General features: G+C 41.2%; 6 protein-coding genes, 1 long non-coding RNA gene and 1 other non-coding gene across 14 annotated transcripts; 2 read left to right on the top strand and 6 right to left on the bottom strand.

Moving 5' to 3' along the window:
- The first annotated feature begins 43,212 nt into the window (after positions 1-43,212).
- hook2 (hook microtubule-tethering protein 2) lies at positions 43,213-59,181 on the top strand. Its single transcript, XM_051940906.1, has 22 exons — positions 43,213-43,434; positions 44,664-44,746; positions 45,746-45,818; positions 45,941-45,991; positions 46,075-46,207; positions 46,535-46,602; positions 46,903-46,968; positions 47,075-47,155; positions 48,881-49,047; positions 49,250-49,390; positions 50,089-50,290; positions 50,434-50,544; positions 51,881-51,968; positions 52,293-52,356; positions 52,688-52,825; positions 54,203-54,290; positions 54,844-54,878; positions 54,970-55,052; positions 55,152-55,255; positions 57,283-57,390; positions 57,472-57,543; positions 57,671-59,181. Exons 1-22 carry the CDS (start codon positions 43,390-43,392, stop codon positions 57,797-57,799), a joined length of 2,130 nt encoding a protein of 709 aa, XP_051796866.1. The 5' UTR covers positions 43,213-43,389; the 3' UTR covers positions 57,800-59,181.
- LOC110962773 (uncharacterized) lies at positions 59,172-61,134 on the bottom strand. The gene is made up of 2 exons (XR_002596459.2): positions 59,620-61,134; positions 59,172-59,515 (listed from the first exon to the last, which is right to left on the bottom strand). It is a non-coding gene; the product is annotated as an uncharacterized LOC110962773 (long non-coding RNA).
- Positions 61,135-62,063: 929 nt separating this feature from the next.
- trir (telomerase RNA component interacting RNase) lies at positions 62,064-64,777 on the top strand. The gene is made up of 3 exons (XM_022210792.2): positions 62,064-62,894; positions 63,234-63,305; positions 64,352-64,777. The coding sequence occupies exons 1-3, from the start codon at positions 62,607-62,609 to the stop codon at positions 64,457-64,459; spliced, it is 468 nt and encodes a 155-aa protein (XP_022066484.1). The 5' UTR covers positions 62,064-62,606; the 3' UTR covers positions 64,460-64,777.
- A 78-nt stretch (positions 64,778-64,855) lies between these two features.
- ubn2b (ubinuclein 2b) lies at positions 64,856-81,169 on the bottom strand. Its single transcript, XM_051940911.1, is given in 23 exon segments — positions 64,856-65,450; positions 65,680-65,748; positions 66,219-66,426; positions 67,326-68,398; positions 68,401-68,596; positions 70,690-70,732; positions 70,822-70,872; positions 71,001-71,144; positions 71,836-71,946; positions 72,039-72,145; positions 73,013-73,142; positions 73,232-73,302; positions 74,954-75,449; positions 75,626-75,650; positions 75,653-75,731; positions 75,883-76,014; positions 77,156-77,181; positions 77,184-77,256; positions 78,594-78,725; positions 79,878-79,893; positions 80,454-80,490; positions 80,493-80,655; positions 80,657-81,169. Coding segments are annotated over 23 exon segments (3,543 nt in total). The 5' UTR covers positions 80,771-81,169; the 3' UTR covers positions 64,856-65,403.
- A 3,401-nt stretch (positions 81,170-84,570) lies between these two features.
- rpsa (ribosomal protein SA) lies at positions 84,571-88,243 on the bottom strand. 4 transcript variants are annotated; one of them, XM_022210780.2, is made up of 8 exons: positions 88,092-88,243; positions 86,572-86,743; positions 86,345-86,463; positions 85,821-86,066; positions 85,407-85,535; positions 84,964-85,123; positions 84,818-84,853; positions 84,571-84,710 (listed from the first exon to the last, which is right to left on the bottom strand). In XM_022210780.2, the coding sequence occupies exons 2-8, from the start codon at positions 86,702-86,704 to the stop codon at positions 84,613-84,615; spliced, it is 921 nt and encodes a 306-aa protein (XP_022066472.1). In that variant the 5' UTR covers positions 86,705-86,743; positions 88,092-88,243; the 3' UTR covers positions 84,571-84,612. The 4 variants fall into 4 exon arrangements, with proteins under 4 accessions (XP_022066472.1, XP_022066473.1, XP_022066474.1 ...); XM_022210781.2 differs by having other exon boundaries at positions 84,571-84,707; XM_022210782.2 differs by having other exon boundaries at positions 84,833-84,853.
- Positions 86,138-86,277, bottom strand: LOC127531744 (small nucleolar RNA SNORA62/SNORA6 family). Its single transcript, XR_007938837.1, has one exon. It is a non-coding gene; the product is annotated as a small nucleolar RNA SNORA62/SNORA6 family (small nucleolar RNA).
- A 4,956-nt stretch (positions 88,244-93,199) lies between the features above and the next one.
- On the bottom strand, positions 93,200-102,059 carry LOC110962786 (mitochondrial glycine transporter A-like). Of its 3 annotated transcripts, XM_051940908.1 has the most exons (9): positions 102,023-102,059; positions 100,186-100,274; positions 97,722-97,831; positions 96,740-96,864; positions 96,489-96,573; positions 96,199-96,378; positions 94,896-95,064; positions 94,116-94,279; positions 93,200-93,996 (listed from the first exon to the last, which is right to left on the bottom strand). In XM_051940908.1, the coding sequence occupies exons 3-9, from the start codon at positions 97,734-97,736 to the stop codon at positions 93,874-93,876; spliced, it is 861 nt and encodes a 286-aa protein (XP_051796868.1). In that variant the 5' UTR covers positions 97,737-97,831; positions 100,186-100,274; positions 102,023-102,059; the 3' UTR covers positions 93,200-93,873. The 3 variants fall into 3 exon arrangements, with proteins under 3 accessions (XP_051796868.1, XP_022066487.2, XP_051796869.1); XM_022210795.2 differs by lacking the exon at positions 102,023-102,059 and having other exon boundaries at positions 100,186-101,576; XM_051940909.1 differs by lacking the exon at positions 102,023-102,059 and having other exon boundaries at positions 100,272-101,576.
- A 176-nt stretch (positions 102,060-102,235) lies between these two features.
- On the bottom strand, positions 102,236-138,190 carry LOC110962785 (myosin-9-like). 2 transcript variants are annotated; one of them, XM_022210793.2, is made up of 41 exons: positions 137,939-138,190; positions 124,251-124,582; positions 122,349-122,505; positions 121,140-121,167; positions 120,921-121,014; positions 120,263-120,283; positions 118,215-118,307; positions 118,038-118,101; positions 117,641-117,739; positions 117,369-117,512; positions 117,164-117,259; positions 116,763-117,034; positions 116,472-116,645; positions 116,160-116,333; positions 115,906-116,020; positions 114,005-114,192; positions 113,167-113,288; positions 113,013-113,082; positions 112,765-112,925; positions 112,391-112,499; positions 112,144-112,275; positions 111,822-112,028; positions 111,573-111,710; positions 111,336-111,459; positions 111,037-111,208; positions 110,667-110,879; positions 110,404-110,548; positions 110,117-110,323; positions 109,794-109,898; positions 109,040-109,192; positions 108,606-108,854; positions 108,305-108,517; positions 108,008-108,220; positions 107,549-107,710; positions 107,336-107,464; positions 107,160-107,248; positions 106,920-107,043; positions 105,781-105,989; positions 104,970-105,078; positions 104,526-104,698; positions 102,236-103,783 (listed from the first exon to the last, which is right to left on the bottom strand). In XM_022210793.2, exons 2-41 carry the CDS (start codon positions 124,575-124,577, stop codon positions 103,675-103,677), a joined length of 5,883 nt encoding a protein of 1,960 aa, XP_022066485.1. In that variant the 5' UTR covers positions 124,578-124,582; positions 137,939-138,190; the 3' UTR covers positions 102,236-103,674. The 2 variants fall into 2 exon arrangements, with proteins under 2 accessions (XP_022066485.1, XP_022066486.1); XM_022210794.2 differs by lacking the exon at positions 120,263-120,283.
- Between the last annotated feature and the right edge of the window lie 5,197 nt (positions 138,191-143,387).

The raw sequence follows: 143,387 nt of genomic DNA, 5'->3' as shown, positions 1-143,387 counted from the left end.
TGCAGATTTCATGCATAGGCGCATGAGAAAAGAAATGTTTTAACCTGGATTTAAAAGTGTCTACATCTGGTGAAAGTTTCATCTCCACTGGCAGTTTGTTCCACTTGTTTGCAGCAAAACAGCTAAATGCTGCTTCTCTATGTTTAGACCAGACTCTGGCCTGGACTAGCTAACCCGAGTCCTTGGATCTAAGAGCCCTGCTAGGTTCATATTCTCTGAACATATCTTAGATGTATTCTGGGCCTAAACCGTTCTGGGATTTGTAAACGATCAGTAGGATTTTATAATCTGTTCTGTGACCGATTGGAAGCCAGTGTAGAGATTTTAGAAGTGGTGTGATGTGTTCAGATCTCTTAGTCCTGGTTGAAACTGTAGCAGCAGCATTCTGGATTAGCCGAAGTTCTGTTAAAATACCATTACAGTAATCCAGTCTACTAGAGATGAACCCATGGATGAGTATCTCTTGGTCTTTCAGGGAGACAAAATTTTTAATTCTGTTGATGTTTTTGAGTTGGTAAAAAGCTGCTTTGCTGACAGCTTTGATATTGCTGTTGAAAGTCAAATCTGAGTCTATTAGCACTCCAAGGTTACCAACTTGGTCGGTTTTTTTAAGAGCCCCAGTCTGAAGATGTTTATGAATGCCGGCCCTCGTCTTTTTGCTGCCAAACAGAATAACCTCAGTTTTATCTTCATTTAGTTGTAGAAAATTCCCTCTCATCCAGGTGTTTATTTTCTCCAGGCACAGTAAGTCTGTTGGGCTGACACATAAAGTTGTGTATCGTCTGCATAACTGTGATAATTAATGTTAAATTTCTGTATTATTTGACCCAAAAGAACATATACAAATTAACGGCATGTCATAACCTCTTGCTGCTTTTTATGATAAAAGAAGGGAGGTGAAATGCCTGTTGGGTAGCAGCACAGCCTCACACACAGCGACCATGCTAACTGAAAGGACTCTGAGATGTCCTTGGCTCGTGTCCATCCTGCTCAGTGAACCTGAAACAGCCTGTAAGAGCTGTGAGTCAGGTAGCCGACCAGAGCTGCAGGGGGCAGCGTCGCTGGCAGGCAGTGGGCTGCGGAGCAAGAGAGACGAGGAGTGATAGAAAAAAACTGTTATTCAGTCAAAAGTGTGGGTCAGTGATGTTTCGCGCCAGAGGTCAACACGTTTGGCTGTGTCCCATGGCTCTGTCCAAATCTGTTTTGCTCAGTTTACACCATCCTGTCCTCCTCCTTCCTCCCTCTGTTCATTAGTGTGTGGAGCAGAAAACGTGCAATCACCGTAATGAGCGTAGAAAGCGCCCTTAATGATCTTGCCCTATTCAGAGTTACGAGTTAAAAGCCACAGAGCCTGTAGCGCAAGAGGACATTTAGAGCAACGGAGAGCGGTGTGGGGGTCGGGGTGCCGTGGCACGAGAGAACAATTGGCTCCAGATCTCTCCTCGGTGTGAGAGTATCTGTGGGTCTCTGGGGAGGAAGGCAGGGATCCGAGATAGCTGACGTTTTTATCCCCACAGTCTTGAAGTGGCAAATAAGATATACTGCACGAATCCCTCTTCTCCACTGAAGTCTGCGCACATTTGATCCCAGTGTGTTTGCCGTCTGCCAAACAACTCGGAGATTTTCTTTGAGTGGGTCCTCTCAGTGATGGTTTGGCTCAGTCAGACAGCCACAGCCGCTCCGCTGGGTTCTTTATCTGCCACATGGTCAAAACATGGCTTTGGCTTTTATTAAAACAAGACTCCTCCACAGTATTGCCATGTCAGCTTCTGTGGAACTCATAATCAGGGCTTTTTAAAACAGTTATTTCCGTATTTGGTGATTTTTTTTTTGCCCACATAGGCAAATTGAAAAGCAGCTGCTCCATCGGTTTCCGCTCTGACTTTGATAACCAATAAAACCGTCTTTATCTGAAATCTCTGAGTGTGAAGGAACCACATATGCTTTGCAAAGCTCCCCCTTTTCCACTTATCCTGTCAGCAGTTGTGTCTTGCCTGTGTTGAGTCTCTTCTTCAGTGTCTGATCCACTTCCTGCTTTCCCTCCTCGAGTCCAAATAAACACGGCGGAAACTTTGCCGTGCTAGACGACAGGACGTCATGATGTGGGCAAAGCCAGACCAGGGAATCCCTTCAGGGGGGATATGAGTGATAGGAAGGTCGTGACCCTGATGGGGGTGACGTCACTGATCGGTGAGGACGCAGAGGTGCAGAGTTCAAAGCAATGACAGACGAGTGAGTAAGCCTTAAGTCACACACATTGCCTCGGTTCTAATTAAAAAGCAATACGATCACTCTTACTTCCACATGTGTTATTAGTTTGTCGTTGTGCAAGTGCTTGTGTGACAGAAATCCGCTGGGATCTTCTCAGGTTAGGGGTAGTTCGGAGGAAAGGTGCAGTGGCAGCAGTTTCTGGGGGCAAACACTCACATGCAGGTTTTACTGTCAACATAAAAGACCACAGATTTTCTGACTTTGTCTGCGTCGGCAACTCCTGTTAAGCCTCAGGGAGCCTTTGCGTGATTCTGTAACTGAGCGCCTTTCCCGACGCCCGGGACCCGGCACGTCTTAAACAAGCCTGGACACGGATGCCCTGGAGTGAATCAGGGCCTGTAAAAATCATCCAACTCCCCCACAAACACCCACATATTTTATCCACACACACACACACACACTCTCTCTGCTCTCCACTCTCACTCAGTCACACTCTTACTCACATATGTAAATGCACTCTTGCTGGTGCACCACCTTGTACACAGCTTGAGCCCCATGCCTCGGCTCAGCCTGCTATCAGACATGTTTTCGCATCTCACCTCAGCTGACAATTACTGTTTGCGCTCGGACGAGGATTTCGTGCTGAATAGACGTGGAGGTTGGTGTTAAGAGCTGTCTGCAGGTCGTCATGGGTGGAGGCGAGCAGAGGCAGCCACAGGCAGCACAATTAGCAGTTTGTGGTCTTTTAGTGGCACACTAATTACTTCACATTTAATGTAGTTTACCTTAAGTACTGTGTTAGGAAGCTCTGCACCAAATATAGACTCTCTCTGGGCAATTTTAGAGTCTGCTCGGTCACAAATTACTGTTTAATTGTTTGCACGGCAGAGTTGTTTACTTCAAACAGAGAAGATATCCGGCGAGATGTGAGGCTGATAAGTTTGGAGGTTGCCACAGTATTTTGGCATTTTAGGAAATATTCTTATTTGCTTTTTTGTTGAGAGTTAGATGTAGTTATGAAGCTACAATTGTGCTACAGCTGGTTTGGTTGGCCTGGAAACAGAGGGTTCAACTATCTTGGCACATAACCTCACGTAAAGCCACAATGTGACGCTTCAGTTTTTTTGTACACATTAAAGGAGCAAGATCTGACACATTAATTAGTGAGATTTTTATTTTGTTCCTGACAGCTGGGTATATTTTCACAGCTGCGTCCTCCATGTTTCCAGCTCACCAGCTGCTGGCTGTAGCTTCATATCGAGAAAATGGACACGAGAGTGGCATCAATCTTGTCATCCGACTCTCAGCAAATGCAAAACTAGTCCTTTAATCTCGCAATTTTGCGGATTGCATTTGTTTTACCTTTCAACTCACCCAAAACCAGACCCTTTCAAGTCGCAGAGAGTGCGGTCGAGTTTTAAGGGAACCAGCTGCACGCAGCCACCAAAACACAGGAAAATACTTACAGAAGCCTTCAAGTAGTTTTCCCTGAAGTCGAGAACAAACAACATCTTCCCCCCTTCATATCTCACTCTGAAAGTTTGGACTTAGTCATCTTCACAGTGCCTGTCAAACAGTTCGCTGCTTTGTCATTCCTCATCACCGTGTCAGTCTGGGCAAAGTCAGAGATGTCCTCATTTATTATCACATCCACCTCAGTAACACAGAAAAGTTTGTCATGCTGCATGTTTTTTCTTTCATTTGACAAAATTACATGCTTTTTATCCCCTGATCTTGTTAGTGGAACGGCGCTGAAGAACTTCAGACGTCGCCCTCAGAAGCCACATTTCAGGATTATATTCTCCACATGAGAGAAAGGAGATGTTCAGAGCCTGATGTTTCCTGTCACGGCTGCTCGTGTTTTGAAGCACCGGTTTTAATGGGGCTTTTGCTCGGTGTTTCACTGTAAAGCGCAAGGACAGAAATAGCTAAACAATGCCTGGCGGCTAGAGGCTCGCATCCATAATGACCCCAGCCTTGTGATTGAAGAGGCCCCTCTAAAAGGCAGAGCAGGTGGAAGTGTAGGTGGTCTCCCCCCCAGCGCTCTCCTCACACTGCATATGCACACACAGCTGCCCCACAACCTGCACAACACAAACACACACACACTGCTGGTGTATGTGCTGCTGTTTTCACATCACTCTTAAACACTCATACTTACACACACTTCTAGACCCCCTACACACACTAAGTGTCTAAAATGACTGTTTCCCATGAAGAAGTCTATTGTTAGTCTTACTTCACTCTATTTCTCAGTCTCTCTGTGGCTTCCTAGTGTAATCCCAGCATGAGAGATTTACACAAATCACCAGCTACAACTTAATTTTATTTTACAAGAAAGAATTCTTGCATTCTGAAAACAAAGCATCTGTAGGGAGCCGTCGACTTTCTCTGCTCCTGTGAGTAATAACGAAAGTTGTGCTCCCATCTCATTGATGTTCTGAGACGGCGATGCGGTGCAAGTGACTGTTTGCGAGTATCTCCATTCATCTATTTGAAATGCTGCAACGCCCCATGACACTAAAGAGGAAAACGGCTTTCGGTGTCAGACGTAAAAGAAACTTTAAGTGCAAACTTGGCCGGCATCTCTGCAGTCATTTGGCTTTGTCGTTATCCCACCACAAGATAACTGACTTGTCCGCTCACACAGAGATCTGTTCCAACTGCGTATATATATATTCAACGGCTTGTGTTTGTGTCCAACTTTCATTTTATGTTATCTGGCGCTCATTTCTGCCAAGACCACGAGCATTTGCATTCTGTGACTCATTAAACAGTCTTGACATCCGATCCTGAATATGTGGACATGTGTGTGGTTTAGTGCTGAAGAGGAGAAGTCATTTTGGTGTTTAAGTGTGGTACGGGATAAGAAGACGGGCTTCTTTGTGGCACCGACAAATAATTGCGGATGCTGTATATAGATGATTGCATGCAGGTGGATCCACACACAGATGTTTCTCTCTGCTGAGCGTGTTTGAACATACACTCAATGGCTGTTTCTTCCATCTGCGCTCACTCTTTCATGCATGTACTAGTATTAAATATTCAGCATCTTTCGATGAAACAGCAACTGAGGTGTCTGGGAGGATGTCAGTATTATCATCTAAGCAATAATGAATTGACTTTTAACCAGTTTGTGACATTAGGCTGTACGTCTACATGCCCAGCTGTCATCTGAAGGTGTTTCTGTCGGAAAAAAGTCTCTCAGTTCTCAAGAAGTGATGCCTACTAATGAATTTCCACAACTGTCACTTAGATGAACACATCAAGGAAATGTAAGGACAGAGATGTCATAATGTGACAAGCTGAGAAAAAGAACACTAATAACCCATAAAGATTTTATCAGGGGCATGCACAGATTGCTGTGTACATTGGAGAAAGTACCAATCTTTAAGGCATTGGCATCTATCGCTTAAAATCAAATGATTTAGAATTGTATCTCCTTGCAGTAATTGCATTACTCCTAACTTAAACAGCTGTTCTTGTGTAAAATTAAAAAAATAATTGTTTAGATTTGCTAAAATAAAAATGCAACCCTCACAGTCAGAACTCATATTAGACCATATCATCATACCGCCACCTCCATGCTTCACTGTCAGGACTTTACATTCACTGTGGTAGTCCGGACAAGATTCACACAATTTATCTTTTGGGTCTGAACTGATCAAACAATATGCTCCCATTATTCATCAGGCTTCTTTTAATGTTCTTTGGCAGAGATTAATTTTGCAGTTTTATACTGAACAGCAAGCAAGGATTTCTTTTCTTTCAGTGCTAGCCATAGAGGTTGGAATTACATCCATCGCACTGTCTGAGCTCTCGTAGAAACACAGATTCCCACTGATAACCCCCGTGAGAAGTCTGAGTGTTAAATAGTGAAAGTAGTGCAGTGTGTGTAGCGCCAACGCTCATTAGTAGTACCATGACTCGTTTTATACACCTCCAGATTACAACTGCGTTTTCACAGTTTCTTTTTGGAAACCAATCATCCTAATCAACACATTTCAGTCATCCAAATCTCATAAAGGTCTGATGTTCACAGGTTTATTTCATTCAATGTTCTTGCAGTTGTACTTTCAGTGATGGCAGGTGTGTTCACTTCTATTGCACTCAGTTTCTAATTTGGCGCTGCATTTTCAATACGATCTTTCTACAGTATTTGTCTCATAAGAGTTAAAATTCTACTTGTCAACTTAGAAATAATGCAATTACAGATACAGTTTTGATTCATTTTATAATTAAGTCATTTAAACTCATTTCTGTTGCACATTGTATCTATGCTCTCATGCCTGTTGTTTGCTGCTCTTGTTTTTCCCTTCCCTGCCTCCCTCTCTATCCCCATTTCACCCTTAACTATCCCCCTTTACAACATGCACCTGTGCTTCAACTCTTTCAAAATAAACAACCAGCATTACTATCTCTGGGCCGCCCCCCGGGATAACACAAACCACCTTGCCAATAGCCTTGATCAGAGGCACCATGTGCTTGCAACTGCATTCGCTCACAGCAGGGGCAGCGCTTCAGACTGATGCATGCGTGAGTGCAGCCACTTAAACTGGGCCATTCAAAGCCATGTGTACCCAGCAGGTGCCTCTTCCCCCCGTTTCCTCTGAACGTACCAAACCCCCTTGCTTTCCTCTGCTTCTTCATCTCCCCTTGCTAGCTAGCCTTAGCCATCCACCCACATCCGCGTATCAATTAAGAAGGATCAGAGAGCAGAACAATGCCCTGAGGCGAATCATCTGCAGCATCAAACTTAATCACATTAGTACAGATTCTTTCACGCAGGTTCGTACGCTCGCTCAGCTGGCTCGGTGTCTCATGTGGTAATGAATGGATGCTCTCTAATGCCTGTCAGACACTTTTCAACTCGCGGCTTGCTTAGGCTACGAGAAGGAAGTCGCATTGAACCTAAACTCTATTAGTATTGATTGCAATATTTGCATCAATTTTTCATTCAGCTCTTCTCGCTGTGGTGTCCCCATCACGTCCTAACCAACCTCCGTGCCCTTCCTCACAGACGTGACTTCCTGCACTGCTGCGGTAGTGAGGCTTTCACACAGGATGTTGAGGGGGAAGAGAGGATGTTCAAACTTTGATCGCATCCTGTGGTTGTGCGTGTCTGTGTGTATGTCTTTTACTCAATTCACTGGAAGACACAAATGGTACATGACAAACGTAAACACTGAGATGTGAAGCGATTGGGCCTCTGATAGGCACACAGTGTTCCACTGCTGCCACACAGCTGTACAGCTTATTAACGTGTCATTTCCCACAGGTCAGTCTTTCCAACTCCTACCATTTTATCACAACCGAGGTGTTCTGTGGGTGTATTGTAGATACGTGTCTGACATTTTTCATTTGTTAACATCGTCTGCAGCTGGGGCTTACGTCTTTGTCCACACAGAAGCAGAGGAGATCCAGAAGTATTGTTTGCAGCTGTGTGACTTTAACCCTTTATTTTTTAACTTAGGAAAAGATTAACATTAGAGAAGGAACTGTAGAAATAAATATTGAAAATTTTCATTGTAATTTAGCAAATTATAAAGTCCGAATTCATCAATTAAACATTAAAAAACTATTTTTGCATATTGGGTTACATATCCATGAAAATATCTCTAATCTCTTATGCCATGAAATGCTTTAGACGTAACTCCACATTGTTGCTTCATCGAGAATGTGCAAATCTATAAAGCCCAGATGTCTCTCCACTCACCCCTCCCTACTCACAGCAGCTCGAACACACCAGCTTACTGATGACGCTACTCAAACACCGTAAAAGTACTCTATGATACACAAAGGTCATAATTCAGCCATACATGTTCAAACCAGAAACTGATTCTAAAGCAGAATAGTGATACAGATAGTTCCACCCTGTAACTTGACAGGATTGGTTCTTAAAGTTTGCTACGTATAAAACCCCAGCCATCTCAATCCGTATTTTGGAGACTGGCATTTGTGCACGGCATTTTCAAGGTGGAAATGCTCAGCCATAATGTTAGTGGCTTGTTTTGCTCATATGTCCTTTAGCATATAGAAAAAAAAACATATGGAGATGTTAAAAAGGTAAAAATATAGTTTCATCTCATTTGATCTCCTTCAGTGTTGACTCCATGGCTACAGTCTTGAATCAAATAACTGCAACCTCATGTGATTTCCATCAGCTTTAGCTACGATGCTAATTAGCAAGTGGTAGCATGCTAGCACACTGAACATGATAAATATGTTCACCTGCTAGATATCAATATGTCGGCAGCTTCATTATGACCATGGGAACATGTGTTTGTTTGCATGTAGCTCAAAGTGCTGGTCCTTCCAAGTACAGCTTATAAGCTGTGTTTCCATAATGTTTTTGTACAGCATTAGAAAAAGCTAATTTGAAAAAAACCTGTAATCCCAAAACTATTCAACAAAAGTTTTTACACTCACCAAAAACCATTTCCCAATAAATTCTGATGAAGCCAATATTTAACTCACATGACTGACCAACTGTTTCTGCATCTGGACGAACATGGTCGCTACCAGCACACAACTGGTTCCCGACAAGTCTAATTTGCATTTTATTTTATTTACTTTCGCAGCATTATCAATGTGACATTTTACATGGGCCAGATTATATGGATTTGCTGAAAACCTTCACACCGTATTTAAGCCTATTTGCGTTCACCAAATAGGCTCACAGCTGTATAATCAATTTGACTGGATAAAATAGTTAGAGAGACATAAATAAATTCATTCACAAAGATGAGGAAGAAACAAACAAAAGCAAGACGCACAAACGGACAGAAGTGGAGACAGTCGAGTTGACTGGCAGAGACAGCACCATTGAGGCCGAGGCCCAATGAGAAAAGGCGACAGGAAAAGGATGCGGGCCCACAATGGCTGCTCTGCCACGATGCCAGAATTACAGAGAAATAGGAAGAACGCCATGAAAAGAAAAGAAAAGACGGGATCACGGGGTCAGACAGTGGACCAACCTCAGACTGGAAGAGTTTCCACAGATCCCAATTTTTAAGTAGCCTGTATTTTTCCTCTTGTGCCATTGTTCCTGAGCGAGGCCCGAAACGCCAGGTCTGAAAGTCCTTCGACAGCTTCAGTTAAAAAAGGAGAGAGATCGTGTTTTTTGTTCTGACAGAAGGCCATTGAGTCAGAGGTGATTGTGTTGTGTTGCCTGCAGATGATACCAGAGGGTTTCACAGGAATGTCAAGAATGTCTGTTTTAATGTATCGCCATTTGTTTGTGCGTTTGTGTGCGAGCGCGTACAAGTGTGTGTTGCTTGTGCATCATAGGGGAAAACATGTGTGGGTGTATTCTAAGCCCTAGGAATAGCATTTGCGTCGTAAATGCTCTGTTTAAAACAATCAATATCCACTCTGGTTTATACACAATAAAAGAGCATGAAGTGTGTGGTTTGATGTGTGTGTGTGTGTGTGTGCTACATGATGGGAGCCCTGATGCGGCAGGGTGAGGATGCGTGAGCGTGTGTGTGGGCTGCGGGGCCACCCTCTGATCGTCTCCTTGGCAGCCGCTGAGCTGAAGTGCTCTCTGGGTGCTGGAGAGGCCTCCCAGTACGAGAAGAAACGCACACACACTCCAAACTCTTTATCAGAACTGACAGCCTCTTTTTCTTCTCTACACTTGCGTTGGACCGGCATAGCCTAGATGCATCTCTGCAACATTGTGCCATGTTGTGATGCACACACACACATGCATGCACACATGAACCCAACACAGCTCCCTCCCCGCCTCCCCCATTCGCCTCCCCTCGCGTTTGATGTGGTCTTTGGAGAACCATGTTTAAAGAAATTCTTCTCCAGCTTTGAAGTCGCTCTGTGTTTCCCACTCTCTTTCTGCGCTGTTTCCTCTTTTATCTTCTGACGGTGCGCGAGTTGGGAGGGAAACAGGCCAGGATGGAACAAGATACTTGCCCCACATACTCTATTTACCATGTGTTGTACCTGTGAACTTGAGAAGCTGCTCAAATAGAAGCTATTGTTTCTCGCAAGATACGGGTATACCCCCACAACGCTTGCCAAAAACAGCGCAGCGGCTTTCGACAAATGCTTCGGGAGCGAGGTTTTGATCTCCTCCTGGGCATTTATCGAACTCCTTCTATGAGGAAAGCGACACTCAACTATGTCTGGTATGCTTAGACAAACACACCGAGTGTCATTATGTCTTCTTGGTGTACAAAGACACAATTACTTCAAAGCATTCATCTGCAGCTAAAGACTCACAGTTCAACCAACACGTACATTTAAAAATCATTTACAAGCAGGATTGACAACACAAACTCTTTAACTTGTAGGAACAAATGCTCCACTAATGCGGACGTGTCGTCTTTTAGAGATCAAAATTATGACACATGCTTTTCCCGGATAGGTTAACGAGAAAATAAATCCACCATGTGATCCAGATGTTGCAACATTATGATGACTCTTTCCCTTGAATTAGGTTGTTGTGCAAAATCCCAGCTGGCTAAAAACAACACAGCTGCACTTACTGAGTAAACTCCCTACTTCAGGTTGCTGCAAAGATTTATTCACTCTCAGCAGAGCGTAAAATTTACATAAAAGCAAATTCCTATGGAGGCGATTCAAACCCATGATTGAAAACTAATGTGCAGAGTTCAGATGCGATGGTTCATTATGCAAAACATTCTCGTTTGATCCTCTACTCTGGTCTGAAACACAGTGGACCAGTAATTACAGAAGTGGCCTGTACTTTCGCAACAACTCTGAGGTCTAATTTGCTCTGGCTGACTTGTGCTGACCTCCCTCACTGCAATGAGCTGGTTCATCTCACAGGTCAGCGGTGCCCACACTTATGTTTACAGAGCACATATGCCATAAATTATTAATTACGGTGTGCTGGTTGATCTGTGTGGGCTACATGAAACAGGACAATGTTTGGGTGGCAAATTAAAGGAAAAACCTACTTAAAGTGTCCTGGTGAGGCGTTGGACCACCAAAGTACAGCTGCAATGCACCTTGGCATTGATCCTCCAAGTCTCTGAACTCTACAGGAGGGATGAACACCATTCTTCCTTCATTTGGTGTTTTTTGATGATGGTACTGTCAGTAAAAAATCTCCCAGAGGTGTCCAGTAAGGTTGAGATCTGGTGACCCTGAAGGCCAAAGCTTATTATTCATCAAGAGATCACTCCCATTAGGATGGGAATGTTTTGTGAACGGATAAAAGTGATCACTCAAAACAACTTTGGATTGATTTGCAGGACTAGTGGACCCAAACCATAGCAACCAAATGCTCTCACAGAGTCACCACATCCCGTCATAGTAGAAGTCAAGAGTTCAGGTCATGTCATTATTTAGCCTCCGCCTGAACACAACTAAATATGACACTGCTTGTTTGACAGGATCTAAATCTGGCTGGTTTGCCAAAACTTTTCTGCACATTTTTTTTTCTTTTGATGCTCAGAGGAGTAATCTCAAATTACAATCCTGTGATTAGTCATCAGTTACAGAACAGGAGTTTTAACTTCGGGGTGAGGTGGAGTCAAAAATGCTGAGAAGTGCAGATGCTGGTGACCTTTTTTTTTTTTAAAACAAGTTTGATCCCTTTTATGACAAGAAAAGCACTCAGAGTGTGCAGCACTCCGCCAAGGCTCCCCAGTCGTATCATTTCGGATGAAATCTTTAATAAAAAATGTCCTTACACTGAGCACAGGTATGTGTTATGCATGTGTACGTTACATACGGATACCAAATCGTGTGACCTAAATATGTAGGGGAATTGATGGGACTCAGGAACACCCACACAATTTAATTAATTATTCCTTGTATGACGTCCAACGGATAATTCCTGATGGATTTGCGGTAGGATCGCAATTATGTTATCATCAGCAGGAAGCAGACATGGCGTTCACTTGTTGTCACAGTTACAGTGACCCAGTGGGAAACCCTTAACAAATTGGTGGATCCAGACTATAAACCTCATCACTGCCAAAATCTAATAAGGTGGTCCTTCTGTCATTTCTGGCCTGAAAATTTCATCCAAGTCCGTTTTTGAGTAATGTTGCTAATAGACGGAGCTTTTAACATTAGCATGCCCGGATATCTAACTTCATACTGACACAACTAACAGCAAGGCTCATATTGCATTATGCGAGGTTGCAAGTTATATTAGAAATGCAGGAATGGAACATCTAATGCTTGAGACACTGTTCTGTCGTTTTAATAACTCCCTAACGCTGCCCCATTTTTTTCTAAATCTTCTACATGAATCAGTCTCTGATGAGGATGCAGGCTTTTTCATGGGTCATGCAGCTTTAGCTTTAGTCTGGAAGCTTTCCATCTGGAACGGAGCCATCAAGAGTATATTAGAAGTGCCTTTTACATTTTTCTTGTCCTAAAATGAATCAGCGGGAAGCATTAAAGTCAAAGTGCAAATTTGAATGCAGAACTTGGACTTGTAATAGAGTATTTGCACAGTGTGGTACTGTTACTTTTACAAAAGTACAAGATGTGAGTATGTCCTCCACTGATGTACAACCATGAACGATACATGTGACCATGTGTATCACTGTAGTCAGTGCAAAAGCAGAAAAGCTTCACAGGCACAGCAACAGTAGCTAAGTTTGGCGGGGCGTAGGGAGCTTTCAGTCCAGTTTGGGAGTACTTTCAGACTTAAAAAGCTTAAGAAGCACTGATGTAAAGCAAAAATAGAACTGCAGGATCACACAATTCACGGGGCGGAGGTTACCTTGACGAACAAAAGGAAACAGAATGAAGCTCAGCACATTACTGCTCCCTCCTGAACGCATTAATTACTCCTCAGAACGGACGATAATAACATTCACAGAGGTCTCGGCGCTGCTCCTGTTGCTATTCTGAGCGCTGTTTATCTACTGAGCCCGATGTCCACTTCAGGGCCACTTTATTGTCATTAGCGAGCCGCCTGCCGCCACCAACATCACCCCTATCCCTCCCTCCATGGCAACCCAGACAGACAAACAGGAAGCAGCTGTTGCCAGGGAAACAGCCAGAAGGTCTGCGGAGCTACAGTGTGGCAGAGAGTGTGAGCGAGGTAAGAAGAGGAGAGAGAAAAATGTGCAGGGAAAAAAGCATTGCTGTGGTGGTGGAATCTAATTAGACCGTGAGAAGAGGGATAAAACAGGATGCTTCCAGCTTCCAGCTTGCGAGTGAGAAAGTGTGTGTTTTGCGAGTGTGCACGTGTGTGTGTGCGTGTATATATATCCTCTCATTTGCGCAAATACTGTGGACTACCTGCGTCTGAGCCTGGGAATAGGCTGACTGACGCACAGAATGACAGACAAGCTCCGAGTCCTGGCAACCCGGCTATTTCTCTCTCTCCCATCACCCTTCTCTCCCTCTATATCGTCCCCCTCTCTCCTCACCCACCCCCACACCTCCTTCTCATCATCTCTCATCCCTCTGTCTCCTCTCTGCCATCGCTCCTCCACGTCTGTCTTCTCCCTTGGCATAAAGTGATTGCATATGGATCGTCACATAATCCGATTCTGTCACTGAGAATAGCTTTGCCTCCACGGGCCCCTCGTTTCCTCCAGAATGTGAATTTGGATCACTTATCCATATAAATTAACAGGATGAGCCCACAATCATTACATTAGCATTCAGCGTGCTGCTGCAAAGGCTCAGTGTGGGAATTAGTTTCATGGAAGCTGACACGGCTTTCACCTGTGAAATGGTGTTACGGAGTGGAAAGTCTGGTTTTTGGATCGACATTAAAGAGCCTCGCTTGCTCTCCTCCGGGTCTTTACTCAGTGGTGACATACAATGCGAACCCCTCAGAGCTAATTTTAAGGCTACCTGACTTTGATCGTGTGCCCAGAAAACAAACAGGAATCTATCAAAAGCTACCCACTTGAAAGCCTCGCACGGCTGAACGCACGCACAAACACACACAAGAACAAAACCTGGATGTATGGAATCAGATAACACACGAGGAATGTCAAACAATACATCATTTTTCATGTGATCTCCATATCATCATGTTCTGTATTAGTGTCAGTCTTGACTTTACATAGTATTTCTGTTTCATAAAGGACTAATCGTTATTCGTTTTCTTGCCCTCAGGAGCTGAATGCTGTTTCCAATAAAACGGCCGCAAACCTCCAGGATTTTTCCCTTGTTTTGGCACATTGTCTCTTCCCGGCTTTGTCTTTTTCCACCTTTCTCTCAAACAGCAGTGGACCACACTCTCTCGTTTGTGCTCTCCTTGCCTGGTCAGACGCCCTGAAGCTTTCACAATGGATTTACGAGAAAGACCCTGAAAGCAGCAGCAGCTCCTGTGGCAGGATGCCGAGTCCGATACGCTCTCGCTGCGCCTTCGGCAAAAGGCAGCAGCGGTGCACCACAAGGCACAGGAATTCTGGTGATAATGGAGTTAAACTGTTTACAGGGGTTGCATAAAATATATCAGACCCCAGAGAATAACGCATTATCACCACAAGTCATGGCAATAAGACATAAAACAACAATTTAGTTCATCAAAAGTGCTCATTAAATAGTGAAACAGCTTATACACTCCATTCTTTAGGCCTTTTCAGTGTTGAATTCAACAATCTGACTGAAAATGTGCATCTTTTAACCCATTTTTAAGTTATATTATGTCTCCCTTCTCTTTAAGATGGCTGTCTTTTAGCTCTCTGTGTATTAATTTGCTCACAGTGCTAACATGAATGTATAAAAACCAACATATAAGTGCCTCCAACCTGCATTCTTTCTAACGGCCAGCGGGGGGCGACTACTCTGGCTGCAAAAAGAAATCTGATTGTATTGAAGTCTATGAGAAAATAACTCAACTTTTCCTTGATTTTTTATTCTACAGTAAACATTTTCCTGATGAGTTAATGGTCTTAACCAGTAGTTTAAAGACTTTTCAATACAGCATGGTGTTTGTTTTTAAAAATAATGGTCCCGTTTAGAGTAAAATAGGCAATAAAGCGGGGTGTCTGGTAGGGTTTGAACCTCCAACCTTTTGATTAATGGAACCAGTTCTATCATTTGTTTAGTTGTAGGTTGAAAAAGCGCCAATATTGACTTGTGTGAAGGTATCTTTTCAAAGTTTTATTGCACTAGTAGCTAAAATGTGGTCTACACAATGACGTAATTTCAACAAATTAAATATATCATATAAAATGTCATAAATATGGAAGCGTGTCAGCTGTTGATGCTTCCAGTACATGGCAATGAGATAATAAATTATGCTTTTAACACATGTACTCAAGTATTCAAGGGTTCCAACTTGAACAATGCTGAAAATAAAATGTACATTTTGCCATTCTAGTATAAGAATATTGAATGAAAGCTTGTATGATCGCAAATCCTGTTGAAATATGATCTAAATATGACTATTTATTCGACATCTTCAAATAGTGAGTGAGTGAAAAAATTCTAATTTTGGAATGTCTTTGCATCTTTTCAGTGGAAAAATGCTCCCTGAAATGACACATCCTAATTGCATGTACCAAACTTCATGGAAATTCACAACACTGATGACGTGAAATCACAAAAGTTCATACCAAAAACGAAGAGTCAGAGGATTATTAAAGTCATCCAGACCCATGCATATCTATATAAAACTACACAGTAACATATCCAATTGTAGCTTTCTGCTCAGAGTGTTTACCAACTTAAACAACCCACTGAAACCAACTGTCTGATACAATCTGAAGACGAAGCTTACATCCTTTGCTTCTCAGTATTGAATGCAGATCATTTTACTATATTGTCTCTTCCTCCTGTATGTTTCCATTATAGTTTATCTTTTTGCGGTGTTCAGCTAATTATCTGGAATGCTTTTTCCTTTGCAATTCTCTGCCTGACTTGACACATGCTTCAGGAGTTTTCAGAAGTCGAGTCATCAAGATCAAGCCATGTACGTCAATGAACAATGTTGCGCAATCATTTCACAACCACAACCCATGGAAGCTGTGACCTCAGCACCATTCAGGTTTGTGCACATTAGCAGAGAAAAAGAGCAATAAAATACACAGTGTAATGTTTTATTTTTCCAACAATAAATAAGTGCAAAGAAGAAGTAGGCGCAAATTTAGTCATGAGGCAGCAATAAGGAGTTTTTTTTTTACATCTGAAGAAAGTGGCATTGAGCACGTATTCATAGCCTGCAGTTGATGATAAGTTCTACCCAATGTCTTGATAAGACTTTCACAGTACGTACAAAGCAATCTTGATTTTAAAAAATAACACAGCGATGACATAAAATGATGAACCACTGTTCCCTCCAACTGCGTGTCACCTCCTTAGCACGCAAAGGTCATGGGCGGATCTGACCACAACAACGTTATTTTTGGTCAATTCTATGACCGAGTCTGCTAATAATAAACCCAAAAGGAAGTGGGATCTTTCAGTTTTGGGCTCCAGTATCAAGAACGACTGACAATGTTGCACGTTGCCTTTCCGTCAGTCATATGGAGCAAGGGCCACCTCCTACCTTTAACCTGGACTCTTCTGATGAAACATCGTCTTAACCCTGTAAGACCCAAATCTAGGAAAAAAAGATCAATGAAAATAAAATAAAACAAGAAAATATAAATAGCAATAATAATAAGAAGAATATACATATAAACCTGACTCTAGAAATAAATAGCAATAAAAATAAAATTATATATACATATATATATATATATATACACACACACACACACACACATAAAATTTTATAATACATAAATAAAAGAAAAAAATTCAACCGATGTTGTATTTTTGCAACAGCGCATTTTACAGCGCTGAGAAAAATTTTGTGGACTTCAGAAATTCCCCTCTAACCATCAGTGTGGTTATGACATTCACTTTCTTCACCTTAAGCTTTAAATAATCCTACCTATTTTCTCAGTAAGGATAAATACAAATAAGAATGCATCCATTGGATCTGAACAGATCCAAATTAAGTTTGTAAAAGTTGTGCCTGCTGCTGGTAAAATAAAGTTTTTTACTTTGCTACCATGTCCATGTGGTGTTTTTATATCCTAAAAGGCATACAATGAACAAAATAAGCACGTCCACATTAAAACTGCAGTCTATTGAGTGTACCAGTCGCACATTCAGACAGTTTATATACAACAAAACTAAGAAACCAACGCTTTTAACTTATATGGCGGGGTTTTCTTTCTTTCTTTCTTTCTTTCTTTCTTTCTGTATCACTATTCTTTAGAACTGCTTTCTGTTTCAAGCATATATGGCAGAATTACACCAGTATCACAGCTTGCCACTGTGTAGTGCTGAGTAATTTTACATTGTTTAAGCAGAGTCATAGGTGAGCTGGTGTGCTTGAGTTGCAGCGAGTGGGGAGACATGATTGGAGAGACATGCAGGGATTGCAAAGATCTGCACTTTGCACAGAAAGCAACGGTCCAGAGTTAGTTCCGAATTGTTTTAAAGCAGGTATGGATTAGTTTCATGGAAAATATGTAAAACTGATACATGGAGATGATAGTTAAAGGGTTAAATCCACAACAAGAGAGGCACTATCACACTGTCAGGCTTAGTCTTAGTCAGGTTTAATTGGTCTATTTGTTTAGTGCAAGATAAAGCTGGAATTGTAACCTGATTATCTGATACTGAATGATGATTTGGCCTTTTAAGACCAACTTTATTTGAGTCTCTGACACTTTATTCACTTTCTTCTGGCCTGGTATTTTGGTAGCTTGGCCATTTAAAAAAAAACATAGACCAATCCATTATTCAAAAAAAATCTGACAGTTCATGTATGAAAACAAATTGCTACATTTTGCGAGTCATTAAGAAGATACATGTACATGTGTGTGCAGAATAAACAGACCATACAGACGGTAGCTTTGCATAACACTTCTCCTCGGATCTCTTTCATAACCGGTACTTTAACAACCAGGAATGCAGGTGACTGGGTGTGTGTATTTCATAATCAATAACCAATAATTTTCTGTGAGATGCTGCAATGGCTGAGTCTGGCTCCAACGGCCAAACCATAAAAATTCCCAAACATTCAAATAAACACATGAGCGTGCAACAGCAAGCAGTGCCACTGCGGTTTCTGCTGCTGATTTTGATCACTTCTGTCTTTACTTTAGATCTTTGCCAGATTTCGATGTGCTTTTGTGTCAGAGAAACTGCTGCAAAACCATTTTTTTGCACAAATAAGGTTATTCACTGTTTGATTCAGAGCTGGATGTTTTTTCATGTTCTGGCCCGCTGCCTACAGTGTTGGTTTTCCGCTTGCAGTGCGCTGCTGGTTTCACTTCATGCTTGTACAGTATGCAAATCCAACAGCAGAGATTTGAAACTTGTAGGGACCAGTCTGTCACCGCTCTTCATTTTCTTGTTTTCTTGAATCTATATTTTTACTGTGAGCAAACGTCTACGAGCAGTCCTGCTCTATATTACAAACTTTACTGTATATGGAACGAAAAACTCAAATTAAAAAAATGTGTTACATTACTGAATAGCTCCTAAAAATATACTATTAAGCTGGATTGCATACTTTGTTGTATATGTATTTACAGTTGTTTCACTTTTTGCACACAGTGTTGCAGATTTCATTTTAAATGGATAAAAGTGACATTTTTGCTCATCCGTTTCATTTATTTATATAGCGCCACTTACAGTTGAAATTGTCTCAAGACGCTTTACAGAACCCATATGTCTGAACCTCAAGAGCAAGCCCGAAGGTGACAGTGGAAAGAAAAAACTGCCTTTTAATGGGAAGAAACCTGGAGCAGAACCTGGCTCATATGGGGAGTGCACTGAAAAACTCATAATGACAAAACATGTTTTTGTTTCACAAATTTAGGCTAAACCAAAGGTGGAAAATTCAACATTTAAAAAAACCAGAGGGCTTTCATTCAGTTCTTTGTAGGGGCCTCTTTCTCAACTTTAAGTCATCCCAGATAAGCCTCACTCTTGCAAACACAATGCAATCAAGCACCATTAGGTTTTGCTACAGCAAATCATCTCACTATTTCGAGTAAAAATGTAGGTTTTTTTCAATTAAAACAAAAATTGGGATGGACAGTGTTTCTTTTTGCGTCAGTGGGCAAAACGTCCATGCTAACATTTAAGTTTAACTCAAATTGTTTGAGAGGGAAAGAGACTATTGTTCCTCTTTTTGACTTTAGTTAATGTAGCTTGATGTGGGAGACTAAGATTTAAAAAAAACAACAAAACATCAAAGTCACCAGTGAGAGTAGGATGTGATGGCTCAGTGGGTTCAGTAGACCAGACTGGGTCTAATTCAGAGGTAGATGAATGCTGGCTTTTGGTTTGACTGTTTTTGCATGTTTAAGTGACTCCTACATGTGTCAGCGCTGTGGTGGAGGAGTTTATGTTCTAGCTTGGTTATATTTCTTTAAACGAATCGAAATCAGTCATTGTGCTGCACAGTGGGTCAATGGTTAGCATCATCGCCTTACAGCTAGAAGATCCCTCGGTTCGCATCCCGGCCTGCACGGAGCTTGCATGTTCTCCTTGTGCATGTGTGGGTTTTCTCCGGCTTCCTCCCACATAGCAAGTCTCGCAAACCTGCATCTTGGAATCTTTTTGGTGTGGAAGGTTTCCATCTTTGGTATGATATTTGGAAATCTCTCTTTGTGTTTCCACAAAATGTCAGTGGTTTTAGCATAGAGGGCTTGGTCAAAAACTCCCACTAAGTTTTTAAATCATTGTCAAACAACACCCAGGACAGCTCACAGCGTACCGACCATCACAGCAACAGTGCATACTCAGCCAGTTCATGCAGCAGGGAAAACAGCTTATTACAGGTGTACAAAAACAATAAAAAATTTAAAATGCATGCAAATTTATGAATTTAGACGACATCAAATTATGTTTGGAACACCAAGGGCTATTCCAAAATGTACTCTGGAACATTTCTGGAGATGTTCAAGACACTCTACCCAAACTAAAGCAAGGAATAGGCTGGTGAATGACTAGCCCTTAGCTCCACTGGGACACAGTCTGCGAAAACTTGCGTGAAACTTGCATAAAATACCTGGCGTCCTGTCCTAAGTCAGCTGGGATATGCTCCAGCCCCCCTGTGACCCTAATGAGGATCTAGAGATCGTGGATGGATGGACAATCAGTCAGTGGAAGCCAAGGATACAGCAATGGTGCCCCTACAAAACATTGAACTGAACTGGTGGAACATTTGTACTGTAATTAAAATGGCTAGTTCCTAAAAAGAACCAACCAGGTCTTACTGCAGAATCCAAATCTTCAGCAAAAGTTGCCATTTTCAGGGTGTAGGTTGCTGCTTGTTGTTTCCTGTAGTGAATGGGGAATTGAAAACGGTAACACACAGATAGTGCAAATGGAAGTGGCATGTTTACACCCATAGTCTACAATCTGGTGAGTCAGACTACTAATATTCTGATAAAATCATTTGACTAACCTTCGTCACGGCCGTTGTTCAAAGCCTGTGATTAAAATGTTAGTCAGATTTATCTCTCTTCTGTGCTACTTCTGTTTTACATCACAAACACGGTGTTTATACCCACAAAGCACAATATTTCACAATAGATTTTAAATTTCAATGCAGCTATTTGTATATTTTAATATATATAACAGGACATTATCTTCTTCATTACTGGTATTTAAAAGAATACATAAATGATAATAAATATGTCAGAATCTAAAGGGTATGTTTGTATTTTTGACATTTCAGATGAAAGATGAGTGCACTCAGATATGATGACTACAAACTTTTTTTTATACGTGGGGCAAACATGTGCTGTCCTGTATTTCGTTTTCTCCTTTTTATGTGTTCTTGTTTTGTCGTTAGGCTTGTTGCTAAGTTTATAAATCCAAAATTCTCACTTTTCTTTGAAAAAAAAAGGGCTGGGAACAGTCATCTTTCACTGACGTAGGAGATATGGAAGGACACTGACAAAAGGTGAGCAATTCTTGAGCTCATTCTGATCTTCTGGCATGACACCTGCTGCTATTCTGCAATCGACTCTGTGAATCAGAGGTGAGGTGAGACTTTGACATGAGCGCTTCACTCATTTTTTAATTTAACTTTCTCTCCATTTTCAAGCGTCTGCACATCTATTTTTGCACCCTACCGGCAGAAACTTCTCTTACACCAGAACCACCACGACTGTAGCTTTTATCTTTGTTTTCAATCTCTAAAGGGGCCCTCATGACATGACTCTTCTTTAGTTACTCATGCCAGGTGAAAACCCCTCTGTCTTTCTCTTTCTGTGTGTCTTCCAGTTGATGCCTTCACTCCTCCTTACTGACCTGGAGGACCACACGGGTGGCAGACCACCGTGGTGATAATGTCAGACCACCAGAGATGCTGAAGAGAGACACAAAAAACTAAATAAAGGGGGTTAAGAGAAGAGCAGAGCGGTGTGGAGAGAGAAGAGCTCGGTTCGATTGGTGAGTGTAACTGAAAATCAGCCAGGCGGAGAGTGGCTTACCAGTGAGCATCTGAAATCTAGTCACTGTACATGAGGGACAGACCCGGCTCTTCATGTTCTACTTCACTGAACAGCGTGGTTAACCAATCTGATGTAACACAGTAGCTTGAGCTGCGCTGAAGATAGCATGCTCAAATAAACATAGTGTCTGCGAATGTGTGTTTTTTTTTGTGTGTGTGTATCTGTGTGGTTTTATGAAGGCAGGCCGATGAAACAGAGAGAAATCCCAGATGGAGCCTCAGCGGAAGTAATATTTTCCGCACTGAACGTCACTGAGTGTCCTGAATAACAGCGCTGCCATCGCTAAAATACAAATCATGAATATTCACGTCCATATTTCGTGTGTATTTCTATCGTTTTGCTTGCTTACCTGTAAATAACATGTGTCAGTGTGTAACACATACTATTTGCACATAAATTGAGAGTGCACATTTGAATCTCGGGTGAGTCGTCAGATGTGCATCCATGTGATTCGCGTACATGAGTCATGGGTGAAAACCCAGAGTCCCATGGTCCTCGTCTGGTACAAGGGGCCTCTCCCTGGGCTTTTTCGACAGGATATGGGAGAGCTGGGATCGCTTCTGTGGAATCTGTCTGTTTTCTATTTATGGCTAAACCTTCTCACTTCCTCTTACTGGCACTAACCTGACATCTGACTCACATGGATGCACCAGAAGGTAGAGCCTATATACCAGTGTTAGAGAAGGATGTAGGTTATAATAAGGAGGTGTCTTAGCTGGCTGCTAACAAAGCCCTACATAGCTTAGTTACTGTTCACACTCACGTCAGGCTATCAATGTATGTGCAACAGCATTACTACAAGGTGCAGCATTATTATCCCAACTACTTTTCTCAGTAGCGTGGAGGTAACAGCACTGTTTTCTGAATCAAATTGCTTTCAATAGCTTTTTATAGAGTATTTAGTGTCGGAGTGTCCACACAAACTACATTTTATGGAGAATTCCTAAATCAGCAAGCACAGCAGAGCTTTGAGTGTGGTCTGAAATAAGACAGGATCAGTTTTTAAAGCTAGAGATACACAGACATACGTGTGGAGCCAACAGAAGCACAATCTTTTGCCTCATTTCCGCCTACCTCTGTGTGCATATATACGTCTGCCAGAATGCAATTCATTCCTGTGGGAACGCCTGCTATCGCCAATGTGTTTGTGAAACACATTTGCGACCAGAATTTCTCTTGCATATGATGAAAATTTGATCTTTTGCGACCACAATGTGTGGCAGGGAACCGAAACTACTTAGTTAACAGACTATTCGGTTGCTTAATTATGTTGAAACTTGTTTCAACTTGTATCAGTGGCTAGGTAGGGTAAGCTAATATTGACTTTTGAGCATTTTTAGCATGATATAAAGCAACTCAAATTAATTTTTTTTAAAGGTTTAGGTGTTTTTAAAGCTTATTTTGATCAGCAACAGCAGGGTTTTTAGGCTTCTGCTCTCATGTTCTTCTTATTAGTTTCCACTTTGACAAAAGGATTTTATGATGATGATACTGCTAGTTTGGCTTGAGTTAATGGAGGTTGCCCAGAGGCTAAGGTGACATTTGTGATTTATAAAACTAATTGTCTTGCTCCTTAACAATACACAAACCAGGCATTAGATGGTACAGGTAAAAGTCCTGCTGGGAAGTTTATCTGTCAGTAACAGCATCTGGCTGCTCCTTCCTGGGGTTATTTATTGCATGTTTGTAGAGCTGTCTGTATTTTCTGCATAGGTTTTGCAGATGTTCATATCTTCCCTGACTTTAGCCGGTTTGCCAACATGTATGAGTAATTTAATGTCACAAACAATGAGCCACTAATCCGAGTCCAATATCACTTCTTTTTGTTTTTTAATGTTGATGAGTTGTTTCCATGCGATTTATTCCATTTTGAGCCTTTAAACTCGCTCACTCGGGCGCCTCAGCTGTGACGTTAGGTAAGCGTGTGAGGGTTTAGTGCTTAGGCCTTAAGGTGAAGGCTGGGTTTTGGACTGTCTGTGCATGGTTATGATTGCTAAGCTGTGAACAATCATGGTTTTAGGGTGGAGTTTAGAAAATGGGCAGATGTACCTGGACCTGTTTAAATGTCCTACTTTGCTTTTCTGAGTAGATTGTTAGATGTTACAGTGTCTGTGTGTGTGAGTGAGCGTGTATGTGCACTTGCATGATAGTTGCAATTTTATCAAGGGGGGAAGGAAGTAATAAAGAAAGATGAGTGGAGATGATGGATATACAAACAGATAAGACTTTATAGCTCGGTAGAGGAAATGCAGGCAAAGCCATAGGAGTTGTAGAAAGGAAAGACTTCCTTTGGAAATGACTTTTTAGAATCTTCTTCTTTCCTGCTGTGAAATCACAAGGCTCTGCATTAATGACCTACACATGCACAGATATTAAAATCATTATGGCAATCATGTGGCGTACCCTCCTTCTCTCTTTCTTCCTCTCGCTCCTCCTCTGAATCAGCCACTCCAGGCCGCAGCTGCCAGCTTCTAATGACTTCCAGATCTCCATCTCTTCCTCCCTTCATTCCCCGTCCCCGTCTCCCTGCTTTTCTGCAGCGTCTCAGATGAACGGGCCAAAGTGGAAGTGGAAATCCGCTGTACTTCAGCCAGTGAGTCAGCTAGCAAAGCACCCGTTTGAAGGAAAACCACAGGCAGGGGTTTGGAGAAGTAATGGATTTTGTTTTTCATAAATCACATAGAGGTTGTTGAGGGTTTTATATATATATATATATATATATATATATTTCAAACGGAAGGCCTTTGATGAGTGTATTAGTTAAATATGTGTGTTTATGCACAAGGGAACACATTCAGAGAAGTGCTGTTGAAGTTATTTACCTTTACTGGAAACTGGAAGAAGCTTGTGTGTAATTGCTGTGGGACTGGATTTGTGCTTTTAGCTTAATGCAGGCTTAATAATGCGGCATTAAAAGTGTGTGTGTGTGTGTGTGTGTGTGTGTGTGTGTGTGTGTGTGTGTGTGTGTGTGTGTGTGTGTGTGTGTGTGTGCCCATGTTTTTGCTATATTGTGGGGACCAAATGTCCCCACAACTGTAGGAAAACCGAAAACTATGTCACTTGTGGGGACCTCATTTCGGTCCCCACAAGTTTAAACAGTGTTTTCTTGGCCATGTTGTTACTGAAAAAAGTAAAAGTGCAAAAACGTTTCTTTAGGGTTAGCCATTGTTTTGGTTAGGGTTAGGGTTTGGTTAAGGTTAGGGTTAGGGTAAGGGTTAGGGATTAGATATGAATGGGAGTCAATGGTATGTCCCCACAATGATAGCACACACACACACACACACACACGTGTGTGTGTGTGTGTGTGTGTGTGTGTGTGTGTGTGTGTGTGTGTTTTAGGGGATCTCTACTGTGTTGTACACAAATATGGAAAGAGAAAGAGAAAGTTAGGCTAAAATAGGCTTAATTTCACTTTCAATCGTAAAAATAGCGCTCTGTTTTGGGTAATGTGTGTGTAAAGGGATTTTATCTGTTTATTATAACATCTATGAAGCGGAGGGAGAGGGGAATTAGAGCAGGCACACCATTCAAGCTGCTGTTATGAGTACAATGTGTGTTCGCAGCTGATGATGGAAAAACAAATGACAACAAATGGCACTTCTACAAATTGATCCTGACAGGTGATGCGGAACCAATAAGGCCTGCATGTCACATCCCCACTCGTTAACATGGTGCACTCACACACACATATAATTCAAGCCGCATATTTTGACTGCTCACATGTAGTGCTTTTAACCATGCACAGACGCAACACAAACAGACTGACCATCTACCGCAGCCGACGGAGGCGAGAGACGCTCGTCCGCAAGAGCAAACACTGTCTTATATCAAGCATTCGATGACATTTTAATGGTAACAACCATCTTTGTGAGCCCGGCCGTTTCCTACGACTGTTTTGATTACTCACTCTTAGTCATCGGTAGCAGCGGCAGCAGCAGCAGCAGCACCGAGGCCTCATGCGCCACATACCACGACGACCACACTGGCACAAAGAGCCCAGTAAGACTGAAGCCTATCAATCACGTGAGGTCACTGCGGTCCAGCTGAGGGGAGAGTGGGACGGCTGCTCCTTTGTTGTACGTTGTTGTGTTGCGGTCGCTGACATCACCCTTTGTGGAGTGTGTCATTAAAGAGTGATAAATATCGTGTGTGTGTGTGCAGTGCCGAAATAAGGGAAAGAGGGGCTCGGTCCCGGGAGCTTAAAGGCCCCTAATAGAAGGCTTGAGGGTGTTATTGTGGCGCACAGGGGGCCCTCTGGGGAGAGTCCCCAACCACAAAATGATGTCGACGATCAGCTAGTGGAACAGAGCGCTTTAAGGGTCACACAAAAGAGCTGACAAAAATAGGACAAGAAAGTAGAGCAATAAAATGTGCGGTTTTCTCTATGAGAATTTAAGCACTTTCCATTATGGGCTGCTCCTGAAACTGCTGTAAAAGCTCCTAAATTTGAGCACTGTCATCATTTTACAAGTGTTTGTCAGCATGTTATTGTCACACAAGACGGAGTTAGCGAGTAATAAACTCTCAGCATGGTCGCAGACATCCACTGAGTCATTGCACCCACTGTAATTGACCTGATTATTTAAAAGTGTTTAGCACACTCACACATGTACACCCTCAAGAGCAAACCTGAGTGACAAATGGAGAGTTTGAAGAAGCAGAGGTTCAAGTTGTTGCACGTGTGTTTAGGTTTCTTTTTAGTCTTGTTATCTGGTCGGGTTTCAAAGTGAGGTGTCTGTCAGCGCCGACAAAGAGCTCATGTCGGTGACAGCAGTGCCGACAGCTGCAGCTCTGGCAGCAGAGATCAACATGAGGCACTTGACAAAGCTTGAGAGGGAACCATTGAAAGCATGACGGGGCAATCTACCGTGGAGGTATTCAAGCCGCGCTGCTCGATGCCAAATGGGGGAGAGCCGGTAGAAAAGAAAAAGTGATGACTCACCAAACTTCCCAAAATCCCCCTCCCTCCCCCTTCCTGGTTTACTGGAAAAGGAATGCTGTTTTTTTTCCCCTTCAGTCTCAAACGTTCATCTTCTTGACAGGCTGCGGGGTCAGGGCCTGGGTTAATGTTTGTCTGTGGGATTGTTTCATCCCTCTCCGTAGGGGCCAATCCGGCAAACGGGTCTAATTATGTGCGGCGGACAGTTGAAAGTTTGTTAGCAGTGCGGGGGAGGGCGTGAATAGATACTCACTTGTGAAACAGATAAGCCTTTGTTCTGCATCATAACCAAGCCTTTTATACCAGTGATTTATACTGGTGAGGTTGGGATTTGCCAACTGCCAAATTAATTCATTTCTAATCTAAAACGGATTAGGGGATCAATTGAAATGAGCTCCTTAGTTTTATGTTTCTTAAAGAGATTGTAATAGACCGCACTGTTTTAAGCCTCTTCCTTGGTTTCATAAGCTGTTTTCTTTGGCTTGTGTGCTATTAAGAGGCAATTCTTGGACCCTTGAGGTGGAAACAAAGCTGTTTACAAAAGAGTTAAATGGTGATTTTTGGGAATCTGTAGTTACGTTCATGCGGAGAACCACAAGCTTGTTCAGTAAAAGTAACACCATCAGCAATACAATGTAGTCCAACGCAATAAGAGCCCTGAAATTTATGTGCAACACATGACAACATCCTTTCAACTCAAGGTCAGCCAGCTGGCCTTTTAGCCTTTTATCAACCACATCTCACTGTCCTCATCAGTAAATGAAACTGTCCCACTTGTCATTACATAACCCATGTGTGGGTCCTCACCAAAGAGACGGGTTTGTTGGCGTCACATGTGAATGTCCTTCTTGACCTTCCTCCGGCGATGACCTCTGACCTCTGCCCAGTGAACGCTGTTAGCACTTTGGGTGAGACGGCTGACGTTGTCTGCTTCTGGTGTTCATTAAGTTCCTGGTTCAGGACCCCCACTGCTTCACCGAGGTTTTGTTTCCCACAGCTGTCTCGTGTGATGTCATAATGATGTCATACACCGCTCAGTCATTCTCTCTGGGGGCATCTCGTCTTTAGGGTGAACCAGGGTGTTCCTTAAGGTATTGGTTGCAGGAGGTCTGTTTTTATTTCATTATGACGTTTTTTCCAATGACTCTTTTATTTCAAGTCATTTTTAATTTAGCTTGCAGACTGCAGCAATACACAGATCAACCACAACATAATAGTGAATACCGTCAGTCATCTTGTAACAATGCAACCTTCTGCTGGGAAACCTTGAGTCCTGACGTTCATGTGGATGTTTGACACCCAACTAAACATTGCAGATCAAGCAAACCCCCCACTCCCCTCATGGCAACAGCAGTCCTTAATGCCAGCTGGACAATGCACCTCGACACACCACAAAAAGTGCTCAGGAGTGGCCTGGAGAACACAGCAGAGCTAAGCTAACTCCAGTTCTACACTCCCCATCATCCAGATCAATTTTAAGGACAGTCCTCACCTTCCTGAGTGCAAATGGTTCACAAAAACAGCTCCTTCGTTGCTATTTTACAGAGACATTGTCATTTTATCTAAGACTTAGCACCGATCAAGATGTTTCTGTTTGACTTAAAGAAATACCAAAAAGCCAAAGCCTTTATCCCCCTACAGCAGATTGATAACAAGGTGCAGTCAGACCATTCTCCACAGCACTGACACCGTACTGTGGAGATATGTAGGTCTGACTCTGCAAGAAAGCAGTGCTGGTTTTCCACCCTGTCATCTTTCAGCCAATCACACACTTTCTCCCTCTTTTAAGCTAGCTCCTCTTAGCTAAAGCAATTGACAGCAATTCTGAATCAACATTTATCTGCAGATATAAATGAAGTGTAAAGATACATAAACTGGCATGTTTTATTATTTGGCACGGCTACGACCTGTTTAACTGGTAAATTAGCGAGACATGTTTTAACTAGACCAGTATTTCAGCAGCAGTTAACAGTTAATCCAGAATATTCTCGTATGCATTTTGTGCTCGTCAGCAAAAAACACATACGCTCTCTGTGGTCGCTCAAGTCAACAGGGCTTAGTTAACAGAACATAAAACAGTAAGGGCCTAGATAAAACCAATTCATGACTTGTGAATGCCCATGAGGGATACAGTACTACAGTATTCAGTATGCGTTGGCCCTCTACGCAGTCAAATTGCCCCTCATCAACACAGAAAAAAAACACACAGAGCACAGGAGTGATGAACACTCATGAGTTGTGCTCCACACAGTGGGATTTCTGGAGAATTTAGAATTTCCCGCTGTGTTCTGTTGATAGAAAGCATGCCACTAAAACCCCAAGCATCACAAAAGGCCTGCAGCGACTACTTTAATTACAACTCTTTTAATTATACTTTGTAAAGGTGTGGATAATATCAAGTCCACTTGTAATATCTGTCCTCTAAACGAAATGTGTTTATTTTTCTGCAGAAGTGCTCGCAGTGCAAAAGGTCTGCATGATCACAAATTTTGGGCTACATTCTGATGTCTGTAGACAAGGCCACGGGAACCTTTTGGACTCAGTTGAAATACCCTTCATCTTGTCACTAGAGCCCTAGTAAACCCTTAAATACTTGCATATGTTGGAAGTATAACAATATTCTAACCCTCCCTCACTCAAAACTTTAGAAGATTTTAACTTAGTCACATACTTACTTATTACATTATTACTCTACTTAGTGAGTGAACACTGGGAAACCACCTTTGGAACCAGAAACTGTATAAAAGAATATTGTCGCTTCTTCTCTTCTCCTGTTTTTATCACCTTGAAATTTTCCTTGGTGATGACAGTAAAATCCAGGACGATTACTGACATGTTATCCCAGAGTTAATAACAATAACAGCGGTGCAGTGTTGAGCTGTGAGTGGGTGTGAGATCATGAGGCTCTGCGGTTAAGGAGCGCTGCTGCAGGCTCGGAGCTGCGAGGAATTCAGGCCGGTGACCCTCTACAGCGAGTTGAAGGGTCATGAGAGTTATCATTTCAACAGGGCTCTAATCCTCCATGACAACTCCTTTTTCAAACACCACTCAATGTCGAACTTTATTCACTCTCCTGTAATTATCTCCCGAGCCACAGGTGCTATCGCTTCTTCTTTGTGTGTATATCTCTTTGTAGCCCGAGTGTGTGACAACTGCATGCCTTTTGCTTTGTGTTTGCCTTGTGATAGCCATCGCCACTTCAAAGGGGCTGCGTTCAGAGTCCGACTCTGCTTCTCAATCACCGCCGCAGAGATCAGAGGAGCTCAATGCAAGTTCACGCCGGATGATGGATCTTTAAGAAATGAGACAACTTGTGGGGTCAGCAACTTTCGCTCTTTCAGGTCATCAGCCGGCTGCGTCTATGGCGTGTCAGTCTGAGGGGACACTCAGTCGACTCGTGTCCAGCTCGCTCACTATAGGTGGCTGTCTGAATGGATCAGTCTCAGTTGGACAGTCCTCACTAGTTTTATGCTGATGCTGCTGAAGACAGATGGATGAGCAGCCAGTGGGGAACTGTTCCAATGCATGCGAACGTACACTCTCTGGACATTTTGTCAGCAACACCCGCACAATTTAATGCAATCTTCCTTTATAAACCCTTAAAACTTTCCAAGGTTTGTTAATACAACAACTTGACGTCATCACAGACAGTGTGGTATTGCACTGGATTACATCATAATGAAATATATTTCGAATATTTTACCTCCTTTATGTTTTTAAAAGAGGTTGGGGAAACAGTAGATAACCCCTTTCAATATAATTTTATGTCATACATGAACACTAAAATTACCATTATCAATAAAGTTCAATAACAAACATACATTTGAATTAGTGCCTCACTGATAGCATCAATAAAAACTGACAATTGTTTCCTTTGTAAATGTAGGATTTATGGCTTTTATGGCTTTATATACAACACCTTATGTAGAAATAATACAAATCTAAATGTGCAGAATAAAAAAAAACTATTGAAGAGATATTAACAGTGTTTTTTTTGTTCTAAATATCACCATTTTGTTAGAAACACACAGTTTATTGTCATCTACTGTAAGAGTTCTGCTACATGTTCTTCCTTTACAAACCATTAAAACTTTCCAAGATTTGTTAATTTAACAACTCGGCATCATCACAGACAGTGGTATTACACTGGATTACATCATATTGAAATATGTTCCTCATATTTTACCTTGTTTATGTTTGTAAAAGAGGTTGGAAAAACAGTAGACAAGCCCTTTTAATCTAATTTAATACAGTACATGAACACGAAAATTATCATTATCAATAAATTTTAATAATAAACATACATTTGAATTGGTGCCTCATTGATCAATCAAAACTGACACCTGATTGCTAAACTATAATGATTGGATTTTGTTAATTTTTTTCAGTTGTTACCTGTTAATTTTTGCAATTTTTGAGAATTGAGACATGCAGAGTACGTTGATTTTGATAGAATTTTGTGATTTTAAGCTGAGATTTGGTTATTTTTTCCAAATGGAGGTGCCAGTGACACATGGTTAAATTCAAGATAGTCAGAAAGTTGAAAATCCAATAATTCTTTCATCTTTAAAGTTTCTTGTTCTGATAATTTGTGTATTTTTGGTGATTTATTTAAGATAAAATGTCTTTCAAACACATGAGTGGGATTTTTTCCCTTTGTAAATGTAGGATTTATGGCTTTTATGGCTTCATATATAACATTTTACATAGAGATGGTACAAAAATAAATTAGCAAAAACTAAAATATTAAAAAAGATACAAACATTGGGTTTTTTCTTCTAGACATTGCAAAAACAGTAAGAAAACAGACTCACAAATGTGAATGCACCTCATATTTTGCCTTTTGCAGGGTTAGCATCTTTCATTTCCATTTTGACTCTCTTTGTAATTGCAAAATTGAATTATAATTTGATTTGCTGTGCATTATGTGCAAGCACTGTGTGTCGAAACGGAGGCTGCAATTCAATTTAACATTTTTAGCCGGGTAATTTATGCAGATGCTTGTGTTGCGTGTGCCCCTGTGTTCGTTCTGTGCATGAATCATCCGACAGATTCATTCGTTGCCTTGTATGTCAAACTGCACCAACTCTGATGAGGATGAGGAAGGACAAAGATGGAGGGAGATGAACCTCCCTTCCTCTCTGCCCTCCCCTCCCCCAGTCAGCAGAGGAGGCGGTTAACAGTAGAATTACAGTCAGGCCACATGCGGCAGTGTTGATTGCGGTGGACAGGTCCAGTAAACACTGCCTGCGTGATGCTGAGTCAAGTGGATTGTCACTCTGGGTGAAGGGCCAAGGCTTCACTCAAGCCACACTTGTTGACAACCCACTCTCTGCCCTCAAAGCCCGGCTGTGTAATTTGGGCTGTTACAAGGAAGGGCATCAATTAAGCTAGGCTGGCTGCAGAAGATTTGAGCGCTGGACAGAAGGGTGAAGATCGTTTGGGCGTGTTGGCCGGGAATGTGCGCACCGAAAGAATAGGGAAGTTGTGCAAGGCTGAAGGTGTGGTTGACATTTTTGGCGTGTGTTCATAATTTATTAGAATCTGGTCTCACACCCAGCAAACGGTCAAGAATGGTGGCCTTTGCATTATTGATGCCAATTAAAGGATAAGAGCACATTTTTTTCTGATTTGTGTACAGTGAAACACTTACCTGTAGCTCTAATGATTTCTTTTGTCGATACTGGGTATAGAGAACCTTCCTAATGTCTACAGGCTGTACTTCAGTATTCCATGCATGGTGGCTGCTTTGAAAATGCGATTTATCGGCTGTTCATTTAATCAAAATTGACCCAGTTTAGTTTGAAAATATGGAAAAAAAACTTTGCAATGAAACTTCTGATGTCTACATTTTCAATATTTCTGGGAAATCTTTGAACATTTTTTGGTGGAAAAGAAGAAATGTTAAAAATGCTTCTTAAGAACATTCACATAAAAATCAACCAAAATCCAGCGAATTTCCACCAACTGCTTCCTCCTTTAACCTTCCTGTTGTCCTCATTTACGGGCACCGAAAAATATGGCTTCCTTGTCTAAAAAAATCCAAAATTTCATCAAAAAATTGCCCAAAATTCTGAAAATTTGTAAAACCTTCAGGATGAAAATTCCAATAATGCCTTAAAAGTTTCCCTTAAAGTTTTATTTTAAAAAAAATCCCCCAAATTTGGTAAGAAAATTCTTGTAAAAATTTTCAAAAATGAGTGAAAATCTTCCAAAAAAAATCCTAAAAACATCTAAAGTGATTACATATATATCAGTAAAGCTTCTAATATTTTCTTTAAGAACATTCACAAAAAATCTGATTTTTATGTGAATGTTCTTAAGAAACATTTTTAACGTTTCTTTTTTTCCACCAAAAAATGTTTAAAGATTTCCCAAAAATGTTGAAAATGTAGACATCAGAGGTTTCAATGTGAAAATATTTATTGTTTTCTCCACATTTTCAAACTTTAAACCGGGTCAATTTTGACCTGCAGGACGACACGAGGGTATAGGAATTCTAGACATTTAAATCTAAAACCACTACAATTTTAAAGACCCCTGCTTGAATATTTGAATTTGAACTCAGATTGAAATCAGTGGATATCGTCCACTAAACCGTGACTTCACGTGAAAGGGCAAGGATGAAGAAGAGAAACATTTACACCACCCAACGAGTCTTTCGGTGTCCATGTAGGCGTGTTAGTGTTGTTTTAAGAAAGTGAAAAAAAAATGTGGTCTTATCCTTCAGTACAGTACTGACCTAAAACAGACAAAGAAACACAGTCACCATAGCAATAACTTCACTCTTCCATTGCATTTTATTGACGCTGATTTCTGGCTTTACTGGGGAAACAGGCCTTCCAGCAGGCCCAGTCTTGTTAACCACACGCCCTCCCAGTGCCGGTCCGGCCGTCCACCGCCTGCATGACCAGGCCACCGAGTCCTGCACATGCGGCATCCCTGTAGGACACACTATTTTGGAAAAGGGTGTGTATTTGAAAAAGCAAATAGGGTGGAGGAGCTATACACCTGGCATGTGTCGGCGAGGTGGAGCATACCGCACGCTCCTCTATTGTTGCAGTCCACTGTGGGTGCACGAGGTGTGTTTGCTGCTTTGTGAACATGTGCTGGGAGGAGCAGGCTTAAGTGTTGCTCCTCTGACCTGTTATTAGAGCCGCACGGTAATTATTGCATTCATGACCACCAAAAAACACCACGTTCAAGCTGCTTTTAGCCACATTTCAAGAGAGGATATTAGCAGATGTTTTATAGTACGTACCTGATGACAGCTATGTGATGTGACGGCGTTATGCCAATAAGATAAACACAAACTAACAGGCCTGAAGGGGCCCGTGTAAACAACTGGTGTTTAAAAGTGAGCAATACGGCTGCTCATCTGCTGTGAAAAACGCAACATGGAGTCGTAACAAATACTTTGATGTGTCAGAACTGGAATTCACAGCTATATGTACATTTTACATTTAGCCAAATGCCAAATTATTGTCAGTAACAGTAAAAGGAAGCACAGGTCAGTGCATAGTAGTTAGCTGTTTAAAATATCTCATTTATTTTTAGTCTTGTTAGTTCTACAGATGACAACTTGAAAGACTGAAGTATTAACCCTCGTGTCGTCCTGCGGGTCAAAATTAACCCATTTTCAAGTTTGAAAATGTGGGGAAAAAGAATAAAATTTTCACAGTGAAATTTCTGATGTCCACATTTTCAACATTTTTGGGAAATCTTTGAACATTTTTTGGTGGAGAAAAAGAAATATTAAAAATGTTTCTTAAGAACGTTCACACAAAAAAATCGACCAAAATCCAGCGAAATTGGTTGATTTTTTTTGTGAATGTTCTAGAAGAAAATTTTTACTAATACATATGTAATCACTTTAGATATTTTTAAGGTATTTCTGAAGATTTTTACTCATTTTTTGAAAACATTTACAAGAATTTTCTAGGCAAATGTGGGGGATTTTTTTCTTTTAAAAATAAAACTTTTAAGGGAAACTTTGAAAGAATTCTTGGAATTTTCTTCCTGAAGGTTTTGCAAATTTTCAGAAATTTGGGGAATTTTTTTGCTGAATTTTTGGATTTTTTTCAGAAAGGAAACAATATTTTTTGGTGCCCGTAAATGACGGCAACAGGAGGGTTAAGCTCATGCACATGTGCAGTTCCTTAAATGGCCACTTGAGGCTGGCTCCAAAAGTGGGTTAATCCCCATAGATCTCCATACTAAAATGCCCCACTTTACAGATTAAAAAGACAGAAATAAGCACGTTTACAGCTTGTAGATAAATCAGTCTTTGTCTCGATGGCTAATTTCCCTTTCATGACACATGTACATGTGGTGATTTTTCACATACTCATCTGATTAAATTGTATTAAGGCTTAAAATTCCACATGATTAGAGGTGTGACTGCTTTGAGTAACAGGTGGCTACCGTGAGAGGACAGTACGTTTTTGGATTAGCCAGGAATTTGGTGGAGTCAGGCAATGCCAAAGTGGCACAAGCCAGACTCGACGCACTGAGCCTCAAATCCTATCGATGACGTCATGGAGAATTTGTCGATCTTTACTTACAGCCAGTGGTTCAGTCCGTTGGTTCATCTTTCTGGTCCACAACTGAACAGATTTCTACGGAATTTTGTACAGACAGCTCTATGGATTTTAGCGCCTTTCTAACTTTAATTCTAGTGCCTAAACATATGGTTTTTGTCTTTTAGTGAAATGTCATGACAGCTGCTGCATGGACTTGCACATTTTGTCCAGATATTTCTGTTTTCCAAGAGATTCATTTGAATAAGTTTCTTGACTTTTCCCCAAGCAACCATTAGTCTACATTTGTGGCAATGAGTGAAATTCAGATGTAGAAGGTGACTAAATACATTTACTCAAATACTATACTCAAAAGTAATTCTGAGACATTGTTAATTACTTGAGTGTTTGCATTTTTATCTACACCCTACCAATTATACAATATTTTTTTCAAATACAAACCAAAGTCAAAAACTGAACCAGTTGTTTCCAACCTACTTGGCTTTTTACAATTATTTTTTGGTGCCCTTAAATGAGGACAACAGGAGGGTTAAACCCCACATGCTTGCGTTTTGCCACTGTTGCTGGAAATCATCTATTTGGGTTTAGCGCCAGGGTCGCGTTGATCAGTACGTCATTTCATACTGCATTACTATTGGTTAGTTAGTTGTCATAGGTCTCAGCAGCAGTCGCAGTGTGAGATGATCAAACCAGCTTGTCTTTGGTTGCAAAACCATGACAACGGCTGTCCTTGAATGGGTCTCACAGTGCGATGTAGGACCACCGATTTAGAGCCACGGCTGAAGATATGGCCATGATTCTCTCATGATTGTTATCTTTCATCTGGGATGACCAAAAATTGCACAGTGTGTAGTGGCCTTTATGGGACAGTCCATGGCCTGCTTTATTTGGAGTTTGTTCCAGCTGACATGGAAGGCAGGAGGAACCGTAATCACTGTAATTTTGTTTAGTTCTAATTAGCAAATGTTCACATGCAAACATGCTGAGGGAATCTGGTAAATGCAGTAAATAATACATCAGCATGCTGGCATCCTGGCATTCTGCTCAATACAAATGGGACAGTTTTGACAAGTGTAGAATCATTGTATGTTTTCCTATAGCCAGTCTAGCTCATGATACTGTAATCATGTAGGGGGTAGCAGGCAGTGCTCATTGCCTCTGGCCAGGTCAGCGCTCTGCGAGTCCATGTCAGCTGTTGCATCCTTCAGAGTCCCAGTGTCTCATAGAATACGCTTCAATATTTCTATTTTTAGATGCACATTTGCACGTCAAAACTGTGTCAAAACAACAAAAAACTGCGACTGGACCTCACTTTTTGTGCCCATGGAGTTCAAGTTGCTGAAAACCTTTATATCTGATCGAGCTTGTATCATCTTTCCAGCGCATTGTCCACTCGGAGACAATAGAATGCGAGTCTCACGTTGCCCAGAGGAGCAGAGCACCTGATACACTCAAGGGGATTGGCCCTAATCGCAAGGACACATGGAGGGACTCTCCCTGAGAAGAGGCACTTGTTACCAGTCTACTGTGACTCACTCGCGTTGGCCATGTGCTGCCTGTTTGTGTGCAAGAGAGAGGGCGAGGCTTCGAAACAGAAAGCGAGACTGAGCGAGGCAGAGAGAGACCCGTGAAAAACACAAACAAGGAGCAAATCAAAAACTAATGGCACAGAGTGAGCCGAAAACAAGCAGAACACACCTGTTAGACACACACCATGACAATAATGGACTGAGAGGGGTGTCTGCTAGCACACCACAGCTGATCCCTCCTCTTCCTCCTCTTCCTCCTCCTCCTCCTCGGCCTCTGGTTTGATGTTACAGTGGGGCTAACTTGAAAAGAACAGAGTGGGGTTGGAGTGACCGTGACTCATGTTAAGATTCAGATCAATAAGTATCGAGGTCGTTAAGTGGCTGTTGCGCAACACAAGTAAAACTTAGCTGTTTTTTAAGAGCCACAGACACAACAATCCCTGAGTCACCAGCGAAGAGCACAACTCACTGGCTGTACATTCGTATCGTGCTGGAGAAATGTGTTCAACACGCTGCGATTCAGCTGACATTTCAGAACTGGTTTTAAAAGGCACTTTTTAATGGCTGAACAACCAGTCCGTATTTGTGTACTGCAATACAAAATGTACAGTCCTAGCCAAAGGTGAGGTTATTATTGACTACCTGCCCTGCACTGATGACATAAATCTGTGGTTCAAGAACAAGGGAGGAGACAGCTGATAAAGCAGGCAGGGCCATAAATCTCTCTTCTTTCTTTTTTTGTTCTGTGTTTTACATGTCCTGACAGCATGTACCTATACGTGACCTAATGTCTGGAAAGGGGCTTTCTAATCAGACTCCCGGGTGTTTCTCACCTCCAGCTGCACGCCTTCGCTTACACTCAAGGCCTGTCCATCTCTGTTCCGCGGTTTTGTTGTTTTCCTTTCCCTGCAACACCTGGGAAAGCTGTAGGGGAAATAAACCGCTGCCAACACATTCCAGCACATTCCAGCTCCAAATGCCTGGGCACAGCCGCAAATCGTTGGCATTCTCTTATTTAAAGGTGCAGCGTTTCTTTGTCTCTCCACACCGCCTAATACAGTTTGTTCCTATGCACACTTGCGGTTTCACAATTAATAACTGACTTTCATGGCTGAACTATGACCTTAAAATGACATGAGGAACAAATACAAGCTCCTTAGAATCGCCTCCAGACATGTTTAAGACATTTAAGACTCTACTTGAAATAATTTTATGTTTCTGATATGATTTGTCCACAAAGGAGTCCAATTACCTGAACAAAGACTTCTGAAAAAGAATTTTTTTTCACGATCAACATCTTTAAATTTGGCTTCGCTCTGTGTTTTACTCATTAATTTTTAGTGGACCAAGCTTAATTCAGTTGTTGAATGTTAGAAAATAATTTAAAAATAACTTTTAGTTGTTATGTTTCTTATTTAATCGTGCCTATTTGGTTTTGTCAAGCTACACCTAAGATATGAAGCCAACATTACACTCTATCTACAAGAATCTACAAATGTGAAAATATTATTTTGATCTGAAGTTTAACCACTGTAGGCATAAAATACGAGTAGTTTCAATAAAAATTCTATTGTCATTGCACATCAGAGGTGCTGAGTTTCTACATTCCTCTTCAAGTTGTGTAATTTGCTGCTTTTTAACTCAGATTTTAATTTTTGAACTCTACTTCTCGAAGAAATGTCTTGAGTCTTGTAAAATGAAGGCCAAGTGATCCAACATCAAGAAATAAAAAAAAAAGAAAAAGTGAACCATCTGAATTTCAGCTACTATGTCCTTGTCGTGTTCAGAATGCGGTACACAGTTTGTTCATCGCACTTAAAGAATTTTTGAAAAAAAAAGGAACTATCCCCATTTTTTTTCCTAACAACAAAACCGCAAACTTCAAAAAAAGAAATAATTACTCAATCTTAGCTGCTGGCCCTCCCTCCTCCACCCTTCCAGTTCCCCCTAGAGGGAAGCAAGTGCGTCAGTGAGGGGTTGGAAAAGAAGAGAAGTAAAGCCTTTTGACTTTCAGGAAGGAAACACATCTGGGGAATAAGGAAAGAGAGAACGGGTGAAAAGAGGAATTAGCATGGAGGAAGAGGAGCCGGCCAAAAATAGTCAGCCTCCGCTCGAGTTCTTGCCTTGCCAGAGCCCCTACCACACCTCCTGCCACTCAGGCATTAGTCAGCCCCGACCTATCCCTCTGTGAGTGACTAACTTCTCCACTGCACCCCCCAAGACATGGACCTCACTTCCTCCTTGGTGTCTTAATCTGGTCGGGGGTTACTCAACTTGAGACCCCCAGTAAACACACATTACTCTCACATGTCTATAAATCAGTGTGGGCTGTGAGGACAAGTATAAACATGAACAAACTGTAGAATCTAAATGGAATAAAGCAACATATATAGTCAAAGTTTAACTAGGATCCAGTGAAAGATAACAGCAGTCAGTAGGAGTGAGGGAAAAGTTATTCAAACAACAGCGAGTGGAAGGGAACGGGTAAACATGTGCATTCCTCTGGCTAGAAAACCATCTAGAAAAACAGGAACTCTGACCAAGCAAATATGGTAATGCCAGATGTAAGGTGGTGTTGTGACCAGACTGGTTTGTGGATGGGGAAGGACCGGAAGTATGACGGATATTTCACTCTGCAGGTGTTCAAGAGGCAGAGTGGACTTGGTACAGAGAGCAAACAGGAAGCAAGTGGGCAGCTTAGCGACGCGATTGGTCACCAATGTTTGATCTGCGACGGAGACGGAAGCGAAAGGGGAGATATGCAGATTAGTGAGGAAAGGGTGTACGTGTGTGGCAGCATGTTGTGAGAGGAAGGCTTCTGACAGAAAGCTGCTAAAGTTTATTCCCAGCCGTAAATCACAAAGAGCTGTGAAATAGTCAGCACGGTCACACTCTGAAGACCTTCTGATGATGTTTAGGACAGTTTCCAAAAGCCTCAATGTGGACTGCATCAGTGGTGGAATGTAACAAAGTATATATGTTCATTTTAAATACTGAACTTGAGTACAGTTTTGCTGTATTTGTACTTTAAGTAAACATTGTACTTCTTCTTCACTCTGTTCTAGAGGGAAATATGATAGTTGTACTCTGTTACATTATATAGTTTGAGTGTGCAGATTCTTATTAATAATACATATTAAATAAATAATATATCATTGCAGATTAAGGTATCCAGCAGTATATGAAGTAATAAAAATGAGCTCGAGCTGCAACCTGAAAGTAAGGCACACACAACTGAATCAATAATTATAATCTAATAATATAATATGATTCTGAAATGGGTCATTCTGCATCATGTGGACTTTAATTTGTGATATTTTTGGTGACCATATCTTAATGCTGATACTTATTATTAGTATTTTTACACTTTGGTGTTGCTGTTTTCTTAAGTAAAGGCTCTAAATACCTATTCCACTGCTGGAATCGCTGCAGAATATACATCAACAAAATTCTTTAAACAGTCAAAAGAATTTCTTGATGTAAAGTAAAGGATTCATTTGAATTTTTCCTGCTATATTTTAAAATTCTGTCTTACTAGAAAGATTCTGTATCTATAACAGAAGTCATACAGTATGGGTTGGAAGCTCTGACGCAGCCAGTTGTGCATGAAGCTGTTTCCTATAGCTGTTTGTCAACTAGAGCCATCCAGTGGTGCTTTAAGGAAATTTGAACTGACCAAAAAAAGGAAACAGTGGGGCCTTCTGGAGAGATACTGGACGTTATTCATTGGTGGGATTTTCTTCATATTATATCAAAAATTAAACCGAGCAGCAAAGAACTCCTGTTCTATCAATAAACTGCTGTTTGTGAAGTATTCCTTTGTTGGATTTAGGGCTTTATGTACGATATTCTATCCTGCATACTTGGGCAAGTCTTCAGTGGTTTACAACACAGTTATTTATCAAAACCCTCAAGTTTTAGACTGGAACAAGTGTCTGTCTGTGTCTAGCTTTCAGTGTTTTTATTTAATCCTGTTGAAAGTAAAGGAAAACTGTGTGTCTTTGCCTGCCTGTTTTTTTTTTTATTAGCAATCAAGATCAGATACTTTACAAAGAGTCTATTGGATAGAGGGTAGAAACTGTCTGCAACTTATGTTCATTGACACAATTTCGTAAATTTGTGATCATTGAGAAAAAAAAACTAGATTACACCTAAGATTATCAGTTAGCAAAACTGCAAGATCATGGTTATAAAATGACACCAGAACTTTTTCAGTTGTGTAACTATGGGCTGTGTCTACCTGCATATCTGCATTGTGGCTCTAAAAGAGTTGCCAGACAGGTTGGAAAGTCTAACCGTGGGACTTAATTATATAATAATTAAATAGACTTAGTTCTAATTTGTACCGTAGCTTACTACGCTAAGCGCTGTGAGATGCTGAGAATCTGCACTATATGACAATGGAAAAGGACACGGAAAGGTTCTTAAACAACTCAAAATCAGTTGAAACACAGTTTTCCAGTAATCAGGAGGTATAGAGCTGCTATAGTACCACTAATCAGAGTGACAGTGGTTTGTCCTCTTAGGATGGACGCCATGAACGGTGCCCTACTTTCACAATCTAACTCTGAAAAACCAACAGTCGTGTACTTCAGACTTGGCACAGGGGTTATCAATTGGAATCAGGTTAGGATGGTGTTCAAGAAAAACACCGTTGCCTACTTTTCAACACAAAACTGTAAGATTGACTCTTGTGTTGTCCTGCGGGTCAAAATTGACCCGTTTCAAAGTTTGAAAATGTGGGGTGGGGGGGTGGGGGGGAGTATTTTCACAGTGAATCTTGTGATGTCCACATTTCCACCATTTTTGGGAAATCTTTGAATATTTTTTTGGTGGAAAAAAGAAATGTTACAAATGTTTCTTAACATCATTGGAATAAAAATCTACCAAAATCTGACGAAATTCACTGGATTTTGGTTGCTTTTTATGTGAAAGTTTTAATGATATATATGTAATCGCTTTAGATATTTTTTATGATTTTTTTGAAGATTTCTACAAATTTTTTGAATATATTTTCAAGAATTTTTTTGCCACATTTGGGTGATTTTTTAAAATAATTTTTTTAAGGGAAACTTTGAAGGAATTATTGGAATTTTCTTCCTGAAGGTTTTGCAAATTTTCAGAAATTTGGGGAACTTTTTTGCTGAACTTTTGTATTTTTTCAGACAAGGAACCAACATTGTTTGGCCCATGAATGAAGACAACAGAAGAACATGAAAAGAAGCCTGATGAATGTTGGGATCAAATTCTTTGATCAGATGAGATCAAAATAAATTTGTGTGTCTCAGATGATGGAATAGTCCTGACAGTGAAGCACAGGGATGATATGGAGGTGCATGAGTTCAAAAGGCGTCTGCACCATAAATGTTTGCGCATACACCAGTATACCAGCTGACAAGATAACTGCCCGTCTGCCAGAGCTTGGCAGGAAAGGAATATTCCAGCATGACAGCAAGCCAGAGCACACTGCCAAAACACACAAGCGTTTGTAAAGAAGCAAAAAGTGAAAACTCTGACCTGACCCAGTGTGTCATCTGACTTTAATCCAATAGAACATCGCTGGAGTAGTTTAAAGAGAAAGGCAGAGAAACACAACCCCTCCAGCAAAGAAAGCCAAAAAAAAGCAGAAAACATTTCTCTGGAAGTTTGGTATCCTCCATGCTGAGGAGGATTGAGTCTATCATCAAAAATAAAGTCAGATATATGAAGTATCTGAAAAAAATAAAAGATTTAAATGTAGTAAATGTGTCCTACTGTGAGGCCTATATTTTTTAATAATGTTTCTAAATTTAAATAAATGCATATTCCTTCTTGTTTCATTTGGTGATTCAATTTCGAATCATTTGACATTTAAGTGATATTGCACAAGAGTGTAACACTTTTGTTGTTTACTAAGGGGATTTTTATGGTTTTAGATGTTCCTGTGTTGTTTAAAGTTGCCATGGAAGTTGTTTATTTGTTGTTGTTGTTTTTAAATTATAATAGATAGATAGATTGATAGACAGACAGACAGACAGACAGACAGACAGACAGACAGACAGACAGACAGACAGACAGACAGACAGACAGATAGATAGATAGATAGATAGATAGATAGATAGATAGATAGACTCTGAAAAATTTGCTGCACAATACTATAAAAAACACTTCTAATTTTAAAATCTATAGAAACACTAAATGTATTACAGGTCATTATACAGTATTTACCGCACACATTTCTAGGCACCGTAATTTCAAGTGATTTAAAGTGGCTTTGACAGGAAGCAAGACAACAGTCTCATACATAAGTCCATAAATAAAATAAATAGCTAACAATCAAGCTTCCTCTTTCATTCTGATTTTGTTGGAATTTGTGTCTCGGCAACATTTACTGGTTAAATCAAGGGTAAATAAATCAAAGCTCGCCCAGTATTTAAGACAACATCCTTATGAGAGCTTAAAAAGCAGGTTATTACTGCCATAATTGTTATTATTATTAACTACGACCAGACACGCTGACCTGAAACATAATCCGTTTCCATGGGAACGCTCTTAATACGGAAGCTCGCTGGGATAGAGGAGCCGAAACGCGAAGTGGGTAGGAGCAGCAGGACAGCAGGAGGCCGTGGCTGCAGAATGACTGACGTGGGAAAGTGTCGGGACTGAGTGAGAAAGTTTCGGGGCAGAACTTGAGGGCAGAACCGACCGCTTCCGTACGAGCCGCCGCCGGTTTCACTGAGCGCAGCGCAATGAGTCTGGACAAGGCAGAGCTGTGCGATTCTCTGTTAACCTGGGTAAGTTTGACGTCAGCGGGCTGTCCGAGCCAGGCTAACCGCCGGCTAACAGGTGACAGCAGGTGTAAGCAAATTAAGAGGAGAAACAACGTTAAATTTAGAAGCTACTACCCCCCACATTGTTGTTAAACACCCCCTTTGTCGTGTAAATAAGTTAACATATAAGCAGTTGTCTAGTGTGAAAGTTGTTTGGTTTTTAGCTAACTGTCGTTAGCCAGCCCAGCTAACTAGCTAGATAAACACTTTGGAAGTTTGCTCCTGGTGGTCTGCTCTACCTTGTTTTCCAACTGACTGCACTGTCAGCAGAGTTGACTGCCAGACAAACACACACAAATAGCTCAGAGTAAGTTGGGAGACTTAAACAGTGGTGTTAAGCTGTCCAACATAGTAACTTTCTCCTCAAGCTCAGGGCAAATCCACCTTTTTGGCACTTTTCCACGCAGAAGAGTGGGGCGATTCTAAAGTAGCAGCTAGTATTAATAGCATGCTAAGTAGTTGCTTTAAACCCCCATAACTGTTGAGCATCTGTTATTCAAATTATGTTTAGAAAAGCTGGCTAGATTAAGAAAAAAATATCTCACTATTTACATGTTTTTATTTGTAGTTTAAAAAACATTGAAATGTTATTTTCCTATAGGTACAGAACTGCATGTTATTGGAGAAACCTTGTGATATTTCCAGATAGATTGGTATGAACAGATGCATGGATTTGCATCAGATGACTTGAATAACTCAAACTCACTTTAGTTCAGGGGCCACATTCATCCCAGTTTGATTTCAAGTGGGCCAGACCTGTAAAATTCCAGCATAATAACCTATAAATAACCACAACTTCAAATTTTTCCTTTGTTTTAGTGCTAAAAACACAACAACGAGACAGACGACAAAAGTCAGACAAAAAACAACAAAAGCAAGACAAAATATGACAAAAACGAGACACAAAACGACAAAAACATGACACAATTTGCAAGTTTTTTTTAATATTAAGTTGCAAAAAATGCTGTAGCATGATGAATTTGAGTTGTTTCTTCACATTGCACAGACATAGGACGCAACTACTGCACAAGAAAGCATTCCCATTCTATTTATTCATGCTTATGGAAGCTTTTTTATCATTTTTTTTTTTTACGAGCAATCAATACTTATCTGTCTGGTTCAGTAAATGTTTGTGTACATCAAATGTGTACTGATTGTTTCAGGTGTCTAATCCTTCATATCTTCGTTCTCAGTTGCAGACATTCCACGTGCCGTCATGCAGCAGCAAGTACGACCTGACAAGTGGAGTAGCCATCGCACACGTACTGCACAGAATGTAAGCAGAAGTAGTTACGGTCATCTCATTGTTTTGATATTCTAAAAGCGCAACATCAGCTCAGGGAAATGGCTTGTAGAGGAACCTACTCACTGAGATTTGCTTATCTTTCTAATTTGCACAAAACTAACTCTAGGATTGTGCACCTCCATTGTCTATGCAAAATTTAACCCAGTTAAAGGGTATAATCTGGAGTTCGAGAGTGTGATTTTTGAGCTCCAGGTCTAATGATCTTTGTATCTTGTGACTACTTATCTCTGTCCCTTGTATCTATCTCCGTCTTTTAGCTGCTTTCAAAGTGTCAGATAATCCAGAGTTTTAGAACAAACAGCTGTATGTTACTGTGGTTGGAATGGCGCTCTTATTCAGGCTTAACTACCATGAGCTACGGTTCAATCAGTGATTTAATTGTTGACCTGAACTGTCAGAGGCGTCCCAATAGGTGGTTTTAGCACCTGCTTACCAATCAGGGACTTAATCTGTGAATAAATACACACTTAAAATGACAATAATTTGCAAATGACAATCAATAATGAAAGATTTGCTTCAGTCAGAATTCATAGAACTTGTTAAGCAGCACCTTTTACATGTAGAAGGTTTATTAAGCAGCTCACCATGATGGAGAAGACCGATCTGCACATCCTAATTACTGCCAAACTGAGCTTATTACCCAACAGTTGGGGATGCACTCTGATTGCGTTGCTTTGTGCAGAAACACCCACAGATCACAGTTTGAAACTCAACAAACAACACAAATGTCTCAGAAAGTTTTTCAAAACAAACCATTTGCTCTGTCTTGAATTTTAAGGTCACTTTAGCCGCTGCTTCATTATCATTCCTCTGTCATGTAACTTTAATGAACAGTTTTACTCAAATGTCACTGTGCTTCGAGGAACACGGGCACAGCGCCTCGTTGCCCCATGGCCTCCGGTAAATCTTGACGTCCGCATATATGTCGTCTGCATCGTCTCCAGTGTTCTCTTGTGCTCTCATTAACAGTGACCCCTCTTGGTTTAATGAGACATGGCTAGGCAGGATCAAGGAGGAGAGCGGGGCCAACTGGCGCCTCAAGGTAATTTGTGAAACAGCAGGATATGACAGAATCCCCTGTAGCTATCTGGAATGACCAAAATGTCTTGGCTTGATTAAAATGAGGATCAAGATAGTAACTCTTGATTTGTTTCCTTGCTTTAGGTCAGCAACTTGAAGAAGATTCTAAAAAGCATGCTGGAATATTATCACGATGTAAGAGGATTTTCTTATATTTCTATATTTGCCACCTCTGGTACACTTGAGCCGAATTTCTCACCTCGCTTTCCAATCAAAAGGTACTCGGTAACCAAGTATCCGACGAGCATTTGCCAGATGTGAACCTTATAGGCGAGATGGGAGATGTCACTGAACTGGGCAAGCTGGTGCAGCTCGTACTGGGCTGCGCCGTCAGCTGTGAGAAGAAACAAGGTAAGCTGCCCATCGAATTAAGAGAAAGAAAGCAGAGGCAGCCAGCTGTAGGAATAACACACAGGATTAACTGGACTTGAAATCACATGATTCCTGTTTCAGCTGTGGCCTGAACATCACAAGTTGATAAATTGACCACGTTTTTTTTTCCCCACACAAAAGAAAACACTGCAAAAGAGCAAAAACTCATCAGGTTTTTGTTGTTGAGATATTAGCTCGATGAGGACCGGTTGTCTGAAAATAAACGCGGTGGCGCTCAGTGGTATTTGTGTTAATCTGCGTTTGGCTGCACCTTCACGGGGCTTTGTTGTCTTTTCCTAAACGCAGAGCAAATCCAGCAGATAATGACACTTGAGGAATCTGTCCAGCACGTCGTGATGACAGCCATTCAGGAGGTGAGTGAGCCTCTCTGCTTATCCTCTCGGTTCTCTCTGCTTTGCATTAATCCAGCTCTTAGTCACAGTTAATTCACAATCAAAGAAGTCGGGATAAACAGAACACTGAAACCTACTCGGTGCTATTTCAAGAATGTGTTTATTCTTTAATAGGCACCATTAGGAACGTCAAAACACACATCATCTTTCTAAGTTATCCAGAAGATCAAATAAGCCTGCTTTGGCGACAATCTCCTTTTTATTTTTCTGTGTAATCTGAGCCTGCTGCGTTCATTGACTGCCTTTCTTGCTTTGTTTAAGCTTTTATCAAAAGAGCCTTCATCAGAAGCAGGAAGCCCAGAGACCTACGGAGACTTTGACTACCAGGTGAGTCCCTGCAGCAGATTCCTTCTTCGGTGGTTCTATTACCGTTTACTCCCCGCTGCTGTGATTAGTGTGACATGTCCTCTGTTTACACGTTCTGTGTTTGCAGTCCAGGAAGTATTATTTTCTTAGTGAAGAGGCGGACGAGAAGGAGGACCTGAGCCAGCGCTGCAGAGACCTTGAACATCAGGTTGGTTGGCTAAATTGGGTGAACAGCCAATTAAAGCGAGATACTACAGGCAAAAACATGTTGTTTTTTAATCCACTGGTCAGCTCTGAGATTTTTCCTTCATTACATGTCTTCTGTGGGAATAAAGCATCCAAAACACACATATTATGTTAAATGAGTGCATATTAATGATGTATTGCCTCATTTATATGTCATGAATATAAAATTTTGGAACACGTATGACACAAAACATAATTATTAAAACAGTGAATATGACATGCTGTGTTCCTTACAGTGAAACTACTGTACAGAGAGTTAATTAGTTCATGTACATCCACTAACTGGCTATTTCTGAAAACTGCAGGCTACATGTATCAAAAATAGGGTTCCATTCCTTTAAAATCTGTAGGATATTAATTTTTAGATAAGATAAGCTAATCCTTTATTGCTCCACACATAAGGGGAAATTTCCAGTGTTACAGCAGCAGCATCTTTCAAAGCAGCACTAACCTTATGAACAGTAACAATAATTAGAATAACAATAATATGTACAATATATACAAGAATAAAGAATGAAAAATGAATAAATACAGTATTACTACTAGATTTTACACTGAGTCTTGGGTTTGCTTTATCTTCCTTTTTATAAAGAGATGCTGACACTATCTGAAACAGCAAACTAATTTGTGCTTTAGTGTAGCAAAATGCACTTTCATCTCTATCTTCCTGGCTTTTGGACACTCGGGGGCTTTTTTCCTCTGTACTCTGGTTGCAGCATGCCGCTGAATGTGTGCGCTTGCCAGTTTTGTGCTTTGACCCTTATTGATTAGCCCGCCGGAGACTTTATTTGTGTTCCCGTGGCTTGTTTTTTGCACTACTGACTGCACAGGGACTAATTTAGGTTTTTTAAAGACACATTTTAGTCAATAGTTGCATAACATCAAGATAAAACTGACACATTGCCTTGGGATGGAGCAGTAGCCAACAATAATTTGTACTGCTCTCAGCCCACCTGTTTGTTTACTTGCTCTGCCCACGCGTTAGGGATTAGTCATTTGTGTTGTTTTGAAAGCTATTTACTGTTACTGGCCCGGTGCTAAAGCATGCAATCTGTCCTTAAAGTTCAGTGAAGGGTTTTGTTGTCTTCAAACTGGAAAGATGTCCCGCAGGTAAGTATGCACCCCTATTTTTTAATACTGGAATGCAAGCTTGCCTCACTGCATTGGTGCGACACAAACATTTTGCTGAAGCTACAGTTGTCTCCTTTCTCAGGCCAGCCAACTTCATCAGCCTGAATTTAGAACTTTTATTACTTATGGTCCTCAATGAACTGCACATATTCATCTATTTATATCAGGAGGGTAGGGTTAGACCCCGAGGGTAACGCTAACAACTGCACTACTGACAAAGTTCCATCTGCCTGAGACCACCACAAACCAGCTGACTAATAAGCTTTTGACAACAGAGCATGTGTTTAAGGTCCTCTTGCATTAAAAGTGGTGAGTTTGTCGCTGCGTACGTCATGTTTTTTTTCTCCTGTGTATATTTTTTGGAAAGATTTCATTTTTTTGTGTCGCCATCTTGCTCATGCTTTTTATCGGCTGTCAAAGACTTTTCTTTCTTTGCATCCTCTTGCTTGTCTCTCGTTTGTTCTCCCTTTCTGTGGCTGTAGATCGTCTTCCATCACTTCTCTTTTAGCCGTCCATTACAGCCTCAGTGCTTCGTTTCTCTCTCCCCATTCAACAGCTGTCAGTAGTTGTGGAGGAGAAGTCGTCCCTCCAGGCGGAGGCCCGTTCCCTGAAGGAGAAGCTGAGTCGCAGCGACTCTCTGGACGCCTCCACCACTGCCATCACTGGCAAGAAGCTGCTGCTGCTGCAGAGTCAGATGGAGCAGCTTCAGGAGGAGAACTACAGGTACAAGCAGTACCCATGCATAATGTTGGACTTATTAGAAAAACAGCTCAGGGTTTTCTGGGAAACAAGTAAACATTCTTATTCCTATACATAATCAGCCTGCTGATGTTTATGTAATGTGCTTTGCTTTTCAAAAAATGTCTCCTTGCTCCCTTCTGTGTCTTACAATCCGCCCGGTTACATAAACCACTGTACATCTCAGACTAGAGAACAGCAGGGATGACATGCGTGTGCGTGGGGAAATCCTGGAGCGTGAGGTGTCCGACCTGCAGCACCGAAACGAAGAGCTGACCAGCCTGGCACAGGAGGCCCAGGCCCTCAAAGACGAGATGGACATCCTCAGGTGAGGCCAGATTTAAAAATTACCCTCTATAAAGTCCCGCTTAGTCATGTTTAATTAGTCACAGAAACGAACACGCACATAATTGTACAATGATTATTATGTAATGAGTTGTTCAGGCCCTTTTACACGGTAACAAGTTTGTACTCGGAGAAACTGTAGAAAGTCGCGCTTGGTGGGCGTTTAGTCACATGGACACCGAGGGTTTGTGTTCATACTTTGCAGCTTTTTTCAATGCAGTTCATTCATAATTTATCATTGTTTTATATACAAAGATGTTCCCATATGTGAAAATGTGAAATCCATACATCGCAAGTACTGACCGACGATGATTGTTGAGCTGCTGAGAAAAACAAAACTACCAACAAAATGGCCAAAACTAACAATGGATTGTTCTTCCTTAGTCTTTCAAGGCTTTTATTGACAATATCAAAAAATGTTGAATATCACCAGCCTTTTTATTGTCAATTTACACTCACAGAAACAACCCCCACGCTGCCCACACACAGACGTCCATTCAGCTCCTCTCCCTGACATCTGTGTTGATAATATGAATTTCATGCATTGACACTCGCTTGCGTCAGAGCTGTTGTTTTTAAGTAGTTAAGCAAACGTCCACACGGATGTATTGTGTTCGGCTAAAACTCGTATTCCTGCGCCGGTACTCAACACCTCCCACGCTCTCCTGTCCGCCCTCTCAGGCACTCGTCTGACCGGGTGAACCAGCTCGAAGCGCTGGTGGAGACGTACAAGAGGAAGCTGGAGGACCTGGGCGACCTGCGCAGACAGGTGCGCCTCCTAGAGGAGCGCAACACGGTGTACATGCAGCGCACCTGCGAGCTGGAGGAGGAGCTCCGCAGGGCCAACGCTGCCCGCAGTCAGCTGGACACCTACAAGAGACAGGCAAGCTGTGGGCCGGGAGGAGGAGGAGGAGGAGGGAGAGTGATGCTTGTTCAAGTGATGTTAAACACAGTCTGGCTTCTGCACGTGTTTGGAAGCAGTTTTATCAGATCGCTCTTACCGACTCTTTGCTTTCTGAATTTCAGGCTCATGAGCTTCACACCAAGCACTCAGCGGAGGCCATGAAAGCTGAGAAGTGGCAGTTTGAGTACAAGAACCTCAATGACAAGTACGACGCGCTGCTGAAGGAGAAAGAAGTGAGTTGATGAACACCGACAGGACATTAACCCTCGTGTCGCCCTGCAGGTCAAAATTGACTCGGTTTAAAGTTTGAAAATGTGGGGAAAAAAATATTTTCACAGTGAAATTTCTGATGTCCACATTTTCAACATTTTTGGGAAATTTTCGAACATTTTTTGGTGGAAACAAAGAAACGTTAAAAATGTTTCTTTAGAACATTCACACAAAAAAAATCAACCAAAATCCAGCGAAATTCGCTGAATGTTCTTAAAGAAAATATTAGAAGTTTTACTGATATATACATATGGAATCACTTTAAATATTTTGGGGATTTTTTGGGAAGATTTTTACTCATTTTTTGTAAATATTTACAAGAATTTTCTTGCCAAATTTGGGAGATTTTTTTGAAATAAAACTTATGGGAAACTTTTAAGGCATTATTTGAATTTTCTTCCTGAAGGTTTTACAAATTTTCAGAAATTTGGGAAATTTTCTTCAGACAAGAACCGATAGTTTTTGGCGCCTGTAAATGAAGACAACAGGAGGGTTAAAGATTCGCTACATCCTTTCCACAGGGTCTGTACGTTGATGTTTTATTTTAGATGTTATGGGCCCACATTAAAGCCCCGTCATACTACTCAGTGTGTACTAATATAGTTTTTAATTCAGTGATGACATGTTCTGTAGATCAGTGTTTGCCGTGACCGTTACACGACACACTTCCCTACAGGAGAGATCGTTGCCAGGCAATTTTTTTTTTTCTTTACTATTCTTCTGCGGACTCCCACGTCCTGTGCCAATTCTAGCACCTCCTGCAATCTGACAGGAGTGATTAATGTCCTCGGTTACTTGTCGAAGTAATTAAGGAATACATGATGTACCGACATGTAGAGTGTATTTATACCGATCGGCCACAACATGGATCATCTGGCTGTAGTGCAATACTTTGCTGAGATGCTGGCGTTTATGTGGACTGTGACACGTACCACCTACCTAAACATTTCTACAAACTAAAGCACTCCCAGATGGCAGCAGCCTCCCCGAGCAGGACAGTGCTACACCACAATAGCTACTCAGGAACAGCTCAAAGTCTTGACCGGCCTCCAAACTTATCAGATCCCAATTCAATCAGGCACAAGGGCGATGTACCAGAACAAGCCCTTACAACCCACAGCACATAAAGGACTCACTGCCCAGCAACAAGACGCATTCAGAGTTCCTGCAGGTGTTCTAATGTCGTAGATGATCGGTGTTACTAATCACATCTGTGTAGTGAGAGTCAGGGTGTTCAAACCTCGGGCTGTGTTGGTTTTAAGGCCATGCGCCAGCGTTACAGTGCGCTTTCTTTTGCAGCGCCTGATCTCAGAAAGAGACACACTTCGGGAGACAAATGATGAGCTCAGGTGCGCACAAGTCCAGCAGAAGTGTCTCAGCGGAGCAGGTGAGCAGCTCGTAATTACACTCAGTCTAGACGCAAAGTTGCAAGTTGGTAAATAATCAAAGGGATGCCTTTTTTCCTCATGCCGTCAAATAGGAATGCGATTTCTACCAATACATATAAATAAAACAAGCAAAAAAAAAAACTAAAATTACCTTTTTTTTAACAATTATTGTGATAATGGAGGCTAAAATGTAACTTTAAAAAGCCATTAATCCACAAAGCATTGGATTTTTGGATTGAAACAACAGCCTAACCTAGTCAAGCTGTTAAATATAATCTGTAAAGTGTACAGCTGACACTCAGTTTCTCCCTCTGTCTTTGCAGGAAGCTTGGTTGACACCGACGTCGCAGTGGGAAGTCTTGCTTCAGAGATTATGCCTGAGCTCAAGTATGTCTAAAGTCGATCAGTAGCTGTCTCCATACAGGCTGCACATTAATGTGAGCCGAGCAAATAAATATAACATGAAGTTTGCATCAATGGAGCTATCAATAGCCCTGTTCTGTGTTCGTGTTGCTGACACAGCCACAAAAGTTTATTTTTAGAAGTTGAATGCGCAATTGGCCCGCAAATAGCGACACATGGCACATTTGGCAGGGGCGTTGTCGCATAGAAGTCTCGGTCATCTCAGCAGGACCAGTCTCTGACCCGTTCACTCTGTCCTCCATCTTCCTTCGCCTCTTTATTTCCCTGACCTTTCATCATTACGTGTCTTCGCCAGGGAGACTGTGGTGCGTCTGCAAAGTGAAAACAAGATGCTGTGTGTCCAGGAGGAGACTTACAGACAGAAAGTAGCGGAGGTTCAGGCTGAGTTGGAGGAGGCTCAGCGCAGCAAGAATACCCTGGAAACTCAAAACAGGTAGGAGTATGTGTTTACCAGATATACAGTCCAGCTACTTTCTGCAGTGTTAAATAATCATTCCCCTTCTAGGCCACCATATTGTGTGTTCCTGGACATTAAGCTGCTTGTTTGGCTGATAGAACGAGTGATATCTGCCTAAATGTCAACTCACCCTCTGGACTGTGTGTTCGACTGAGCTGTGTGGGCTGGACTGGAGGACCGACAGCAGAAAGCCAGATTGTCCCTTGACTGAGTGTGTATGTGTGTGTTTACATGCCTGTGGGCATGTGGACATGTGGGTGGACTGTGTGTGTGTTTGTGTGTGTGTGTGTGTGTGTGTGTCCATTGCAACACCAGGCCCAGGGTGTGGGAAGCATCCCCAGCAACAGTAGCAGGAGGAGAGGAGTGGAGTGAGCATGCTCAGTAGAGCAGAGCAGTGAATGGCCAGGCGGCACATTCGTTCAAATGGATGAATGCTGATGAACAAGAATCCACCCAATCTCTTTAGAACAGGGGTGTCAAATTCATTTTAGTTCAGGTTCCACATTCAGCCCAACTTGATCTCAAGTGACCAGTAAAATCATAAAAACCTATAAATAAATATCCACAACTCTAAATGTTTCCTGTTTTAGTGGAAAAAAGTTCATTCTGAAAATGTTCACATTTAAAGAATGATCTTTTTACAAAACGTCATGAAAAACCAGAAATTTCTTGAGAAAATAAATTCAATTTCAGCAACATTACGCCTCAGTTTATGATTTGCACATTACAACTTCCAGATCACAGAGTTTCTACAAAGGAACACAACATTTAGTCACAGCTATCTGGAACTGAATGATGTGATATTTTACTTTATGATCAAAATGACAAAGGTCAGACAAAAAACAACAAAAACAAGACGAAATATTACAAAAACGAGAAAAAATAAATAAATACAGCGAAACACAGACTGACAAAAATATGAGGAAAAAACACAAGACAAAAAATGAGACAAAATGACAAGAACAATGATCAATCTGGTATTTTACTCTATGATCAAAACAACTTGTCATGGTCTTAATTTTTTTTAATAGTTTTCCAAATTTATAATTTGCAGTTGATGTTTTCTCTGCAATTTTTACTCTTTACAAAGTCATCCCGTGGGCCGGATTGGACGCTCTGGTGGGCCGCCTGTTTGACACGCCTGCTTTAGAAACATCTTCCACCCACAGCAGTTGCAGCTTAATAACTTTGTTTCATCTTTTAGCACTTTCCTCGCTTTGGTTTATGACTCGTCCCACTAATAAACCTTCTCAATTTCTTCATTTTCTCTCTTTTTTTTGTTTTGCCTGTTTTTGCTCTTTCTCTTCCCACCCTTTCTCCTCGTCCCCTAAATCTCTCTTCCCTGTTTCCAAGGTTGAACGAGCAGCAGGTCTCAGAGCTGCGTTCTCAGGTTGAGGAGCTTCAGAAAGCACTCCAGGAGCAGGACAGCAAGAACGAGGATGTGAGTGGAGAGAGCTGCTGCCTTCTGCTCCGTACACTTTAATCACTTTAACTCTCCTCAGCACAAATATTCTAAACACAAGGACTAAATATATCCTCACTCTCACATGGAGGAGGTGAGGTAGAGCACATATGGTTAAGTGAGTTTTAGTTCTTGTGTTACATAGAACTGTGAAACCTTACTAGGAAACTCATATTTAAGTGTTAGCGGTAATTGCATGAGAAGACCACCGTTGAGGACACTTTGCGTTGTGCCGTGTTTGCCCTCCTACTCTTCATACATGTTGTGTGGAACTTTAACCCATGTTTGCTGTGGTGATTCACTGTTAACGCCTGCCCCTCTCTGTCTGTCTGTCTCTCTCCGCCTGCCCCCATCGAACAACTCTGCCAAAATCAGGCCATCGTAAGTACGGCCGCCCTCTGTCCACCTGGCCCATGATTTGACTCCTTGACAGCTTGACTTTCACAGCTTATACCGTGTGTGTTTGTCTCGTTTAGAAAGCGTTTTCAGTTTTTAGTTTAATGTATTTTTCCCTTTTCTTTCTTCTCTAAAGTCCTCCTTGTTGAAGAAAAAGCTTGAGGAACATTTGTAAGTACTCCTCTGCTGCTTACAGATTATTTATTCGTGTGGGTTGAAAACAAAAGTGAATTCACACACTCTTGATGTGTGACTATTCCAGAGAGAAGCTCCATGAAGCCCACTCAGACCTCCAAAAGAAGAGAGAGGTCATTGATGACCTGGAGCCCAAAGTGGACGGCAACAGTGAGAGAAACTCACACAAACACGATCTCGGGCTCTCTGGATCTTTTTTAGCTGCTACTTTCTTCTCCGTTTAAACACGAATTTACTTCTGCCTCTCAGTGGCCAAGAAGATAGATGAACTCCAGGAGATTCTGCGGAAGAAGGATGAGGACATGAAGCAGATGGAGGACCGATACAAACGCTACATGGAGAAGGCGAGAACGGTCAGTCCCCCCAAATAGAACGCTCCCTCCTCAGCATGTGGCTGAAACGGAGCGGGTTAAAGGAGTTTGCCGCCATTTTTACATATCAAGTCTGTTCACTATTACTCCGTGGAGCAGTTCTCCTCAGTTGCAGCAGTTAAGTGAACATGATCACGGTAATATCGATGTTTAACATGAGTGTTGGTCTCATATAAATCTGAACTACATATCAACTCGGGTGCCTCCTAAACTAGCCGCCATCAGGGAGTGATAAGGTGACTTGACCTCCTTTTTGGGGAGCTGTCATGCCACAATGCAAACCCTTCCTGCAGTAAAAGAGTGACACACAACAGAAAAAAGGAAAATGAATGATTTCAACAGCTATTCTCCTCCAAAAAGCAAAAAGTTCATTTCATTTTAGGCGGTCTGTCACTGTATAATGCAGCATACTGGAAAATATAAGCAAAGGCTTACATATGAAAATGCAAAACTGCAGAATTGAACTGAAAACAAAACAAAAATTAAAGCTGCACACAGCGTTGGACGGGTCCTCGCACACTCATGCACATCGAGGTGTAGCATGCTTTGAGGTGGGACACAAAAGTGAAGACGTGGAGACGTAGCTGACCGGTTTTAACGATTATATCACCAAGTTTGTAACAACAGTATGTGCAGACATGGAGCAGTTTTCAGAGCTCCAATGTGCTTCATAAGGAGGCAAAATGAAACAAAGAAGTTTCACAAAAAAGCTCAAATTGGTATTTAACGGCAAAGCATCAGACCTCCAGAGGCCGCCTTGGCCACACGCTTTCAGTTTTTCTGGAATATTTTGATAACTTTTCATCACTAAGGTTTGTTGTTTGTCCTGGTCAAATCTGAGGTGACTTGGAGTTGCACCCTTTGAGTTTATAGCTCTTGAAAATGAGCAAAAATCATCAAATTTCCCACAGTTAATGCAAAATAGCAAACTTCCTGCTGGGTTTACAATTTGGGCACCGCAGACATTTTTGTTCAGCCTGACATGCTGCATAGGCCTGCCAAGTTTGATAGCTGCAGGTGAAACGAACAGCAGTAGTGGATGTTGCAAATCTTGCAGGGGGCGCTATGGAGCATTTCATCACACGTGCAGTGTGTGATGAAATGCTAAAGTGTGAAAGTACAATAGCAATAATTATACTCAGTATTGATCAAAACTATCATGACTATTATTTTGGTCACACCCGTATCTTGGGGTTAATTAGGACTGAAGACTACTACAAATCAGATTTTTGAATTCAAAAGCCTGAAAATCTTAAAAATCTGAGGTGGAGTTGAGATCAAAAGACCTCCAGTGAACTTCTTGTCTCTGCTGGAGGACAGTAGCATAACATAGTCGAGTGAAGTTGAGTTTAATTGTGAGCAGATAGACATTAGGAAGAAAAATGCCCTTCAAAAAACAAGATATTGTTCCTACTCTACTCAGTGCTGAGTCAATAACATGTTTGTTTAGCCGTTTGATGTACAACATGGGTCAAGAGATTCCCATTCCCATTGCATATGGGTCACTTTTGACCCATGTTGTGCATCAAAGGGGTTAACCTTCCTGTTGTCTTCATTTACAGGCACCAAAAAATATTGTTTCCTTGTCTGAAAAAAATTCAGCAAAAAAAAGCCCCAAATTTCTGAATATTTGCAAAACCTTCAGGAAGAAAATTCCAATAATTCCTTAAAAGTTTACCTTCAGTTTTATTTTAAAAAATCTCCAAAACTTGACAAGAAAATTCTTGTAAATATTTTCAAAAAATGAGTAAAAATCTTCCAAAAAATCCTAAAAATATCTAAAATGATTACATGTATATATCACTAAAACTTCTAATATTCTCATTTTTATTAACATTTCTTTTTTCCACCAAAAAATGTTCAAAAATTTCCCAAAAATGCTGAAAATGTGGACATCAGAAGTTTCACTGTGAAAATATATATTTTTCCACATCTTCAAACTTGAAAACGGGTCAATTTTGACGCGCAGGACGACATGAGGGTTAAAGAAACATCTTGTGTGTTTGCAGGTGATCAAAACTCTGGATCCTAAGCAGCAGCCGGTCACTGGGACTCCTGACATTCAGGCGCTGAAGAACCAGCTGACAGAGAAGGAGAAAAAAATCCAGCATTTGGAGGTTTGAACCCTTTGACCTTAGGAGATGAAAGTGGTTCTTATTCGATCTCAGTAACGCGTCGTGGCTTCTTCTCTTCAACAGCACGACTATGAGAAGAGCAAAGCCAGACACGACCAGGAGGAGAAGCTCATCATTACTGCCTGGTACAACATGGTGAGTGCTCGGACAAATGCTCGGCGACAGCTTGCAGGAGACACATGCCCTCGTTCTGCACGTCCAGCACCTGGCTCGCCGCTTTTTTTCCCTTCATCTTTCCTCCGTCTTCTCCCTTCCTTCTCAGGGGATGGCGCTGCATCAGAAAGTGTCCGGCGACCGGCTGGCTCCGTCCAACCAGGCCATGTCCTTCCTCGCCCAGCAGAGACAGTCCACCAACGCCAGGAGGGGACTGACACGACACCACCCGAGATGAGACGAAGCACTCTACTTCACCTGATGAACTCCCTGTATCTCTGCCTTTTATGCCTTTAAAACCTCAGTTGTTCTTCGTGCTGCTGCTGCCCCCTGCTGGCTCCTCACGGTACGAGCCCTCAGAGGATGGAGGTACTACTGACATGACATGGAGGAGGAGGAACTGTAGAAAGAGGCCTTCTCACCTTTTAAGGTGATCGTTCCTGCCTCTGTAGCCTCTTGGACTCACTCCTGTTTCTTCTTTTATTTTCATTTCTTTTATACGTTTTATGTCGGTTAAAATGTGGTAGACGAGGGAGGAGTTATTAGAATTACTACTAGAAGTGCTCAAGAAGCTGTAAGCTACACAAACTATCCCTTTAACAGGCGGCCACATCTCGGATTAGCTAGTTTGTGGTGAATTTTCTCGTAGCATTTACTTTTATCTGAGTTTTTTGAGATCATGAAGGTGACTTTTCTTTTCGTCTTCTTTTGAACTTAATCAAAGAATTTCTCACAAAACACACCAAAGCACTTTCTCAGTAGAAGGATGGGTTAGTTTGGTGCCTCAGAAGACTAAAAATACTCCTTTTATGGATGAGACTGAACATTTACATACTTGCAGTGTCAACCTTCTCTCTTTTTTGTAGCACAAACAGATTTTTCTTCATGATTACGATGCTCAGATGTCTGACGATCGAAGGCTTCTGTTCCCGTTTGTCGTCTATAAATGTGATTATTAGCTACATGAAGCCTTTTTTCATTCCCATCCTTCTTCCCAAAGATTTGAAACAGGGTGTCTGGTTGTGGGTTGGACCTGACTGCACTCTCCACTTTAGACCGAGGCGGGGTTATAATCCTCCTCCTTTATCAGCGGGGAAACAGAATGAGCCCCTGATAATGATAACACTAAATATAATGACTCAGCTAATGGCTGTTTGCTGCTGCTAGGCCTCATTTACAGTTTAGCTGAACTGGAAGGAGAGGTTTCATCAATACGCTGGAATTGTTTTGTCGCCTGCTAACTGGAAGCAGATGAAAAGCCTGGAACAGATTAATCAAACACTACGACTGCCTTTTTTTCACTGTTTTTTCTTTCTGATAGTCCTTTTAGTGCGTCCCACATCAGAGCTGCTGTTTCGTGACTTCCCTGGAAGCGTTTGCTATGATCTACACAGACCAGAATCTTGCCGTTTGTGTTCGCACACGTTTCTACTCATGATTTGACTTGATTTTTATGGTGTGAAGCGATTTGCATGGCGTGAAGGGTTTAACTTTTTACTGTTTGTTTGCATCATTGTGCTCTCGGTAGATTACAGCACGCAGGGATCCGAAGCGAGTGAAAGATTTGTAGTTCTCTCTGTTCAACTTTTGCACTACAAATAAATGGGATCTTAAGATAAACATGGCATTTGGTGACCTCTTTTTTTTCCATTCCAGTTAAAGTGCACTCACTCCAACAGCAGAAACACTTCCCCAGAAGGACCTGAGAGAGAATTCTGACTCAGGTTTTATCACCGCGGCCCTTCTTGTGGCTACGCTTTAGTTCTGTCGCAGCAGAAAGGTCAAACCGATTAGTCAAACTTCTCACATCCTTTGTGCAACTGTCCTCCACCTGAGTGAAATGGTGAAGGCATTGTTTATCCATCACACCAGTTTTCACAAGCACGTCTCGACAGCCTGCAGCGAACCGACGTACCCCAGTTTAACCGACCAGACGAGACGATGCGGAGGAACTCTGTGGGGAAAATGGCACAATGGAGACACTGCTTAAGTTGTTTTATGTGATTTACAAATGGCTTAAAATGTCTTAGTGATCATAAAATGTAAATTATTACACACCCTAACAAACGAGCTTCCCACACCTTATTCTCAGAAGTCCCGATAACAAATCAAAGATGAAATTTTTTTAGTCAAATGATTACAGAACATATAGATAAGTACTATTGTGACACAGTGAACCTTTACAAATCTATAACCAACTGTAACTACTCCAGACTCATACAGATGTCTTAACATTTATATTCTCCTCTATCTCCCGACACCGTGGAAATAAAGACGTACAAACATTCCAGATACAACACAAAGTTTGCCAAAAATTGTCTCTAATTAGACGGATTCCAAAGGCAAGTCTTTCAAGCCACATTTCTGTCATTAGAAGGGTCCATTATGCTAGCTTCTGACAATATATTAAGCTGCTCAGACAAAGCACTTTAGCAAATAATAGCAACAGATTTGAAACAAAACTTAAAAGTCACAATTATCGTATCCGTCGAATTGCATCTGATCCACAATCCCACAGGTGTGACTTGGAACCAAACTACAATCACGTTTCATCCTCCATCAAATGAGCATTGTAAAACAGCGTTACATTTTAAACCAAACAAAGTCCTTTAAAAGGTGTACATTATCAAAGCTACCCTTCTTAACATTCACAAAAAAAATCAAACAAAATCCAGCGAGTTCTTCTCAAAGAAACATTTCTAACATTTCTTTTTTTTTTCCACCAAAAAATGTTCCAAAAATGTTAAAAATGTGGACATCAGAAGTTTCACTGTGAAAATATTTTTTTCCCCACATTTTCAAACTTTAAAACGAGTCAGTTTTGACTCGCAGGACGACACGAGGGTTAAAGCAATCTGAGTTCTCCTCGTACTTATCAAGTACTTCACTCGCCTGTAGTGCATCTCAATCAGAGGAGAGGCTGTGATGTCCTGCAGGTTCATTGGTTGCCGTTAAGTTGGAAGGTCAACTTTACGCCCAAAGGGGCCCTACTTTATGTCTGATCATAGAGTTCATACGCTCTTTGTAGACTGAGTCCTGGGTAAACCATCTACCCATCTTCAATGCGGCAGGTTGTACTGGGTTACATTGTACCAGTAGCAGGTAACATGACCTGACCTGACAAGTCTTGGAGAACATATTATAAATGAACACATACATATATATATAAGTGTTACTCTCAGTGAGGAAAAAAACATGCAAGCTGGACACCTACTTGATCACAAAATCATACAAATATACCAATAAACTGAATATCTTTAGCTTCTGCAGAAAGCAAGACATTTGAGAATGTCATCTTCGGCTTTTTTGGAAGCTCTAATTGCTTTTTTTCCCACCATTTTCTGGCATTTTATAGACCCAAACAACTGATTAATCAAGAACTAATCGATAATCTAATAATCCTTAATTGAAGCCTTCAGCGTTACTTATTAATAGTTAACATTAAAAAGAACAGATACGTTTTGCACATTTTCAGAAATTTGGTGAATTTTTTTTGCTGCATTTTTAATTTTTTTTCAGACAAGGAAACCTTTTTTATGTGAATGTTCTTAAAGAAAATAGAAGTTTTATTGATATATATGTAATCATTTTAGATATTTTTAAGATTTTTGTGGAAGATTGTTACTCATTTTTTTGAAAATATTTACAAGAAATTTCTTGCCAAATTTGGGGGATTTTTTAAAAATACAACTTTTAAGGGATTTTTTAAAGGAATTTTTGGAATCTTTTCCTGAAGGTTTTGCAAATTTTTGGAAAATTGGGGAATTTTTTTGTTTACAGAATTTTTGGATTTTTTTTCAGACAAGGAAACGGTATTTTTTGGTGCCCTTAAATGAGGACAACAGGAGGGTTAATCATGTTTTAACCGCATAATTGTATAACTGTGTTTTGTATTTCTAAACTCAGCTGGTCAATTCCGTCATTACTGACGTTACATTTTTTGAGAGAAATGTCACAGTTGCTCTTGTGTTATTTAATACTGGTTTCTGAACTTATGTGTCTGTGATACTCGGGCACCATTTGCTCTGATAGCAATATCAAATTTTCCTCATCACTTCTATGTATGGAGCCAGGGCTGTCATGACATGCTTTACTGACGTTACTAAAAAAAGACATGGCAAAAATCTAGTCAACTTTATTTGAAATTTCTCCTCCAACTAGGAAGAGGTGAAAACTGATAGTGATATCATTTAAAAGCATACATGTCTACTAATCCGCAAAATACTTTCCTTTCCAAAATTGATAGTCAATTCATTTTTATCTGTTAAAATGTGTGTTACTGACATTACGTGTTACTGACGTTACAGTTTTACAAGTTTATTTTATTGTATGCGTCATGTGGCTGAAAAAAAGTTTCGAGTAATGAAACAAACCAAACTTAGTAAATCCATGACCCTTAAGATCATAACTAACCATCTCAATTGTTCTCTAGTTGAAAGCTGAAGTTTTTTTTTTTTCTCCTGTGTCCTTCTCATCATAGAATTGCCCAGCTTCACTTCCGGCTCAGCAGGGGGCGCTACAGCCGCAGAGATAATTCAACATGGCCGACCGGAGCTGATGGACGGTGAAAGTTAGCGATGAGCGTCGGTAAAACCCTGTAAAACTCCGTGTCTTTGGTGTAGATATTTGAACTTTGACGCGCGCCTGAACTGTACTTTTATATCTTGAAACGTCCCACACATGAACTGGAGGTTAAAGTTGAGTTTGTTCGTCTCTAAGGGCCTTAAACCGGGCGTTAGCCACATTAGCGGCCGAAGCAGCGCCTGCTTTTGTTTTTGTCCAGAGGGACGTTTCTGCGCCAGAGGGCTCGTATTGTGAAGCCTTTTGTGTATTTTTTTTATCTTCGCCTTAATTCTGTAAAAAAAACAACACATTTTTGTAAAGTGAAGAATAACTCCGAAGCTTTTCTTATTGTTGTACCACGGGTGGGGTTCAGCTGGACTCTTATCAGGCCAACTCCTGAAAACAAAGCCATACATATTACTTAAACAGACGTATTCTGGCCCAAAGCCGTTGGACTGTCTTGATTAACACCACCGGGAACTATGGATTCTAAACGCGCACACGGCAAACATCAGTCGAGCGGCGGCAACAGCGGCGACTCCAGCCCCGCGTCCCCCTCCAGCAGCCCCGCACAGCCTTCCAGCGCCGCCCGGCTGCCGGGGGGCAACGCGTTCGCCAACGACGGCAGCTTCATGGAGATGTTCAAGAAGAAGATGGAGGAGGAGAAGAGGAAAAAGGAGGAGCTGCAGCAAACAGGTGGAGATGCCCGAGCTGCTGCCGAGCACGGACAGAGCCCGGTGGAAAAGAAGGCCCCTCCCGTGACGAGCTTTGTAAGGGGTTTGGCAGTTGTAAGATGAGATAGTTGAATCCAAACTAAAGCAGCAGTCTTATCGCTTTGTGAAATAGTGACCAACAGTGTGGTTTTTAAATTGCCAGTATCATTTCGCACAGCTATTGTGTTGTCATTAGAGTATGTTTATAAACACACATTGGCAGTATGTAACGAGTAGCTGAGAACAGACTAGGGATGCTCCTCACTGATGATGGTTTTCGCTGGTGGTGCGACAGGAGTCTAAATGTAGACCTTCTGTTCTGGTGTAGTCTCCTTCATTGGCAATCCACCTACAAGGGCTCCTATAACGGTTTCAGTCTTCTATCCCCTAACCCAGGTGGGGAAGCGCAGAGGCGGTGTGTTCCTAAAGACCGGCATTGTTGCGAAGAAGCAGAAACAGGACTCAGAAGTAAGCACTGCAAAAAACTCAAAATCTATTTGTCTTATTTTTAGTCAAAATGTCTCATCCCACTCGATTTAAGATAAATTCACTTCACAAGTGACATTTCAGCAAGATGGAGGGACAAGGTATCTTAAATATCTTCTTTGAAGTCAAACTATCTTGAAATGATCTTGTTTTGAGTTAAATTTTGCAAGAAAACTCAAATTGACCCATTTTGAAGTTAGAAAACGTGGGGAAAAAACATATTTTCACAATGAAACTTCTGATGCCCACATTTTCAATGTTTTTGGGAATTCTTTGAACATTTTTTGGTGGAAAAAAGTAATGCAAAAATGTTTAAGAATATTCACCAAAAAAATCAACCAAAATCCAGCAAAATTTACTGGATTTTGGTTGATTTTTTTGGTGAATATTCTTAAGGAAATATTAGAAATTTTACAGATATATATGTAATCACTTTAGATATTTTTTTGGGGGGGGTTGGGAAGATTTTTACTCCTTTTTTGAAAATATTTACAAGAATAGTCTTGCAAAAAATTTGGGGGGACTATTTATATAAAACTTTTAAGGAAATAATTTTAATTTTCTTCCTGAAGGTTTTGCAGATTTTTTAAAATCTTTTTCAGACAAGGAAACAATAGTTTTTGGTGCCTGTAAATGAAGACAACAGGAAGATTAATACATCTCAAATTAGGAGGTTAATGAAAGCAAAAATCTGTTTTTGACAGAAGAAATGCTATTTTTTTAGCATGTGGCTTATTCTAAGATACATGCAAAACAATCCTGGTAAAATATATCTTAAAATAAGTTTTCCTACCTAATTTTAAGATCTTAATATTCTAAATATCGCATCTTATTTCAAGAAGCCATTTTTCACTTGTTCTATTGGCAGATTCTTTCACTTATTTCAAGGTAAAAGTTCCTTGAAATAAGTTTTTTTTTCTTGTTTTGAGAGGGGTATTTTTTCCAGTAGAGCGGGGATCAGTGACTTTTAACCGTACGCTCTTATTGACTGCCGGGTCATAACCTTTCCCTCCTCTCCTTTCCCACAGGCTGAACCAGGCAGGAGCGATGCTTGGTCAAAGTACATGGCAGAGGTGAAAAAGTACAAAGCCCACCAGTGTGGCGACGACGATAAAACCAGGCCTTTGGTCAAGTAGGCTCCGAAAGGGGGACATGAAGCGACAGTGCTATGAGGAGAAACCCGCCTGGGAGAAGCTCCAGCCAATCCTGTCCTTCTCATACTGCCAGTTCAAGTTATCCTTCACCTTTTACGTCTCTCACAAACTGCTTACCCTTCTCCCTTTTTTTTTTTATTGTTGTTTTTTTGTCCTGCTTATGTGTTGGACTCTGGTAATTCGATCTGGTTTCACGAGGTGTTTCATAAACTTGACATTGATTGTTGAGTATTTTCAAATTTGTCATGTTTGGGTTCATGGATAGTTGAAGGTTTTAATTAAATCGACACTGCCCAATGATGTGTTGTACCTCGGTTGTTCTTTGGTTCAGGTGAGAAATGTGTGTTCAGGATTTCAAACTTGTATCGGATTCCTATGTTCAAGGGAAAGATTTTAATTAAAAGTCAGCTCGAGTTCTATACAGAAAAGAATTCATTCCAGAATTCAAGTACAATGAAAACGTGTACAGCTCTCATTTAAAAAAAAAGCTCAAATTCAACAATTTGCAGTTTACATTTCTTACAGGTATCAGTGATAATTACATTATGATAAAAACAGCACCAAATAGACACATTGACCATGCATCAGAGAGGGAGACATCAGACAAAAGGCACAGTCCCGCCAACTAAACAGCTTCACACACTCACACACACACCCTCACACACACCTAGAAATCCCACTCATTCGTCCTCCCCGTCCACAGTGATATAGGTCTATCTTGTAAACATCGACAGCTGTCGTTCCTTTAACAGTTCTATGAAGAATAGCACTGAAAAGTTATCAAATTGTTTAAAAAAAGTTATATTGAGCTGTGGTATTGGTGAAAGTTCTCAGATGAAGCGATGCTCAGTGTGTGTTTTCGGACTCCTACTATGCCTCGTCTGTCCTGATTTGTCCCAACATCTGGGTGATGTAATCCGGCCGGATCATAGAGTCTTCCTCTTAGCATCTCCTCCCTGGTTTTGACTGACATCTGGACAGGATAAAGGACAGCACTTGAAAGCATTGCTGGACAAAACGCGTTCAGAGACGGGACGACAGCTAAAATAACTACACAAAAAAAGGCATGCTGCCACCGACAGATGAGCAGAGAACAGATGGAGAACCCGAGACGGAGAACACCAGACAACTGAGAGGAGAAAAGAAAGCCAGGAGGAGGGACGGAGCAGGCTTTTGGAGGTGGAGGGAGGGTCAGATTTTACCTGAGAAAGCGAGCTGCAAGTGAGGAGGCAGAGCAACCTGAGACCCTGACTGGAGACTCTTATACAGATCTGAGGAGACAGGACAGGGCGACAAGAAACGAGGAGGGCGGGAGGAACAAATACCAACAGAACGGGGAGGTGAGGAGGAGAAAAAAGGAGGAGGAAGAAGAGGGTGATGGAGGCAAGAGACAGCCAGACAGGAGGGATAAAGGCAGAAATATGAGGCCAGTGAGTGACAGGGTGAGGAAGTAAAACCAAAACAGAGTTGGTAGAAAAAAAGGTTGAGAGATTTGGGAAATGAAGCAAACAAAATGGAATAATGTCGTACATTAATTACATTAAGCTTACGCACAATACGGTGATAAATGAGGCTCTAACATACAACACAAAACAAAGGCAAACAGGAACGCTCAGACAACAGCAGACAGTCTCACACACACAGGGCCGAACTAAACCTCTTTTTCACATCATTTTATCTATGTACCGCGTCTTCTTTAAATCTAACATCATGATGTTTGTGGCCCGTGTGCGTCACTCACTCTGGGTCAGGGTGGAGAACGGTGCGTTGCTACTGGCTGCAGAGCTGCTGGCTGCGGTACTGGAGCCTCCGGTGCCCAGTGAAGGCAGGCTCAGGAGCGAGGGGAACTGGAAGGGCAGGGAGACGGGCACCAGGCCCCCCAGCATCCCGAAGCCCAGGGGAAGAGACGGGGCCGAGCTGAGCAGACTGCCGCTTCCCGCCGTGGAGACCTAAGGAGGCAACGAACGATAAACGATTACAGTCGGGCAGGAAATTTGGTCAGGAAAACACAGATTCAGGAGAAAAGGTAAAAGCAGCAGCAGTCACAGTAAAGTGTCACTATAAGGGGATTAAAATACTTTAGTTAGCCATCATGCTCCTCAATAAGCATATTATTTACTGAAAGTTTATGTTCTGCTGTCACGAAAGAGAAAACAGGGGCGCCCAGGTAGCTTAACTGGTCGATCAGGCGACCCATAAACAGGCACTATATTCCCCGATGCAGCAGCCAGGGTCGATTCCCGCTCACGGCTCTTTGCTGCAGGTCTTTCCCCCAATCTTCTCCCTATTTTCAACTAACCTGTCTAATAAAGCCAAAAAATATCCTTAAAAACAGTCCCTTTTTATGCCATGTCACTACTCTATCCTCCTGCCTTCTACACAGCACAGTTGTGTGAAACATTTCTTTCCAGGGAAAAACGCTATCAGCAGGAACCAGAAGTTAGATAAAGTAATTTTAACCACAACAACACTGGTATCTCTCGGAGTTTCTTGACTGTTTTCATGTCTACTTCAGCTACTTTGCAGTAAAAAGAGCAGTCAAGTCCCACCCTTTTAGCAGCATTTGCTACATTTCAGTGACTGTTACACGACAATTCATGTGTTCATCTGCTAATCAAACAGCTCAGCAACAGTTGAGAGGATTCACGATTCATTCAACTCACATAGCTAATAGTGCAGAAGGACAGCGGTAGATATTCTATAGCTGTTGGCACTTAACTGGTCATTTGCTAGCATGAGTGAAATTAGTTATGAATTCTTGGAATCAGAGCATTTAGATCCACTTCCTGATGCCCAACCTTAGTGCACATGAGCTGAATAACGCTGCAGGTCACTAATCTGTACAAACCTGTGGCAACTGAGACGAGACGGCTGACGATGGGACAGACACGACTGGCTTGGCCCCCTGAGGTGTCCCGCCCCCGGGCCTCTGACGCTGGCCTGGGGTAGCAGAGGCGGCTGCGGGGGAGGCACTGGATCCTGAATGCTTGCTTATGGATGAGGTGTTAATAAGGCTGGTGTTGGTGGTGCTGTTGTTGTTGGGGGTCTTCTGGCTGCCTGGAGGAGTGTAGCTGCCTTGCCCCGGCTTGGTCGCTCCTCCTTGGGCACCTGAGAACGGCGGGCGGAACCCTGCTGGGCTTTTGGCGGGGTACTGGTGTATGGAGAGGGTTGCCTGAGACCTGGGGGAAATGGAAGGTGATGCTGAGGTGGTGACGGTGACGATGGGGTTGGGGGTGCGGGGGGTGAGCTTAACGATGGGCGGGATGCTGCTGTGGGTGGACTTGGTGAGGGTGGCGTGCATAGGGGTGATGAAGTTAGACTGTGGCTGTGGCTGAACGGTGGGGAGTGTCTGGATGAGAGAGGGGGAGGATTTGCTCTGTGGGTTCTGGGGCAGGCGAGGCGTCAGGAAGGTTTTGGGGGTCATGAAGGAGGTTGATGAGAGGGTGTGAGGCCGAGACTGAGGCGATGTGATGATGTGAATGTCGCCGCTGTTGGCTTTATTATTGCTGCCTTTGAGGAGGCCAGAAGGGGGAGTGGACACCCCCGTCTTTGATCCTGGGGCCACTAGCGGGGACGCGGTGGGTGGAGGACGTGGCTTAGGGGGGGACACTGAGGCAGGCATGTTGGCTTTAGTCACACCCACACCCAAAGGTCTCTGAGCGTTCAAAACTGAGTGTCTGTGCGCCTGTGCGGCCCCCTTAACGACCCCCATCGTATCCACCCTCACTGAGGGCAGAGGAGAGGACGTGATGGAGGACGGCCGAGACACGGAGGTGGAGGAAGACGAAGAGGTAGAGATGTAGTGAGGTGCATTGGAGCTGGGAGTGCCGACAGAGTTCTTTTTCTGATGCTGCATGATTGGCGAGGCGTGGAGGGCGGAGGGGTTGGTGGCGGTCTTGGGTCCATCGGGGGACGGGGGCTGTCCCCCTGGGCCAGGCCCTTGGCTGCGTTGCCGAGGATGGCCAGGGCCTGAGAGATCGAGTCCAAGGAGGGAGCCTCATCGAGGGAATCCAGACATATGGGCTCCGACGGTGAGTGAGGCGGTCGCTTGGCAACCTGGGCAGCAGGGGAGGGAGTGGCCCCCATTGAAGGCGTCGACCGCTGAACCCACACAGTCTCCTGAAAGCACAAATGACACAAAAATAACAGTTACACAACCTTTGAAACAAACTGTCTTTGTTTGTGGGGATATTAAAGGATAAATTCATGTTTTTGTGTTCATGCCGATCTAAAAACATTACTCACACACACCCATTCACATCTACAGATTTCTGCAGCCGTCTAAAATATTTCTCTTTACTTTTTAAAGCTTTTTTTGGCCTTTTGTTGGCTTCGTTAGACAGGGTAGTTGAGAGGCAGACACGAAAGTAGGGTGTAGAATACCAATTTTAAAAAAAATTAGTATATGTGGATGAAAATGATACCTCTGTACCTCAAATAAGAAACTGTAATAGGTCTGTGGAACACATAACAAATGCAAGCCACGTTTACAGATATTATCTACCAACAACCAGCAAGTGTTAAACACACACGACACACCTACTTGGAAGGAACTCTGTACCTAAAATAGGACTCTCCTCCTGAAGTCTTCACCCCAAAATAAACTTATGATACACAATTCAATCAAAGACATCAGCTTAGCCTTCATTTTGCCTTCCATGCTTGGGTGGAAGCCTCATTTCTATTGGCCGTCTGGGCGTTTGTCACAGCTAATAAAGACTGCTGGCTTGACTCGACACAGAAACAAAGCGTCATGGGACGCAGCAAACCCCCTTAGAAATAACGGGTTTCACAGCACAGCAGTACCGATGTCGCTTTCTGTCTGAAAAGCCCCTTTATTGTGTGAAAATTAATTTCAAAGTGCTTCTAAGTGAAAGACAAATTAGTAAGGGCTTATTCCATCCCAAAACACCAAATATTCAGGAAGGTGGTTGCAGCACCATCTTCAATTTTACTGTGGGTGCTGGTGGTGGAAGATCATGATAAAAAAAAGCTTTGTGTGCAAAATTACAGGCTTATACTCCCAATAATTTTTGAGTTATGGCATTTTCAAATTTTAATAATTTAGGCCAAAACGCCCTCCCCCCAATCCTCGCCTGGAATTTTTAGGTGAGAATACCTTTAAGGTTCAGATCGGTGACTACCAAAAATGGCATAGTTTGAGGGTAAAATTGAGCATGATGCAGTGATGGCTAGAAGTTGGGACTTTGCATGGCTATAGTAAGAGGATAGTTGAGTTTCTGTGCAAATTTGCAGATCTCTACCACCTGTGCTACATTGACTTCAGGGTCCTTGAAAATCAGGCACTTTTCATGGGGGGCAACGTTTAGCCGTCCATATCTCTCTAAATAATGTGCTTAGAGGGCTCCCCCTGTATAAGTTACAAGCCAGTCTGGTCTAGAGCAATACTAAATGGTGCTAAGACATTAATCTGTAAGATTTATAGTAGTTTTAACACCCTTAACCATACTCGTGAGTGGTTTTCACAAATAATTTCTACATTTTGGGCAAGCCCCCCTGCTCTGGAGAGACTTCTCCTGAGTGTGTGTGTTGTTTCTAGGACATCACCAACATGTAGGGAGCTTGGAGAAAAAAATTCAAGTCTCTGTGATTTCCAGAAGCAGAGATATAAGCATTTTAAAACCTAAAAATTCCAGGCGAGGATTGGGAAGAGGGCATTTTGGCCTAAATCATTAAAATTTGAAAATGCCATAACTCAGAAACTACTGGGAGTAGATGCCTGTAATTTTGCACATAAAGTTTATTTTAGCATGATCTCCCACCACTATCTTCCAAAGCCAAATTGAAAATGGTGCGGCAACCCCCATCTGTGAATTCAGACGGAACTGGTCTAAGTAAATGTCCATTCAGTGCAAAATTCAGATACTTTGCTTTTCTTGCTTGCTCGCCATGTGAAAGAAAACCAGTAAAATAAAGTGTGAATTAATCCTCAAAGACTGTGGATTTTGTTTCTTACACAACTTCTTACCACTCACTCTATATTTTCAGTTGTATGTATTTTAAGTCAGATTTATAAAAAAAAAATGTGAATACGAATTGGTCTAGTAATATAAAATCTTAGCCGAGTTGTGGATGCAAGTACCTCGGTTACATACATCTATATCTTTATCAAAGATGGAACTTCTAAAGGTTCATGAAGAGCTCATGTAGTAGAAAACACATTCAGTATGACAGACACTGCTACAACTAACCTTTGGCTTGGCCTTGGGAGTAGAGACCATCTTCTTCTTTGCTCTGGAGCAAATAAAAAAAAGTGAGTGAGTCTAAAGACGTCAAACATGCAGCTATAAAGAAACAGATTAAAAGTAAGTCTGATGACTCACGTGTAGCCTGTGAGATGACCGTGAGCCATGATGCTCTCTTTAAACAACATCCTGTTGACAGAATGATGAATACGTGATGCATTCATGACCACAACTGCAGATTATATGGGCTGCTATTCGGCTAGTTGAAGCTACTGACACACAACAAAGCAGCTAGTAGTTACTGTAATTATTCACACCTGGCTTGCATCCATCCTTTAGGCCAGAGAGGTTTAACTTCAGTCTCCATGAAGGCTTTGAGGTAGTCTTCTAGAGACAGCGAGGTCTTGCCTTCCAACTCGTAGCAGGTGAGCTTCACCCGCACCAAGTTACACAGCAACGTCCTGGAAAGCACATACACATTCAAATACTCCGTTATTACCGAAAGAAAAGTAGCAGAATTGAGAAACGGGGGCAAAACTGGAGACGACACGCACATATTTTGGAACTGAAACTATTCTGGAAGGGGATTCAGGCAGAAATAAGATCCATTTCAAGTGTTGATTTGCCACTTGAGCCATTGGTCTATATAATCAGTTCGATTCCACAAGAAGCAATGGATAAAAAAGGCATATCTATTATATATCCTACTATTGGTGGCAAAGAAAATCATAACTGTGTCCCCCACCCTCCACAAACAGAAAGAGAGATTAAAGAGAGTGTATTTAATGGAAAAAAATAACAGCAAAACCCCATTATGAATTTATGGGCTCCTGTTATTGCTTACTTTTATTAACTTTACATATGTGACAGGCTGGGGGAGATGTTTTTGTCTGAATTGCAAGTGGAGATTTTTACGTTTCATCACCCCTTGCTGCTCTGTAATTTATCTTTACACTTAATTTGAAATTCTCCTCGTTATGTGGGTTTAGATGATGCCATGACATTGTATATTTGTTTTTATTTGTCCATGTTTGAGCTGCATATATATATGTATAAAAACACGCAGTTTAAATAAAATTTGGTTAAAAAAGTAGCAGAATCATGTCTTGAATGTATGTTTATTTCACAGTATGAGAGATGATCCTCCTTTACCTGAGTTTGTCGTCCCAGACAAACTTCTTTCGAGGCCCCATCACCCTTTTCCCTGGTTTCTCCTCATCATCATCCTCTGACCCATTTTTCTCTCCCTCCTCAGACTGCTGCCTGCGAGCGGAGAAGCAAACATCACATATCAAAGCATCCATCTGCGTAGCTGCGAGCCGTGTTCAAAATAAGAGCCACATCTGACTCCTTACTTTGCCACTTTGGCGATGCAGTCCATGTTGTATCGAGCGATCTGCTCCGGCATCACGCTGCACACTGCCAGCTTCAGCTTCAGCAGGGGCGTTCGAAGTCGATCATCCTAGGCAACGGGGACAAGCACAGTCGGATAAAATCACACATGCACATCCAGGACGCCGCACTCACAAGCTAAATATAGAATCAGGTAATGGGCACACGGCCAGCAGACACAGAAACAATGGTTTCCACACACATTTAGACACACCTGGCATTTCATAGGCTTAAATCTGGTGAAAAACAGGATAATATAAACCTCTAGGCGTCATTCAATCAATTAAATGAAAGCTCCAGCATTACACAACTCTGTAAATGACTGTTTTTAACCCTCCTGTTGTCCTCATTTACAGGCACCAAAAAGTATTGTTTTCTTGTCTGAAAAAAATCCAAAAATTCAGTAAAAAAAAAAATCCCCAAATTTCTGAAAATTTGCAAAAACCTTCAGGGAGAAAATTCCAATAATTCCTTAAAAGTTTCAATTTAAAAATATCCCCCAAATTTGGCAAGAAAATTCTTGTAAATATTTTAAAATATGAGTAAAAATCTTCCAAAATAAATCAGAAAAATATCTAAAGTGATTACATATATATCAGTAAAACTTCTAATATTTTCTTAAAGAACATTCACAAAAAATCTACCAAAATCCAGAGAATTTTGCTGGATTATGGCAGATTTTTATGTGAATGTTCTTAAAGAAACATTTTTGGCATTTCTTTTTTTCCACTAAAAAATGTTCAAAGATTTCCCAAAAATGTTGAAAATGTGGACATCAGAAGTTTCACTGTGAAAATATTCTTTCCCCCACATTCTGAAACTTTAAAGCGGGTCAGTTTTGACCTGCAGGACAACAGGAGGGTTAAAGCACATCAGATATCCTGGCAGAATTCACTGTAGTCTGTGTGAAAATACCTGATACTGATCTATCACTCACCTGTATGTTGAGGCTGAGCTTCTTAAGGCGTTTGAGCAGAGCTTCTTTATTGCAGGGCACAAAGGCCTCCAGGTGAGAGTAGACGGCTGAACGCACCTCTGCAGGCTGCTCCTGGACCTGCAACTCGATGCTGACACGCAGATACAGACGGAAAATTACTTCTGTTTGACTTTATACTAAGAGAAGTATACTAAGAAAGAAAACCTAAATGGTACTGACTCCAGTAGGATGTTGTTCATGTCCAGTGTGAAGAACTTCTTCCTGCCCTCCTCATCGAACAGACGGGACGCCTGCGAGAAGAAACACGCATTAGATAGACGTCTCTTTTGATCTTGTATTGCAGAGAATGGGCCACTATCTTTAAAGGCATGGTTGCCAAGGGGTGAGATCATTAAAATCTGACAAAATCTAAACATTCAGACAAAACATCTGATTTTACTACCTTGCAGATGTGCACATAGACATCACAGACTTGCATTTGTTCTTATTCTACCACTTTTTTTTATCCGTTTGGAAAAGCTTTGGATACATGTGCAATAGATCAGAATTACTGTATTCCAGCATAATAAAGTTATAAAACGTCAGTATAACGCCATCCTTATTGAGAACAATTCTTCATGTGCAGATTTGTGCTCACCAACAGTTCCTAGAATCCACATTAAGCTGGGTGAGGCGGTTTACTGCAGAAGGCCTGTCAGAGATTTTCTGCAGTTGGCTCTACATATGCAAATTTGCATCTAGAGCATTTGTAAGTTTAAAATTTTGCATATGAAACTGGATGCTGTCCTTTCATAGCTGGTGATGGCTTGGAGATATCAGGGAAATCGATGTTTTAGTGTCATTAAATTATGGTTGTAATTAGTTCTTTGACATTTTACATCTTTTAAGACTACAATGAAGAAGGTGGTTTCGAATGGCAATCCTGTTTTGCACATTTGTGTGTTATCTGTATCTATATGTTGTTTGGTTCTCATTGCTTATCTGGTCGGGACACTCTTCAAACTCCCTTTTAAACACACAGAACAAAAACTCCCTTTGAGCTAACTACTGTCAACACGGCCGTCTACAATGCAGCAGTCATGTTGGGAACAGGATTTGTATCACGAGTAGGGATGTCCGATATTGTCTAGCTCTCAATTTCTGATACCGATATCAACCAATACCGACACATGTGGGCTATAAAACTAATTTTAGGTGAATCACATATCTCCTGTCGTACAATTAACACATCATAATAATTTTATTGTGATGCCCTATTGGATGCATTCTCAAATACAATGAGGCTTTAAACTAGCCTAGCCGCGCTAGACAACCCACGGCAACGAATTTAATTCTCTGCCAGGGTCTAGTTACCCTCCATAAGGCTCGAGGTTGGATGCTCCTAAAACTGGCCGGACGAATCACCATGAAGTGTAGAGTCAGAAGGCGGGCGTAACTAAGTGACGACAGAGGCGCGACGATTCTGACAGAAACAACCGGAAACAGCTAGCCTAGCCGTGCTAGACAACCCACGGCAACGAATTTAATTCTCTGCCAGGGTAGACAACAAAAACGACAACAGTCGTTGAGCTCCATTAGCACCGACTCTGAATAATCTTTCTGTTAACATGTCTGTAATATACTTGAGCTTCACCCATTGACTGTATAAATAAGGCTTCACCGAACTACCGCATCCTCTGATTTCCGGCGCTCTAGGAGCCTATTCATTGCACTGATTGGTTGTATACCTACCCAACCTCTCCAACAACAGTTCAGTCTCTCCCTCCCTCTATGAATCCAGTAAATGCCGGCGAAATTCAGGAATTATTTTATCGGTTTTCATGATAGGTAAAGAAACCAAAAATGATATTGACCGATATTACATTTTTATGCCAATATCCTTAATTATGAGTATTCTACGTCACATTTTATTGCAAATCAGTGGAATAGTGAAGTTCCTACCGCTCTTAGGTCTTCAATGCGCTTCGTGAGTGGTCCTGGGAGTCCGCTGGGCAGGGGAGGAGGGGTCATCACGCCACCCTGCGACACTCTGTTGCCTCCCGTTTTATGCCCCATCCCAAAGGAGCCGTTCTCCCCCTGTGCCGGGCTGGAGGGCTGAGGCGAGTCCAGCATCCCGAAGTCCAGGTCGCCCATCATGTCCTGCAGCACGTCGTTGTTGGCCGAGCCCAGCAGCGACATCACGGCCTGGTCGGCGGTCAGGTCGGCCATGCTGCAGTCGTTGCCGCCGGCAGCCTTGGGATGGGCGTTGAGGAGCGCACTGTTGGTGTTGGGCACTTTGGCGTTGGGTCGTGGCAGGCCGGCTGCAGCCAGGTTCTTCTTGCGCATCTCCTCCTTCTCCCTGGTGAAGCGACGGAGCATGTTGGCCAGGTGGAGGGAGTCCTTCATCAGCTTCTTCCTCTTTTTCTTTTCAGGCCGGTGAACATTCAAAGCTGAAACTCTGCCAGGACAGGAGACGTACAGATATGTTTAACGAATGGTGAACATACAGTGCTAAAAAATGTATTAGACCACCTGTCATCTAATATTGCACATTAGATTTGCTAAACAAACAATAAAACAACCAAATCAGTGCTTAAATGAAAAGAATGGATAGAAAACATATTAAAACCTCACCCTGGCTTTGGAACTTTATTTTTCTGGGTTTCTTGTCCTCCAGAATTCCACCATCTTGCTTTTTCCGTCGCTTTTTAATCACTCGCTCTTCACCATCTTTCATCTTCTGTTAAACAGGTGCAAAATGAAAACCTGCTTTATTACGTTGACATAACAACATTAGACTTCAGCACATCAACAGGTTAAACACTGACATTCTTATGTGAGTGCTTTTATTTACAAACTGTTCTTACGGGCAGAGTGCGGCGAGAACCTACCTTGAAGTGATTATCGTCTGTGCCTGCATTTTCTCCCTCTGAGTCGGATGCAGGTCTGAACTGCAGAGTGCCTGTGTTGATGTAGAAGCCTCCATGTTTTGTGGTGAGAGACGCTGGTACCAGCTCATCATACTGAGGCCGGGAGGAATTTACAAATACTGTTAGTTTTCTTCTACTGCTCTTTGCTGCAAAAAGCTTTTCAGCATTGTTCTTGGATTTATTTCCACACATTAATACTGAGCTGTATTAATGACATGAGGTGCATGCAACTTAAAGAATCAGTGAGTAGGATTTAGGTGGATCCGTCAGCAGATGTTTTCATTTGTGTAAAATCATGTAATTACAAATGACAATATCCAGGTCAATATAGAATTGCGGAACTTTTTGTACCATAGTTGACATTTTTGCTGTTTTCAGGCCTAAAACCAACATGGCCGCCTATAACCAAACACCACATGACATTTTTACAGAAACATTCTTCTAAATATTATATACACAATTGAGTAAAATTGAAAGTTATTTATAAAGATATTGTAGTAAACCTGTTGACTTCTTTATATTAAATAACTCAGAAAGCCTTGGAGTCTTCCAGTCTTTTCTTCAGGAGGAAATGACATCATGTGGAGCAGGTCATGTGATCTGGAATTAACACACTTCTTTGAGAGGTGTTTTTGTAACGGGGAACTTAGTTATAAGGGACATAATTTGTTATTTCTAGATAAAATTTTACATATTGTCAAAAAAGAAATATCTGTCATGATTATCTCAATTTAATAAGAAGAAGAACAAACTATTCTTGAATAAGCTCATTTTATTATTGTTTAGCTAATGAGAAGGTGGTGGTTATTAAATTCGGACGGATATTTAGCGACATTTGAGTGATATCCAGTCAGTTTATATTAATAAATGATTGTTTCCATAATAAATAATTATGGAATTTGTAAAGACATGATCATAATGAACATAAAAACTTTTTTTTTTTTTTTTACTTTTAATAAAATATATGCAAGATATATCCAATGGACTTCTAAAGTCCCTCAATCTGCACTAAATCCTTTAAGAAAACTAATGCTACAATTAAATTTATTGTTGTCAAGGATTAATAAGTTTAACTTTTTCTCTCTCAAGCTGTTTTAGTGTGTGCACAATTACTTTTTTCCCAGTGTGTTTGAAATTCCATCGTGGGACAACAGTATCCTATAACACCGCATTCCAAAACAAAAACAAGAAGACGCTTATATAAAACAAAGCTGACAACTTTAGGTAAACTCACAGCTTCTGAATTGTCTATGAAAGGTCGGTCTCATCGTAGCCGTAGCCGATGTCGATGAGATCCTGCATCCTGTCCTTTTTCTTCTTCTTTGTGGGACCGCCCTGCAAACAAAGGAAAAAACAACTATCAGAAAACGTTTCAAAATATAACAGACATACACATACAGCTGTAAGTATTCCTAAACAATGTTTGCAGAGTGGCAGAGAGCCATCATCCTGCCATCAGTGAAATTCCTGCCATGAAGGGTGTATAAGGTCTGCAACAACGTTTGGGATTGTGGTATATGTCAAAGTAACATCCACATGAATACAGGACCCAAGGCTTCCCAGCAAAACATTGCCCAGAACATCCCACTGCCTCTACTGCTTTGCCTCCTTCCCACCGTGCCTCTTGTTTTTGTTTTGTTCAATGACAGATATCAGCATAGATACTCCTCCTGATCGGCAGCTATGCAGCAAACTCTGATGCTCTGTGTATTCGGTCACCTTTCTGTCACTACAGTTTAAACTACAGCAGCTTTTCTCTGCTTCTCTAGATGTCCTTCCTTGGATCTCTTTTGGGAGGTACTGATCACTGCATATTGAAAACACCCACATGACTTGCTGTTTTGGAGATGCTCTCACTCAGTTATCTAGTTATTACAACCTAGTTCTTGTAAAAGTCTCTCAGATCTGTCTCTACGCCTCCTATTTTTCTTTCTACCAACACATCAACTACAAGAACTCACTATTTACTTGCTGCCTTATATATCCCAGACCTTGATAAGTGTCCTTGCAACGAGGCAACTTCACCTCTCAGTGGTTTTAGTAGTGGCTGATCAGAGGATACTTGGGATGCACTTACTTATGGGCAATAACCGTTACAACCTCATCCTTATGTACATAGTCTTCTTTTTTTAAAACAAAACAATAACATCATCTGTATAAAATGTTCTCTGCAATTCTGCACTGTGTGCCTTTCCTATTTATGGTGCCTTTATAGTTCTTCTTTTGGAGCTGTTGTAACAGTGAGCTTTCCGCACTGTGGGATCAGTAAAATTCAGAAAATGTGAGTCAACATATTTTGAAATAGTCCTCAAAGTACAAATGGCACTCGGATGCTGTGGGTCTGGGGCAATGACAGCACGCAGACCGGCAAACAGTGTCATAGAGCATTTTAAACACGTTATATTTATCCAAAAGGCTCAAAAACTGAGATCCAGATCTGTACTCAGAATTAAAAGTGTTGTGAAAATGTTCAAATCCTGGAGTGATACCATTCTGAAATGTGACAGCTGCGTCTGTAACTTTTGTTTTTCAAAATAATAGTTAATTTTAGAAGTACTTTATTTCACTGACATGCTTGTTTGGTGTCAGATTTGGTATGTAGAAACATGGAATGAAAATCGTACTGTTATGAATCTCTGTTAAAGTGCCACTCTTTGTATAAACACACACACGTATCTTGAGACCACTTACATATTGTTCTCAAATTTCCTGGCCAGCGCTTCTACCTCCCGTCTCTCCTTCTCGTCATCAGCGAAGGGGTCGTTGGGGTCCAGCGGAGGAGTGAGTTCCTTAGGTGCTGTGAACTTGCAGTCTTTACCTGAGGGGAAAAAATAAATAAATAAATAAGCAGGTGAAAAAATTGGCAGAAAAATGGAATGAAGCTTTCTACTTGTTTGTAAAGGTCTGAAGCTCATTAGTCATGCTTTCCTTAGAGGGGACTCTGCACATTTAAATCAGTATATTCGTTATAAATGACTTGTAAAAAGTTGCATAATCTCCTCTGTGGCCGTAAATGGTGACAAAACAATTCTTGCAATGTAAGCAGAGTTACATGTGACTGGACATGAAAGATTAAGTTTCAGATTGAGAGCCTGTCATGACCATGTAACACCAGAGGTACAATGATCTGACTTGTAAATAACATTTGTGTCAACATCCAAGTTACATTTATGACTGGGAGACTTTAGACTTCCTGAAAGACCTAAAATAACCAACTTTCATTGCATGAGAGGAGAATGCGCACACCTTGTATCGATCTATATCTGTCATTCAACGTGATTAAAACCAAAGCACAGTGTTTTAACTCTCATTTAACCAACTCTGCAAATCATTCAACTGTTTTGGGCTGCTTGCAAGTAGTAAACACTAGTATTTCTCCCCTCCCTTCCCTTCCATTCATCCATCCCATATTGTGTGGACACAGGATGAACCAGGCAGGCAGGGCCCAGTATTGTTTGGGACTCATTCATACATTTGACGAACCAAGACAAACTCAGGAAATGCCAGTTTACTCATTTTCACACAAGAACAGCTTCCTCCCCATTGACATCACCCTAATAAACAGCCTAATAAACATTCCTCCACACCTGTACAATAGACAATCTACCAGTGGATACAGCTACATGCACAATTATTCAACCCCGATAAACAATGCTAGGGAAATACAGATAATTGCAGTACCACTCAAATACCACACACCTGTATGTATACATTTTGAGGTGAATTCAACGGTGACTCATGCTAAACACTGAAAAATACTCGTCTATAAAATGTATACATTTTGTGTCAATACCCCCCATACACCTCCTGCAAGCAACATGGTTAAGACCAGAGAGATGTCCCTGAAGTTCAGAGAGGAGACGGTTGCTTTGCAAAAGAAAGGAAATGGGTACGAGAAGATATCCAAGCTCCAAACCCACAAACTAACTGTTCACCTCTTATATGAGTTAGTAAACACCTGCAGTTGTAATGCTGCTCATTCTGCCAGAATGTCAAAAATGTCAGGGGGGTTGAATAATTTTGCATGCAACTGTACGTACAGTACTTTGTGCACTATGAACAGCACTCTCTGCTTTTTGCACTGTGTAATCATGTAGCAATTATCATTTTGCACTACTGTGTTCATATATTCATTTATAACTTCCTAATATCTGTATATATTGTGTTATATTTATTTTATTACTACTATTTCCCCCCTTGTTCTTCTTTCAATAGTTTATTTTTGTGATTATTATTCCTAGGGTGACTCCGACAGCCAAAATCCAATTCCTTGTATGCTGTGTGGCCGTTAAAGCTGATTCTGATTTCTGTCTCCACCTAAACAATACAAAAAACCCCATAAGACTGCTCCAAACTCAGAACAAACAAATATAAATGTTGATAATAACAGCAATTATTCACTGGGTCCTCTGCTCTTACAAAACACGTCCCACACAAACAGTGCTAACTATCAGCTCAGAGTGACATCTGCTCCCTCCCTGAAGTTACTGCAGGTTTGGGCCCCTGAGCCATCATGGTGTCTGGTCCTAAACCTGAGAACAGTTGAGTGGACCAGCTCGCCGTAGTTGACTCGGAGGAGGCCTCCGGCTCGCTCGGCTCGGTCAGCGGGAGGTTAAGGCGGACGGTGGGCTTCCTCTCCTCGGTCTCGGCGTCGCCTCCTTTCGCGTTGCCGAACGGACCTCCGCCACCTCCTGACCCGACCGCCGCGACACTTACACCTCCATCTTTCCCAAAAAGTGATGTCGACGACCTCGTCTTCGCGGCGGCGCTTCTTGCTGGACTCCGGGGTCGGCGGCGAGGCGTTGAAGGACGAGATGGTGACGAACGGCACTTTCCTCGGCTCTGCCATTTGACGCTCTCCGTCCGACGAGCGGGCACACAAAACGCGGAGCGCCACGCTCCTCTGAGCCGCCGCTGGCTGGGGAGCTGCACCAGAGATGGTCGACAAGTACAGCTAGCTGGCTGCTCCGCTAGTTAGCCTCCTCGGAATGAGTGCTACAGGCGACACAATGACTTTTATCTCCTCTCCGCCCGGTTCAGTCCATATAGCTCGACCCGCGGCACGGCCCCCGTCGCCTACGAGGGACTTAAACAGAGGAAAATCGCAGTTTTGAGTGCTTCCATGAAATTGGTGGTTAGCTACCGCAAGGAGGATTGTGAAGTAGCCATCTTGATCATTATTATCATTATTCAGAGGCTGGGCGTGCGCATGAAAAGAAAGCGGAACCCGGGGAGGAAAGGGAACCGCGTCCGACCAATCAGAGCGCAGAAACACGCCCACCTGACTGACGAGCGCGAATGTGCAGGAGATGATGGTTGAACACAGGCGGGATGTCCGGACCTCAGCGCATCTCCTCTGTTTACTGCAAGGAGACGGGCTATTTCGAGGGCTCCTCTGTCCTGATTTCTAGTACAATCCTTAAAGAGACTTGGTCCATTGTGTCACGCTTCACTGCGCCTCATTTCCAGGATCAATATAGAGAATTATGGGACTTTTGGTAACATATTTGACAGGTATCATAATTGACATTTTTGCTGCTTTCAGGACTAAAATCAACATAACCAAACACTACATGGCATTTTTAGAAAAAGATTCTTAAAATGTTATATATACAATAGAGTAGAATTGAAATTGAAAGTTATTTATAAAGATATTGTAGTAAACCTGTTGACATGCGATAAATCCACTCTTGACTCACACACTACTTTATATTAAATAACTCAGAAAACCTTGGGGTCTGACCAGTCTTTTCTTCACGAGGAAATGACATGAGTATCTCAATGAGAAGCAAAATTATAAAAAGAGACAAAATTACCACAAACAGACTGATAATGACCAAAAATCACCACATTAAATGGCTCAATGAGACATAATTATCATATGAGGATACAAAATGATGAGAGACACAAAAATAACTACAAAGTTGCAAAATGAGCAGAGAGACACACCAAATGACCACAAAACACCTAAAATTTACACAAACAGACTGAAAACAGCCACAAAGGGGCACAAAATGACCACAAAAATGCACCAAATGGCCACAAAACACCTAAAATGCCCACAAAGCAGCCTGAAAATGACCAAAAAAGACTCAAAATGAGAACAAAGACAGACAAACCACAACAAAAGACCTAACATGACCACAAAAATGCATAAAATGACCACAAGAGAGACAAAATGACCACTGAGAAACAAAATGAGCAGATCACGTGATCTAGAATTACCACACTTCCTTTAGAGGTGTTTTTGGCAATGGGTAACTTAGCAGAAAGTGATTTCTCAGACACAATTTGTTATTTTGTGTTATAAAATAACACAAATGACCGTAGAAAAACAAAATGACTTGAGAGACAAAATTATCATAAAAAGAGACAAAATGACCACAAACAGATTGATAATGACAAAAACATACCACAGAAAAACACAAAATGACTTAATGAGACACAATTATCATATAAAGATACCAAATGATGAGACACATAAAATAACTACAAAAGTTACAAAATGATCACAAACACCGAAAATTACCACAAACAGACTGAAAACTGCCACAAAAGGGCGCAAAATGACCACAGAAATGCACCAAATGACCACTAAAAGACCTACAATGCCCACAAAACAGTCTGAAAATGATGAAAAATGACACGAAAATGAGAACAAAGATCTTGGTAGAAAATGAATGCATCTCTGAACAGAAATAAATGCTGTGACATTGCAGAAGCTTAAGGAAACAATGCCACAGCGAATGTGTGCCTTTCTCAAAGCTAAAGGCAATCCAACAAAATATAAGAGTTTGCAACTTTTTTTGGACAGTCAGTGTATTACAAATCCAATGCCATTCTTCAACTGTCAGGAATGAATTCACTGTGATAGTTCTGACAAGGTTCACACCAATCATACTGTCACTCAAAACTTTCCTCTCCTATATTCTTTGACACTTTCAAACATTTGAGTTTTTACAAACATTAATATAAGGCTTTTAAGTTGACGGTTATGCCTCAAAGTGGAAGTTATATGCACCTTGTTTCCAAGTAAGGCCGAGAACTTTTTGAAGCACCCTTATAGTTACAAAATAATTGCATATCGCAATTTCAGTGTCCATCAGAAATAGCTATCCAGAGCCAAGTGTAAAAAAAAAAAAAAAAAATAAATTGGAGTCTCTTTATTATTGTTTCTACATTTAGACATCCCATCCATCCATCCTCCCTCTATACACCGCTTTATCCTCACTAGGGTTGCGGAGGGTGCTGGAGTCTATCCCAGCTGACACCCTGGACAGGTCGCATTTAGACATTAAAGCCACATTTCTATTTCAAGTCTCAGTGCTGGTACAACTTTTTGTCGCCACTTTACCACTATTGTTTCTGTTTGGATGCGGTGACAATTTCTGCTGCTAGGAAATATTTTTTTTCTGTTTGGCAGTACTAATGTCATAATATTGTACGGATATAATAAACTGTTCTAATTCTTTTTGGGTTGTTGGGACGCTTTTAAGTTTTAGTGCACCGTGCTGTACGGGAGTTATGTTCTTAAATCATTTTTCAATGCATAGAAAATCAAAGTTTTGGTTCCTCAAGTAATAAGTTTCTGAAAAAAACACATTAATTCTTTGATTTAGTTCATTGAGATTTCCTTGCCCTTCAACTCCTAAAAGCACAGCTGGACTGTAGACAAGAGACAAATTGAAAGAAAATACAAGTGTCTTTGTAAAGTATTGGGTCACCAGCTTCAATGCACTTTGCCACTGATTCTCCATGTTTCTGGAACTCTAATAAGGAGATGAACACAATTCTTCTGACTGATATTCCCTCATTTGATGGAGAGCACTTTCTGACATACTGACCCAAAATCTTCCATAGGTGTTCCACTGGGTTGAGATCTTAAGCATAAAGGCAACAGCATGATTCACATTTTCATCAAACCATTTCACAGCCCTTCATCTCCTGTAGATGGGGACAATGCCAGCCTTCAATAAGACCACTCAAGACAGGACTGATCATAGGATAAAGGCAATCACTAACAACTACATTGATTTATAGCAGCTCTCCCAAAGCAAACAAAATTCACAACAGCAAAATGCCCTCCACACCGTAAGAAAGCCACTGGATCCCTTCAGCATAAGAGTCAAAAGTTCAGGTTTTCCTTTTGGTTGCCTCATGTGTCTGCATTTGTATTCACTCAGAGGTCATGCTATGTGAAGTGCAGTAACTACTGAAGTGATCCCTTCTCCAGGTCTGAGCAAATACTTGACATTTTCAACATTTAAGCAACGTAATGCGCCAAATATTCTGACAGCCACATAATCATATCTAAGACAGAAAGCACTGAAGCACAGCTAAATTTCATGTCAGACACCAATACAGTAATGCATGATCACCTCAGCCTGATGATCGTCACTTGCATGAGTGTTCCCAGTGTTCTCCAGTTTGCATTCCTTCAACTTCTTTGCCCCAAATACAGCAACCACCAACATAACATCTACCTAATAACCATACTGGTATTGAGGTGCTTGCCCCTTACAGTGCTGTATTCCTAGTAACAGAATTCATTGCTGAGTGTTTCACCAGCTGCGCCGGCCTTACCGCTTTGGCTTCAAAAATTACAACAGCAGATAACCTTCATTAAATACAAAATGAATAAACATGATGTTAAAGTGGAAAAAAACACTTTTATTGTTGCCATGGTCCATTTTAAGACCAGTCAGAAGTGGCACCACCCCAGTCAGAAGTCTGAGCAGTGGGTGCAGTGGACCAGTCCTCTGTGGCGGGCTGGTTGCTCCAGTCCTCTGCTGTGAAAAAGAAAAACACAAAAAATACAACATTGAGTCTCAATTTGTGGCTGCATGTCAACACTATATGCATGTTAGACATGCATATAATGTCTATAAAAACTCACCAGAAAATACTTCACCTGGCTTAACAGCTGCAGCAGCTGGAAGAAAAAGAAAAAGGTTGTTTAAACAGCAGTTTAGTAGCAAACACCGTTTAAAACTTTTTAAGTCTGGAATGAATGTTTGCATCAGAGGAAGCTAGTGGTTTTACCTGCAGGGAACTGCTGGATGGGCACAGATGGAACTGCAACACCCTCAGACCAGTCGGCCACTTCAGTCTGGGGAAACTCGGCTGCAGGAGCGCTCCATTCACCCTGGAACTCCTCCTTTCCAACAGCCTTCTCAGCTGCAGCCTGCTCCTCCTTCTCGATCTGCAGAGAAAAAAACGCGTGCATTAGCATGTAAGCAGGATGTACAACTATGATTTATGTATTATATTATACAGTAGATAGACAAACTTGATTGTCAAAGAAGAATTTCTGTCACCATTTGGGACAGACAGGCTCCAACAATAAAATGCAACACATAAAAACACACTGAAAGCACACACTAGCACACAGAACCTTGTCAGGAGTCACTCTGGCAGAGTAGCGCCCCCTAATGTGTAGCATGAACTCACTGTACATTTAGAGTATAGCACTGCAATAATCTTACCTCCTCAGGGTCCCTGTAGAAGTACAGATCAGGCATGACCTCCCATGGGTGCTCCCTGGAGATGGTACCCCTCATCCTGAGAACCTCCCTGGCCAGCATCCACCACATCAGACCCACAGAGTGGTGACCCTGAAATAGTCACAAATTTCCCATAAAAATCCACACCTGCTGACACTATATAAGGCTTCATTGGGATAAATAGCTACAGAGAACAGTTTGGATTTTGTGGCAAGATCTCTACCTCCAGCCTCTGTGTGGTTCAGAGAAAGAAGATTAAAGATCAGGCATTTTCATATAGCACACATCCTACACCCCGTACTGCACAGCCAGGACAGCACCGGGCTCTAACAGTGTGCACTACACAAACATTCATCAGCGTCAGCCTTATTTACATTCTTATTCAGCTCATCTCACCTTGTTGTTACAGGGGATGGAGATGTCCACGTATCTCAGTGGGGAGTCGGTGTTGCACAGAGCAATGGTGGGGATGTTGACGTAGGAAGCCTCAGTCAGCGGCTGATGGTCAGCACGAGGATCAGTCACAATCAGGAGGCGGGGCTCCCTGAAAGCTGCCTGGATCTGATTGGTGAATGTACCAGGGGTAAACCGACCGTGGAAGGTGGTGGCACCGGTGGCAGAGGCAAACTTCAGCACTGCTCTCTGAAGTGGACACAAAACAAGTTAGAATTAAGGTCTTTCTTTAATTTTAGTTATTTTCATTTAATACACTGAAGTGTGGCTCAGGTCACTATCAAACCCCAGTCATGGGACAGCCGTCCTCATGGTGTTAGCGAAAACCCGGCCCGATTTCTCTCGCACACTTCCGACACCTGAACACCGACATCAGTGCCCGGCTTTAACAGTGTGCATAACAAACTTTAAGGACTTATGGCCCACTGCAGAAACAACAACCACTGCAGAGTTTAAAGGCTCTTTACCTGTCCAGTGTTCCTGGAAGAGATGACGCACACATCAGCTGGGTTTTCAATGGCAACAATAGCCCTGGCTGCCAGCAGCAGCTTCTCCCAGGTCTTCTTCAGGTTAATGATATACACACCTGGAGTACGAAGGAGAACCAGTCAGAAACTCTTACTTCAGTTTGAGAAACACAAGGGGAAAACCAGAAACAAGAATTTAACTTTTGTGCCAACATTCCACAACTCACCGTCGCTTTTTCTCTTGTAGACGTACTGCTCCATCTGGAAGTCCAAGTTGGTACCTCCCAGATGGGTTCCTGCTGCCAGGAACTTCAGCACATCCTCCTCCTTCATTTGAAGGACATCCAGACCTCCGGACATCGTGACCGCTTTCCCTGCGTTACGAGTTTGATGGGAGAGCTGGGAAAGAATGACGTACACAATTTGGTTAAAATCCCAGGCAGGTTTGAAAAGTGAATGTCAACATGTACACACCATCAGTTTCAATTAATGATCTGAGCCCTCATCAGACATGCACTCGTTAGTGTTTATCATGTCTGAAAGCTCACCCTCATCGCTTGTCTGCTAAAGTTGAGACTAAATTTTAGACATATTTTGGTATTGCTTCAACACTGTAGACTGACTCAATTTCAACAGAAAACAACCTTTTGAAGGGGAAAAGGCAATTTGAACATCAGCTTAATTTCTTGGCAATGAGGAAATGGCACAGGGAAGAGATAAAACAGCAAAAATAAAAGTCCATTTTGTCTTGCGCATTTGAACTATATAAGGTTTCAAATAAAAGAGTGGTAGAGGATTAACTGATGAAGCACAAAGGAAACACAGGCTGATAACACTGAGGGAAAAAACTATTAACCGGTGCAAGGTGGCAACAAGACTATTAAAAGGTTAAAAACAAAGGTCAAGTACCAAATAAAACCAGTTTCTTGCACACATTTGACAACATTTGAACATAAAGCAGTCTGTTATTGCTAAGGTAAGAGCACTAATATGAGAAGACAGTACGCAAGTGATGTTGTGGGAAGAAAGAAGACAGATAGTGATCAAAACCATTTTCTTTTTCACTTAAATTTCAGACCGAGACCTGCCTGTATATTGGTGCATCATGACAAATCTATCACTTTGATGTACTGTCCAATCCTGTGTGGATCTCTTACTGTCGTATATCTTAGTAAAGCCCAGGTAAAACTGATATGCAACCCCCATCTACATGACAGGATACTGAAAGAAGCAGCACTCATGCCTGACAAGACCTTTTATACCATGCATTAAATTATTCCTATTCACAAATATTCTTGGCGATTTCTTCAGCGAGGGAAGGCAGAATGTTAGCTACAATTCTTTCGGCTAGTCAAGATTTGGCGTCTTGCTATAATCAGCAACAGCCGAGAAAACGAAACTGCATCCGGTATTAGTGGCCTTTAACAGCGTTTAACCTCTTTTTAAGTCAAGTTATTCATCAACTTATGTCTGTCGCTCATTTGTTTTTATTCGGGTAACTACGAACACTGCTCGGTACTTTCTGTTCGGCGCGAGGGGAGCAAAGCGAGCGGAGCGCGTGTTCCTGGCTAGCAAGTTAGCTGCTAGCGTTAGCATAATCAAAACCTTGGAAATTTAACACGATAAAGACCTCACAGGCGGGATTTGAAGCACCATTCTGCGCTCTCGTTCGCTTTTCTATCACTACGTTGCGTATTTAGCCTTACTTTATGTATATTTTAATTGAAATATGAGCGTTTAAACTCACCACGAAACAACGCCGTATGGAAATCTGTCCACACGGTGAAAAAGAGGGCGCTGGGAGGAAATGACGTAGTATTTATACCAAACTGCGGCGCTTGTGATTGGCTGGTTTACTGTGAGAGGGGTGGGATTACAGCAGGTTGTACTGCTTGTGGTTGGCCGCCGGGTGGAGCTGTGTACAGACCGCTGCGGAGGTAATGGCAGGTCAGCTCCCTCACTGTCGGATGAGGATCCCATATTAAGACAATGGGGATGGAAAGACCATATTAAGACAATGCTGAGACGCTGACTTCTCGGTGAAGGACCGACCTGTGTCGTAACTATATTTGCCATAGATAAAGAGTTCCAGGCAAAAGGCATCACAATATGTACACACTGACACAAAGTGAGTTGTGAAATTATTTCTAATGTGCAAAAGGTTGGTGTAGAATATTGTAATTCTGTAAAGTCAGGGGTTACAATATCCTGAGCCTTTATGATGCTTTATAAGTGGCTGAACAGACACAGGACCAAAGTAGAAAAGCACTCAGAGAGCGCAGACCTCTGCCAGGCCATCGCTCAGTTGTACCAATCGGAGTTTGTTTGTCTGTCTGTTAACAGCATAACCCAAAACGTCATGGACGGATTTAATTTAGTTTTAACAGTTTGTGCACAAAGCATAACATGCATGTACAGTGTAACAGCACAGTGTTTTGACGGCGGCGCCGCCGCACGCACGTAACGGTAGCGTTGCGCGCGCATGTGACGGTACCGTACGCGTCGCCGCCGCTATCTTCAATCTAATCGATTGTTACTTTTGCTCTTACGGACATCCTGTAAAAATTTGGTGAAAATTCGTCCATGACTTTTTGAGTTATGCTGTTAACAGACAAGCAAACAAACAGACAGACAAACAAACTCCTGGCGGAGGTAATAAGTTGGTTAATTGGCAATAGTGTGTTGACTCTAAATCTAGGTTTGGGTAAATGTCAGGGTCACAATGGATCTTACAAATAAGGCTAAAGAAACATGGGCGTTGTATCAACAGATGGCATAAAGTGATGTGGCTTCGATTTCTGGGTAAAAGTAGAAAGTAAATGCAAAATAACACGCTCGGAGTTTATTCCAGTTTGGATGTGACATGGTGGCATAATTCACTTTACTGGAAACACCTAAGAATCTATTCTAATACAACAGCTCGGCCACAAATCCTACTTCTATACATTTTTAGTCTCTTCTTGATGTTTTAAGAAAAGTGTGCCCCCTCAAGTATGATGAAAGAGGAGAAAAAACGCCTTTAAATATAATTCAGTCCCATGTCTCATCACCGCATAATGTATGGCACCGAATAGTAGGAATGACCCATGGGTCAATGGGTCATTCCTACTATTCGGTGCCATTTGAGTCCCCATGACAGAGTATTGCATATTTTTGGTAAAAATGTCCTAATACTAATTTTCAAAAGCCTGGCTTATATGGTTAACAGTTCTCTACCATAATATACAATGATATGTATGCAGGAATATTTCAATTTTAAACAATTACCCTTATTTTTGGATAAGTAGGCCAAATTCCCATGTCCCAAATCATGTTTGCTCAATTAAAAATACAAATAAAAGTAATAGTAATGAAATAAACCCAACACTTTTCACTATTTTTGCACAGCTTCGTTTATAATCTACCTCCCCAAATGTTATTTTTTGTTATTTATACATTTTTACTGCTTAAAATATTCAAAATATGTTGTGTCCCTGAGTCAACTGTCCACCCTGTTACTTTGATACAAAGATCTCTGCACACGCCCCCCCAATACATGATCTAGTCACTTGACACAGGAAGTGGCTTACACTTTTGGAGGGAAAATCAAACTAATGGAAGTAAAGTAAGTACCTCTCTTTAAACAACCTTTTTTAAGTGTTTTAGAATGCTTGACTGACGTGGTAAAGCACAAGATGTCCACCCTGTTACCCTGTTTTAAAGCAGAAAACTATATTTTTTGGTAATTTCAAAAATATGGTTAATAAATATGTTAAAAATCTTCCTTGGTTGTCACTAAGTGCTATCTTGTTTTTCATCACATTAGCAGTAAGGGACAGCTTTAGCATTAAATGTCCCCCCTGTTACCGTTTTGTAGAGTAACAGGGTGGACACACAGTAAGAGGGTGGACACACAGTAACAGGGTGGACACACAGTAACAGGGTGGACACACAGTAACACGGTGGACACACAGTAACAGGGTGGACACACAGTAACACGGTGGACACACAGTAACAGGGTGGACACACAGTAACACGGTGGACACACAGTAACAGGGTGGACACACAGTAACAGGGTGGACACACAGTAACAGGGTGGACACACAGTAACAGGGTGGACACACAGTAACACGGTGGACACACAGTAACAGGGTGGACACACAGTAACAGGGTGGACATAACAGAAGTGGATAAACATCTTTCTTCAGCATATGTTGTCTTCTATGATTATTTTTGGTTATAAATTGATTTTTTTGTTTTTTAGTTATTGAATGAATTTCTAATTGTTAATGAATTATATTGTTCAGTGAATTCGTATGTAAAGCTGATGCTAATGACGTTTTTGATGTTTTTCATATGACTAGTTAATGATATTTTTATTTACTTGTTGGAAGTATTTTTTAAAATAATTTTAATGTTCATGTAAAGGTTAAATAAATTTACTTTTTTAAATAAAATTTTGTTCACAAATATTAGGTCCATTCTGTGACGTCTTGTCCACCCTGTTACCTTATTATTTTTTGATGAGAATTAGATAAAAAGTCTGAAATATTTAGCATGTCTTTGTGTTTACCTGCAGTTTCTAATTAGTATAATGAAATCACAAAAAAAATAAAGGCAGATTCCACTGAAATTATCTTAAAATTGAAAAGAAATGTGTTCAAATTGTGTTGTGCCTTACAATAGAGCACATTTTTTGTACATATACTTCTTTGTTAATATTTCTCAAAATAGATATTTCAAGGGTAAATTAAGGGACATTTTAACTCTTACTAAATGTAATTATTATAGCTAGAGTGGTTTGGAAACATAGTGTAATAGATGTGAGAATGTCCCGTAACAGGGTGGACATTTGCTGTCTGTCACATGCAAAGAATTTGGTAAAAATATTAGATTATTGATATCCTGAGCTGGACCAAAATAGTTTTCTTATAGTTTGATAAGTAATCCTTCAGATAAAAGACGAAAAAATTGGAAATTTTAACATTTTTTTAATAGATTAAACAAGGCCGAAATGGCACCGAATAGTAGGAATGACCCAACTTCATGAATAAAGATAAAGCAGAATGACCATCTTCTACTGAAACCGAAAATATAAAAGCTTTATAAGAGCTTTTGTATTGGATTGCATTAGATTCAAGAGCTGTATGTAATAAAGTAACTTGCCAATATGTGTCACAAAACTGTCAACACTGAGATTATTGCTCCAAAATGTCTATTTACACACAGATAAGTCACTAATGAAACCTGCATTTAGTGCATTCTCTACAAAATAGAGGTTTTTGTGTTAGATGATCTGCAAAAACTCAAAATTTAGATGCTAAATGTAACAAAAATGAAAATTTTCTTTGAAAAGAGTCTTTATAAAGAGTTTATTTACTGTACGTAGCTGCTCTCCATTAGTGGAGAAAGTACTGACGTTCTTTCCTGAAGTAAAAGTAATAATATCACATGGTAAAAGCACTGTGGTACAAATGTATCTTTAGATAGACCTTTAGGTTATTATTACTCATGCATTCTTGAAAAAGCAGGATTGTACTGTTGTAGTTGGTTGAGGTGATTTCGAGCTATTTTCAAGATTCAAGACCTTTATTTATCGCAAACACAATTATACACAGTATTATAATAAATAATCAATACAAATAAAGAATAAGAATAAAAACTAGATAGAGAGATGCAAAATAAATACCAAAGACAGTATCAAATCATGCAAAATAACATATATATACAATGTAAACAGTATAGCATATATATATATATATATATATATATATATATATATATATATATATATGTATGTATATATATTCCATTATTCAATTGATGTTTGCTGTGTAAAAATTCAGTGAATGTTAGGTTCTCTAGATTATTAGTCAGTTTGCTTATTGACTAACTGAGCAATTGTTTAACATGTGCTTGTATAAACTGTTTGTCTAATTTACTCCAAAACATCCCATTTTGCCAGTTCTTCATATTTTGTTTGGAAAAAATGACAGATAGATAAATAAACTTTACTGTCTGTCCCAAATGGTGACAGAAATTCTTCTTTGAAGGCTCCAACTTTAAAAACTACAAAACACAAAAACACAAGCTCACCAAGTAGATGTCTAAAAGAAATGATAAAAAGAAACAGCAGCCGCTGAAAATAAATAAATATGTAATACTCGGTGTCTTATTTTACTTTGTTCCGGGTGGTTATTACAATGGGAATAAAGCTATGTTAATTAGAACATTATCTAAAGCTGTTACATAAATGCAGTGGAGTAAAATGCACAACGCTTGTCTTTCATGCATCGTTGGTCCATTTCTGCTGATAGGACACTCTTTCTGACTTTACTGTGAGTTTTACACTCCTTGTCCTTATTTCCTATTTGATGCCACAGCTCCCCTCCCACCATGCTGCTTATCTCTGTGATAAGTCTTTGGCCCTCATGCTCTCTCTGACAACACGCTCCGCAACATGTCTTTGTAACCTCTCACTTCTGATAGTTTTATAACCGGATCAGCAAGTCCTGCCTCTCACAGGTCATTATAGTGTTATGTGCACTCTGATTAATGAGAGGAATGGAATTAAGAGCGATAAACTGCATGTAGAGACACAGTTCAGCTACTGGAATTTGAACCGTTTATAGTTTTAAAAATGAATTTGATGTATGGAAAATATTGTTCTTGTAGGGCCAAAGAAGTGGGACGCAGATACTGAGCGAGCTAAACTTGATTATTAAGTGTGCTGTGTCACTGCGACTCCCACCCAGAGGTCGACCAGCCTTCAGGCACTAATGTCTAGTTTTCTGTTGAATAATTTACTCTGGAGACACGAGTGCGCTCAAAATTAACGCCAAGATTCACACACACACACACACACACACACATATATTTGTTTTACATAATTTTAATCCATCAAGCATCTTTAAAAAGGTCAAATACTTCTGAAAAAATACAATTGCATTCAAATACACTTGAAATATGAGATGATTCAATTTTAAGGCAGCATTCAAAAGCACATATTTTACTTTTTAAAAAAATAATCTGTTAGAATATAAATAGAATAGTGTTATTTACAAGGCACAGAGACTCCTAAATGACGGCACTAAGGGTGTTAATCTACTGCTGCTGGGATTGAAGTGAATGACAGAAATCTGAGCTTTATCTGTGGCACAGTCTTAAGTAATCATGGACTGTGTCACTGCAGTCTTTTGACCGAATATAATCCCCAGAAGCCAAGACACACACATGCTGGAAATTCCACTGAGGCCTTTCTAAAACGAGCAAAATCTCCAAATAGTGCAAGAGAAAACATCAGAGTTACATGGCACAAGCTTCCCCAATTTTCAGCTATAAGACACATTTTAGACAGTAGATCGTCCACATCTCTCTTTTAACGTTCCTGTCAGTCATTTAGACAACTACTGGTTCGCTTCCTTCCTCACCGGGCCGTGAAACATTTTAGAAAGCCTTCGGCACTCCTCTGAGCAACTCCACTGAAGCAGTTCCTTCCAGTGCGCTCATCACAGTCTTCAATCTCTTCCTTGTTTCTGATCGACGTTCTTTCACGACTTCAGCCCGATGTGTGCCATCATCTGCTCATACACCGTCCACGCCATGGCTGCCATCATCGTCCTCCTCAGAGACCGAGGAACTGCCCCCCTGAAGAAGCCCTGGAGTCCATGATCCTGAGAGAGAGAGAGGACGGGTGTGAGATGTGATCAACACCATAGTCTGATCAAAGGATTTATGAATGAAAATGCAGCGCAGCGACATCGTGAAGCTTAAAACTGTTCAGATCAGTTACCGTGTAGATGATTCTGATCGCCTCTGCCGTCCTCAGGGACTGCGGATTCACTTGAACGTGTGTTTTGACCACATCGGCCGGCTGAGTGATCAGGGAGGCCAGAACGCCGGCCAGGATCCCACAGCTGAAGTTAGCCAGCGGGGCCGAAGGAGAGGAGCTGATCTCTGGAAGGAAAGGGATTTCATTTAACCCGTGGGTCAAAACTGACCCGTTTTAAAGCTTGAAAATGTGGAAAAAAAATAATATTTTCACAGTGAAACTTCTGATGTCCACATTTTCAACATTTTTGGGAAATTTTTGAACATTTTTTGGTGGAAAAAAAGAAATGTTAAAAATGCTTCTTAAGAACATTCACATTAAAATCCAGTGAATTTTGGTTGATTTTGGTTGATTATTTTTTTGTGAATGTTCTTAAAGAAAATATTAGAAGTTTTACTGATATATATGGAATCACTTTACATATCTTAGGATTTTTTTTGGAAGATTTTTACTTATTTTTGGAAAATATTTGCAAGAATTTTCTTGCCACATTTGGGGGATTTTTTTTTAAACTAAAACTTTTAAGGGAAACTTTTACGGAATTATTGCAATTTTCTTCCTGAAGGTTTTGCAAATTTTCAGAAATTTGGGGAGTTTTTTTGGGTGAATTTTTGGATTTTTTTTTCGACAAAGAAACAATATTTTTTGGTGCCCGTAAATAAAGACAACAGGAGGGTAAAAAGGACATTAGAGAGATTGTTCAAAAGCCTTTTATGCGTCTTCCTCTGAGCCTTTAGTTACCTTTTGGCAGCGAGGCCTTGGTCTGACTGTAGAACATGACGTAGATCCCAGAGAAAGGAACGTCTCTGAGGAGCGTCGCCGTGAGTCCAGAGAACAGAGCAGCAGGACCTTCAGTCCGACAGACGCTGCGCAGAGCCCCGGTTACACTCCCATAACTGTACCTGCCACACTGAAGCACAAACACAAGGAGCTTAGTTCAATAAACACAGTTAAATAAAAAAAACTAAACCAGAAACACATTGTACAACTCAACAAGGCACTCCTAAATGTTTGAAAATCTTTTTTTAAGGCATCACACAAACGAACAGGTGTCTTTGAAACGTCTCTACATCCAGTTTAAATTAGGACCGTCTGGCATGTTTAATGGAGGTGACTTCAAGTAAAATACACCTTTAAGTTTCTTTAAATACAGATTGGTGCTTTCCTGACTTTCACAGCCAGAAATATCAGCAATGCTGCCGTTTGTAAAATAACTTTAAAATGCCATAATGCCACACCAAACTTCTAATTAAATCTTAGTAAAGGTATTTCTGCCGTGCAAAACATACATTTTGCAATTATAATTTATAAAAAAGGAGAAAAAAAAGCATGATTATTAATTGCTGGTTTAACATAAAATGCTCATTTCTTTTTCATTTACTTCATAGAACTGCACACTGAAGCTCTGTGGTTTGTTCTCTGGGCTCCCACTACATCAGATTTGGGGAAATATATTTAATTTGCATTTTTGTTTCTTGAAAAATAATGTGATTTGATTTGCAATATATATTTTTAAAAGCACACTTTAACACTCATTGGGTAATGGATCTAAAATATGTGATGGAACATTGACAGATAAGACACCATCAAAAGTGTGACAGAAGATTTAGATTTTAAATGATTAGTTGTACAGCCTGAATGACGAGGAAAGGCTGAAGTACTACAGCAATTATTTTAGAGAAAACTATATCTACATAGGGATGCACGGTGGTTAGCACTGTCACCCTGCAGCTAGAAGATCCCCGGTTCAAATCCCAGCCTGAACCTGGATCTTTCTACATGGAGTTTGCATGTTCTCCCTGTGCAGGTGTGGGCTTCCTCCAGCTATTCCGGCTTCCTCCCACAGTCCAAAAACATACTGAGATTAATTGATAAATTGTCCAGAGGAGTGAATGTGAGTGTGATTGATCGTCTCTAAATGTATGCCTTCACCCTAAGTCATCTAGGATAGACCTCAGCCTCCTAGTGATCCCACGTAGGATTAAGCGTTGTATGGATGGATGGATGTATCTACATATTGACTCATGTATAGCAGCTGATTTACTTCAAAGCGTGTCTTGATGACAGTAACCGGCAGCATCACGACCCCCGCCACCATCCGGGCTCCTCCTCCCAGCAGCACGGCCTCCACCGCCCCCGGGCTGCCGTCCTGGAAGAAGTGCTGCTTCACAGAGTAGTAGGTGCTGAAGTAGATGCCCACTCCTGGGATGGTGCGAGCAAAGGACTGGAGGGGAGAGAGCACGTTTTCAGATGAATTTCAGAAATTTAGATCCATTTTCATGTAATATGGAAAAGGTTTGGCTTCTGTTATGAGGAATATGAAGATGTTCTAACCGGTGAAACTCCTTTCCACAGTCCCAGCAGCTTCTCTGTCCGAACGACGCTGAGGAGCACCGACATCATGCCCACTCTGCCTGAGCTGTGAAGCGAACATTCAGATGAATTCAAATACAGAGGATCAGCAGTAAATATTGCGCATGTGGCACAAGGTTTTGCTGTTTTGTGTTCTCCTGTCAATAAAGCAGCTTTTGGAGGTCACAATGTTGCAGGCTAGTAGCAGTGATAACTGTCTGTAAGTGACTCACCCGGGCTGCACGCCGCTCTGCAGCGTCTGCAGACGGGTCTTGATCAGGTCCAGAGGCTGGAACAGCAGCGTGGAGCAGGTCCCACTGAAGGAGCCACACATGAAGGCTTTGATGGCCGGGTGAGCCTGAGGGGTGAGCAGATGTGGGAAAATTATAGTTGCCATTAAATAACTACATTCTACATGTGATATATTGTTAAGTTCTTATTTTCTTCCAAACTTTAAACAACCACGGGTCCAAAGCTACAGGTAAACCATTAAACGTGTCTTCCTGATGTGTTGTCCTAAAATTACAATCATTCCCCCATTGCTGATTGCTGATGATTTAAAAAGCTTTTTTCCTGTATGTTTCAGTGGTTTCACACATTATTTGTCTGTTTCAGTGGGCATTAATTAGTTTAGTTGAACAAAATGATTGAAAATGTTTTTATCCTGTTTGTTTCAGTGGGTCAAACCATTTCTTTACACAACCAAGGGTCCAAAGCTACAGACAAAACATTGAATGTGTCTTTCTGATGTGTTACAATGTCCGAAAATTAAGATAATTCTCAGATTGTTTCAGTGGGTTAACGTATTATTTTTTCAGTAACATAGCTGTATTTTGGAATAAAGTTACTTTCAGATCAAACATATTTTTTTTCAATTAAAAAAAACTTTTGCTGCCCAGTTTCTACTTACTTTTTTACAGGTGTGTTGGCTAAGACTAAAAGCTTTCAGCAATCTGCATAGACGGAACAGAACCGACAAAATCTTGTAAAGTCTGCAGTGTTTAATCTCCCTGAATAATTCATTTGTTATGTAACAAGAGAGTTTGCTCCCTAAACTTAATGATCCTGCACTTCTTCACTTTGTCCTGGATCTGCAGCCTCTGGACTACAGTCACAACAGGGAGGTTAAATTTACAGTCAGTATATCAGAGCGATATCAGCCAGACGGGTGCCCTGACCTCCTGTTAACTTAACTGTTCCTGCTATAAAACTCACCAGTGACAGTTCCATAGTTCTTCAGGATGATGATAAAGTTTCCCTCTGCTTTTCTTCCACTTCTGAATCTTTCAGGCTCCTTTCAGGTTTGCCCTTTGAAATGTTTGCACCTAAAGAGAGGAAAACATGAAGTTACCAGCTGGCCTTTCAGCCCTGAGTCAGTCTTTTCTATTGATCATCTCGTGCAGATGCTGAGGCTTCCCTGATTAAATGTACAGATCACCAGACCAATGCTGTTTTTCCTAATTGCGACCACCCAAGAGAACACACAGCTACTCATTAACTAAGTGGCGATCACCGTGCTGCACATTAGGATGGATCTGGAGCACGTGTTTCACATGACTGTGAATATGCAATAAACTGAAGCACCGTGACAGTCAGGATGGATTTGGCACAGTGGGGTTAGAAAATAGTCTACAGACATCATGTGTTTTACTTTTGCAGTCTTGTCTTTGTATGGGTAACTTAGTTGAAAGTGATTTCTCAGACACAGATACTATTTGTTATTTTGTGCTATAAAATAACACAAATGACCACAGAAAAATAATGACTCAATGGAATTTTTTTCTTAATGCACATCTTAAAATTGATAATTCTAGTAATCTTATTAATATTTTTGCAGACCTACTGGGTGATACTGTGTTTGGTTACACCACTAAGAGTCACTGACAGTAAACGTTTGTGCCCATGACAGGAATGTCTGACTCAGCACTGACATTTTCCAGACAGATAAACTCTGGTGAAAGGCTGCTACTTTCAACTGAGGATGATTGTCAAACTGAAATCCATCCACTTTTTGAATGACATGTAGACTGTGGCCTCTGTTCATTTCCTCAATGCTGGATTACTGTAAATCCAAGTTCCTGGTGTTCCAGTCCTCTCAGTTTCATCTGCAGCTGTCAAAAAACTCATACACGGTACCAAAAAACTGGAGAGTTTTACTCATGTATGAGCATTCCTACACTAACTAGCTGACAAATACAGACGTGATTTTAAAGTTCTTTTATTTGTTTATAAAGCCACACCTGGGTACATGTCAGAACTTCTCTGGCCTTAATCCATCTGCTCTAAAAATCACTTAATCGCTGTTAAATTCACTCTAAATGTTCCCTAAAATGGCACTTCTAAGAAAATTAAGACTTAAGGTTTTTGGATACTCTTAGTATTCTTAATATTTAAATATACTATGTTTATTTTTATTTTAGATGCTGATTTTACATCTTGTCAGTTTGTTTTGCCTTCTTTCAAATATTTTATCAAATTAGTTCATTTAGTTGAACAAAATGACTTTATAAGTTTTTATGCAGTTTTATGTCTGGGAGATTTTTTCTTGGTCACTCAGGCCATTTTAAAAAGGAAGCCTTGAACCTCAAAGCCTTGCAGATGATCACTATATCTATCTATATATATATATATATATATATATATATATATATATATATATATATTTGAATTTTGCACTAACTTTAGGGTCAAAAATGTAATCGATCAAGTTTTTGCAGTAGTTGCTCCTAATCTACCGTAAATATTTTAAAATGCTGCTCGAGACTTTCTCCACACCCCATCTTGATGTATTATTGTGTAGTTTTATTCATATTATGTTAGCAATTTTATTTTGTTGTTCATTATTTTACTTTGCAGCACTTCTTCACTTTTAAATGTGCTTTTGGAAATAAATTTGACTTCTCTGGTGTGATTCTTTGAATTATTTTCCACCTGAAATAATGATAATTACAGCATTTTCAAATCCTTCATTACAAAATGTGGACAAAAGACTAAAAGAGCAAACGCAAGAAACTGATCAGCCGTGGTGTGAATATAGTCTAACAGAGTTTCCCCCCGATGCTGAGCAACAGAACAATTCGAAGTCAGACTGATGTTGAGTTTAACAGCAGCAGAGAAAATTACTGACACCTGGTGTATAAATGGACCACCTTGCTGTACTGTATCTGAACATTTATACTGTATTATTCTAAAAATAGTATCTAAAATCTACTATTTTTGTGGTACACAACAATGTAAATGCTTATTGGTATTTTACTGGAGGAAAATAAAGTACCAAAGAATTCTGCAACTGAATGAAGGACCACGTGAAGAAAGAAATGTGATTTCTTTTGTTAACCAAAACAGGATTTTTGTTAATTTAGGGGTAGTCGTGCTTCTTTCACTTCAAAGCGATATATAAATACATACATTTGAGCTTTTATTTTGATATTCACATTTGCTTCCGAAAATATGAATCTATGCAGAATAATATAAATACTTAAAATCTTCTCAGTGTGGGGAGATTGACTCAGACAAAAGTTTGAACCCACTAATTAGCTGCTAGCCTAATTGTTCCATATTTCAAAATTCAAAACTATTAAAAAACAGGAAACAGTGAAGAGAAGACAAAACTTATACAGAGATGCTCTGGTTTGTAAAAAGGTAGCTTTGAAAATAGTAGTTTGTTCCTCTGACGCACCTTACTATGTTGCCGCACTGAAGCTTTTTTGTCTTTCGAGGGGCCGAGAAATAACAGCAGCCAAGTGTCGGTGAAATCGTTCTTACCGCCTGCAACAACCAGAGAATGGAGAAAAAGCAGAGCTCCGGTCAACAGAAGAAGAGCTCCGTAAAATAAAACCGGTCGACCGGCGGTCATTGATGAGATAAAACCGGCTGGTTCCTGTTTGATGACGCTCTCTGTCGTAACTGCGCCTAAGCCGCGCCCACTGGAGGCTGCTGCATTCTGATTGGTCCAACAGCGTTGACCCACGAAATAGTCCACACCTTCTTCAGAGTCGATTTATATGAATAATGACTTCGTATTTGGTCAAAGGTTATCTTCTGGATGGAAATTACATAAGAAATCACAACAATTGACAAAAAATGATAAGATATTGTGTTGGAGATGTGAATTTGAACGATTTCTACATTTGTTTTTAACAACCAAGTACAAAATTAGTCATATCACTTATTCATGAGAAAATGCAGCATTTATCCCTTTCCAAATGTTCCCAGTAATTTCTACATCATTCTTATACACCATAAATTTAGAAAACCTGAAGCACTAGTTCTCTAGTCACTAATCTATTGCAAGTCGTGACCTAAACCAAACATCTTGGGGGGACTATGAGGGTCTGTCACAGAAAGACTGTAAAGCCATTGTAAAGTTTACACTAGTCACAGTGTAAATCAGCATCAGAAAGTACAAAAGGCTCCACACTGAAAAATATCCAAGAAAAGTGTGCGAAAAGTGAGATTCAAGAGGAAACCAAAGATCACCACCACCAAGACCATCCTGGTGAATCTGAACTGTTCTGGTACCAACATCTAAAGACCGACACTTTAACCACCACTAAATAAGGCTGGTCTCCATAGATGCAAACCAAGGAGGACTGCATCTCTACAAGACAAAGACACAAAAACGTGCCAAGCTTTTGTAGAAACTTACCTGGCAATCAGTTTTCTAGTGGGATGGGAAAAAATGGAGCTGTTAGAAGAAGCATTCACGCTCAAGAACATCACCATGGTAGAAAGGTAATAATTCAGTAATGTTAGTCGGCGGCTAAGGCAGCCTAGTCAAAGCAAAGTGCACCCTGAGAAAAGATGACAGCATAAAAAAAAATCTGCAGATCTTCACACTGGACAGCATTGAACATTCTAACAAGACAATGATCTGGAACATGCAGCCAAAGTGGTGAAGAAATGATTAAAGGACGACAATATCATTGTGTAGGAGCGGCCCAGTAAGAGTCCAGATCTGAATCCATCGAGAATCTGTGGAAGAAACTGGAGATCATCGGAAAGGGGAACAAAAGCCAACTGAGGATCTGCAGAAAGGTTGTTAGTAATTTTAAGAACTGTTTGTTTGGAAGACATTTTGGTTATAGCATTAAAAATAAAAAACCGTAATACTCTTGTTGGTCAAACAATTCACACAAAATCTAAATCTGACATCGGTAGCAAGAATCTGGAGAGTCATATTCTCATATATTAAGTTATTAATTTAGAAACCCTATACCGTCTTATTCTGTTTTGCAAGAAAAAGCAGCAAAACAGATATTAATGAACTGTAACTTGCAGAATACAGTGGATCACAAAGTACCCCTTTGTACTGTAATGAAGTAAAATAAAAGATTAAAGTATTGAAGCATATGCACCAGAAAATAATAAAGACCATTAATTCTGTATCTAATCCTCCAACACTGACTGTAAATTTAAAACAGAATTTTAGTTTTGGCGTTTTCATTCTCTCCAAGTGTTCAGTTGAAGAACATGATATAAAAGACGACAATCTACTCCAAAAACAAAGCTCTCACCCAAACGTGTCCATCCTTGTTGACTTTCACTCTAATGGTAGAACCGGTTCTAACTTGCTGGTGCTTCTGGAGAACCCTGACTGCCCTCTGCTGGGGATTACTCACCATTTCATCAACAACAACAGTCACATTTTGAACTTCAAACCAGACCGTACCCTCCTCCCAAAAACCCCTTTAATCTCACGTTCAACACGAACAAACAAACATCAGATCTTAGCAGTTTAGAAAGCATCTTTAATTGTAATAATACCAATAATTCACAACATGATTTCCATTCCAGAGGTGCAGACAGAAACATTACAAAATAATTGAGATGCAGTATTTTTTTATTTTTTTTTGGATTTCCTTTAAGTGCGAAAGATGTGATCCTTTTAACCGTGAGCTGTTATTCTTCAGTAACAACATGTTCCTCTCACTTTCCAGCAGTGTGAGCCAAAAGCCGACCCTGGGCACAGCCTGTGAGGGTTCACACCGTCCACACAAATAGCTTGTATCTCTACAGAAACTCGTGTTCGTCAGAGTCGAGTGACCACAGGTTGTTTCGGTGATGCCTCCTAAGTCTGCCTTTGGTTCATGATAACCTCGGCTCTCTCAACAAGCTGTGCCTTGAGAATACAGTGTGTGCTGTGAGTAAAAAACATGACCCCACCACCTCATTTAATCTTTAACAAAAACACTGATAGGGACAAACATAAAAATCAATGCATGTCCAGAAAGAAGCCGACAGAAGCCCTGTAGGTTTCAGCTGCATTTAAAGGTGTGTTGGCCGTGTGTGCATGCACTGAATGAGCACGCGCTTCTGTCACCGGTTTTACTAAAACACACAGATGCAGTGGTTTATTATATCTAGGCTAAAGTGTTGTTTGTTTTCATCTCAGTGCAAAATTAAGAAATTTCCGCACAGTCACAATCAAATGCCTTCAGTTTTTCCAATGAGTCTCCAATTGTTACTTGACATCTGCCTCCGATTTAGCTTCCGCGTGAAATGTAACAAATATTTAAGCCCAAAAGCGTAGTCACAAGTGCTAACTGCAGCTAAAGTGATAGAATACATTTCAGCATACAAACCGTCTGAATAAACTGAGGCGAGAGCGCGAGAATAATAAACACGAAGCACTTCCATCTTTAACCATTATAAAAACGTCTGCATAAAATACAAGTCTATAGATTGAGATATTACTTTGGTCCCCTTCCAGTAATCTGTCTTCATTTAAGTTCACTTCTTTCTTTTTTCTTCAATTAGAAAAATAGATCCTAAATTAGGACTATTATAAGTGGAATGTTGTTTTATAAAAAATATGTTCTGTTTTTTTTTGCTTTTTTTTTTAAACTTTTCCCAGAGAAAGAAAAATGACGCAAAAGAAAAATTTGGCCCAAAAATATTGTGTGAGTGTTTGTCAGCATGGTGATTGTCCGAGTTTACTGGCTTTTGTGTGTGTAAAAGTGTGTTAAAGATGCATAGATTGTCACCATTCAGGAGATCAGACTGTCGCAGGACTAAACGTGAAGGAAGGAGCTGAATCCCTGTCTCTAGTCTGGACAACATTCTCGTGTTTGTGTTCCTCTCCGTTGGAGTTACAGTAATGTGTACTCATGTGTGTGTTTGGGTCTGTCTGTTTCTGATGCAGTTCTAAGGAGCGGAGCGGCACCGTTCATTCAGGCTTCGGCTCGGGGGTCTCGGTTTTGGGCTCGCTCTCCTCGTCACTTTCAATGCCGGTGCGGGTGACGGTGCGGCGCACAGTGAAGGGAAGGTCGCCACGCCTGGAACAGAAACGAAAAGCTAGTCAGTATGCTCTTCTTAAAATAATGTGATACCACTTCATGAGTTACATTCATGTAGAGAAAAATAAAAACTGTTTTTACATTACAGCCTTTTTCAATCTGTGTATGGTTTGTTCTTTGGTTTTTCAAAAATAAAATGAGCGAACCCAAATCACAATAGTTTTGTTTTTTCGTTTAAAAATTTAATGTGAAAAACAAAAAGTAGAGAGAAAAAAAAAACACTTTTTTTTAACCAATTTAAAGGTTTAAACAAAAAAAAAAAACACACAAAAAAACAGTTTTCCTTTAAGCCTGCACCAGAAATCAAATTGTTCTCCATGCAGAACCTCCTGACACTCAGAGCAACGTGGAGCTCCATGGTGACGCAAAGTGTCGCTGATTTCTGCGTGGGTTTTCCACTCTCAAAGAGCTCGTGAATGAAATTGGAAAAGGGCTCGAGTACAGCCATTCCTGATATGCGTTTCCAGACCAGCTCAAAACTGTTCCTCCTCAGCAACTTCCGGCACTTCCGGTGTTACAACAAATTAAAACAACAGCCGTATTTTGGGTTTAAAAGTTACAACAAAAATCCACCACTGTGTTTTTTCCAATAGTTGAAGAATACATTTCTACATTTAGGTTTTAAAAACTGAAGAACAAAAAACACAGTTTATCGTTTTTTTAGATTTTATTCTGAAACAGAAAAACCAAAGAACGAACCACACACGGATTATTTTCCCACCTGATCTTGTTCTTGAGGGAGGTGACTTCACGGTTCATGACTTCTGCGGACTCCGTGGCGTCCTCCAGCTCCCTCTGAAGTTTTCTTCGGTTGGCGTTGGCTCTCTGGGCCTCCTCCTCAGCCTCCTCCAGCTGACGCTTCAGCTGCTTCAAACGGGAGTTCAGTTTGTCCACCTGAAATAAAAACACAAATGAATGGAGACAAAGTTAGATGCACAAAAAATACCATTTGTTCAGCTGGATGTAGTGTACCGTGACGCTGATATACTGCTGAGAAACCACCTGATATTTTATCTCATGTTGTTCAGGAATCACCACTTTGAACATTAAAGCCCACTTTGGATTTGTTGTTTTACTTATTCTGCATTATTAGTTCTGGAAAGTACACATGCTCAAGAATATCACACTGATAAACACCCAGGAATGGAGAAGGAAAACCTCTGACCTGGTCCTTGTACTGCTCTGTGTTGCGCCTCTCGTCATCCACCTGGAGGATGAATTCCTTCAGTTTCTTCTCGGTGCGTCTCACCAGCTTGGTGGCAGCCTGCCTCTCCCTGAGCATCAAGAAAAACTAGTTCAACTCTGGTGGTACAGCAAGTTTCCAAATCCATCAAAATAAAAATACAGAATTTCAAATAGAGGTCTGAATTGAAATATCATTCAAGCCAAAGTACCTAACAAACGTTATCAAAAAATACTTTAAATACTGAAAGTAAAGGCATATATAGTGTCCAGAAATGTCCACTGCAGGTGGTGTTGTGTTGCATATCGCCCATGACAATGCACTGTCAAAAAAACATTTAATGTGGATAACAGTTCGCTGCAGAGGGATTTGGTGAATTGTTTTATATGTGGATTGGATTTAATGAGCAAACAGCTGCTGCAGTCTGTCCAGGTGAAGCTGATTTCAACAACTTCAAACTGGTTCTGTTGTTCATCTACAGAAATGTAGAGCAGCACATTATGTTACATAAAAGGGTAATCTGAAAGTTAACTAGTGACAGAAACGGTCAAAGAAGGGCAGTGCCATTAAAAATGTTTTGAAAGGAAACGTAGTAAAGGAGTAAAAAGCGGCACATTTCTACCTTTGCTAAAAGACATGCATCATGAGACTTTAAGTGATACCTTTAAGAAAGCTATTACAGCTGATTTGTACATTTATAGAACTCATATCTATGAAACACCTCCTGGTATAAACAAAAACACCTCTGAAGTTAAATCTCTGGTCACTTGTCTCTCATTTCTGTATTCCTCACCTGGTCTCCATGTCCAGCTGCTCCTCCAGCTGAGCGATCTTTGCCTCCAGGGCAGACATGTTGGCCTTGTACTTGGACTTGATTGTTCCCTCGAGCTCCTGCAGTTTCAGTTTCAGCTCCTTGTTCTGGCGCTCCAGCTGGGAGCGAGCGCCTTCGACACGCTGGCAGGTGCTGCGCTCGGCAGTCAGCTCCACGTTCATCTGATCGGTCTGAATAAAAGCGTAAGGCAGACATGTCAGTGACGAACACTCTGCTACGACTGGGGTGAATACAGCGGTGGAAAAAGTTTGTGGACAACTCATACATTTGCATCTATATTGCATATCGCTTAGGTCTTCAAGTGCAATTTCTTTTAGTACAATCACAGCCATGACACTTAAATCCTAAAAAAACAGCCATTAAAAACTTAAAATTGATTGGTTCCATAAAAATAAGAAATTTTAAGTATTGGGTCATTTTGGCAGAATTTAGTTTTTTTAGTTTTTCTTGCAAACAATAAACATCATTTGTATTTGTGTCTGTCTAATGCAGTCACATTTTGAAACAAGAAAAAGATTTTTCCACAAATATTTCATGATAATATAAACTTGTTTTTCACCACTGTATGAAAAAAATGCATTATCATGCTGTTTTATGGTTCAGTGTTATCTGTTAAACTAATTAAACATGTTGGCTAATTAGTTTTGTAAGTAGTAATAAGGGGAAAAAATAAAAAGATTGTATTTAACATTAAAAAAGCAACTTTGTTCCAAAAATTTAATGTAAAATGAATCTTAAGAGCATTTCCTATTTCAGTGACAGAAGTATTGCACAAATATTGACCAAAATGTCAAAAATTAACACTGTTTAATGAGGTTATCCTTCACATCATGACTTCATTGGCACCCAAGATTCTTCCTCATCTGAACCACAGAAAACCTACCCAGGAATTAGTCTGATCCTTAGACCCTGTGAGCATTTACAACCCCACCTTCATTCCAAATCTGGACCAGAAACAGCACCTAACCTTTGTGTGCAAGTACATGCAACAGCTTGAAATCTAACAGTTTTCATCCAAATCTAGCAATCAGTGATTCTGTAATTCCTCGGCATGGCGATGGATAAGCCTTACACCCCTTGGTAAATGTTTAGCTACAAACCTGCAGCATTGCTTTCTTCAGCCTGTCACTGGTCAGCTCAGTATTGCACTGCTCCTCCTCCAACTCTTCCTCCAGCTGAGCGATACGAGCCTCCAGCCGTCTCCTCTCCTCTGCAACCTGAGCGCTGAGAACAGAGGAAAGGAGCAGAGATTAAAGGAAGCAGGGAAGGATATCAGCTACAAACACACGATGCACACAACTGACACTTTGATCATTTTACTAGAACCTGAGAGCTCTTACTTCTTGGCAGCCTGGTTATTTATCTCATCCTGCAGTTCGTCTCTCTCCTGCTGGGCCTGTCTCTTGACTCGCTCTGCAGCCGCCAGCTCCTGCACAGCAATGAATGAGAAAAGATGAGCAACAGAAGGAGGGAAAAACAGAAAAGAAAGGTAACAACACAAGGTGCACATGCCAACCTCCTGCATCTGGATCATGTCGGCCTCCATGCCTTTCAGCTTCTTCTCAGTCTCCTTGCTCTGGGCGAGGATCTCTTCTCGGGACATGCGGGTATCTTCCAGCTCCCGGATGAGATCCTTCATCTGGGCCTGAGAACAGAAAAACGGAAAAAGTGAGGAAACTGGGGGGAAAACTCTGTTTAGCATTTAATCTTTTTTTGTTGTTGTACTCACTTGGACTTTTTTGAGCTGTTTCAGAGCCTCGTCACGGTTCTTGTTGGCCATGTCGATGGCGGCCTCCAGCTCCTTCAAGTCCAGCTCCAGCTTCTTGCGCGACGCCACGGCTGCAGAACGCTGCTTCCTCTCATCCTCCAGCTCCAGCTCCATCTCCCGCACCTGAAGGACACATGCATTCATTTCACATCCAAATCTGCACCTGTATGCTTTCACCTGTTTAGCAGTGTTCATGTCCAAGGAAAAAGTGTCATTTAGAAATAAATTTGATATTCTTTCCTCATATTTTTTAAGCTCTGTATCTGTGACTTGCAATGTTATGAGTCATTATCTTATCCAATTAGAAAGGTAAAAACATTTGCAACCAGCACAACTATCCTAAGATGTGACATGCAGACTGTTCAGCAAAAGAAGAAAACATTTATTCCAAGTAAGACCCAGATCATTTTATATTTGTACCTGTTTAACCAGAGCCCTTTTCTTCTCCTCGCCCATCTCGTCACGTCCTGCCAGGTCTCTCTCATACTGGGCCTTCATTGCCTGCATGTTGACCTCCAGACGCAGCTTGGCGTCCTCTGTGGCCTGCAGCTCGTCCTCCAGCTCCTCCAGCTGAGTCTTCATCTCCTCCAGCTGCTGCTCCAGAGAACGTTTGGACTTCTCCAGCTCGTGGACCTGCAGATGACAGAGCAGTGTGAGAACGGCATGTAGACAGCAAAAGAACAAACATGCTTGTCAAGATAGATTTTCTCGACTTACATTCTTGCCAACGTCATCTTTAGAGGATACCAGGTCCTCCATTTCAGCCTTGAGCAGTTTGTTGTTGCGGTCCAGTTCATCCTTGATGTCCATCAGAGAGTCCAGCTCCCGAGTTAGAGCCAATGCCCTAGTCTCCTTCTCACGGGAGTCAGCTTCAGCCCGGTCACGCTCTTCTGCATAGCGGGCAGAGATGGTCTTCTCCTCTGCCAGCATCTACAGAAAGTCAGAGAAAGGTTTAATGTCTGTGAAGATCAATTAATTAAACTGTTTCTAAAGCATCTGTAAATACTCATTGGCCAACCTGGTCAAACTTCTTCTGCTTCTTCTCCAGGTTGCTGACAATCTGTCGGAGGTGGTCCTGGTCTACTATCAGGTCGTCCAACTCTTGCTGGAGACGTGTCTTTGTTTTGTCCAACTTTTCATAGGCAGAATTTTTCTCCTCCAGACGCTGGTTTGTCATCTCCAGGTCCCTTTGGACCTTCTTCTTTGCCTCTTCAGCTGTTTCCAGAACCCCAGCATCCTGATCTACCCTTTTCTTCATTTCAGCGAGCTGCGCGGAAATAAAATCCAGTCAAGCATTTAATGTGAAGTGAATGTGTGGTCCATTCATCCAAATAATTCATCAATTCTTAAGTTAATAAATTAGGAGAATTTTGTTACCAATTAGTAACAGCAGTGCAATTTTCTATGCTAATGGTCAGAATGAAAGTTATCAGTGAAGGACATGTGTCTCACCTGAGCCTGCACTGTTTGAAGCTGCTTCTCTACGTTCCTCTTGGACTCCTCTTCTTCCTCCAGCTGTTCCCTCAGGTTGTTTTGTTCATCCTCAAGCTGGCGCAGACGTGTGTTAAGTGACAATTTCTGGCGTGTCTCTTCCTGGAGTAGTTCCTGTTGTAAAAATGGACATGTAGGGTTACAAAGAGTAAACAGGGCACTGGCTAATACTTAGATTTCAGTGTTGAACCTTTATTTAACTTGAATGTTTGAGTGTCTGTGCTGATGATGTTCAGATTTCGCCTCAAAAAAAGCTCTTTTCACAGTCCTTTGCTGACGTTGGAAATGTTTACATGACTAAACAACCGATCAAACATTTGGTATTTTGTCATGAAGTAATCTGAACCCTCTGCCTGTAGCTGTGCCACAAAGGCCTAAATGAAAATTAACGTCGCCCTCCAACAGCTGATCAAATGATCTGATGGATCAGTTGGATGAACTCCAAAGTCTGGTGCAAGTTACATGCAAATTTCTCCCAGAAAAAGTGTCAAACACATACATCACACTCTTCTGTGCATCCCGAACGGCAAACAGGGAGTATTTATCAAATGGTTAAAACCAAAGATATATACATAAACCTTCACTTAATCACATTTGCAATAAATTGATGTCTGAATAATCAGTTACACATCTGGTGCAAATGGATGTGCCCCGTATATGCCAATCTGTTACCTCTGAATCTAGAGCAGAACAGAAAATGTTTATGGCAGCGTACCTGGGTGTCCTGCAGTTGGGATTCCACAGCAGAGCAGTCTTTCACTGCCTTAACGGACTTGCTCTCCACTTCATTGAGAACACCGGTAACATTTTCCAGTTCAGCCTGTGGATGAAGGACAGGGTTCAGCTTGTATGGATGTGTACATTGGCAAAGAATAGCCAATAATAAACAGCTTAAGATGAGCACAATGATAAATGTAGTCAAATGTGATCATCAACACAAGCAGAAAGCATAAACGCAAGTGTTTGAAATGCAATAGACTGACAGGGAACCATAATCCTGCTAAGTTACATCACAAAAATTCTCTCAAAGACTCGTACCTGCGTTTTTGCAAGTTTCTCAGCCAGCTCCATCCTCTGGCGCTCACTCTCTGAGTGTTTAAGCTGCAGCTCCTGGACCTGAGATTCAGCCTTCTTCCGGCGATGCTCTGAATCCGTTTTGCCCTGCATCAGCGTCTGTAGCTCGATGGACAGCTCGTTCCTCTCTGACTCCAGGGCCTGTTTAGCCTTCTCCATCGACACTTTGTTCTGCAGGGAAGGAGAAAGGCTCAGTAACTTTTATGAAGAAACAACACAAAAACAAAACTGAATACAAAGGTTCAATTTACCCTCTTAGCCTGCTCCAGCTGGTCATTGAGCTCATCGAAGGCCTGACCATGTTTCTGCCTTATCTCAATCAGCTGGTGTTCGTGGACTTTGGCTTCATCTTCGAGGGTCTTTTTAAGCTGTGCCACCTCCGTCTCACGTTTGGCCCTACACAGGAAAGGCAGACATTAATCCACTTGCGTGAAGGTACACAATGGACCAAAACACCTTGCAGCATGACACAAAAGTTTAGCTGTTGTACCTTTCCCCACACCCATATCTCTACCTGAGTTCCTGCTGAGCAGCAGTGGAGTCTATAGTATCCTCGAGCTCGGTCTTGAGGGCCTCAAGTTCTTCTCCAAGGTCCCTGCGATGTTTCTCTGCCTTGATGCGGGCCTGCCTCTCCAGCTCCAAATCCTCCTGCAGTTCAGAGAGCTGAGCCTCCAACTCACGGATCTTTTTCTGGGCCAGGTTCTTCTGTGCAGCCTCCTCTTCCATCCTTCAGGGAGGATGAGTTAGACGGTAAGCTAATTATGCATCATCCACTTGGTAAAAACAACAAAAACTACTAACTGATGAACCGAGTACACATAAATACATACTATTCTGATTGCTATTTTTAACCTTCAAAATTGTGATTTAGCATTCACACAAACCTGGCCAGAGCAGCCTGGAGCTCTTCCTCCTTCTTCGCCAGCTGGGCACGGAGCTCAGCAATCTGGGCCTGCAGCTCAGCAATCTGATCGTGTATCTCGGTGAAGTCGCCCTCCAGCTTACGACGGTTCTTCTCCAGCTCCTGACGGCCCTTCTCCTCCCTACGCAGGCGGTCTGACAGAGAAAGAACACAAATGTCAAATTACTGGGATGGAAAAAACACCTTCATCCATGTCAGTCCAGTGTGATCTATAGTAGATCATGCAAGTCACTGTATGTCTCTCTAGCGTTTCCTTCCTACCCTCCAGGTCTGTGATCATGGCCTCGTGTTTGGTCTTGAGTTTCTGCAAGCTCTTGGATTTCTCTTCCTCCTCTGCCAGGTTAGTGGTGAACTCAGAGATCCTCTCCTCCAGCAGCTTCTTCTCCTGAATTCATAAAAGAGGTAAACAACAAGTGAAGTGAGAGATAAAACACTTTGGTGCACTTTATTATTCAACCACACAATCTATCAGCAGTTTAAAGCATCCTTTATCCCAACCTTGTTCAGTTTGTTGTTTTGGTCATCTAAAACCATAACATCATCTTCTATCTTCTTCATCTTGGCCTCCAGTGTGACCTTTTCCAGCTGAAGTTTCTGTCTGGCAGCCTCTTCCTCGTCCAGCTGCTGCTCCAAGTCCTGTGTGCAGATAAATGACAGGAGGTTTAGAAAAGGCAAATCAAACAGTAAAGCATTAATTCTATATGTGTATTTAAACTAGTGTGTGCATATTTTTTTTCCCCCACTTACAGTAATATTTTGCTGCATCTTTTTCTTCTCTGAAGACAGATGAGAAGCACGCTCTTCCTCCTCCTCCACACGGGCCTCCAGGTCGTGGAGAATCTCCTCCAGTTCTTGCTTCTTGGCAGCCAGACGGGCTCTCATTTCCTCAGCCTCGGCACAGAGTTCTGTTTCGGCCTGAAGCTGCTCCTGCAGGGCCATCTTCTCAGCACTCAGCTGTGAGCAAAGCAAAAGAAAAACAGGTAAATCAACAAAAATAAACAGCACTTATCATATTCAGATGTATTCGTTAATGAACTGAAGGGGCATGGAGTTGTAGGTAAAAGTTTACCTGCTGCTGTTTCTCCTCCATCTCCTGGAGCTGCTTCTCAGCATAGAGGTGCTTCTCCTTCACCTTAACCAGCTCTTCATCCTTGGCTTGCATCTCCTCCTCCTGTCTGCTGACTTGCAGCAGAGGCTTCACCTGGGATAAAGTTGTGGAAGCAGGGAGAGTTAGAAAAGACAAAGCTGTGAAAGCAAAGTTGTAAAAACAAACAAAAAAAACAACGTCTCAGATGTTGTAGGAGACTGAGGTTCACCTTTGTGAAGAGCCTCCACCACTGCCAGTTCCTGAGTTTAAGGTAAGCAGCACAGTTCCTCTGGATCACCTTCATTGCAGTCAGCTGCTGCTGTCTCTTGGCGAAAGCCCTACAAAGCAACACCAGACAGAGTCAGACAATGACATGTTTAATCCTACGTACTTAATGACAAGAATTATACGTTTTATTGCATGTTTGAGCCAGTCATTTCCTTTGATTATTGTGATATTCTGCCAAATTGAACATTAAACAATTCACCAGTGTCATATCCTTATAATGACACTCCAATGACAATATAAATAATGTCAGCAGCTACAAAACAGCCTCTTGATAACAATGTAATGACAGAATAAGCAGTGGTTGGCACTTCTTACTTGCGGGCCACGTAGCCTCTGCACCAGGCCTGGAAACTGATGATGATGTCTGTGATCTTCATGTCCCTCTCCTCCTCCAGCTGAGCGAGGACTCCCGCTCTGAAGAAGACTTTGCTCTGGCCGATGCGGTACAGGTTGGGATCCAGCTCCAGACCCTTGATCTGAACAGAAAAGGAATACACTGATGAGTCACACGGCTGAGGGAAGAGGTATCGTTAAGCCCAGATAGAATTTTATGGCCCTCTTACCATGAGCACACAGGCCTGCTTTCCATCCATGAACCCCTTGGGGATGGCATTGGGAGTGAGGATCTCATACCTGGGAGGAGGAGATATTATTTAACACACAACCTGAAAGACATAAGTGGTGAAATGTATGTTATGTCATGTTATTATCCGTTACCTCTGTCTGAACTCCTGGAAGACGATGCGGTTGGGGAAGCCCTGTCTGCAGATACGGATTCCCTCCAGCACACCATTACACCTCAGCTGATCCAGAACCAGGTGGGGGTCCAGTTTACCAGCCTGAGGATGAGAAACATTTGCTGGTCAAAACAGACACGTCTAATCTGTACTTTTACAACTAAAAAAAAAAAAAAAAAAAAAAAAGATAAAATTTACAGAAACTACTTTACCAATGGAACAAAACTTGTGAACTGAAAGATCTTGTATATTTCTATAAGAATTTCCACCATAATGGAGCTGAGGCAGATTGAAATACTGACAGACTGCAAAGTGAGGACAGGGTCTGACACCTTCAACAGATTAAAAAAAAGACTGGTTCTTATGTGAACCACTACTGTCTCACTGATTTTTATTTTGCTTTAGAATGCAAGCAAATGAGGTCTTAACATGTTTCCCTCTCAGTTACTTGCTTTGGTAATTCTACAGTCACTTGAATCTCTTCCCTTCACTCTCTTACATGTTTTTAGCTTGTTTGCATTCCGTTTCTTTTCAGAACTTTGCAACAGCATTTTATTGTTTCGTGAACAAAGTAGCAAAAAATTTACTGTCAAAATAGTTCTGTGACAAGTCAGCTTTAGTCATAAAAACTGTCCTAAAACCCTTGATCTTTTGAAAGTACAACCACTGCCGTGGGGACTTTTTTCAACACTAAACTATCCTAATGAAACTAATTTGGTCACTGGATGCTTCGAGTTTAACACTGCTGTAGTTCCTTAGTAATTCAAAAGGTTCCTGCAGTGGAAACACCCTATGAGATGCCACTACTTCTCTGATACCTTTTTCTCGTGGTTGGGGATGATGCAGCGGACAAAGTTGGGGTTTGTGTTCCTCAGCGTGGCCATGAGCTTGGACAGCTGCTCTTTGTACAGCTGGCCCACTGTGCGGAACATGCCTTTACGGGTTTTGAAGGCACCGGGCATCTCTGACATGCCAGACACCTTATCCAGACCCACAATGCGGTCCACTGAAAGAGGAACAGTAGAAAGAAAACAAAAAAAAAGGGACACAGAAAGAAAAGATGCATTATGCACAAATTCAGTGTGGTCTCATTTAATAATATGAATATTTAACCAGGCAAATTCAAACCAAATGCATTTCACAAGGAAGAATGAATATGACCATTGTCTCTCCACTTCCTCCTGGTAAACTCACACCAGAAGAGAGAAGAGGTGGTTCGGGCTACGTCCACACTGACATGCTTTTGTTTCTGAATACATAACTTCTGCTACGCTACTGTGGTTCACGCCACTTCTGCGTTTTAGAATCCTCGAAACAGAGACTTTCGAAAACACTGCTGATCCTGTTTTACTTTGTGGTTGTGTTTCAATCTGGACAGCAGAAACTGAGACTTTCAGAAACAATGACACAGACACCCATGTTCGCTTGGGACTTGTCAGTTGCCATGTCACACTTCTTTCACATGACCCATTTGCAGAGAAAAACAAAGACATCAGCCTTGACTAGAATGGCTAATTCAATATGAATAACAAATCCAAAGTGTTGGTTACCTTCTTGTCTTGTTGTCTAAGAACATTTCTGATCCTAGCTTTCATTATTTCTGTTCCTTCATAGTATTTTCTACAATTAAGCAACCAATCCTTTGCCATCTACTCATTTACACCAGCATATGCATACTTCGTTTGCATGAATGATGTAAGGATATATATGGAGACGAAATGGTGCCAAAAGGCTCGTCTGTGTGGAGATCGTTTAAACAGGAAAACGTATTTGTGTGGACGTAGCCTCATAAAACCAGGATCGGTGAAACACCACACAAACAACAGGTGAATGTGGAGGGAAACAGAAATCGGGTTGACAGGAGAGTCACTACAAGCCAGTGAAGAGTGGAAAGATAACACACCATAATGAAAAAATAATATCCACCAGTGCAGTGAGTAGAGAAGATTTGTCAACTGGTAACACGGCCAGTTTGTCGTTCTCAGTGAAAACTATGTGCGATTGTTAACTTGAACATGTACTGGCGTCAGGAAGGTGACAGACTTCGGTGGTTGCAGTGGGCATGTATTTTTGTGGTGACAGAAAAACCAAACCAAACCCATGCAGTATATACCCATTGCTGCAGTACCCAAGACCAACACCAGGAGTCACCACACAACGCTATTACACAGAGGGAGAGAAGGAGAGTTCAATGACAGTGCAACAAGTGGTAAGACAACCAGAAGACTTTTCTACTGCACACAGAGCTGGTTTAAGACAGAAACAACTCACACAATTCACTGACATCTTTGGAAAGATAAAGTTAGGAGAAAAGGGTGAAGACACAACGGACGACAGAGGATTCACGGAGTAAATAAGTGTGACAAACTGCAGGAGAAAGAAGGAAAAAATACAAAATAAATGGGTAAAAAAAAAAAAACTTTTCACCTGAGTCTGAGTGTAGAATAGGAAAACGCTGATAAAAATATGCTCTCTGACAATTCTGTAATTCTATGACCCGCCAAAAGAAAAGATGACAGACAAAATGGGGCCAAACACAGGAGCAAATGGATAGAAAACAACCGATGGGATTTGAAAAAGGTAAAAACAAAGGTCCACACACCAGACAGTAGAAGAGAAAGAAAGCAATATGAACAAGAAATCGGCATGAAATAACATCCCACATTAAGCCTTTGAGAGGCAGTGATTCCTGGGTTAACAACAATCTGCCTCGACTCACCGTCCTTCCACAGCTCAGACACAAACTTGTCAGTGGACTGGTTGAGGAGTGTCGCCACGTTGTCATTCAAGGGGTCCATGTTCTTCATCAGCCACTCATCTGCCTTGTAGTCCACCTGAGAAGTCGCATTAGGCAGAAAATGTCACATTGGTAAGAAGTAGGACAACTAGAAGAGTGCAGAACGGCTATAAAACCGACTAAGCAGGTCTAAGAAATGCATTAATGAGTGCATCTTACAAACTCTGCACGTTTACCTTGCCAGCATAATGCATGATGCAGAAATCTGCCTCATCCTTCAGTTTCTTGGGCTTGTGGAACTTGGGGTGTGTGCCCTGCTCCTGGAGCACCTTCTCCACAAAGCTCTTGTCTGTGGCCTTGGGAAACCAGCACTCCTCATCCAGCAGGGCGAGGATGCCAGGAGGACTGGCCTGGGAACACCAGAGAGAGAATTAATAAAACACATACTAGAAGAACAAAAATATTCATATACTACAACAGAAATAACCAGGAGCCAATGCCTGGTCATGCAAAGAAATTGAGGGAGTGAATGACAATGGCAGACTCACAGGTTTCTCAATGAGGTCGATGCAGGGCTGCAGGTCGAGGCCGAAGTCGATGAAGCTCCACTCGATGCCCTCCCTCTGATACTCCTCCTGCTCCAGGATGAACATGGTGTGGTTGAAGAGCTGCTGCAGCTTCTCGTTGGTGTAGTTGATGCACAGCTGCTCAAATGAGTTCAGCTGGAGAGAGACAAAAGAAAAATGTTTAAGAACACCATTGAGCAAGACATTTTTACTGTATATATTTACATGTACATATTTAATAGGAAAGTCGTTTAAATTTTGCTTCATGTTTACCTCAAAGATCTCAAAGCCAGCGATGTCCAGGATGCCGATGAAGGAGGCTCCCTGTCTCTTGGTCTTGTCGAGGGCTTTGTTGATCCTCATGACCAGCCAGCGGAACATCCTTTCATACGTAGCCTTGGCCAGGGCTTCCACAGCAAACTCTGCCTGCTCCTGGGTCTGAGCCTTCTGGACGTAGTCTCGGCCCACCTTGATCCTGGGTGACAGAATGGCCCTGGTGAAGTCTGTGACGTTCATGCCCATGAGGTGACACACCTTCTGAGCAGCTGTTGTAGAGAAAATGAGAAGAGGACGTTAAGTCTCACAGGAAAAAGGGAGACGACGACAACATTTAAGATGTAAGTGAACAATTATCAAGTATTTAGGAGGAGGCAGAGAGTAAAGGTGAGACTCACCTGTGTTGTCAGGCATGGACGCCTGATCGGTGTGACGCTCCTTCTTGAAGCTCATGTTTCCAAGCTGCAGAACAGAGGCCACCACCTTCAGCATGCCTGCACACAAAGCGTTAACAGGAGCATGAATACGACACCAGCTTCATGTTGAGATGACAGTTCATATACAGACACACACATTCCTACAAAAACTGAATAGTCGTTTTACCTATCTGCTCGTCCTCTGGAATGCTCATGATCTTCATAGCCTCCATGGTCTCTGTAAACAGATCCTTGTCTTGCTGCCCCGGAATTGTAACATTCCCGTTGGAAAGGAAGCGATAGTTGTTGTAATTTTCCAGGAGGAGATCAGCTGAGATAGACGGCAAAGGAGAAGTTAATAATCTGTACAATAAGGGCCTCAGTAAGTCTAAACAATCATTGCAGATCCTTTAGGACTCTCGTGTCTTGGGAGGGACTTATTTTTAATATGCTGCTTACAGCGCAATTTGTCTCCAGCTCCTGTGAGCATGTAGTAAAAGATGTGAAAGGTCCTCTCATCTTTGGCCTGGCGAATGGCACGAGATTTCTCCAACAGGTCTGGAGGTTGATTGGTCAAGGACAAGTACAACCATGACAAAGCTTTCTGAACAACAACAGTCATGGACAGCTGTCTTCTAACCATTAAACATAGCAAGAACAAAAGAAAGATACTAGAAAATGATGCTAAAATTTTCTTTCAGCATAGTGAAGCATCAATTAACTGGTCGCTTAGCTTACTACACATTCCAACTAACTTCTAAACCCTATTTGTGTATTGTAGTAAGATTTTCTTAAACGAGCCTAGCCCTAAAAAATGCCCAAAGCAGAGGCAACGACCCGACAGCATTAAGGATACAAGTTTCAATATTGGCACCGACGATGTAACCATTGACATCAAAGTTGATCCTGATGAATTTTCCCTTGGGAGAAGAAAAACAAAATTTACAAGAAGGTATGTGGAACAGACTAGTAAAAAAAAAAAAACAGGCATTTAAAAGAACCCTGAAACATAAAACGCAGCAGTCATTCTTACAAATCTGGAGGAGTTGTCATTTTTGACTGTCTTGGCATTTCCAAAGGCTTCTAGGATGGGGTTAGCCTGCAGCAGCTGCTTCTCCAGCTCCCCCTGATGGAAAACAGCAACGCAAAATATAAAAAAATACACTTTTCATTTTAACATCAGAATATTTCTAAGCAATGGCTGTAGAACTTACAAGAACTTGTCACTAAAAGGGATAATTCACCATGACGAATTCTGAGAACCTTATATTATGATTTGATGTCATTTATTTAAAAACGATTAGCATGCTTCACCATAAATAAATACACTGACAGTGGTATGTAAATTTACCCATAATATACTTACATTTGAGAGACAACAACATAAAGAACAAAACATTTAAACAAAGGAGGGATACCAGATACACACACCAGCAACACACAAACAAACACACGTCACAACCCCAGCATTTAATCCCAACACATGACAACATGTTAGTGCCCAAATCAGCAAACACCCCAAAAACCCCTGATATTATCATTGATAACCCATCACCTGGTACCCAGAGCAGAATAGTTCAGTGAACCCCAAGCACAAAATAAACTCTAAAGTTTCCTTCCTTCCTCCTAGACAAGGACTTCAGTGAAGTATTTGTACCCATGTACACGCCATGTTTCACCCTCTGAACTCCAAGTAGTTAGTAGATTTCTTTTGCTTCCATTAAATTTTTTCCTCACATTGTGGTCATTTTTCACTGCAATATGAAGTCCTGCACCTCTATGGAAACAGGAGCGAGAACTCGTACATGTTTCTGTGCAGAATAACACGGGTAAAATGTCTTTCATTTTCTTAAAGCAAAAGTTAGATTTCACAAAAATTATTCACTGTTGTCAACATATTCCCAGTGTCCAATGCTGGAAAAATGGTGTCTTACATACTATGAATATTTAACTTCATTTATATTTTACCAGCCTCAATAATCTTGGCATTTTTCCACGCTAAACACATTAACTCTAGAAACACATTTTTTAAAATCTTCACCCACTGATTTAGCCATTTTAAATTTATTTTACTCCTCCAGTACATTTTATGTTCCTCTCAGCCTCTCCTGTTTGTTTATTGGCTTGTCTTCTATCTATCCTGTGTAAGCAAAGTCTACAGTTCTACCAAAAATCCCTAAATATTTGTGTAATGACTGCTGGTTGCAGCCGAGTCAGTCATGGTTTCTCTGTGGTGTCGACAAGCGAACAATTTATTTATTTTTTGACAGAATCCGGTTACTGAATTTGACATAGCTCTTCTAGCTTCTTTAATGTTTGTAACAGAAATGCATGTCACATGATTAATACTGATAAATGGTCGAATTTGGCGATATTTTTATCTTTTCAGAGGCAAGCTAGCAAGTTTTGGGGTTCAGAGCGTTAATACAAACTTAAAACTCAAGCACGCTACGTTATACCTTTTAAGCAGTCCTTGTAGATACAGTTCAAGTACATTTAAAAGAACAAGGCAATATTTTTCCCCCCCTGCATGACTTAAAACTGTTTATAAATAAAACAATTCACATGTACGTTTAGGCACAAAAACAGGCCATCACACAACATGTACACTACACTGGTTACCAGTGTGTCTGTTCAGAGAGTACTGTATATGACACTGTATCGTATGAACAGACACACACTGTCAAAGCAAAAAAGAGAAAAGCAACTTTGGACGCACAAAAGTAGCGAAAAAAAATCATGTGAAAAATTAAGCCAGACAAATATAAATGCATCTCTTAGAGCAAAATCTGCTTCCATTTTTCAGCAAAGACCCCTCCCTCTTATCCTACTATTGTCTGGCTGAATTTTTCACAGGAACACATACGGCTGCCACTGAGCTGCAAACAAACTTCCTCCCTACTTCCTATTGGCTGGCGAGACACGTCACCTCTGCCCTTTATACAAAGTGACTCCCACAACAGTGCGCTCCAGCGAAGGGGCAGGAGAGGAGGGGGGCTTGGAGGGGTGAGGGCGGAGAGGGAAGGTGATGACAGAAGCAGGTGGGGAGGAAGAGCGAATGAAGGGGGAGAGTTAACTCACATGTGACAGGATCGAGCTGTTCTGTTGATGGGAAGAGAGAAATACAACAACCTCAAAAAGGGATGATGGATGTGGTTTTTATTAAAACCCCACCGGGTCGCTTCCAGCAGCACCTATCACGGCGCTGACAGGCCAGATAACGGCAGTGCACGTTTTCCAGCTTAGGTCTGATGTATTATGTGCCAGATGAATGGTCAACTGAGTTTTATTTGTGATGAGAAGATGCAGTAAAATCAGCAAAACCAAACACTTCTCAGATAAAGTAAGGTCTCTGGTCTGTGTAAAATGTCAGTATGCCAGGAGCCTTTAAATCTACACTACTGTTTTACTGTGCATGCAGGGCCATTATCTTGATTGCATCCATTCCTTTGATGGTGGTGCAGCTGTACCACAGAGGAGTTTTTCCTACTGCAGAGAACACGCCGCTCGAATACAAGAATGTAATGACGGATTGACAACCGGCTAATGTGCACATACCAACCCTCAGTTACAATGTAAAAGTGGTTAATCAAGGGCGAGGAAAAGGAAAATTATACTCCTGTAAAATAAAAAGCATTTAGTGTGTCACTAAAATGAAACAAATTAAATGCAGCAGCAGGTAGAGAGGGGAGATGAGGACACGAGCTAAAGGCTGGACTGGGTGAGAGGTCGGACTAACCTGATCTTTCTTTGTCTTATGAGAGGAGGCCACATGAGCGAGATACTGGATGACCTTCTTGGTGTTTTCTGTCTTACCAGCACCAGACTCGCCTCTATACAATACAAACAGAGAAAATATAGGTTTAGGATGGACACAGTCAAGCTAACTAGCAGATTAAAATTTCATTAATGATACAGGGACTGCTGCTATCTGTGTGTGTGTGTGTTTGTAACTCACGTGCACAGGATGGACTGGTCTTCACGATCTGCAAAATAATAAAAGAAAAAGGCGTGCAAATGTAGATTATGTAATCTTTGCAGAACAGCACTGCTACATATTTTAAATGAGCATACGTTATCGCCACAGTGCAAAGCATTTTTGTCTGTACAACTGGCGGTACAGAGACCACAGGCAGGAAATCAATATCCTGTTTCCTGTGACTCTAAAGACGTGCTGCTGGGGTTCCAACCAACTGGCTAATTACCCTATTGCCTCCAAATGCGGTCCGAACATTTTGCTCGAGCCAAACATGCAGAAAACAAGCACTGATGGGACAGAGGGGTGTAGATTAGGGGGTATGAACGACAGATGATAGTTCTCTGACAGATATATAAGGGCTTTAATGCAAAGCTAACAGAATACATGCAAGAGCTGGACAAAAACACATTACAATAGCTGCAGGAAACACCGAGCAGGGAGTCAGTGTTACTTCACTAAACGCTAAAAAATTACGTAATGTGGCAAAAAAAAAAAAAAAACTGAAACACATGCCAAACACAGGAAATGTGCATTAGCATCGTTTAGGCAGGAAATTTGCTCAACGAAATCACAGTGAACTACCACGTAGCTTTAAACATCAAAGCTAAAGGGGTGTCAGTGTCGAGAACAAAAGAAAATCTTGAGCTTAACACAATTCAAATGGATTTGTAGCACATTCCTTGTACAGGCTTCCTCCGAAAGCGTGAGTAACTAAGTAGGTGAAAAGAGACGCACCTCATATATCAAACATTCCTTAGCTTCAGTTAAGAGCATCTGGTGTTTGCTGAGGCCAGTGGGGCAAATAAATCATATGGAATACTCTGAATATCTTCCACTAACTCCAACAGTCTGTAGCCACTGGTCTCCAGTGTCTTCTATTTCAAACTCAATATACACCATTCATTCACCGCGTTTGAGTTTTAAGAGAAGTTAATGATGCAAATATTCTGCCAATATTACAGAATCCATGTATAAAACCTTTTCTCTCAGGACTGTTAAAGTTTACAACTCTGTGTGGTATCACTCAGCACACAATAGATTCTTTGAAAAAGGAATATTTTACAAGTTTGGGGATCCTAAAATAATTCAGGCAAACATTACATCATGTGTGGCAGCAGACAAGCTCCACTTCATTTCTTCCTTCTAAGGCTCTCAACCAGCACTCAGACAGTGGGGACGATGACTTACCCTGCATCATGCTTCTGTAGGATGTGTCAGTGATGGCATAGATATGAGGCGGCATTTCATGCCTCTTCTTGCCCTTGTACATTTCAACAATCTCCTCTGAGTAGATGGGCAGGTTCTTGTAGGGGTTTATGACGACACAGAAGAGACCAGAGTATGTCTGCAGGACAGATAAAGATGGAAATTAGGAAAAGAATGTTCACTTTACCAGTAGAAGATGAGTGTTGTGCTGTAAACATGGATAAATAAAACAAGCTGAGGGCAAATCCAAGAGACTGCACACATGTGAAATGCAATAAAGGAAAACAGCAAATCTTTATTTAGACATTCAATATGACAAAAAAAATGTATTGCTTTTTGTGGTTGTTATAAACTTGGAGGTGTAAAATAAAAGCTGCTAAGATGTGAAGACATTTACTTCTGCCATTCTTTAAGTCCACTACCAAAAGTTAGCCTCCCAGCTTCACAACCAAGTAAGAATTCAACACAGGTACTATGTAACATCTAACTAACCAATAGCCATCCAGCTTAAACATGGACTGTGTTTGATTGACAGCCAGAAGGGGGCAGGAGCAGCAGCTGGTGGAAAATAGCTCATTTAGAACAGCCCCAAAAACAGCATTCAGAGTCATGGTGAAATTAACCATCTTTGCAGTCAATTAATTTGCTGAAAAACACACAATGTGAGACCTATAATGTGCATCACAAAGATCATAAATTGGATATTGGTCACATATATACAAGTACAGAGTCAAACAGAGAAGCTGCACTCTGTAAGGACTCAGTACTAAGGCCGTCCCATCCCCCATCACCGCTAAGCTAAAAGTTTCTCATGAACTCTGATTTGTTACCCTCCTCTATTATGCAATATCAACCCCACCCTCCTGCAAGTTTAAACTGATGAGTGACCTTGGCATTGTAAAATTACAGCTAAACAGGTTAGCCAAGTCATATCTCAAATCTACATGTTAGAATTATCTTTTTTCCTCCAATAGAACATCAAAACACGCCTCCATTCCTTTCTATAATATCCATAAAATCTTTTTCTGCTGGGTATCTGGACTTATATCTCCTTCCTAACATAACTTTTGAGTTTTTTTTCTATGTGCTGCATTCCTGTGCTGCTCTCCCATCATCTCTGTACCAGGCGTCTCTCCCTCTGTTGTTCACGCACTCTCCCCTGAGAGACGGTCAATTTCAAGACTACAGAGCCTGGAGCCTCTCAAACCGAGCGTAGCCTGGATCTCTGGGGGGAAGGAGGGAGGGGACAGCAGGCTGTGTTGATCTGACCGGGTCACACCACAGAGTCAAAGAGACTAAATCACTCCCAGCCCAGAAAATGGCGGTAAATAACATTAATTATAGGAGCTGCAACAGCAGATATGACACGATTTACATTCCATGTCCATCTTTGCAAAAAACTGGACCCCGAAGCCCCTCCTTCTCTAACTGGTTTTTCATATCTCTCATGCTCTGGACGGCATTGTTCCCTGCAGCTTCCTGTTTACAAGATATCTCCAAACACACAGAGAGAAATAAAACTAAGAGAGCACACAAGACAGTGCTAGAGGGAATAGACAAAGAGGAAGAAGAAGAAGAACGCCATAACATGAGAACGTTAACACATTGCACACTTTCTTTGCAATGACAATATGCACACAATGGGTTGCCTGAAACAATGGGGCTTAACGAGATAATTAGGAGGTTGGAGGAAGAGATAGACTGGGCTGGAGATTAGCCATGGCAGATTGTTTTCTATAAGCCAGTGGGGATTTTGCAGGAACAGAAACTTCAAATTAACCCCAATGCATCACTGTCACGTTACATTTCCAAAAATGTGCTGTAGAATGAGTGAAAACCTTCTTTGTTTAGGGCATTTTATGTCACACACTGCTCAGTACTCACATATATGAGCCCAGAGTAATATCTCTCCTTCAGGTTGTGCAGCACGGACGCTTCATTCAGGCAGGTGAGCTCGGCCATGTCCTCCACCTTGCTGAATTTGGGCGGGTTCATCTTCTGGATGTCATCCTTGTTCACCTTGATCTTCTTCCCAGAGTCTGCCAGCTCCACCACGCACTCGTCGCCGCGCTCCTCCTTCACGGAGCCGGCCTCGAACCCAAGGCGCTCCGACGGCACCCATACCAGCTTCTTGGTGGCCCAGTCCGCCTGTGCCAGCGGGTTGTTGACCAGATTACGGTCCACGTACAGAAACTTGTCTGCGTCTGTCATGGTAGCTGATTCAGAGAGAGAGAGAGAGAGATATAACGTGTTTGTGGTTAGAGCAGAAGTCACAAGCTCAAAGGTTATAAATCATCACATTAATATGAAATAGCATTTGTGCACTACTACACGTCATCACTAAAATCTGGCAGGGAAAAAAGCTCCGTGTTACATAACAAAAACTTTTTTTTTTTTTTTTTTAAACAGAAACAGACCTTTGCTATCCTTCCATCTTCACATTTAATCTCTGAGGAATGCAAAGGTCACCGTTAAATGGATGCACAACAGAAACAAGTGAGGTTGGGTCGACATAAAACACAACCATGTCAACCCAGAGTCTGTGATGCTCCACGGCTGACTGCTGTGAAGACTGAATCAAATTTCCATCTGCCAGACCTTCAGGGAGGCGCAGGAGCAACATGCATCCAGGATCAGAGAGATTTAAACTCGTCTCTCAGCAGAGACGCCACCTTTGTGGTTTGAATGCGCCAATACACAGAACTGTCACACACAAGTGAGGGAGCATCTGTTTGTTGTCATTCCTGCTGGCTAGTCACGGTGTCTGTTCAGAAGGAGAAGGGAGATAGCACAAACCTCTTCATGAATATCAGCTCTTATCAACCAGGTAGAACCAGGAACTAAATCAGGAAACACAAGTCCCTTTTATTCATCCTCGTTTGTGCTTTAAATCATTCAGATGAACTATAAAGATAAGGAATAAAAAAAGCAAGCTTGTCTGAGATGCAATTTTTGTACGCAATACCACAGAGTCACGATCTTCCTTGTACAGAATAACCACTTCCTGAAAGTGACCTGCTAAGGGTTTCAGAGATTTTAGAGCGAGAATAAAATAAAGTAATTAATATATAAACCTCAAACTGTTTGTCTTAGTTGCAGCTTGTCTTGGTAGTTGACCTCTTTTTATTCTTCCGTTTTTCATACTAGCCGTGATACAAGACGACATAACATTAACAATCAGTGAGTAGCAATAGAGGTTTGTGTTTGGTCAGTCAGCAACCTCAAGTACCACAATCTAAACTTCAGACATTCTTGGACTACATTCATAGACTACTATGTCAGGAGGAACAACACAGGTAAATATCTCCCATTTCTAAAAAGTTTCCGTGCTGAAAAAGGGCCACTTGTGAAAGTTCTTGCAGTCAGACCGGACTCGGTGCAGTAAAGGGGACAGTGATGGTCAATTTATGTTGCAAACCAAGTTAGGTCTAGCTAGCAAACTCGCAAACAGTTATAGTCAAGGTGCTTTAAATATACAATTTATGTAATAACACTATTTATAGCGGTGAGTGATTCCACAATCTTCTGCTGTGAATGATCTTTTTAAACAAACCGTAAGGATCGCATCATTAAATAAATAAATGCCAGTGTTGTCCAAACTCTAATCCACATGAAAAAGTGTGATTAGTTGTGACAATTACAGTGACGCTCATCGGGCACGCTGTGCATCTTGGAAGTGCAAGTGAATTCTAAAGCAGCAGAGATATGACTCACCACTTCTAGTCAAAACTTTGAGCACAAAATCAGAGCACCAACAGTATGCAGAGACTTGTTGGACTTTTAGCTTTAAGCTGAAGATTGTTTCCTGGGAATCATACCGTCACTGCTGTCTTGCATGAACAGTGACGTGGGAGGGGAATTTTTGAACTTCATAAAACCTTTTATGGATTTTTTTTTTTTTCACAAATCAAAAATAAATGCCATACATAAATGCCGTAGCTTTCATATCAAATTTAAGCACACTACCGAGTGTAAATAATATCTTGAAACAAGCCATTTTCTTTCCTACACCTGTGAAAGCTCATACATAACATCTTGATGACAAGGAGTGCTGCAGTAACCCATATAGAAAGTGACTAGACAAGTAAAACCAGTATTAAGCTAAGGTGTCTGAGCCAAGCCACCCAACAATAGAAAGTGTACTGACACTTTGGGCAATTAACTGAACATAGTGTGCTTTCACTGACACTACCGCCCCAGACTTTACCATCTCAATTATCATTCCAACTCGGCAGGAGCTTGACACCGTTTTTCCCAGCGGCACAGGGATCTTTACCCTTTCCCAATGCTGCAGAGATTTGCTCCATATGCTGTGTTGCGCATAAGCAAATACCCGGAACATCACAGCTGAGATCAGTCTTAACTTGTACACTTATCACATCTGAATTATTATTTTAGCTGGAAGTGGTTCATGACCATGAGAGTAACTTCACATTGCAATGTGGTCCAGTGGGAAAAGGTTCTGCTGCCAAATTCTTATACTCTAGTTATAAAACAATGCTTGTAGAGAGCAGAGAAACACTGATCCTAAATGCCCCACATTTTCCTAGTCTAATTATGGACTTTTTAATTTTCATTTAACAATAGGTAAAAAGTATAATGCAACTTCATGGCTGATATGTTTGTGTCAAAAGCCCCTAAGCCCATTTTCGTTAAAAACAATGTAGAATCTCAACAAGAGTAATGCTCGCTACAAAATACCAACTCCAAAGCATCAACTGCCCTGAAAACACGACAGACTTTCAAGACAATTTCAAGACACTGAAGTCAGGGTTGCGACATTTAACAGGGCTGGGTCCAATTCCGGTACATTAACCCTGATCTGTGAAAAACCCAGCAGAGGGAGAGCCATTCTTCATGACCCCTGCCTCTCTCCATCCTCCATCAACAAGATGTCAGGCTGCACTACAGCTGACGTCCATCACTGCTCACCCCGCCTAAAAACTCATCCCTCGTCTTCCAACCTCGTGCTTTTCGAGTAACAGAATGAGGGGCAAATTAATCCTGCTACGGCTCTCAGCTGGCTCCACGCTTCCTCCTTTGCGTTCAGTCAGCCCTCCCCTCCTTTTCTGTTTATCCAGTCTTTTCAGGGTCGCATTCCTCCCATTCTCACCCTTTATCAGGGAGAGACAGCGAGCAAAGGCATTCCACAAATTTCTGTCCTCTATGCCTCCCCCCTTACATCTTCTCAGACCTATTTTCTGCTGCTTTTTCCTGTTTTGCCCTCCTCTTATTCCCAATACATCAGTATATTAAGTGTTCCTTTCTATGTTTCACTCAGGAGACACCGGCATCGCTTTGCATTGGTGAGCACACCCATAGCTGATTAGATTGTCCCATTGTTTCCATGCTCCTTGACAATTCATTTGACCATTATTTGCTCAAATACATTTCAAACAGTTGGCTTCATGCAGGGCCACATATGAGCTTGATTATTATAATCCCTGCAGCTTTGTTGGCTGACAAAAAAAACAAGAAGTGAAACAGAACATGCTGAACGCAGCCAAAGCTCTGGTACTGTCCTAACCTGATATGTTTCACATGTGTGGAGACACGTTACCATATAAGCTTCTGAAACACTGCTAACCTATACAGACCCATACCTGCATGGCCTAAGCATGTATTAATTGCTAGGCCATTCATATGAATAGCTGTAAAGCAAAGATAATTCATGGCAGACTGCAGTTCAGATACGCACTGTTTGCAAAAGTAATGCAGCTAAGCTAACAACAAATTCAATTATTGATTAATTTATTGTTTGTTGAATCTATAAAACCTCTCAAAACAATGAAAAATCTCCCAAGTTACACCCAATGTGACTGGAAAACATGCATATTCAGTTCACTAACACCTCAGACTGACAAAAATCTGCTAAACCACAGTAAAATAAGACAAGTCCGGTCTGTTGATGTCTGCTACAGTCCGACTTACATGCTTGACACAGATAACTCTGTGACACACTTCAAACTACCTCTCCAGAGAGTGGAATGAGGACTAAAATTACTCCAACAGCTATTCTAGTTCGACAAGCGCTGTTCTATATAGAAAGTAGAGAGAAGAGGAGGGATAAAGAACTCCCAGGAGCCAGTTTTAGATCTTGGCCTTTCCTTGTGGAGCTTCACGGTTTTAGTAAGACGTGGATGTTGACTTGACATTGAGATAAAACAGTGTGCTTCAACACTCTTCTCATCCCCACCCCTCACTTGAGTCTCAGGTTCTTGTGGTCTCCCTGCCAAGACTTCCATAATCCTGTAAGAATCAAGGTTTCCCTGATTTCCTGTCACTTTGGAGTATCACTCAGCTGTGAAAACACCATCCGTTCTGTTGAAACCCATTAACAATGAGACAAGCTGGTCTAGATAATCATAACATGGATTACTCGTTAGCTAAAAACATGGCAATAGGTCATCCTGAAACTAACCCTTGGCAAAAATCTTTCAATTTTACAGAGCCTTACTGAGATGCCATTAAAGGATTATATTCTAAATTTCAAAGGGGCTGCGGACCTGAAAGAGGAAGAGGAACCATAAAACCATTAACACAAGGAAGAGGACTGAGGGCCGGATTCTATAACTGGATCACAGAGACCAGAATGTGGTCGCAAACAGAGGAAGTAGTGCAGGAGCCAGGGCTTTGAGGAAGATGTGGAGGAGGAACGAGGAGACGAAAGGAAAAGGGAAGAGCTCCAGAGAGTCCTCCTTAAGTTCCGTTTGTCCCGTTTAAAAAGCAGGTCAACCTTAGTCTTTATAAAACGGAGGCCATCCATCCATCAGGCCGACTCCCTTTCATTCCTTTCCACCTCACTGATTCTCCCCGAGTTACTGTAAAAACCAGCGGTCGTGACAACCTCCACCACAGCTTGACCATGTACAGTCAAATTCTCCAGCTCCAGCTGAAGGGAACCCATAAACCAGCTGTCCTGTGTGCACTGGACCATTGGTTGGATTATTAATAGAATGACGGCCAAAGTCAATAACGCTGTACTCCCACCAACTGCATCCCATCAGCACATCCCACCAGAGTACGATGAGCCAGAGCTGCTCGTCCTCAGCCGTCTTCCTCAGGCTGTGGATGTTGTTTCTGCACCCTCGGCTGTTTGACTTCAGCCGTTTATCTTGCCCATTCCAACAAATACTCCAGTCTATTTCTAGTGCATCAGTCCCTCCTGTGTCTTGGCATTACCACTTTCTTCCCCCTCACAGTCTGATGATCTACTGACTGCGACTGTATGGAAGACAGTGGGTGCCAGACTGGGGCTGTAAGGAATGAGTGCATCGTTCCAACTTCAACTGACAATGAAAAGAAAGATTTATTATGTTATTAATTTATGAATCCTGCACAGAATGTCTGTCTTGCCCATTTATGATTTGCACAGATTAATTATCCAAATCTAATTTCCTTTTGGACTCGAGAAAAAATAAATCAAAAGTATAAAAACAAGCTGTAGATTCATAAGCGCAAAAACAAATAAATCCTTATTCATTTTCCAATTTTGATTGCTTGACTAGAAATGAGTAGAAACTAATAATTCATGGATTGTTAGGTACTTGAGTTAGTCAAAATTCATTGTGGGCTCACAGGTCGACTTTCTCTCTCTCTCTCTCTCTCTCCAATCCACCCTCCTTCTCTAAAAAGGGAGGGTGGGGCAGGAGGAACAGAGGGGAGGAAAGGAAATGACAAACTGAGAAAACTATTTTGCCATTTGTGGAACTTGGTGTATGCGAGTCTTTCAAAGCAGGAAGAAAGGTGGCATTTTCTTGAGCACATGCTGAACGGTTCTGAGGACTGAAGTAAATTAAGCATACTGGAAAATAACCACGCTGCATGACAGATCTACATCACTTTCCACATTACTTTTCACATTCCTGCCCCAACCGGGATCCAATTTCACTGCACTGGGAGCAGGCCACTGCCATCCACCACTTACAACTGGAGGCCCATACTGGGTCGTACTATGCCCTCAGCACATCACCAACAGCCAGTGGTTCTGTCAGATGAAATTAAACACAGACTTTCAGAAGTTCCAAATTTGCTCATTTTAGCCGATTTAAACTGTATATTATTTAATATTAAAACAGAGGCAATATTTATTAAACAATTGAAGTGCCAGTGTTTAAATTTGCATATGTATTATTAATGCCTACCATTATTCAGTTTTTCCATGTCCTTCCCTCATGTCAAGCTTTTTTCTAATACCTCTGATAATTTTCCTGTATGTTCAGGTGCTGTATACAACTTACAGAACCAGTAGATGTTGCTAGAGCACAAATATCTCCAGCCAAAAACATGCAGGTGTACCGGCCACATCTCTCCACTCCCTTCACATTTAATTTACAACCACAAAAGGTTGTGTCAACAAATATTAATCCAGCTATAATTATGAGCCCACGCTTGTATTGTAAAAGGCAATAAATGGCCGTAACAAGTTGCTGTCAGTTCGAGTTACATTATCTTCGTTTAGCCTCTGCCTCCTGTCGCTCTGCTAATGTCTGTTTGTGGAAAGAGACCTGAGTGAAGGAAAACAAGCATTAGAGACTCTCACACTGAGCTAATATTAAACAAGCGCAATAAATTTGGCAAATGTGTTACAAATATATTAAGAAAATTTAGTTTTGGGGTTCTTTAGTTTTTGGAGCACCGGCTAGATACTCTAGATTGCACTCTGGCTTTTATAAACTTGTCTTGGACATCATTTTTAAACATTTTAAAAAGAAAATGAGGGCCAACAGTTTCAATAGGAGGCACTAACATGCATGACTAGCCAGACTGGCTACCAACCACCTTCATTCTCTGCAAAAGGACTCCATTATTCTACGATACATTTGCATAGCTAATAGCTGTTTGCTGCTATATCTATGCTATATTTATACTCGGACACCGTTTTCTCTCCCCATTCATCAGCAGTATGAATGAATAAACAACGAAGAGGACAGATAATTTGAAATAGGGCGTTGGTCTGACAACCACATTTTCGTGTCCATACAACAAATTCCGAGTGTAACATTCAAACAGTCATCTTGTTGCACCACAAAATCCACAGCCAACTGGTTTTATTTGACAAAACAAAGCAGGTCCTGCACAGCACCAGTTTGCCCTTTACCTAAAACACTCAAACGGTATTGACCATGCGATAATAGGCAGAGGGTTATGTAAGGCTTTCAACAGAGAGCAAAAGAATGCAGAAGGGAGTTAAGATACACATTTCTGTTTGTCAGCAGTAATTTTTCTTAGAGGAATGCTGAACTGGTACAGCTAAGTCTTGACTTTCTGACAGGCCAGAAGAAGAAAATCTGCTACCACTGCTTCACATCTCCTATGTTCTCATAAGATTCATCTTACGTTTCTCTGCTATTCATTCTGCCACCAGACAACCTCCCCCGCATCACCTTTGTAGACCAAGATGTGGTTCTTTCCACTTATCGCTTGTTATCTCTACCTAGGCCACTCCCTGTGAGCTACACAGACAATACAAAGCTGCCATGTTTTAATAATCATCTCATCAAACAATGTGCTCAGACTTCAAATAGCCACATGTCAGTCTGACAACCTGGACATCTGGTATGCAGCACAATTTGGATTAACAATGGAATTGATGCAGGCGTTGGAACCCAGATGAATTATACAGCATGTTTCAAAGTTCACTCAAAAAGTGACCTGAAAGTGTCTGTGGTATTTCGCAACCTTCCACATTTCTGCCCAGTCACACACCAGGTGTGCAGCTCGCACACACACCCAGCCACGGACAAAGTCTATTTAATGTCATGGATGGAAATGCAACTGTGCTTTACCACTACTGATTAGATGTCTTTTCTGTTCTGGGTATGCATGTCATTTAACAGTTTCTATATAAATATGTGGCATTAACTCAGATTGAATAGCTTGTATTTACACCAATAGGGAAAATGCATTGTATAAAGACTGTCAACTCTTTTCTACAAGATAATTATTTCAGGGAGGTGGATAGCCAGGTGCTGCCTTTCTCTTAATCTTGACATAAAGTTGGATCTTTCAACTGACACTCCAGAGAAGCCTGGGCTGTTGGTCAGTAATCTCTAACCGAGAATTACCTCATAATTATTGGCCTGAAACGGAAAGCGGTACCATCGTGCCACGAGCAATCATAAGCGGAATGGTCAAGGTCCATCTTTGGAGATCAGAAATCTCTACAAGTCCTTTCTTTATGTAGTCTAAGACAGAGTGCAGTCACTTCCCGGTATTGTTTGGCTCCACTGAATGGTTACAGGTGCGTGCTGTGAGGGGGAGGATGGAGGAAAGGATGGGGTGTTCACAAAATACACAAACAGAGGAAAAGAGGCAGGGGCAGGAAAATGAAGCAGAACACAGACTGGGAACAGAAGTTGTCGAAAAAGGTCTGATAGGAAGACTACAAGGAAATGTAAGAAACAAAGCTGTGCACAGAAGAAGGAATCCCAAAGCAGATGCAACTGGAAATGTATGCTGGAGCCCAGTCAGTTTAACCACTCCGGCTGGGCCAACTTAATTATGCTGTTCATGTCAACCAGAAGAAATATGTTTGGGCAGAACTAAAATAGATGAGACATTCAGGAAAAAGCAACCGTTTGAATGACTTAAATTAAAGACCATCATTAGTGACATACAGAGCAACGCAACAAACAGTAACAATGCAGGTTTATGTGTGTTGTGCTTTATATTGTCTGACTTTAAAACAAGCATTATGTCTATTCCTGAATATACAAATGAATTTTCTCTAGTGTTGACTACAAGTAACACTATAACTACATACTGAGAAAGGACCTGATCAGCTCTCCCATGGCTGAAGAAAAAAAAAAAAAACTTAGCAATCTCCACTCAAGCAGGAATGTTGTTTGCATGAACGAAGCTCAGCTGACTGGGAGACTAGCCTACACATGACATTTGACCGTACTGCCCTATAAATCATTGACAAAAACTTTTGTTAGAATCAAGATTTACAGGGAAAGTCATGAGTGTGTACTCAGAAAAGAAAAGTAGTTTTTACAATCAGTCTCCACATTAGTTCTTCAGAAATCTTGACATATTGTTTATTGCCGAGGCTATGGTTGCAACTTACAAGTGCTTTCTTTCTTTTCAATGATGTTAAAAAAAATTCTCTCAAAAAGCCTCAAAACACTGCAGACTTTTTCAAACAGCTTGTTTTGTCTGACCAAAGCTCCAAAACCTAAAGGTGGTCAGCTTAATCATAAAAGACTACGGAAACCAGCGCATATTCACATTGAAACAGCCGGAACCAGTGATTATTTTTCTGTCTTTAACAAAACAAGACTCCTAATTTTAGCTCTAAACCTTTTGTACCACGTTATCATTTGCATCTCTTGTCTGAGCCAGACAATCCGAGTTCAAGAAATTATTCAACCAGTGAATGCAGAGACAAAAAGATTAAAAATACCTGACATTTGTTAAAAGAAAACAGAGACTTCAAAACAGAAGACAATTGTGGGTTGCAACGTGCCAAACAGTGTCACGCTGTCCTCTACACAGCGCATTCTCATGTGCAGCAAAAGCAAAAGGGCCTGCAAGTAATCTGCCTCAGCCGGGACAACAAGCCCTCAATGAAATCTAAACATCCACAGGCATGTTCCCTTGGACTGTATCATTCTGAGAAGATTGAACAGCTTCCCCGCACCAGCACCAATGTTCACATTTTAAGATGTCTGCATTTAATTTTGTCTAGCCTACAGTTCATAACTCTCCTAGGGGCCTCGAGTGTGGACACTGCTGACACACGGATGATGGAATGTAACGATCTCTGCAGGGGGCTCCATAACAGCACTGAAAACTGGCAATAAGTGAGAAGAACTGGCCTCCAGAGAAGCTATTGCACAACACATTGCCAGGATTTAATTCAGCAAAATGACTAATGCAAAAACACGATACAACATGTCACCCAATGTGACATTGAAAGACTATTTACAGATTAATCTTTTTCAAGCGTCACAGAAAAGGATAAATCTGCTCTATTAAAGCAGCTGTATCATCTTGAATGATGGATTTCAAAGAGGGTATAGACAAGACATTGGACAACACACAAGTTAACATGTGTCAACTAGTGTAATTACAAATTCAGCATGGCATGATGCAGGATAGAAACACTACTAATGCAGCAAGATCACACTGTGCTTTAATAGTGTCTTGGCAGAAAATAGCCAATTTGAAATGTATGGTTCTGATTACTAAATTTTACAGTAAAAAGGTGCCGCGCTCACTCCGTGTAACAGCACTCTCACTTTGTACAATGAGAAACAGGTTTGAAGGGAGAAGTGCCAGACTTAGAAGTTCTACGAATCCCAGTCTGACTTGACACCGAGTTCATTCTTTTTTTGGGTCAAACATTGAAGCTGAAGGGAGTGCGCTCATACCAGAGTATGTTTGCTTACCAGAATGCAAACACAATGATGTGCCATCTAACAGAGCAAACACAAGTTGCACCGACAAGGCACAACACTTACGTATAGGCAGCATGACACACCATGACGAGGTTTAATGAGAATGTGATCCTTTACAGGTTGGAGAAAATGCAGATTCTATCAAATATGTTGTCGTTATGCTTGAAGATAAATGTGCAAAATGAACCAAGTTTTTAGAAAACTCCTACAATCAGATTACAATTCTATAACCGGACATTGAATCGTTTGTTGAGTCACATTTTTCACTTTGCTCCAAGATTACAGAGCATCTTATATTTTACAGTTCATGAAGTCCTCTGAGGCAAATGTGCGATTTGTGCCATGGGTTGCATAAATACAATGTACTTCAGCTGGCTTACTATTAATCCAATAAATTCTCTTAAACCATGGAAAACTTGCATTGCCAGGCTAATGCTCATCACAGCGGACCACTCTGTAATTAGATGGCAAACCTGGTCATTTTCAGTTGGCATTCCTGTGTATTGCAGACATGTGCATTAATTTTAGAAGGGACACAAGGGAGATACCCCCCTCAATATTTAGAACACGTGCATTTTCTCCCCCTAGAAAAAACAAGAAACAAGTAAAGGTCTTTTATTTTGAAAAACCATTAGAGTGTTTGCTTATGAAGGTAACAATGCCTCCAACAGGGGCAGATGTTTTGTCTTTAGCATGCCAGACAAGTTTTGGGCATGAAAAATCTTGCTGAAGCACATATGAGCTATTAAAAGTGAGGGGATTAAGAGACTAAAGAGACACAAAAGAAGAAATGATGCCTGTACGCGTGTCATCTCAGCAGGGATAAAATTCAAAGATAACACTTAAAGTACAGAATGCCAGAGTCATTATATTCCATTATAATTGGAATTAACCCATGATTTGTGCCTTTGCCTTTACATAATCAACATTTCCATTATAAAATGGTGCAGAAAAGGAATAAATTAGTGCATATAAACTCAGCAAAATGCAGAAAATCAGTGTTTGATACTCAAAATTACACCCATTCGCTCCCCTGACCTTCAAACTAATTGAAGCATTCCAAACAAAATCTGGTTCATTGATGGAACAATCTCTCTTCTATACAGATAAATTGAGCGAAGCAAATTTTGCATCTTCCTTTTTGTACTGCACTCCTCAGGCATGGAAAAATTCTATTTAGAAACACCTCCTTCATATCAGGCGTTCACATCCAAGATGACTTTATGAGGAATGCAAGCTCTTTAAAGTGTCAAACTCTCAGATACCATATTAGGAGTGGACCAATATGTCTTTTTTTAAGAGCTGATACCGATTAAAATTAAGCAGATACCTGGAACTGATGTGTATTTGCTGTAAAAATGATGATCCTGTTGTCCAAGTTTAGAACTACACATTGCAAAACATTACCAAGATGGCTTTGATTATCTGTGCTGTACATATGTTTCATTAAAACAGAATTTTTGCACGTTTAACCCTTCAGTGATGATGGGCTATTACTTGTGACCACTGGTGACTAAGCAGTGAGATATTGCTGTGGGTGGGATGTTGCTCAAGACCACAGAGGATCAGAATCTGCTTTGTTGCCAAATAGGTTTTCATAGACGAGGAATTTGACGTTGCATATCAGTAAACACTGACAAGAAGGAAAAAAACAAGAAGGGTGGAAGATGAAGGAAGAAAAGCAGGGACCACAGATAGAGAAAAATGTAAAATATATGTACTGTTAACTGGAAACAAATGAATGAAATATATGTAGGAACACAATGCATCTCCATATACTGCTAGTAAAATAAAAACTAGAGAAATATGAGTTGATAAATACATTATCTTAAAAAAAAATACCTAAAAAGAAATTTCTACAGTAGTTCAGCACACATGATTTGGTTCCACCCAGTACTTGCTTCCTTCAAGACTGTCCAGCTGCACATGTACTTGTGAGCTAAAAAAATCATCTTGAATTTCCCTGAGGATTAATAAAGTATCTATCCATCTATCTTCATTTAGCCAGAGGGCATTAAATGCCTCCCATGGGCAGCCAGTTAAAAACTATACAGACACGAGTTTATAACTAAACTATCTTTTAAATAAAATCAACTTACAATGACATTTCTACCCTAGTTCAGCTCATATAATTCAGTTCCACCCATTACTTTGTTCCATCAAGATGCAAATGTATTTGTGAGCTAAAAATCAGTCAAATTCTCCCTTTTTCCAGAGGGCATTGAAAGCCTCCCATGGGTAGTCAATTAAAAACTATAGAAATATGAGTTTATAAATAAATTATCCTTAAAAGAAAATACATTTCTAGCCAAGTCCAGCTCATATGATGTGGTTCCACCCATTACTTTGTTCCACCATCCTGCCCAGTTGCACATGTACTGGTGAGCTAAAAAAAATCACAAGTCAAATTCCTCATTTTGACAGGGGGGCATTGAAAGCCTCCCCAATAGCCCCGGTGTGCTGGCAGCAGGAGTATTAAAACAAAGAAAGAGCGCAGACAAGCAGATGACACGGTTCAGTGAGGCTGAAGCTGGAAAAGCAAATCTCCGGGTTCCTTTTTTTCTTTTCCCGAGTCCACCGGTGAGGCAGTGACGTCATGGGCCCGGCCAGACATGTTACCGGCCACACACATCGTCTAGTCTGTCTCCCGCTTCCACACACACACACCGAAAAGTTCAACCGCAAACTGCTAATCACACGTCCAGTTATGGAGCTGGTGTTTTCACGCAGTCCTTTCCCCTCTCCTCTCACGGCTTCAACTCTTCGCCCGGCCTTTTCCTGCAACTCATTCAAGCGAATCACTTCCTGCCTCTCTACCGTTGCGGCTTTTTTAGCTTCTCGCCGCTGCCGCAAAGCTGGAGCTGTTGTTTGACGAACTACAGCTCGCACAGTGCCCACATTCACGTGTAATTAGAGTTTAGGCATAATTTTAGGTGCTAAAGTTGCGTAAAGTTGAATAAAACCCAGGTGGTAAATCAAAGTGGAGGAGGTTGCCACCCCGCTCCACTCCACCCAGCGCGCGAGGCTGCTGAAGTTGCAACCAGCAACCGTAACGGCTGCTTCCTGGTTCAATGCACTTGCTGCTAGTCGCCGCCGGACTGAATGAGTTATAAAACAGGCAAGAAAGAAAGCATGGCAACACAACGTGGTTCAAGTTCACGTATTTACCTGCTTTTCGGGTGCAAGACGCCTTTCAGAGGGTGGCTAACAACAACCGGGTTGGCTCAGTCAGCGTCGCCGTTGAGTCAAACTTCTCTTCCCGTCGAACAGCAGCTTCGCAGAGGCTAAACTACAGCGCTTGCTTCCTCCCTCTCTTTCTCTGCTGCTTCACTCTTTCTATCTCTTTTTTTCTCTCTCTCTTCCTTCTGCCCTCCCCTCTTCCACTGGCTGCTCACTGGTTCGCGTAATTTCACCCGGTGCGGGGAGCCGGGGCGCGGTCCAGGATGAGGCGGGTCACGGCCGTCATGTATCCGCCCCTCTAGCCAATCACAGCCGCGTTTTTGGTAATCGGCACACTTTGAACCAATCGGGTGCAGCGAGAGGCGGGCTCAACCCTGCAGAGAAGAAAAACTGAACTTGAAAGCGCTGAGAGGAGGGAGCAGAGGGGATGCCGATAAAGCAGTGTTTAATGAGAGAGGTATGTGCATGCTAAGGATTTTTATGACCATATAAGTACGAGCCACTGTTAGGATGGACTGCATCACTCAGGGACTACCTTTGTGTGTCAGCAGGGTCTAGTCTCATGTCTGCTTCGGAAACAAGTAGCAGAGATGGCTCCAGCTGTTTGATACTAATGGTGCTGTAAAGCTGCCAAATATCAGGCAGATCCCATGCACGCAGACTTGTCTGGGCTATCCTATACTGCTACTCATATCCCTAATGTGTTTATGTTATGTCAGCGTCTTTCACTCCACAGACAAAGGAGTATTTTTGTAGAGTGCAACAAAAACCCTCCCTGTGGTTTAATCTTGTTGAAACCGTACACTTGCCTGTCTGCCTGAACAAAGCTGGCATACTCATAGGTGTTACATTAACAATCTAACACCTATGTAGACAACTTTTCTTGTCTCCAAAGGTCAGAGGTCAGCAGCAGAGCAGAGTCAGTGGATATGGTGGTGATTTAGTGTCTGACCTAAGTACACAGAGGGGACTTTGAACCCAGTTTCTGTTTGTTTCTTTTGCTCCTGTCACTTATCTATCTATTCACTGCAAGCTCATTTTTCACTGCTATACAGACTGATGAACCTCTATGGAGACAGCACAGCCATGTCAAAAGCAAAGAACTATGTGCGGTGTAACTGTTGGATGCCATAAATCACAAATAAAGATATGCAAAAGTTGTATTTCTTTCATGATTTGTTTTGTGAAAATTCAAAAAACGGTTTTTATCCAAGTACCCACAGATGTTACCAATACTGGAAGCAACTGGGGGCTATACATACTATAGATATTACGCTGCTCCTGTTCTGTATGTCAACTCCAGAAAGATATTTTGCCATGCTGAATGTAACTTTCAACAAGTTACAGATAACTAACTCCTCTGTATATTGCTTTTGAGCCATGCTGTATTATTTTTTTGATTAAGCAAGCTTTATTTTCCTCTCAGTCTTTCTCCTTTCTTTCCATACTTGTTCCCTCTCTTCTCTGGATAAACACAGCCTGCGGATCACTTGAAAAAATGACTGAAATTTTTTCAGTTTTCTCTACAATATCTTGTGCAAACGCTTAATTTTTGGTGATTTTTTAAAATGTGACATTTAGAATCAAGTGATTTGGATGAAATATCACAATTTTTAGGCTTAAATTTGGTTAAAGTTCGACATAAGAGCAATCTGAAATTTGAAAATGTGAAAATACTCACTGTCTTTACAGGATTAGGCTCTGATAAATGTGGAAATTGTAATGATTTATTAAAAAAAGACAACGTTTTGGGGGTTTAGTGTGATTGCGCCACAAATAAAAATAAATATGTCACCCTACTGCACCCTGTGTTTCCACCACTAAGTTTACTAAAATATTTAATATAAGCAATTTATCCTGGCCTTTTGTTGGCCTTAGGTCGTTTGTAGATTTTTACGTTTAAATCTCTATTTGCACCTTTCAGCATTTTCAGTTTGAGCTCTTGTTTTTGAATTTTGCATCAGTGTGTTGCTTTGATAAGACAAAGAGAGCTAACAAGACGTGAGACAGATAGATATGACAGTTATGTAATTTACTGTTGGAGCTGAAACAGGTGAGCCCGCATTCATGATCAGACATGTAACTACTACATGGGAACCGCTGCAGGTGATGATTTAATTAATGTGAGAGAGGGATGCACTTGTTCAGCCTGTAAATCACTCTTGACATTTGTTTTTCTTTGCCTAACATGCCCCTTCAGGAAAGCAGCGAAGAAGAAAGAGTGATAGACGGCGATAACGACGTTTAAGCAGGTGAAACCAAACATGAAGGAGCAGATATCAGGAAAGCACTTGAATAGACGGACGTGGACAAAGAGGCATAAAAGGAGCAGAGTGGTAGGGGGGGAAAGTTAGGGGTGGTGGGACGGTATGAGGAAACTGAACCAAAAACGGGACGAGTTAAATCATAGACGTGGAGATGAAAGCTCTGCGGTGCCACTGCCAAAGTCTACACAGAAGACTGGAATAGTACAATAAGAACCTGTTTACTTCAGATACTCCTCTGGGATTCAGACTGGTTGATCTGAGCCAGTCTGTCGAGGGGAACTGAAGGCATGGAGCCAACGCACATGCCACGACCAGCGGGGAGACATTAGCAGTGGAAAATAAATATTTTTCACTTTCTCACTGTGAAGCACTAATGAAAAGTCTACGACTTTGATCCACATCACAAACCGAGGCTGAAAGATTAAATAGGGCAGTACCACCGAGGGATACTGGTACCTCTGCAGCTGCCAGGGATATGGGGAAAAACTGTGAAGTAGTAGATAGCTTGATTACACTGTAAATATCCACATATTGGATCAGCTGTAATACCTGAATGCTACATGTTTTGACTGAGTGAGCACGAAAACAAATTTGCAAGCAAAGAGGTCAAAAGCTAACGGCAATGCAGGGATAAACAGTTTACAAAGTTAGCTTAAGCACTGGATAAATGTTTGAAATAGCTCAAATCTAAGAGTGAGCAAGAAATAAAAAGTTACATGTTAGCTAAAATAATCTACAAGTAATGACAGTTAACTAAAAGTAATGATTAAATAGTGAAAAGGAGACAACTAACTATTGGATAGCAGTTGAGTTAGTTAGCTTTTAGTGGAGGCACTGGATAAAAGTCTGAAAAAGCTTAAAGCTAATAGATAGCAACAGAAAAACAGCAGATTGTGAGTTTTAAACAATAAATAAATGGTTAGTTATCCAAAAGTAAAGAATAAATAGTCAAAATAGGCAGCTAATTAATGAATAAACAGTTCGAGTAGTTAGCTATCAAGTTGCAATAGTATATATATATCATGGTAGAGACTGCGATTTGGTAGAATTGGAGTTTCTACCAGTAGAGATTGCGATTGGAGTCTCTACCAGTAGAAGCTCCAATCCTACCAGTAGAGATTTGTCAGGGCTAAGGTTAGACTTTTAAGGTTAGGGTCAGGGGTCAGAGCAGGGGTCAGATTTAAAGTTCCATCTCTACTGGTAGAGACTCCAATCGCAATCTCTACTGGTAGAAACTCCAATTCTACCAAATCGCAGTCTCTACCCTGACATATATATATATATATATATATATATATATATATATAGTTGCAATCTTGTAAAAATAATAGTTAAATGGTAAAAACAGATATCTAACTAATTGATAGACAGTTTAAATAGTTACCTATTAATAGAAGTGTTGGATATAACTTTGAAATAGCTCAAAGCTAATAGATAGCAACAGAAAAACAGCGACTTGTTCGCTTAAAATGACAAATAGTTGCAAAAGTTGTATTGCCATTACATTGCATGTAATGGCAATAGTTAAATGGATATCTATCAAAAGGATAAACAGTTTGAATAGGTATATTAGTACTTCTATTAGTAGAAGCATTGGACATAAGTTTGAAACAGCTCAAAGCTAATAGATAGCAACAGATTAAACTGTTTGCTCAAAATAATAAGTACATAACTAGCTAAAACCAATTGTTAGATGGTTTAATAAATATGGTTAAAGATAATTAGCTAAAATTATCAGATAAACTTTTAAAATAGCTGAAAGGAAATGAATAGCAACAAATAAATAATTGAATTTTGGCTAAAACATCATGAAGAAGTTACACTTAGCTAAAAGGAACTGAGACATCGTTTAAATAGACTGCTAAAAGCAATGAATAAAATGGTAATTTAATCCACAGAAAGATGGGTAAATCATTGAAACATCAAGCTTCTATTAGTTGTAAAAGTATAAACTTGATTAAATCAACCCAAATGTTAACAGACATGGTGTTAATGAACTAGTACTTTGTTGTGGATTTAAAAAACATTGGGAACCTTTGATTTAGAGAAATAAATTGAAAGATTGTTTAAGAAATAGCTTGACCTCATTCTGTTTCGCTTTCCCTTCTTCAAAGACAAAAAATACGAAACAGATGATGCTGTGCTGACGTTCGGGGGTTAACAAGTTTTCGAGAAGACCAAACATTGCAGTTTAGGTACACATGGACTACACATTCAGCACACCGCACAAAGGCAACTGTTATGCCTACCTAGCCTCAGAAGTCTCCTTATATTACAGCAGGGTTTTAGGCATGACTGGCATCCAGTGACAAACTGAGGAAAATCTCATTTTCAGGACAATGTGTGATTTACGTTCACTATGTGTCATTATGAGAGGAATGTGTCTCTGTGTGTTTTCCTATAGGTTTAGCAGCTGGGCATCACATGTATGGAGAGCAAAACATTGACCATTCTGCATGCCTGCCTGCAAAAATCAATAAACCTCTTACGGCCGCCGCTCTGGGATGGATGGGAAATATCCAAAATTGTAACTCAGAGGTCAGAGGTCGCCTGTTACTTGAGCAGGACCAGATGCTGAGAGGTGAGAGGGGCTGAAAAAAGGGGGTGAATAAAAGAGAGAAGGACGTTTTTACGTAGGAAAAACAATGAAATGATCAAATTTAATTCACGAGCAGTTCGCAAAGTAACAAAAAGTTCTCATCCCATTCGAAGAAATGAAACAAAAAAGGCACAAAACAAACATAAGAAGGCACAGAAAGAAATGTAGGATTAAAACGCAGGCATGAATTACCAAATATGGACACTTCTGACCTCACTATCTCCCTCCCTCCCTCCCTCTCTCTCTCTTTTCCCTTCGCTTGGTTGTAATAGCAGCAGGGTGTGTCTGTAATTCAGGGTGTGTAAAGCCATTATATCATCCAGTCAGAAAGAAAGGGACCCATTCACTGACAGCATGTTAAAAGGGTGGCATGTTAACTCACTGACCACTTTGGCTGTGTAATTACTTGTGTGAATTCATGTGTGTGAGCATTCACGCATGAGCGTCTTGGTGAGAATGTCTGTGCCCTTGTGCATCAACACACACTCTATATCTATATCTCTGTATGTAGTGAAGCTCAGATATGTGTCAAATCTCTCAGTAAATAGGTCATTTAATGCCCCACATCCTC

The sequence above is a fragment of the Acanthochromis polyacanthus genome, chromosome 21, assembly GCF_021347895.1.
Source record: "Acanthochromis polyacanthus isolate Apoly-LR-REF ecotype Palm Island chromosome 21, KAUST_Apoly_ChrSc, whole genome shotgun sequence".
Taxonomy (NCBI): Eukaryota; Metazoa; Chordata; class Actinopteri; family Pomacentridae; genus Acanthochromis; species Acanthochromis polyacanthus.
This window is presented reverse-complemented; position numbering and strand designations above follow the sequence as displayed.

What these genes read in the sequence shown, in the direction of transcription:
- hook2 (XM_051940906.1), top strand. Translation starts at nt 43,390, where the DNA reads ATGAGTCTGGACAAGGCAGAGCTGTGCGATTCTCTGTTAACCTGG. An exon ending in TGCTGGAATATTATCACGAT is followed by an intron (nt 45,992 to 46,074) that starts GTAAGAGGATTT and finishes TCCAATCAAAAG; the next exon opens with GTACTCGGTAACCAAGTATC. An exon ending in GACGAGATGGACATCCTCAG is followed by an intron (nt 49,391 to 50,088) that starts GTGAGGCCAGAT and finishes CCGCCCTCTCAG; the next exon opens with GCACTCGTCTGACCGGGTGA.
- LOC110962786 (XM_051940908.1), bottom strand. An exon ending in TCATCAAGACACGCTTTGAA is followed by an intron (nt 95,065 to 96,198) that starts GTAAATCAGCTG and finishes TTTGTGCTTCAG; the next exon opens with TGTGGCAGGTACAGTTATGG. An exon ending in CAAGGCCTCGCTGCCAAAAG is followed by an intron (nt 94,280 to 94,895) that starts GTAACTAAAGGC and finishes CTTTCCTTCCAG; the next exon opens with AGATCAGCTCCTCTCCTTCG.
- trir (XM_022210792.2), top strand. Translation starts at nt 62,607, where the DNA reads ATGGATTCTAAACGCGCACACGGCAAACATCAGTCGAGCGGCGGCAAC. An exon ending in CCCCTCCCGTGACGAGCTTT is followed by an intron (nt 62,895 to 63,233) that starts GTAAGGGGTTTG and finishes CCCCTAACCCAG; the next exon opens with GTGGGGAAGCGCAGAGGCGG. An exon ending in AGCAGAAACAGGACTCAGAA is followed by an intron (nt 63,306 to 64,351) that starts GTAAGCACTGCA and finishes CCTTTCCCACAG; the next exon opens with GCTGAACCAGGCAGGAGCGA.
- LOC110962785 (XM_022210793.2), bottom strand. Translation starts at nt 124,577, where the DNA reads ATGACAGACGCAGACAAGTTTCTGTACGTGGACCGTAATCTGGTCAAC. An exon ending in GTCCATGCCTGACAACACAG is followed by an intron (nt 117,035 to 117,163) that starts GTGAGTCTCACC and finishes TCTCTACAACAG; the next exon opens with CTGCTCAGAAGGTGTGTCAC. An exon ending in TCCCCAACCACGAGAAAAAG is followed by an intron (nt 113,289 to 114,004) that starts GTATCAGAGAAG and finishes TCTCATCCTCAG; the next exon opens with GCTGGTAAACTGGACCCCCA.
- rpsa (XM_022210780.2), bottom strand. Translation starts at nt 86,704, where the DNA reads ATGTCCGGAGGTCTGGATGTCCTTCAAATGAAGGAGGAGGATGTGCTG. An exon ending in CTTCCAGGAACACTGGACAG is followed by an intron (nt 86,067 to 86,344) that starts GTAAAGAGCCTT and finishes TGTCCACTTCAG; the next exon opens with AGAGCAGTGCTGAAGTTTGC. An exon ending in TCTACAGGGACCCTGAGGAG is followed by an intron (nt 85,124 to 85,406) that starts GTAAGATTATTG and finishes TTTTCTCTGCAG; the next exon opens with ATCGAGAAGGAGGAGCAGGC.